This window comes from Lutra lutra, chromosome 4, assembly GCF_902655055.1.
Source record: "Lutra lutra chromosome 4, mLutLut1.2, whole genome shotgun sequence".
Classification (NCBI taxonomy): Eukaryota; Metazoa; Chordata; class Mammalia; order Carnivora; family Mustelidae; genus Lutra; species Lutra lutra.
In genome coordinates this window covers 42,898,256-43,042,434 of record NC_062281.1, presented here as the reverse complement: position 1 = coordinate 43,042,434, position 144,179 = coordinate 42,898,256, and the positions used below count along the sequence as shown (strand labels likewise).

Genomic DNA, 144,179 nt, shown 5'->3' with positions numbered 1-144,179 from the left:
TCTGTCAGATAAATAAATAAAATCTTAAAAAAAAAAAAGAAAAGAAAGCAAACTACGATTCTGTCATAAGCTGGGCTTGTGTCTGCAAAAATCTAGGCCGGTGATTTTCAAAATGTGGCTCCGCCCAGCAGCATCAGCCTCACCTGGGAACTTATTAGAAATGCAGACTCAAAGGTCCCACTCCAGACCTACTTACTGAATCAGACCCTCTGGTTGGGGCCCAGCGGTCTGGGTTTTCACTCTCCCATGATTCTGATGCTGTTAAAGTCAGGGAAGTGCCCGTCTGCAAAAGGAGAGTGGAAAGGGTCAGAGAAAGTAGCCAATACCTGAATCCTGAGGGGGGAGTCCCTTAGTTTCCTCTAAAGTGCAAACCCAATCTCAGATTTCATCACCTTCTTGCTGGCAGCAAAGGAGAGAAGAGCCGCCACATCCCTAGAGGAGATGAGGAAAGAGAGATTGCCAGGCTCCCTCCTGAGCCAGCCAAGACCTCAAGGCTCTCCCCACTGAGAAGGGAGGATGAGCCCGTCTGCCCTGAATCTGTTTATTGCTTAGCAACACGTAGAAGAGAAAGCCACTAACTCCTAGCACCCTTGTCCCTGGTGAGTGGCGAACACAACCCAGTCACTCAGTGTCTTAGGATCTGAACAACCAGAGGATCGAGTCCCAGGGAGCAAGGGAGGTAGGGAGGGAATGCGAAGGCTTCCCCTGTGGGGAAAGAACAGAGCAAACTCGTGTCTTCCAACTCAAGAAACTAGAGCAATGCTGGTTTCTCTCCCCCCACCCCCCACTGTGTGAAATAAAGTCCCGTTGTTGGTGGTGGTGGTGGTGTTTTTTTAGTTAGAAATCTGCCCCTCAGGTGCAGCCATGATGATTAGCTAAAGGCCTTTTTTTTTTAAAGATTTTATTTGGGGCACCTGGGTGGCTCAGTGGGTTAAAGCCTCTGCCTTCCGCTCAGGTCATGATCCCAGGGTCCTGGGATGGAGCCCCACATCGGGAATCTCTGCTCAGCGGGGAGCCTGCCCCCCCACCCCGCCCCCATCTGCCTCTCTGCCTACTTGTGATCTCTGTCTGTCAAATAAATAAATTTTTAAAAAAAAATTTTTTTTAAGATTTTATTTATTTATCTGACAGAGAGACACAGTGAGAGAGGAAACACAAGCAGGGGGAGTGGGAGAGGGAGCAGCAAGCTTCCAGAAGAGCAGGGAGCCTGGTGCTGGGTTCCATCCTAGGACCCTGGGATCATGGCCTGAGTCAAAGGCCTAGGCGTAAGGACTGAGCCCCACCAGGCGCCCCAGGTACAGGCCTCTTAGAAAGACTAAGCTCCTGGGTAAGAACTCTTTCTCCTTTGGTAACAGTCCTCTGGGACACATGAACATAAGCTCCACTGGCCACATTAGGTGTCCCCTTGTAACACTGCCCAAAATCAGGGTGCCAGACGGGGTTCTGAGCTCCTTCCTGGGTGACACGGATTATTACAGTCCCATGGGACCAGGAACACAAGCTCCCCCTGGCCTACCGAGCCAGGTGATCAGGACGCATCCGCTAGACAGCTGTGGCTGCAAAAACCTGGGCACCAGCTGAGCATAATGAACACGGAGTTTACTGAAACGCTCCAGCTGGAGCATGAAGGGGAGCACGCCAAGATGGCGCCCACCAGCCTCTGGTCAGTGCTTGTCCCTGAGGTGTGTGTGTGGCGTAGTGCTTGCCCCTCAGCCACCCACGCTTTAATATAAGTGGGAGCGTCTCCTCGAGGACATCGAAGTCTGGGGTCCCTCGGCTGCCTGGAGCTGGGTCCTGCTCCAGCGAGTCCAAGCGCGAGCCCCTTGAGAGCCCTTTCTCTCAGGGCGTGCGGTGGGGTTGGGGATGCGAGCCTCCGCTGGTTTGCAGGGTTGGATGTTTTGGGGGCTTGTCTTTCAAGTGCGCGTCTGACCCTCGGTTGCTTTTATTTTTGGTAGGGTGAACTAAAGTATCCAAAAGTGTGTGTGTGTGTGGGGGGGGTGATTATGATGTGTGCTGGGAATTATTAAGCAATAGATGTAAAAATTTTCCCATATCAAAAGTTTGGGCATATTTCCAAGAGCAGAACTTTCCATAGCAAAACATCATCTGTTTTCAAACGACGCTAGAGGTCAGAGGAAATCAGTGTGAAAGATAGTTCAGAGGCACCAACAAGGAACCTGAACTGATGCCACAGGTCAAGGCCAGCCCCGCTCTCAGGCTTTCACCACGCAGTGCGGCCCAAGCCGATGTTAATAAAAGCCGCTGGTAAGGGCGCTGGATTAGGTTCTCCGTTTTACTTTCTGTTAGAGTATAAAGCTAGAACTCTCCTTTGCCCCGCCCTCTTTTTTCACACATGAGTAGTATTCAAAGTTTGGGATATTTCGTACTGAATAGTTGAGACCTCAAGTCTCTGGGCCCTGGATTTCAGCAGTGAAAAATATTTTAAGCACATGAAGAGGAAAGTCATAAACGTCATATAAGAAAGTTTATGATTTTTATTATTGTCTTTTTTTTTTTTTTTTTTTTTTTTTTTTTGCAAAATTATGCCTTTTAAAATTCAGTTGGCTTTTGTCACAGGCCGTGTGCGGGGTGGGGGAGGGGGTCATCGGTTTCCATAGCACTGTCAGCCAGAGAGCTGCGGGGTAATTATTTCTCCTGTTCTGTCACAGGAAGTGCTCATTCCAACACGACATCCTCTCGAACTCCGCAGCAGCCTAAGTGTTTCAAAATAGCCACATTTTGAGGGACCTTTATCTAAATCTGTTCTCTTCTGAATGATGCCCTGTCTTCCTGCCCCATTTTACCTCTGCTCTTTCGTGACGATTCTGCGAAGGAGGCTGAGACACTGAGGCTGTGCGGGGGAGGGGGAGCGGGGCGGGGAGGTGAATCAATGTCCCTATTCTGGTTTTGAAAATGATTCAAAAGCATCAAACCCCAAACCAGTCTCCATGGAAGTGAGAGCCATCCTTTCCCCAGGGACTAAGCAGCAGTCAGAATCCCCCAGCCAGGGTCACACAAGGAAACAAGGGGAGACTGAGTCTGAGGGGGCTCATCCATTCTGGGGGGAGGGTGTAGCCTGACCAGGGTGGGACATGCTCTGAATTTCCTTCTTCTGGATTTGTTCGGAGTTCTCTAGGTATCCCGGTAGAGGGCATCCTCTGTACTCCTATCCTGGGCTCAGGTGAGGGTCGCCGGCTGTGACTCCCATTGAAGGGACCTGAGAAGTCACCAAGTCCAGACTTAACATTTCACAGATGGAGAGCAAGCCCAGAGAGGAGGTGAACCTGCTGAGTGTGGATTCAGCTCACTGTTGGCTCAGAAGGAACTTGCGTTTCAGAGGTCTGCCCCGCTGCTTCCTCCCCCTGAAGGCTTCTAGAAGACGACCCATGTCATCCCAAACTGTTTGCCTCTGAAAAATGAAAAGTTGCCCCTCCTGAGGCACGTGATCAGAGACGACAAAAATCCCAAGCTCTTGCTCAGTGGTCAGATGGGAAGCCACAACTTTTTCCTGAATTTCTCTCAGTGAGGCTAAGAATCCCCAAAAGGCCAGAGGATGTTTTGGAGTAATTTTAAATCGTTTCCAGGAAAAAGGAATGACCTTCTAAGCGACAGAGTAGGAATTCAAAGTCCTGGTGATGGAGCCCCCACTTTCTCTTCTAGTTTCTGCAGACAACGAGGTCAGGCAGGCCCTATTCCTAAGCAGCTAAGAGTCTTGGGGAGCCTGGATGGCTCAGTAGGTTAAGTGTCTGCCTTTGGTTCAGATCATGATCCCAGGGTCCTGGGATCGAGCCCCACATCATTGGGATCGAGTCCCACATTGTGATTGGGCTCCCGGCTCAGCAGGGAGTCTGCTGCTCCTCCTCCCTCTCATCCTCCCCCTGCTCATGCTGTTTCTCTCTCAAATAAATAAATAAAATCATAGAAAAAAAAACAGCTGAGTCTAGTGTGGGGGTGCAAAAAAGGAGACCAGTGACTCTCTGCACAGGAGAGCATGCGCAGCACTTGGGGGCCCCTAGCTGGAGAGGCACCTTTCTCCTTCCCCAAGGGTATCAGGTGCTCCGGATTCAGGCAAGACCTTCCAGGGGGCTTGTGTGCACTGGAGAGGCAGGAATGAGGGAGAGCGATTCAGGCCAGTAAAGAGATGCAACCAGTTGGGATTCAGGACAACTTCCAGGGTCATCACAAACTGGAAAAAGAGTAATAAACATAGTCTCGGATTGACCCAGATAGGAACTTACTCCTAGCTTCTGATCCATGATGTGCTGTCTACAAATTTCTCTCGCAGGTGAGCAGTTGACAAAAGGCTAGAGGAACTCACTGCAGACTTTACTACAAAAGGCTAGAGGAACTTACTGCAGACTTTACTACAGCTTCTGCAAACTGGTGTTTTGATTTCAGAGATGGGATTAGTGGTGGGGATGGTGACATGTTTCACATAGCTTTACACATAGGGAAGAACTTACCATGTAATAATCATTGAATGGACAAGTCACTTTTCTGGAACTTTTTTTTTTCCTTGCTAAAATGTCATTTGGGAAGTTTTGTTGTTTTTGCAAAAAAAAACTAAAGAAAAAAAGATAATATAAAAAGTAAAAATGACCTATAATCCCAATACCCAGATATACCTATTGTTAACTCGTGGTGTTTTGTAATTGAGGTCATACATTTGACTTCTGCTTTATTTATGTAGCAACATGCTATAAGAGTTTTCAAGGTAATTGCAAATGCATCATAAGAATAATTTTAATGTCTGAATAATATCTTACAACCTACACAGCATTCCTTTGCTGCTGTACTTGTGGTTCTTTCTAAAATTTTGCTATTATAAATATCATTGGCATAAGATACTGAGGATGAAGTTTCAAGATATGGGCAACTTTCAAACAGGGCAAAATGCTATTAATAGTTGAATCCAGGCAGACAGACTATGGGAGTTCATTGTACTTTCAACTTTTCTGTGTTTGAAATTTTTCATAATAAAATATTGTAAACAATAGTGCAGTGGTGAACACTTTTGTATATGATTTTTTTTGTTCATGTCTCTGATCTAATCCTTTGATTTTTGTGTTTCTGATGATTTTTTAAAATAGAGCCATTGGGTCAAAGATCATGAATATCTTTAAAGACCCACCATACATTCTCAAACTAACCGCCCTCTTGGAAGGTTGCACCAACAACGTGTGAAACTCATCTCACTCCATCCATGCCATCCTCGAATTATATGAGTTCTTATTAATATCTGCTATTTTCATAGAAAAACAGTTTATCACTGGATGTCTTTGGTTGCTAATAAGTTGGAATGCTTTTCCTTATTTTCATTAGTTTTTTGTATTTTGTGACTTACAGCCTTGACCCCTTTTTCCATTGAAAGCTCAGTGTTGACTCATGTCCTTGAATGAATATTTTAAATTTAAATGTTTATTTTTTCTGGGTAATATATGACCATGATTTGATATTTAAGACTTAATTGTAATATGAACTCGTAGTTCCTGCCCTTCCCATCCTCATCAACAGAGAATGCATCTTTAAGAGGTTTCTTTAAAACTGGTTAATGGGCATTAAGGAGGGCACGTGATGTGATGAGCACTGGGTATTATATGCAATTGATGAATCATTGAACACTACTTCTGAAACTAATGATGTACTGTATGTTGGCTAATTGAATTTAAACTTAAAGCTTTTTGGGGAAAAAATCATTTCTCCCAGTTTTCTCTAAGTAACATGCTTTATTTCTGCCTTTTTCAAATTCTTAAAGCTATAATTTACACACAATAAAATGCACACATTTTAAGTGTACTGTTAAGTTTTAACTGTTCAATGAGGCTTTTTTAATGGAATAAAAAAGCATAACAAAATTCACCTTTTTAGCCATTTTAAAGTACAGTTCAGTGGTGTTAACTGTGTTTACATTGCTGTGCAACATCTCTAGAACTTTTTCATCTTGCAAAATTAAAACTCTATACCCATTGAACAACTCTTCATCTCTCTCTCTCCCCCACCTGGCCCTGGCAACCACAATTCTACTTCTGTTTCTATGACTTTTTTTTAAATTTCTTTTCAGTGTTTCAGAATTCATTGTTTATGCACCACACCCAGCGCTCTATGCAATACGTGCCCTCCATAATACCCACCACCAGGATCACCCAACCTCCTACCCCTCTCCCCTCCAAAACCCTCAGATTATTTCTTAGAGTCCACAGTCTCTCATGGTTCATCTCCTCCTCCAATTTTCCCCAACTCCCTTTTCCTCTCCATCTCCCCTTGTCCTCCATGTTATTCCTTATGCTCCACAAATAAGTGAAACCATACAAATAATTGACTCTCTCTGCTTGACTTATTTCACTCAGCATAATCTCTTCCAGTCCTGTCCATGTTGATACAAAAGTTGGGTATTCATCCTTTCTGATGGAGGCATAATACTCCGTAGTCAGTATGGACCACATCTTCCTTATCCATTCGTCCGTTGAAGGTCATATTGGTTCTTTCCACAGTTTGGCAACTGTGGCCATTGCTGCTATGAACACTGGGGTACAGATGGCCCTTCTTTTCACTACATCTGTATCTTTGTGGTAAATACCCAGTAGTACAATTTCAGGGTCATAGAGTAGCTCTATTTTTAATTTCTTAAGGAATCTCCACACTGTTTTCCAAAGTGGCTACACCAGCTTGCATTCCCGCCAACAGCGTAAGAGGGTTCCCCTTTCTCCACATCCTCTCCAACACACGTTGTTTACTGTCTTGCTAATTTTGGCCATTCTAACTGGTGTAAGGTGGTATCTCAATGTGGTTTTGATTTGAATCTCCCTGATGGCTAGTGATGATGAACATTTTTTTGTGTGTCTGTTAGCCATTTGTATGTCTTCATTGGAGAAGTGTCTGTTCATGTTTTCTGCCCATTTTTTGACATGATTATCTATTTGTGTGTGTTGAGTTTGAGGAGCTCTGTATAGATCTTGGATATCAGCCCTTGTCTGTACTGTCATTTGCGAATATCTCCTCCCATTCCATGGGTTGCCTCTTTGTTTTGTTGACCGTTTCCTTAGCTGTGCTGAAGCTTTTGGTCTTGATGAAGTCCCAAAAGTTCATTTTTGCTTTTGTTTCCTTTGCCTTTGGAGACATATCTTGAAAGAAGTTGCTGTGGCCGATGTTGAGGAGGTTACTGCCTATGTTTTCCTCTAGGATTCTTGTTTCTATGACTTTGACTAGATATCTCATATAAGTAGAATCATACAGTATTTGTCTTTTTGTAACTGGTTTCTTTCACTTAGCATAACATCCTCCAGGCTCATCTGTGTTGATGCGAATGGTAGAATTTCCTTCCCTTTTTTAAGGCTACGTAATATTCCAATGTATGTATGTACCACATTTCCTTTATCCCTTCGTTGATGGGTAGATACTTCGTTTATTTCCATGTCTTCGCTATTATGAATAATGCTGCAATGAACATGGGTATGCAAATATCTTTTTGAGATCCTGCTTTCATTTCTTTTGAATGTATACCCAGAAGTGAAATTGCTGGGTCATATGTTAATTCAATTTTTAATTTTTTGAGGAATGTTTACAATGTCTAAGTAATATACTTTTACAAATATTTATTTTTTTCCTTCCAATTTTATAGACATTATCTACTGACTTTATACTCTGGAAAATAAACTTTATTATACTTCTCTCCTATCTCAGTTTCCCCTTACTACTGTCTTCCAAGTATATTTATAGCTTAAGTTTTTGTTATTACTTTCTGTTTATACTTTCATGAATATGCAAACATTGTTTATTTAATTTGCTTTCTTATAGAACTTCTTGTTTTTCCTGGAGCTGATGATTGTGCTATTTTTTAGTCCCTTGGGTTTTTTTTTTTTTTTAATTTATAACCAGATTCAGTTACAGAGCTGTAAAATTCCCCCTCAATATGGTCAAGCACATCTTGACCTATTAATTATACCTTTCTTTTAGAGATGACGCTGTTATTTTTCTCCATCTCTTCTGGTTTCTTTCTGGGCAGAGCTATTGTCCTGAAACTAACTTCCACCATCATGCTGATTTTTCTCTTCATCTCTTTCCTGTGTTGGAGAAAAGCCTGGAGCTTATGACTTAGCTCTCCTCAAGTCTCATGATCCTTGGCTTCCTATTTATATTTAAGATTGTTAAGTTGAATGTTTACAAAAGGATTGACAGTGAAAAGACCAATCATGTATCATTTCCCAGGCACTATGGAGCCTGGGGGGCTTGAAAGGGAAATGAGACTCCAAAGGAAATAAATACAAACACACAATGATAAATCTAGAACTGCTGATGTGACTACAGTATATATACAAGGGTGAGTAGTGGCATAAAGGAAGGAGTAATGAGCTGCTCTCAGGTAGCTTTCCCTTCTAAAATATGCTAAAAATGATAACAATAGTGGCAGAGACAATATCTAACATGTGGTAAATGCCTACTCTGTGCAAGTACTATTAAATATCTATTTAAGAACAAAACTTCCTTTGGTTTTACAGTGATGATTTTTTCTGAATTTTCTGAGTAGAATTTTGTTACCTTGTGAAGAATGAGTTGTATATCCGTAATTTCTGAGGAATCAGCACAGGTTGACAAGTGGTATTTTGAATGTCTGTTTCTCCTTCAATCTGTATTCATCTTTTAAAATGAAACAAAGTTACAGCTTTATTAAAAGAAGTGCTCTCGGGGTGCCTGGGTGGTATAGTTGTTGGGTATCTGACTGTTGATTTTGGTTCAGGTTATGATCTCTGGGTGGTGAGATCGAGCCCCATGTCAGGTGCCATACTGGGTGTGGAGCCTGCTTGGGATTCTCTCTCTCCCTCTCCCCGCCCCCCAACCCATGTGATCTCTCTCTCTCTCTCTCAAAAAAAAAAAAAGTGCCTTTGTGTAGGGTAATATGGATATCATTTGTGTAGGAAGGGATGTATGATACATGTTTTTGCATAAATTCCATGTTTGTCAAAAACTTTTCTAGAAGGACAGTAGAACAACCCCCAGGAGGGATGGGATATGTGTGTGTATGTAAGTTGGAGGAGAGTTTTTGTGTTTTTTTTTTTTTTGGTGGGGAAAAATATTCTTTTTTTTTTTCTTTTTCTTTTTTATAAACATATATGTTTATCCCCAGGGGTACAGGTCTGTGAATTGCCAGGTTTACACACTTCACAGCACTCACCTTAGCACATACCCTCCCCAGTGTCCATAACCCCACCCCCCTCCCAACACCCCTCCCCCCAGTAACCCTCAGTTTGTTTTGTGAGATTACAAGTCACTTATGGTTTGTCTCCCTCCCAATCCCATCTTGTTTCATTTATTCTTCTCCTACCCCCTTAACCCCCCATGTTGTATCTCCACTTCCTCGTATTAGGGAGATCATATGATAGTTGTCTTTCTGGAGGAGAGTTTTTTAATAATTTTTCTGGGAATCTGATCAGTGTGAACTTTTAAGCCACATTCATTTATATTGCTCTTGTAATCAAAAACTAATTATAAAATAATCACCTCATGTAAACATATAATCATAACATGATAATAGAAGAATGATTATAGTGGAAAACCCTCCAGTAACGTAATTCTCCTCAGTGCTGTTTTCAGGACCAAAGGGCTCAGGCCATCCATCAAGAGTGTGACAGAATGCTGCCTGGTCAGGGAGGGGGGTGAGAGAAAACATGACGAGACACCATGAAGGCAGAATTTTGGAGTGTCTCCACATATTGATCTGCCTGTCAGCTCTCAGCCCCTCACTGACTACAGCCCATAGGTGGAAGCATGTCTATGGGTTAGAGCTTGAATTTGTCCAATTCCATCTTGTGGTCACCTCTCTCTCTCCCTTTCCTCTGGAGCAGTGCTCACAATCTGGACTCAAGTCAGAACTAGTTCACTTGAGCGTTGGGGCTGGAAATGGGGTCAGGGATTGAAGAAAAAAAAATCATAGACTGACCCGGCCAGAATGAACCAATCTGACAGCAAAACCAGTTGCTCAAAGCAGGAAGTCAGGAGCAGGATAAGTCAAGGTCTTGGCTATATCTGTGAATGCAGAAACCCAAGCAAGCATCGACACCAAGGAGAAGCATCAACAGGAACACCTCAGAGGGTGTTACACACTTCAGCATCCCTACGACTCTATGACACTGATACCACTCTAACCCCATTTTATAGATGCAAGCTCACAGAGATGCAGTGCTTTGCCCGTGTCATATAGCTGGTAGGTGTTTGAGGTAGTTAAACCCTAGTAGTTCAGCTCTGGAGACAGGAACTATACTAATGATAGGGATAAGACACTACATTACCTACTTACTTATCACCAGTAGACATGCAATCACAAACTGTGGTTTGAAGAGAAGAAAGCAACCTGAAACTAAAATACTTGATCTACACTTCAGAGTTAGGTAAGGCTTTCCTGGTGAAGAAAACTGGAACTGAGATCTAAATATTGAGTTACTTAGATAAAAAGCTGGAGGCTAAGGAACCAGCAGAAGAGAGTTCCAGATAATGAGAATAGTGTGTACAAAGGTCCTGTGGCAAAAGAGAGAAAACCAAGTTGGAGAGGTACCAACATAGCAAGTGCTGACTGGTCTTGGGGACAGCATGAGGCAGAGACAGAACGTCAAGAGGTTTGTGGAGATTGATCAAAACCTGGTAATTGCCTTCACACCTAGGATTTGGGGTAGGGAAGTGCTCTGGCATGAAGAAGCCAGACTTTTTGTGGGAATTTACTGTGGTCATGTGTATCAGCGTCAGGTACTATGTTTGCCCATGCACTGATATATGCTAGTTTTGTTTTTCCTCTCCCAGGCCCCCATTCTTCCCTTCTGTTACACTCCTGTCTCTGTGGCTTAGACAGAAGTGTGCAATAATGCCCAGCATGCACAAAGACCTAGTTTTTAAAGAGACCTCCTCCCCCCTCCCCCAACCCCCACACGGCAGCCCAGTAGAGAATGACTCACCATAATGGAGAGGCAGACAGCTGAAGTACATTTGATGAAGACCAATAGCACATTGCATTGCAGAGTCTGTTGGCTTTTCCTACCCTGAGCTTTCAAAAGCAATTCGAATAAGAGATGAACCAGGTGCCAGGTCCATTGATCTGTGTCTGTGGAGTTGGGGTGGATGTCGGCTGTGTCCCCATTTGGCACTTCCCCTCTAGATTGTGCCAGGAAGGTGTTAGAGAATTCCTACCCGGTAGGTGATGGAAAACTAGCTGTCTGGCTTGCACTCCCTTTGTTTATCTGGGTCTGTGCACAGTGGCGTGACCTCTGTCCACTAGACACTTGCCATGCTCAGATTGTTTGACTTTGGCATTTTCTCTTGTTTTTCATTTTCATGAGTAAAAGAAGATTATTCACTTAATAGTCAGAGGGCAGTTGGTTATTCAAGAACATCCTGTAAGCATTACCGGGATCAGTCCTTGACCCTGAGGAAGAAAGGGAACAGATATTCCTCAGAATGGTGGAGATCCGGCTTAGGGACTGCAGTGAAAAGAAGGTTGTCAATAGCGGTTTTGGAGGATCCATCCAAAACTCCCTGGAAACTGGACTGGCTTGGCAGAGCTCGGGGTTGTCAACAGCAGAGCTGTTTCTTTGCCTGTTTAGAATCCTAAACACTGAAAAATACATGAGAGCAATACCTACTAATCACCTAACATGAGCCCAGCCCTGTTTGGGGTCCTGGGATCCCAGAAGGAGGGGCTCCCCAAGGAGTGGGGACAGACGTCGGCAGTCAGTGACCTCAGGGGTGCCTTCAAAGACTCTAATGGAGGATTGCACAAAACATGCTAAGAGCAGAGCAAAAGCCAGCTACTTTTGCCTGGAAAGGCCAAAGACAGCTTCAGAAGGTGGCTATCTGGTCCTTATATCCCTCTCCTGGAGGGCCTTGTGTAAGTCCCCCACTTCGTAGAGAGTTTGTTTACAACACTTTATGATTTTAGGGTTCCCTTCTCTCCTTCGATAGCTGTCATTCCTGCTACATGTCCGAAGGCAGAGATCTTGCTCTAAACCAAGAATCAGCAAACTCTTGCTAGCGGGCCAAATGTGGCCCACTACTTGTTTTTGTAGATAAAGTTTTATTGAAACATAGCCATGTGCTTTTTTTTTTTTTTGGTATTGTCTATGGCTGTTCTCATGCTGCAAAGGTGGAGTTGAGTAGTTGTGAGAGACCTGATGGTCCACAAAGCCTAAAATGTTTACTTTGTGACTCTTTTCAGAAAAAGTTTGCTGAACCCTGATCTCAATCACTACGCTAAACAACCTACCTTCCAATTAAATCAAAGTCTCCCAGAGGGCATAGGCTGCCTTGTTCATCCCTGCCAACCCCTCAGCCTCCAATGTGGGAGATTCCATTATTGATGGTTACACTTCAGTGGGCCTTAAAATGCTTGCTCAATTAAATGGATTTAATCTGTATTTAAGCAATGCTCAACCTTCTTCCACAAATGTAAAACTTTAGGCCAGAATCCTAGTTGCTGCAACCTTCATTAGGTGAGACAAATCCTGGAGGTCAAGACAGATGGCTCTAATAGCATAACAAGGACAGCCCTAAATTAAAGTGCATGCTACATCTACAGCAAGCTCTTTGTAAGATGTGTTATTCTGTGAGCAGCTTTGCAATAAGTAGCCTGGTGGGGGGAAAAAAAGGGCAATATATCTTTCAGCATTTTAGAAACTGGAAAGTACACATAAGCAAAACCTCAAGGAGATAAGAATAAATAAAACCTATACTCAGCCTCTGGCATCTTGCAGGCAGCCCAGGAAAAAGAGAAGAAGTGAGGGTTCCCTTCGGCAGTGGGGAGGGATGTGGATAGTGGGGACCTGGAAAGGGTTGTCCATGTTGGGTCAGGGCGGGGGTGGGGTGGTGCCTCTGAACCAGGTGAGACCACACACCGCAACCCTACTGAGTGTTTCCTGTGGGGCTTGCTCAGTTTGGGGTCATCGGGGCAGGTGGTGTGGGACAAAGAACATCAAATGGGTAGGAGAGGTCTGGGGTCAAGTCCCAGCTATTTTATCCCCTGGTCACTTCCTGAGTGCGAACCTGACACTAAGAAGATAAGTCATGAATGTGTATTGGGTATAGTGAGAGGAGCAGAGTCCTGGGTCAAGGCAGTCCTGCATTTAAATCCCCACCCTGTCTCCACTGCCAGTGCCCTAGACAAGGGACTTATATATTAAGTTAAAAACTCTTTGGAGGCAAGGATGACCTGTCATTCATCCTTGTATTCCCAGCATGTAGGAAACAATAGGTGCTCAGCACTGAATGAATGAATCACTTTAAACCTCAGAGCTACTGTAGACATTCAATAAGAGAGAGAATGTCAAGCCTAAACCTTTATTTATTTTTTAAAATATTTTATTTATTTATTTGACACACAGGAGAGGTGGCAAGGGAGGGAGCACAAGCAGGGGGAGTGGGAGAGCAAGAGGGAGAAGCCGGCTTCCTGCTGAGCAGGAAGCATGATGTGGGGCTCCATCCCAGGACACTGGGATCATGACCTGAGCTGAAGGTAGACATTTATGACTGAGTCACCCAGGTGCCCCAAGCCTAAACCTTTAGTAAGCACTGGATAGGGAGTACCAAGATGGCAGTGGGAATGATGACAATGATGTGAATCAGTTTTTTTCATGCCTTGATTTCCTCGACCATAAAATGGAATAATAATCATTGACAGGATACATGTTTATAAAGAATTAAGGATGGAATGAATGCAAAAGCAGTTTCTTCCTCTCATAGAAGTTTTTGCCTCTTTTAGCTACATGACAATCACCTGTTTCCAATTGCTTTCTCAGCACATAACTGGAAAATAGTAGGTGCTTAATAAGTGTACGCTAGGTTCATAGCTTTTGCAATAGAGAGTAACATGATCAAGAAAAGTGACACTATAAAGACATAACTTTCAATATTCATTGTAGTGAACATTCCAGTAATGCTGTAAAGAATCTTTATAAACAGAAAGCAAGTGGCTTACAAATTACATATTTTATGCCAATGCATACATTTACTAATATTCTCCTGTACTTGCCAGTATCTGGGGGTTTTCCCATTTACAGAGTCAGCATTTTAGATCAGTGTGCCTTCCAGATATTGGTTCATATTTTTCCTGAAGTTGAAAATAATATTTGGTTTTTGTCTGGGATTCTTCCATCTTTGATATCATTTGAATTATTTCAACTTTGTCGCTAGCATTTCCAAATTTGGTTAACCTCAGAAATTATGCACTCGTCTTCCAGATCATAAGTAAAGGTGGTTCTTTCACAGGAACCCAGTAAGCACCTCCAGGCAATTAAGACATTACTGCCCATCACCTTCTCCCCTCCAACTAGTCATCAGGTCCCAAAACATTTTTAGCTGAACCAATTTTATGAGCAAACATTCCAAGAATCGGCAAGAAAAAAAATACAGCTAACTTAACAGCATTTGTAAATTTTGCTAAAAAAAAAACGAAGCAGGTAAGGTCCTCCCACCGATCTTAAAAGCGGACATTTAAGGGAATAAGACTGTTACCAGCCCTGTAGAAAATGACAGGCATGCTCAGGCATGGATAAGCTCAAGGTCAAGGAGACCAAGACAGAGCTTCCTGCCCCATTGTCGGTAGATCAATTGATTGATTGGTAGATGGCGATCAGTCGGACCAGACCAAAGTTCTGAATCTCTTTTTTTCCTAGGTGATGTAAAACAGCGTGCAATTCCAGTTGCATTCTCTGCAGTCCCATTCTTTCCCCTACTCCTGAAAGCCCTTCCAAATGCAAGTGTGTTGGAATAGTCATTCTACTGGGAGAATCTGAAGAGCACTCTAATTTATAAGTTAGCTATTGGCATATCCCAGTAACAAGTTGATGGTAATTAATTACTTATCATCCATCCTGCACTCGACTGCAAACCCACCAATGTGTCATAATTCCTTAAGAATCTTCAAGAAATGTTGAGATAATTGAATAGAATCAATAGGTACCTGGACTGTTCAAGCTGCTGCCAGTCTGTTTCACCTGGAGAGTGGATATTCATTTCCTCTAGGGAACTTGTGTGTCTGTTTTAACCCAGAGTGTAGGTTAAATTAATGGTTTTAAAAATCCATTTGCCTTGTGTTTTGTTATACAGCCCAACTACACGAGTGGACTTGGTTGCCTACTTTTATTTGGGGTTCTTAGGATCATCACACAAGATATTATAACAAGTGGAATGGAGTCATGAACTTAACCTACTCTATTAACTTGAGTTTGCACCAAAAAAAAAAAAAATCTTTCAATTGTGTCAGTTAGCTTTTGTTGTGTAACAGACGACCCCCAAAATCTAGTAGATTCTAAGAACAAATATTTATTATTTCTCAAATATTTATTACTGGTCTAGTGGTTCTTATCCTGGCTGGCTCCATTGGAGTGAGATGGTCTAAGATAGCTTGCCTCATGTCTGGGATCTCAGCTGGGAAGGCAAGGGTTGTGGGACAGCATGGGGTCTGTCAGAAAGAAACAAAGCCAGACATGGTTAAAAGCAGTGAAATAGATTTTATTCAATGTTTTATTCAATACCTACTGCAGTAAGGAAAAGAGCAGAGGTTTCAGTTTTGGTTTGTACAGGAGTGACTGGGCATATAAATGGGAAAATGAGGGAGTCAGGAGTGGGAGGAAGCAGGGGCTAACGCAGAGCCAGGAAGGTGGAAAATTACCAAAGTAGGTAGGAAGGTAGTCCATGTAAATGTGGTTATGGCAGGAGTCTGCTAACTGGGCTTAGAGAAGTTAGCCTCCTACCCTCCCACAGACTGGGAGATAGAGGTCCTCTCCTTCCTGATGATTTCATTTTAAAGGAATGACTTTCAGGTCCTTGAGAAAGATACTCTAGAGTTGATGAAATGTTTGTACATCAGAAAGGGAGGTGGGAGGATTCACAGTCATCAGCTTTTTTAAAAAAATATTTTTATTAACATATAATGTATTATTTGCCTCAGGGGTACAGGTCTGTGAATCATGAGGCTTACACATTTCACAGCACTCACAATAAGTGCTCTGAGAAAGGGAAGTCAGGGATCTATCTTCAGGTGTTGGCTGGGGCCAAGGGTCCGGTCTTTTGGCAGCCTTAAGTTTTCCAGACAGGAATTCAAGAGGAACAGGGTTGGGGGGGGTAGCTGCTAGAAGCCATGCTAGTGTTTGGTCAAAGTCACGTGGCACAGGGGATTGGACTGAGTTAGTTGTGCAGGGAGTTTTTCCAGTTCTTGGGTCTCTCTGCAGCTAGCCTCCTCCTCCAGTAGCCCCCTCTGGCTTGCTCACCTGGTGTCCCGAGGTCCCTGGGGGAAGCGAAGCCAACCCCAGGGCTCAAGCACATTTTAAGCTTCTGCTTGCTTCATGTCTGCCAATGTCAATTGGCCAAAGAAAGACAGATGGACCAAGTCCAGGACTCAAGGGGTGGAGAAATCGGTTCCTTCTCTAGACAGGAGGAGAAGCCAAGTCACAAAGGTAGAGGGGCATCCATACAGTGTGTGTGTGGAGGAGGGGGGTCCTTGCAGCCAGCTTTGCAAACCATCTACCAAAGATTTTAGTCTATCACCAGCCTGGTTTTCCTCCAAGTTCATATGCTTTAAGCAGGAGGCATAAAAAATTTAATCATAAGGCTATCTCACCTTAATGCTTAGGGCATTCTGGTCATTTAAATAGTCCATTTGGGTTGATCGAATCTCCCAGGAATCATAATGCTCATAGACAGCCTTACTCTTCCTAATTCTAAGACGGTATCTGAGGGCAGGGATGTGGCAGAGAAGAGGCACAGTATAGCTGCTGGGGTTGGCCTGTTTGGGTCTTGAGTTGGGTGCCTCAGTGTGGCTGGAGCAAGGGGGAGGGTCTAATTACCCACTGTGCTCTTGGCTCTCACAACAGAAGCCTGCGGCTGGAGAACCTACGTGGTCACAACAGAGCCTCTCACAGCTTGCTGGGATCCAATCACACGTGCCTGCCAGATCAGTCCCCCTCATCTCTTACATCGTTGAAGATCTCACTGAGGTCTGGCTGAGACCCCACCCGTGAGAACCTTCCTGGACAGCTGCTCAAGGAAGTGATTCTGGATAGTATTCTTGGAAGAGCTATCTTGACCCTTCTGCAGGACCAGGCTCTCATTCACTTCTGGGTCCCATCCATGCCAGAGCAGAACCACAGAATGTGATCGGTGCCTCCAGGTCGATGTGGCCACTCCTCAGACTCTTCAGGGCAGGCCCCTGTGGATGGGCTTTTCCCAGAATCCCTTAAAAGCAACTATTCCCTGACTGAGGCGCTTTGCTCTTTTTTTTTTTTTTTTTTTTTTTTTTAAGATTTCATTTACTTGACAGACAGAGATCACAAGCAGGCAGAGAGGCAGACAGAGAGAGAGGGGGAGGCAGGCTCCCCGCAGAGCACAGAGCCCGACGTGGGGCTCGATCCCAGGACACCGGGACCATGACCTGAGCCGAAGGCAGAGGCTTTAACCCACCGAGCCACCCAGGTGCCCCTGCTCTTTTTATCTTACACCCTAGGCTGGAGTTCAGCAAGGGGCAATCAAGGACACACATTTCTCTCATTTTCCATCTTCTTCCTATAATCTCTGGGCCTGGAAATAGGCAAGGCTTCTCCATATCATATCCCCCTTGCTCTGTGTTCTGTCAAAGTCTTGGATGGTAGGCTGGGCAGTTCCCTCTACTACTCTGCAGACAGGTATATCTGCTAAGGGCTTTTTATGTGCTAAAAGAAGAGACAAATTCCCAGATATGGAAAATGATTTTTCAAGATAGTAGTATGGGTTGTAAGACTGCTGTTTCATTGTATAATTATACTTTGCATGGTGGAAGCAGACTGTGATCTTCCTGCTGGTTTAATTTCCACCACCCTGTCTCCTGGGAGATAGATGGGGGACTGGAGGAGAGCTTCCATAAACCAGGTCTGGCATCATCTGCATCAACTACGGACTTGTAAAAATGCGAATTTTCAGGTGCCTCCCCAGACCTATGGAATTAGAATCTTTGGGGGTAGGGCCCAGGAATCTATCCTAACACTGCTAGGAAATTTTCATGCCCACTAAAGTTTGAGAAGCACTGGGCTAATGTATAGGGCTTGTACTATATTCAGAAATGCAAATGAACTAGAGCGTATCAGAGAAAGACAATTATATGATCTCTCTGATATAAGGAATTTGAAAGGTTGGGCACGGGGTAGGGAAGGAAAAAATGAAACAAGATGGGATTGGGAGGGAGAAAAACTGTAATCTCATAAAACAGACTGAGGGTTGCTGATGGGTGGGGGGGGTAGGGAGAGGGTGGTTGGGTTATGGACATTGGGGACGGTATGTGATATATGAGTGCTGTGAAATGTGTAAGCCTGATGATTCACAGATCTCTACTGCTGGGGCAAATAATACATTATATGTTAATAAAAATAATTTTTAAAAATGCAAACAAGAAAAATGCATTAATCATGCAAATTAGGAGAGGTTGGCAACTCTTGTCACTGCAGGACACCACTGCTCACCATTATTCCACAACTGCAGGCCTGTCGTTCCATTCAAATGGAAGGAACATCCCAATGGAAAGCCAGGTCCTCAGAACCCCGGGCCCTCCTGTTGTCACTCAGCACATGTCCTGGGCAAGTTGCATAACTTTTCCAAATCCTGTTTCTACACTTAGAAAACCAGCATTTGGGGAACGTCATCTCCAAATTTCCTTCCAGCCTCTCACCCCATGATTCTGATCACTCATTATAGTCTGACTAAATAGTGCCAACAGCTCTTCAAATGTGACTGTTCCTTTTTAGTGCTGATTACAAAAACATAAGGCTAAAGTTGTTGATTGGCTTCCATTCTGGTTGGTACCTCTTGACAATACAGGAGAGCCCTAGAGGTTGGCATCAATTGGCTGTAGAACAATTTGCCAGAGGGCTGAACCTGACCAAGGGCTATAACACTCAGAGGTCAAGTCCAACCACCTTTTCAACATTTTCAATCCAGTGTGATACAAATGAAAAGGAAAAAAAAAAAAAAAGCTTTATTCTGTATCTATCTGCTTCCCTTTATTGTTCTTTCATGATTGGCATTTGGGAAATAGCTGTTTTGAATTAAGTGATCAACCTATATGCCAGTAAAGGCTGCTCATCTCTGCTCCCGAACTCAGAAGTCCTTTTTGAGATGGGAGATTATCCTGGATGATCCGTGTGGGCCCAGTGGAATCACAGAGTTCTTCTAAGTGAAAGGGGGAGGCAGGAGAATCAGAGGAGATGGGAGGGTGAAAGCAGACTCAGAACAACACAGGGCCAGGAGGAGGAAAGCGAGAAGACTCTGGAAGCCACAGGCAGCAAAGAAATAGTCTCCTCTCGACTCTCCAGAAAAACATCTTGATTTTAAGACTTCTGGTTTTCAGAACTATGAGATCATACATTTGGGTTGTTTGAAGACACTAAGTTTAGGGTAATAATAGGAAACAAATATAATTGCTTCAACTCAGTCTTTGTTGAGGGCTGACTATGCCCCCAGTGTCTCTGTGCTCACTTTACAGGCATTATTCCTTGGTCCTTAACAAGATGTCACAGCTGTCCCAAGTCAACAGCTAATCGTGCCGTCTGACCCAGAATCGGAACACAAAACCGTTTACATCATTATCTGTCGGCGAAAATAAGTGTTTTTTGATGAGGGTGGCAATCTTATTTTTTTTATTACTTTAAAGATAGTTTTGTGAATAACTAAAAGTGACACCATCATCACATCTGCCCTAGCACACAGAAAACAGAACACTTCTTAGACATTCAACGTCCTCCACCCGCAGTAATCAGAGCACAAAATGGAATGTAAATTTGTCGAGGAAGGGCCACTTCTCTCTGGCTGACATAATTAAGTGGATAATTTCCTTATTATCAGTGGAACTGGGGATTGGTTCATTCTCATTGAAATTATAGATGGAGACCCATTTCAATTTGGCGCTTTAAAGAGTCTCGTGCTCTTCTCAGAAAATTCTGGATCATTTGCGATGAGGCTCACTACAGTGCTGCTTGTTAGTGACCGTCCATTCAAGAAATGTACCACTTCATGATAATTGATTCCACATGGCAAATGCAATAAACAAAGGGTCTTTCTCTCCTTTCTGTGTAGTGGTCTCTCTCAGGATAAAAGCTGATATAAGAAAAGGAGGTGAGAATAATCCAGTGGATTTCAGTCATTAGAAGGAAGATTATGCTCCCATGATTATTCATTTGCCCTCCTACCCTTCTACTTCTGTCCTACAGAATCCCATGTGGAATAAGCACAAGTGTTGCAGGTTGTCAGGCCTTACCCAGTGCTTCCGGAGCACGTGTGCAGGAAAGCCCCAGGCCTGGAGGCCCTGCTGTCCCAAACCTGGGTGGCGCTTTTAAGCTTTGAGCCTGCACAGCAACCTGGATCCTGGTAGGTCTTTAAAAGGGGGTCCAGCCCCGCAGAAGTTAATTCTGCATCCAGATGCTGGCGTTCCATTTGGGACGACTGGAGACCAGCAGAGAGTCGGATGTCTAGCAGATATGGCTGGGAGGTGAAGGACTCTACCTAAGGAACTGGGAGTTGCAGGCCAAAGTGGCCAGGTCAAAAAAAGTGGCGATGACAAACAGGCCCAAATATGACACAATGGAAACACAGGAGAGAGTCCAGGGCAGTTGCTGAAATATCACTCAGAGGAAATTTTAGAGTGCAGAGCAAAAGCTAAGAGAAGCCAGGATGGAAGTTCGACATGTAGAGAGAGGCTGAGAGCCATCAGCCGGAGGGAGACTCAGGCCAGAAATAACCCGCTAGTTCCTGATGATGGGCAGTGTGCTCGAGGGGAGAGTGTCAGGGCAAGCTCGTCGTAAGAGCACGTCTGGTTCCTCACTTGGCCTCTGTCTCTGAATTGGTCCATCGGTTTTGTCCCCAACAGTCAGCTCCATCCCCACTGCCGAGTCATCTCGTTCACCACAAGAAGGCTAAAGACAAGGGAGGCAAAGTTCTCAAGTGGATCCGAAGGGGAGGTTCCCACGTCGGATGAGGGCTGTTGCGCACCGGCCAGCGCCAGGCGGAGGTACCAACATGAGAACGGTCTTTGGGGGTCAAGAGGATAGCAGAGACCTCTAGGGAAGCTGTACCTCTGTTGTTTGAGAGGCACTCTCCAGAAAGGGGGTGCAGGGGTTCACAGCACACACTAGGAAGGCCGGGGAAAGAGCTCCCAAGGTCCATCTCCTGCATTGCAGCATAGTGGGGTACTGGGTTAAAGCTGACTTGTCACAGGGGTGTGACCTTGGGAGGCCTCCTGCATCTCCTTAATGGGAAGATGATTGTTCCTGTGCCAAAAGCTCTAGCAAACACCCTTTCCTGTTTTCTCTCCCAACCCCCTCAACAGCCTAAGAATATTGTGGCAAGCAAGGGAACAGGACCTTACACACTGTGTAACAGAACGAGAAAGGAAACCAAGGAAGGCATCACCTCTCAATAGTACTGTCAGGAAGTCTCCTTACAAATGACAACAAATGGGGACACCTGGTGGCTCAGTTGGTTAAGCCGCTGCCTTCGGCTCAGGTCATGATCCCAGCGTCCTGGGATCGAGTCCCACATCGGGCTCCTTGCTCAGCAGGAGCCTGCTTCTCCATCTGCCTCTGCCTGCCACTCTGTCTGCCTATGCTCACTCTGACAAATAAATAAATAAAATCTTTAAAAAAAATGACAACAAATGATTTCAGTGATAAGATAAAGTCTTTTCCAGAGGAGAGCCCTCTGAAGATCAGCGGATATAAGTGCGTCTCCACTCAGGTACGCCTCCCTTCCACATCCAGTGATGTCACACACAGAGGATGGAACAGTAAACAAGGCTGGAGTGTCCCTGTCAGGACCAGTCAGGCCTGCAGAGAGCAAAGCACACTGCTCTGTCTGCAGGAAAACCTACATCAAATCTTATCAGTTGTTTTGTTTAGCTTTTCAGTGACATTTAGGATCGATACACAGAACCTCAGAGCTCCCAGCCAATTAAGTTCATGCAGTAAGAAGAAGGGCATTGGTCTCAGAGGACAAAGTAATCAAACCAATTCTTTCATATTCTATTAGGAAGACTACCATTAATTTTTATTTTATTTTCTTAGTTTTTTCAACCAAGTGTTCAAATGCCTGTTTTGGTATGAAGTTATCAGAACATATGGCACCTACCACATTCACCCTGTTTTACTTAACCAGGAAGTAGCTGCCCCCACAAGTGGAGTACTATGCTATTACATAACTATGAGATCTAGTGCTGTATTGGCAGACATAGGAAAACACTTAGTTGAATATTATTAAATGCAAAAAAGCAAATCACAAAATAGTTTGCATTGTATGAGCTTTTTGTCGGAAAAGACAAAAATATTTAGAAGATTATGAACTAGTCTCTTAATTAGGTGGGTAGGACTGCTTTTCGTGTTTTCTTCCTTTTACATGTTGACTTCTAATTTTTATAAAATGCCTCCATATCCTTTTGTAAAGTTAATAAAAATAATCATTTTTTTTAAAGATTTTATTTTTTATTTATTTGACAGAGAGAGATCACAAGTAGACGGAGAGGCAGGCAGAGAGAGAGAGAGAGAGGGAAGCAGGCACCCTGCTGAGCAGAGAGCCTGATGCGGGCCTCGATCCCAGGACCCTGAGATCATGACCTGAGCCGAAGGCAGCGGCTTAACCCACTGAGCCACCCAGGCACCCAAAAATAATCATTTTTTAAATAGCCATAGCATCAGGGAAAGGGCCACTGTTACAGAATTTTCCAGAGTCGTAGTCCAACATTACTTCACAGACCAAGTTTCAACTATTAGTGGGCACTTAGAAAAAAATTACTTCTAGAATAGCAGGAATACTTCTTGTAATAAGCCAGAAGCTCAAGGATCCCTGAGAAACATGTGAGAGAGAGCACATGTTTTGAAAATCAGACAGGAAGCATGCACTCTCAGAAATGTCAACAAGTTGGCACAGGGGAATACCTGGAATCCATCAGCCTTGACTGTTTCCTGTCACTCTCTGGAGCCAACAGTGACTGGATTCCCAGGATGTGCCCTCAGAGAGTGGCTTCATTTTTGGTCTGTTCCTGATTCACTGTGGAAGTTCACTCGCATTGTTTTATGAGCCTTTTACAAGACCAGGACCCAGAAGTGGAGACCCAAGTGGTACAGAAGGGGTGGGGCTGGCCGCAAATGGCCCAAGATGGACTGAGCATCTTGTGGTACTGTCAGGCCCTAGACTAGGCTCCTCTTCTGTACATTAATGGGTTTCATCCCTTTGTGATCCATGTGGAGTCAACTGGCTTTTGCTTCCCCATTCTATACTCAACCCTAGAAATGGAATTTTTTTAATTAATTATTTTTATTGACATATAATGTATTATTTGCCCTAAGGGCACAGTTCTGTGAATTATCAGGCTTATACACTTCACAGCACTCACCATATCACATATCACCATATCACCCTCCCCAATGTCCATAACCCAACCATCTTCTCCACACTCCCTCTCACCCCAGCAACCCTCAGTTTGTTTTGTAAGATTAAGAGTCTCTTATGGTTTGTCTTCCTCCTGATCCATTCTTGTTTCATTTTTTCCTTCTCTACCCTCCAAGCCCCCCAACTCTGCCTCTCAATTTCTTCATAGCAGGGAGATCATATGATAATTGTCTTTTTCTCATTGACTTATTTCGCTCAGCTTAATACCCTCTAGTTCCATCCATGTTGTTGCAAATGGCATGATTTCATTTCCTTTGATGGCTGCATAGTATTCCATTGTGTTTATTTACCACTTCTTTATCCATTCATCTGTTGATGGACATCTAGGTTCATTCCATAGTTTGGTTATTGTGGAATTTGCTGCTATGAATATTTGGATCCCTACATTTGTATCGTTAGGGTAAATACCCAGTAGTGCGATTGCTGGGTCATAGGGTAGCTCTATATTCAACTTTTTGAGGAATCTCCATGCTGTTTTCCAGACAGCAAGTTGCACCAGCTTGCATTCCCACCAACAGTGTAGGAGGGTTCCCCTTTCTCCGCATCCTCGCCAACATCTATCATTTCCTGACTTGTTAGTTTTAGCCATTCTCACTGCTGTGAGGTGGTATCTCACTGTGGTTTTTGATTTGTTATTCCCTGATGCTGAGTGATATTGAGCACTTTTCATGTGTCTGTTGGCCATCTGGATGTCTTCTTTGCAGAAATGTCTGTTCATGTCTTCTGCCCATTTCTTGATTGGATTATTTGTTCTTTGGTTGTTGAGTTTGTTAAGTTCTTTATAGATTTGGGATACTAACCCTTTATCTGATATGTCATTTGTGAATATCTTCTCCCATTCTGTCAGTTGTCTCTTGATTTCTGACTGTTTCCTTTGCTGTGCAAAAGCTTTGATCTTGATGAAATCCCAATAGTTCATTTTTGCCCTTGCTTCCCTTGCCTTTGGTGATGTTTCTAGGAAGAAGTTGCTGCAGCTGAGATCGAAGAATTGCTGCCTGTATTCTCCTCAAGAATTTTGATGGATTCCTGTCTCACGTGAGGTCTTCATCCATTTTGAGTCTATTTTTGTGTGTGGTGTAAGGAAATAGTCCAGTTTCATTCTTCTGCATGTGGCTGTCCAATTTTCCCAACACCATTTGTTGAAGAGACTGTCTTTTTTTCCATTGGACATTCTTTCCTGCTTTGTCGAAGTTTAGTTGACCATAGAGTTGAGGGTCTATTTCTGGGCTCTCTATTCTGTTCCATTGACTATGTGTCTGTTTTTGTGCCAGTACCATACTGTCTTGATGATGACAGCTTTATATAGAGCTTGAAGTCTGGATTGTGATGCCACCAACTTTGGTTTTCTTTTTCAACATTCCTCTGGCTACTTAGGGTCTTTTCTGGTTCCATATAGTTTCAGGATTATTGTTCCATTTCTTTGAAAAAAATGGATGGTATTTTGATAGGGATTGCATTAAATGTGTAGATCGCTTTAGATGGCATAGACATTTTCACAATATTTGTTCTTCCAATCCATGAGCATGGAATGTTTTTCCATTTCTTTTGTCTTCCTCAGTTTCTTTCATGAGTATTTTATAGTTTTCTGAGTACAGATTCTTTGCCTCTTTGGTTAGCTTTATTCCTAGGTATCTTATGGTTTTGGGTGCAGTTGTAAATGGGATAAACTCTTTAATTTCTCATTCTTCTGTCTTGCTGTTGGTGTATAGAAATGCAACTGATTTCTGTGCATTGATTTTTATATCCTGACACTTTACTGAATTCCTATATGAGTTCTAACAGTTTCGGAGTGGAGTCTTTGGGTTTTCCACATAGAGTATCATATCATCTGCAAAGAGTGATAGTTTGACTTCTTCTTTGCTGATTTGGATGCCTTTTATTTCTTTTTGTTGTCTGATTGCCAAGGCTAGGACTTTCTAGAGTACTGTGTTTGAATAGCAGTGGTGATGGTGGACATCCCTGCCATGTTCCTGACCTTAGGGGAAAAGGTCTCAGTTTTTCCCCATTGAGAATGATATTCGCTGTGGGTTTTTCATTGATGTCTTCAATGATATTGAGGTATGTATCCTCTATGCCTACACTGTGAAGAGTTTTGATCAAGAAAGGATGTTGTGGGGGGTGGGAGGTTGGGGGCACCAGGTGGTGGGTATTGTAGAGGGCACGGATTGCATGGAGCACTGGGTGTGGTGCAAAAATAATGAATACTGTTATGCTGAAAAAAAAAATTAAAAAAAAAAAAAGAAAAAGAAAGGATGTTGTACTTTGTCAAATGCTTTTCAGCATCTATTAGAGTATCATATGATTCTTGTCCTTTCTTTTATTAATGTATTGTATCACATTGATTGATTTGTAGATGTTGAACCAACCTTGCAGCCCTGGAATAAATCCCACTTGGTCATGGTGAATAATCCTTTTAATGTACTGTTGGATCCTATTGGCTAGTATTTTGGTGAGAATTTTCGCATCAAGGATATTGGTCTGTAATTCTCCTTTTTGGTGGGGTCTTTGTCTGGTTTTGGGATCAAGGTCATGTTGGCCTCATAAAATGAGTTTGGAAATTTTCCTTCCATTTCTATCTTTTGGAACAGTTTCAGGAGAATAGGTATTAATTCTTCTTTAAATGTTGGTAGAATTCCCCTGGGAAGACGTCTGGCCCTGGGCTCTGTTCATTGGGAGATTTTTTTTAAGATTTTATTTATTTATTTGACAGACAAAGATCACAGGTAGGCAGAGAGGCAGGCAGAGAGAGGAGGAAGCAGGTTACCCATGGAGCAGAGAGCCCAATGCAGGGCTCGATCCCAGGATCCTGGGATCATGACCTGAGCTGAAGGCAGAGGCTTTAACCCACAGAGCCACCCAGGTGCCACCTTGTTGGAGATTTTGATGACTGCTTTAATCTTCTTACTGGTTATGAGTCTGTTCAGGTTTTCTATGTCTTCTTGTTCAGTTTTGGTAGGTTATACGTCTCTAGGAATGCATCCATTTCTTCCAGATTGTCAAATTTGCTGGCATATAGTTGCTCATAATATGTTCTTATAATTGTTTGTTTTTCTTTGGTGTTGGTTGTGTTCTCTCCTCTTTCATTCATGATTTTATTAATTTGTGTCCTTTCTCTTTTCTTTTTCATAAATCTAGCCAGGGTTTATCAATCGTATTAATTCTTTAAAGAACCAGCTTCTGGTTCGTTGATTTGTTCTATTGTTCTTTGGTTTCTATTTCATCGATTTCTGCTCTGATCTTTATGATTTCTCTTCTCCTATTGGGTTTAGGTTTTCTTTGCTGTTCTTTCTCCAGCTCCTTTAGGTGTAGGATTAGGTTTTGTACTTGAGACTTTCTTGTTTCTTGAGAAAGACTTGTATTGCTATATACTTTCCTCTCAGGACCACCATTGCTGTGCCCCACAGATTTTGAATAGTTGTGTTTTCATTTTCATTTGCTTCCATGCATTTTTTCAATTCTTCTTTAATTTCCTGGTTGACCCATTCATTCTTTAGTAGGATGGTCTTTAGCCTCCATGGATTTGAGTTCTTTCTAGCTTTCCTTTTGTGATTGAATTCTAGCTTCAGAGCATTGTGGTCTGAAAATATGCAGGGAATGATCCCAATCTTTTGGTACTGGTTGAGACCTGATTTGTGACCCAGGATGTGGTCTATTCTGGAGAATGTTCCATGTGCACTAGAGAAGAATGTGTATTCTGTTGCTTTGGGATCGAATGTTCTGAATATATCTGTGATGTTCATCTGGTCCATCTGGTTCATCTGGTTCAACATCTACAAACCTTTATTTCCTTGTTGATCTTTTGCTTGGATGATCTGTCCATTTCAGTGAGGGGGATGTTAAAGTTCCCTACTATTATTGTATTATTGTTGATGTGTTTCTTTGATTTTTGTTATTAATTGGTTTATATAATTGGCTGCTCCCATGTTAGGGGCATAGATATTCACAATTGTTAGAACTCCTTGTTGGACAGACCCTTTGAGTATGGTATATTGTCCTTCTTCATCTTTTATTATATATACTTAAAATCTATTTATCTGATATAAGGATTGCCACCCCAGCTTTCTTTTGATGTCCATTAGCATGGTAAATTGTTTTCCACCTTGTCACTTTAAATCTGGAGGTTGTCTTTGGGTCTAAAATGAGTTTCCTTGTAGACGGCATATCAATGTGTCTTGTTTTTTAATCCATTCTGATACACTGTGTCTTTTGATTGGGGCATTTAGCCCATTTACATTCAGAGTAACTCTTGAAAGATAGGAATTCAGTGCCATTGTATTGCCTGTAAGGTGACTGTTACTTTATATTGTCTCTGGTCCTTTCTGGTCTGCTACTTTTAGGGTCCCTCTTTGCTTAGAGCATCCCTTTCAATATTTCCTGTAGGGCTGGTTTGGTGTTTGCAAATTCGTTTAATTTTTGTTTGTCCTGGAAGCTTTTTATCTCTCCTTCTATTTTCAATAATAGCCTAGCTGGATATAATATTCTTGGCAGCATATTTTTCTCCTTTAGTGCTCTGAATATATCATGCCAGTTCTTTCTGGCCTGCCAGGTCTCTATGGATAAGCCTGCTGCTAATCTAATATTTCTACCATTGTATGTTACAGACTTCTTGTCCCGAGCTGCTTTCAGGGTTTTCTCTTTGTCACTAAGACTTGTAAGTTTTGCTATTAAATGACGGGGTGTGGACCTATTTTTATTGATTTTGAGGGTGGTTCTCTGTGTCTCCTGGATTTTGATGCTTGTTCCCTTTGCCATATTAGGGAAATTCTCTACTATAATGCACTCCAATATACCTTCTGCCCCTCTCTCTCTTTCTTCTTCTTCTAGAATCCCAATTATTCTAATATTGTTTTGTCTTATGGTATCATTTATCTCTCCAATTCTCCCTTTGTGGTCCAGTTATTGTTTGTCTCTCTTTTGCTCAGTTTCTTTATTCTCTGTCTTTTGGTCTTCTATATAACTAATTCTCTCTCCTGCCTCATTTATCCTACCAGTAAGAGTCTCCATTTTTTATTGCACCTCATTAATAGTCTTTTTAAATTTCAACTTGGTTAGATTTTAGTTCTTTTATTTCTCCAGAAAGGGATTTCATTTCTCCAGAAAGGGATTCCCTAACATCTTCCATGCCTTTTTTGAGCCCAGCTAGCACCTTGAGAATCATCGTTCTGAACTCTAGTTCTGACATATTACCAATGTCTGTATTAATTAGGTCCCTAGCCATCAGTACGGCCTCTTGTTCTTTTTTTTGTGGCAAGTTTTTCCGTCTTGTCATTTTATCCAGAGATGAATATATGAATGAGAGAATAAAATATTAAAAGGATGGCAAAGTCCCCAGAAAAATGTACACTAACCAAATCAGAAGAGACCCAAAACTGGGGGAGCAGAAGGGGGGAAAATTTTTTTAAAAATTTAAAAATTTAATTTTTTTTTTTAATTTTAAAAATTAAAAAAATTATATATATATAATTATATATAATTTAAATATATATTAGACTGGTAAATAGCAAAGAGCCACCCACTTGATTTGGGGTGTATTCTGGTCTTTCAGAAGAAACTACCTTTCAAATTTTTAAAGAAAGAAAAACATATATATATACAAAAATAAGGGTAAACATGATGAAGGGATGGAATATGACTCTAAAGATGAAAATTTAAAAATGATTCTAAAAAAGGAATTAAAAAGATAAGTTGGTTGGAAAAAAGAAAAAGAGAAAAAAAGAGAATCCAGTCATCAGACTGGAGACTAGAACAAAGCCATGTGCTAGCTTTAGGGTATAATTTGATCTATTAGAAGAAACTGTATCCCAAAATGTAAAGGAAAAAAAAAACTATATGTATGCAAAAAATAAGGTTAGATACAATGAAGGGATAAAAATATGACTATAACAATGAAAATTTCAAAAGTTTTTTTAAAAAGGTAGTTTAAGATAAAATAGAAAACATTAAAAGAGGAAAGAAAGGAAGTTTAAAAATAGAATAAGAAAAAAATAAAATGAAAAATTTAACTTTGCAAGAAAAATGGGGAAAATGCCATGAATTTTATGCGTTGCTTTCCCCTAGCTCTGGAGTTCCACAGTTCTCATTGATTAGTGAACTTGGTCTTCACCAGATGTTCTTGCTGATCTTCTGGGAGAGGGGTCTGTTGCAGTGATTCTCAAATGTCTTTGCCCAAGGCAGAATTGCACTGCGCTTGCCAGGGGCCAGGCAAAGTAATCTGCTCACTTTTGCTCTCAGGAGCTTTTGTTCCCTGAACGCTTTCCATATAGCTTTGGAGGATGGGAATGAAAATGGCCACCTCCCAATCTCTGGCTCATGGGAGCTGAGAGCTCAGGGCCCCACTCCTCAGTGCAGCCTCAGAGAAAAGCAGTCACTCCCTCCTGTCTCTCTAGTCTCCGGGTGCACTCAGAGTTCACCTGGCCTGTGACCATGTGTTTCTAACTCTGGGGCATAGCCCGTTTGGAGTCTCCAAACCCAGCAGATTCTTGCTGCATGCTCCCGTGCTGCTTCTCCCAGAAGAGGAAGGAGGGGGTCTCTCTGGATCTGCCACTTGTGTGACCCCTTCTCATAGAGCAGAGGTCTGGCTGTTCTATTCTATGGATCCTGGTTTAAGGTAACCCCAAGCTGAGAGTGCACTCCTCGGCTCCGTCTCTGCCACTGGCTTCTCTGCTCCAATACCTGGGAGCTCTGCCACACTCAGACACCACCTGGTCTTTCTGTGACCCTGCAGGTCCTGAGACACACTGTCCCTGCAAGGGCTCCATACCCTGCTTAGCCTCTGGAGTGATGTACCTCAGTGGAGCAGACTTCTAAAGTTCTGATTTTGTGCTCCAGAGCTCCAGCACTTGTTGGGAGTTGGCCCCGCCCCCCGCAGTCTATCTTCCCATTGCTTCAGATTCACTTCTCTGCACGTCCTGCCTTCCAGAAAGTGGTCAATTTTCTGTTCCTAGAATTGCTGCTCTTCTTCTCTTCTATCTCCTGTTGAGTTTGTAGGTGTTTGGAATGATTTGATAACTATTTAGCTGAACTCCTGGGACCTAATGCTGTTTCAGTCTGCTACTCCTCTGCCATCTTGCTTCCTCTAGAAATGGAATTTTAAGATTGTAATGCATTTTTTAAAATTCCTTGTGAACTACTGAATGGCCAATCCTAGAAACATCTCAGAGATGGTATAAGTAGCTGCCTTACAGGAATGTTGGGAATATTAACTATTTAAAATAAAGCAAGTAGCATAGTGCCTAACATATAAGTGATATTATCATGAATGATAAGTGCAGCTGCTGTTAAATGTTATCTTAAAAGACAACTTAGTGTTACAAACTTTATATAACACCTCATGAGGTCATCAGTCTCAGTTCTCAAGCATTCAGAGAACTGCAAAATGGGATGGAAAACAGGAAGCTTTTATATAGGATAAAGAATAAAGAACAAGAGGAGAAGAAGAGAAAATGAAGGGAAAAGGAACTAAGGATATAGCCTCTTCACATGGCCTTCTTATAGACCTACCCATCATTGGCTTTAGGGCCCATCTTAAATTGGTATGACCGCACCTTAACTAATTATATCTTCAAAGACCCTATTTCCAAATAAAGTCATGTTCTAAGGTTCCAGGTGGACATGAACTTTGAGGGGAAACTATTCAACCCAAGATACCATCCCACAAAGACTCTCTGTGGAAACAAACTTTCAGATATAATGGCTTGACTTTCTAGTTTCACTAAATGGATCCTCTAAATAGTTGGGCATGCTGTAATTCCTCTGTAATTTCATTGGGGGTGAAGTCAGAAGGAGAGTCTTTGGGAATTCTCCTGGATAGAGTCATGCTGGTGGCTTCAAGGGACTTGGTGTCAGGAACCCTAGGGTGAATTTCTGTAGCTGCTTGCCTGACACTGGGTGAGTCAGGTTATCCCTCAGGTTTTCCATTTCCTCCTTAGGAAATTGCTGGCAGGGAATGTTCTGCTTAAAGCAGGACCCTCCTGCACTGTTGGTGGGCATGGGGGCTGTTGCAGCCACTCTGGAAAAGAGTCTGGTGGTTCCTCCAAAAGCTAAAAACTGAACAACCCTAGGATCCAGCAATAGCCTCCTAGATATTTACCCAAAGGACACAGAAATGCAGATTCAATGGGGTACAAGCACCATGATGTTTATAGCAGCATTATCAACCATAGCGAAACTATGGAGGGAGTCCTAATATCCACTCACTGATGAATGGAGAAAGAAGGTCTGGGATGGAGATTTCATGTATGTGTGTGTGTGTGTGTGTGTGTGTGTGTGTGTGTGTGTGTGTGTAATTTGCTCTCCTATTCTGTAAATGGGGTATATATATATTATATATATATGGAATAGGACCCATATTCAAAAGACTCTGCAAGGATGTGGATGGATCTAGAGTGGATTTAGCTAAGCAAAATCAGTAAGAAAAGACCAATAGACTATGACTTGACTCCTGTGGAATTTCAGAAAGAAAACAGATGAACATAGTGAGGGGAGAAAGATAGGCCAATGAGGAAACAGACTCAAACTTAGAGCACAAATCCAGGGTTGCTGGAGGGCAGATGTGTGGGGGGAAGGGTTAAATGGGTGATGGCTATAACGGAGGGCACTTGTGGTGAGCTCTGGCTGTTCTACGCAGGTGAGGAATCACAAAATCCTACCCCTGAAGTAAAGGAATTAATACTGCATGGAAATGAATTGGAATTGAAGTCAGTAAAGTAAAGAAGACCATGTTCTACTCCATGAAGAGTGAGGTGAAAATAGAATGATTTTTGCTCTCCTATTCTGTAGATGGTAGTTTTCAAACACATTGTGGCAGATATGCTAGTTTCTTACTGCATAAGGAGTCCTCAGGAAGCTGCAGTGAAAGATTTAGAACTCGGAGCATGTTCATGTTCCGTTGACATGTTACGTAGAGTTTGCTGAGCTAGAAAGGTAAGTGGAGAGAAATAGGACAGAAGGGGAAACTAGGTGTTAACCATTTAGGAAATAGCCTTCTCCCTTTCTCATGAAAGACTTGGGCCGATGTAATTTTGGAAGAAGTGGGGGGAACAGGGGCAGACAGGGGAGTTCCAGGACTGCCTGGAGCTGACAGGAGTCCCGCAGGAGAGCTGAAATAGGGGCATGGCAGGCAAGATCTGGTGGCAATGAGATGGGCTCCCTGGGAGGCTGAGTTGAGGGTAGGGGCCCAACAGCGCATCAGGCTCCGGGTTTGTATCCGGGGGTGAAGCAGAAACAGGTGCTGGCCTCAGGGGGACATGCAGGATTCTCCAGCTCCTAGGGTTCTGTGCAGCTCCATATGGCACGGGTTCCTCCTGGGTGGCTGGCGGCATCCTGGTGTGTGGCTCAGGGTTCCCCAATTTGGAGGGCCTGGGGGTCAGGCCTTTGGGAACAGAGCCTGGAAGCCCAACCTAGGGTTCGGTTTAGGGCCTAGGGGCATGCCGGGCCCCACCTGCCAGATCTCTGGCAGGCTCTCCAAGGGGCTGAATAGGGGGTGGCCTTGGCCTCGCAGGTGCATGCCTCTTAGAGGGCTTTCTCGCAGGGTTCGGGCACGAACACTCGGGACCCTGGCCAGGCCCAGGCGACGCCCGGCTGGCCCGTGCCACCAGTAGCAATTTCGCCCCCAGGGGTTTTCCAGCCAATTTGCCCAAATCTATATTGATTTGGGCATAAAGGTCTTGAGAATTGGCTGGCGTTGGGCGCGATTAGGGCTGCTCTGGCACCCTCAGTCTAGAGCGCATTCTCGCTAGGTGCATGTCGGGGCCATTCAGGAACACGGGCTGGGGTCCTGCGGCTCCTGCAAGGGACCCGTACAGAGCAGCTTTCCAGGGGCAGAGATGAGGGAGGACCACCTGGCTGAGGCTTAGCCTCGTGTTTGCAGCCCAGTGGGGCACCAAAGGTGGGGGTGGCCTCAAGGCGGGCATGCAATCTTCTCCCGCTCCCAGTTTTTGCGCAGTTCTGAAAGGCACAGTGGCAGGCAGAGTCCTAGGGTGTGGCTCAGAGGTCCCCATTCTGGAGGGCTTGGGAGTCAGGTCTTTGGGGACGGAAGCCTGAAAGCCCAACCTAGGGTTAGGATTAGGGCCTAGGACCCGATCTTCCGGTGCTGAGACGGGATCTCCAGGTCGGCTGAGTCCAGGTTGGTGGTCAGGAAGCGCGTCAGGCTGTGAGTTTGTGGCCAGGGGCTGCTGTGGAAGGTGCGGTTGGTGTCAGGGATGCATGCGGGTTTCTCCCGTTCTGAGGGTTCTGTGCAGCTCTGAAAGGCACGGTTTCCTCCTGGGTGGCACGCGGAGTCCTGGAGTGTAGCTCAGAGGTCCCCAATCTGGATGGACATTACCAGTGCAGCTTTAGACCTATGGAGGGGTTGTGAGCTGCATTAGTTTTGGAAGGCCTGGTAGTGCCGGTTCACGCCACTGGAGGGAGCCGTGAGCTGTGGTGCCAAGTCCCTGGAAGGCATGGTAATGCTGCTTGCCACCACTGGAGGCAGTGGCGAGCTGCAGTGGGGAAATACGCCGGCCGAGGAGTCAGTGCAGCCTGTTGGTTCTGAGGGCAGTGGTGGGGTGCTGGGTGAGAGACCCTGAAAGGTGAGGCATTGCAGCATGTTTTTACAGGAGGGAGTGGTGAGCTGTATAATCTCTGTTTCTCCATGCTCAAGAGTGGTGGTAACAACCCCTGGAGCCAGGCCCCCACTCAGCCTTGGGCCCCGTTTCCCCAGCTTTGCTGGTAATGTGCTGTCAGGATGGTTCAGGAGGGTCCTCCCAGTGGTGTCTGGAGCTGGTGGTGGTGGTGGTAATCCAAACCAGACGGTGCATTTGGAACCGGGCAGTTGAGTGTTTGTTCGGAAGAGTATTTTTGCTTCTCCAAAAAGGACAAGGGCATTGGTCGGCTTTAGAAGAAGTTAATTACCACTTGAGAAACAAGCATATGTCTCTCATCCCAGGAATTGGAGCAGGTGTGCAGGCTTTAGGTGGGAGGTACCTGCTTGTCCCCACCTGACAAACCTTCTTCACTCTGGCTCCACGAGACCTGAAGTTTGGAAAACAGGATCTGAGTCAGTCATGTAGCTTGTCCCAGGACATCAGCGTTCAGAGAAAACAGCAGACCCATTGGGCGCAATGTCACATCCATGCCAGGATGGGAGGTAAAATTTCTCTTTCACCCCAAACCTCCTGGGCTATTATATTGTCTCCAGCAGAGCCACAAAGTCAAATTGAAGAAGCTGTCATCAATCTGGAGTGGGTGCCAGAGTTCCTGAGTTTACCTGAAGGGAGCTGATGGCAGGGGATCTCATTTTCTTGTTTATTTCTGGCTTACAAAGCTATTTGGAACATCTCTTTCCTAGGCAATCCCTTGGATTGGAAAGGGAAGATGAGATTGATTTGGGGTGTGTGTGTGTTTAAGATTTTATTTATTTATTTGACAGAGATCACAAGTAGGCAGAGAGGCAGGCAGAGAGAGAGGAAGGGAAGGAAGCAGGCTCCCCACTGAGCAGAGAGCCCGATGTGGGGCTCAATCCCAGGACCTTGGGATCATGACCTGAGCCAAAGGCAGAGGCTTTAACCCACTGAGTCACCCAGACGTCCTTCGGTGTGTGTTTTGAACCTAGAATGTGTTCCTTCATCTAACGTGTTTATTCCACTGGGTCTATGCTGTGGTGGAATGGCCAGTATCTAGAGTTAGGTAGCTGTTTGTGGTCAGATAGAGACTTGGATGATGTCTTGTCCTTTGTCAAAGGTGATGTATCCTAATGGATTCATCTTTTCATCCAAAGAATTCCAATGAGGGCAGAGGGAAAATTCACAAGGATTCCAAGGAGCCTTGGACGATTGAAAAGGGAAGCTTAACTTCCTAGTTTCACTCAGTGGACATCTAGATAGTTGGACATGCTGTACTTTCTCCGCAATTTCATGGGTGGTGAAGTCAGAAGGAGAGTCTTTGGGAATTCCCCTGGGTAGAGACATTCTAGTGGCTTCAAGGGGCTTGGTGTCAGGAACCCTGGGGTGAATTTCTGTGGCTGCTTGCTTGACACTGGGTGAGTCAGGTTATCCCACAGGTTTTCCATTTCCTCCTTAGGAAATTGCTGGCAGGGAATGTTCTGCTTAAAGCAGGACCCTCCTGCACTGTCAGTGGGCATGGGGGGGCTGTTGCAGCCACTCTGGAAAAGAGTCTGGTGGTTCCTCCAAAAGCTAAAAACTGAACAACCCTAGGATCCAGCAATTGCCCTCCTAGGTATTTCCCCAAAGGGCACAAAAATGCACATTCAGTGGGGTACAGGCACTGTGATATTTACAGCTACTTTATCAACCATAGCAAAACTATGGAGGGAGTCCCAATGTCCATTCACTAATGAGTGATTATATATATATATATATATTATATATATATATGTATATATATATATATTTTTTTTCCTCCCACATCTTCTGAATGGAATAGGAACCAGCTTCAAAAAGAATGAAATCTTACCATCTGCAAGGATGTGGATGGATCTAGAGTAGATTTAGCTAAGTAAAAGCAGTAAGAAAAGACCGATAGCCTATGACTTGACTCCTATGGAATCTCAGAAAGAAAACAGATGAACATAGTGAGGGAAGAAAGATAGGCCAATGAGGAAACAGACTCAAACTTAGAGCACAAATCAAAGGTTGCTAGAGGGCAGGGGTGTGGGGGGAGGTGTTAAATGGGTGATGGCTATTAGGGAGGGCACCTGTTGTGATGAGCTCTGGCTGTTCTATGCAGGTAAGGAATCACGAAATCCTACGGCTGAAGTAAAGGAATTAACACTGCATGGAAAAGAACTGGAATTGAAGCCAATGAAGAAAATAAGACCACGTTCTACTTCATGAAGAGTGAGGTAAAACTGGAGTGATTTTCACTTTCCTGTTCTGTAGATGATCATTTTCAAACACGCTGTGGTAGGATACATGAGTTTCTGGTTGCATAAGGAGTCCTCAGAAAGCTGCCATGAAAGATTCAGATCTCAGAGCATGTCCATTTTCCATTGATATGTTACTTCCAGTTTGCCCAGGCACAAAGGTAAGTGGAGAGCAATATGGCAGAAGAAGAAAGAGGTGTTAAGCGTTCAGGAGGTAGCCTTCTCCCTTTCTCATGAAAGCCCTGGGCCAGTGTCAATTTAGAAGAAGGAGGGGGGATCCCAGAGCTTTGCAGCAGACAGGGGAGTTCCATGGCTGCCTAGAGCTAATAGAGGTCCCTGAATAGAGCTGAGCTAGGGGCGTGGCAGGCCCCGAACTGCTGGTGCTGAGGTGGGTTGCCAGAGGGGCTGAGATGAGGACGGGGTGGGGGGGTGCAGATCAGGGGCACATCAGGCTCCAGGTTTGTAGCTGGGGGAGCTACAGAATGTGAGGGTCCTCAGGGGGGCATGCAGGTTTCTCCAGCTCTGAGGGTTCTGCACAGCTCCAAGTGGACTGGTTTTATGCTGGGTGGCAGGCAGACTCCTATGGTGTGGCTCCAGGGTTCCCAATCTAGAGGGCTTGGGGGACAGGCCCATGGGGAAGGAAGCCTGAAAACGCAACTTAGGGTTAGGGTTATGGTCTAGGGGGATGGCAGGCCTGATCTGCCAGCGCTGAGGCGGGCTCCCCTCGGGGTTGAGTTGAGGGAATGCATCTGGTGGTGCAGCAGAATTGGGATTTGTGGCCAGGGGGGGCCACTGATGGTGGGGGTGGCTTTGGGGGGCATGCAGGTTTCTCCCTCTCTGAGGGATCTGCAGAGTTCCAAACAACACTGTTTCCTTCTACGTAGTGGTCAGATTCCTGGGGTGTCACTCAGGGGTCCTTAATATGAGGAGTTTGGGGGCCAGAGGATGGCCCCCTTCTTAGGATGGAAGCCTGAAAACAGAAACTAGAGTTAGGGTTAGGGCCTAGGGACATGGCAGGCTGGATCTGCTGGTACTGAGGCAGGCTCCCTGGTGGGCTGACTTGAGGGTGGGCATCAGGCGGCCAGTCAGACTCTGAGTTTGTGTCCGGGGGGGCTGCAGAAGCTGGGGGTGGCCTCAGGGTGGCATGCAGGTGTCTCCTCTCAGAGGGTTCTGCACAGCTCCAAATGGCATGGTTTCCTCCCATGTGGCGGCGCAGTCCTGGGGTGTTACTGAGGCGTCCTTAATCTGTGGGGCTTAGGGACCAGGCCTTTTGGGATGGGAGCCTGAAAACCCAAATTAAGGTTAGGGCCTAGGGGCATGGCAGATCCGTTCTGGCGGTGCTGAGGCAGGCTCCATGGTGGACTGAGTTGAGGGTGGACATCAGGTGGCACGACAAACTCCTGGTTTGTGTCCAGGGGTTCCACAGAAGCTGGGGGTGCCTCAGACGACACGCAGGTTTCTCCCGCTCTGAGGGTTCTGCCCAACTCCAAATGGCACCATTTCACTCTGGGCAGCGGGTGGAGTCCCGGGGTGAGTCTTAGGGGTCCCCACTCTAGCAGGCTTGGGGGACAGTCCTCTGGGAACAGAAGCCTGTACACCCCTCTAGGGTTAGGGCCTAGTGGCATGGTAGACACGATCTGCTGGCGCTGAGGTGGGCTCCCCTTGGGGCTGAGTCAAGGACGAGGGTCAGGAAGTGCGTCATTCTCTGAGTTTGTGGCCAGAAGACCACCAAATGTGGGGGTGGCCTCAGGGAGGCAAGCGGGTTTCTCCCGGTCTGAGAGTTCTGCGCAGCTCCAAAGGGCACGGTATCCCTGGAGGTGGCAGGCAGACTCCTGGGGTATGGCTCTGGGATCCCCAGTCTTGTGGGCGGGGACAGAAGCCTGAAAACCCAACCTAGGGTTAGAGCTAGGGCCTAGGGGCATAGGAGGCCTGATCCAGCAGTGGCAAGGTGGGCACCCCAGGGTGTGAGTCAAGCACCTGGCTCAGAGAGGGCTTTCTCACAGGGTTCGGGCGCAACTACTCAGGACCGGGCAATGCCTAGGCGGTGGCTCTGTGGGCCCTCGCCACCAGAAGTGAGGTCGCCGGGGGTTTTCCAGCCAATTCACATGAGCTTTCTGCCCAAATTGATATCCATTTAGGCAGAAAGCTTGTAAGAATTGGCGGCATTGGGTGACGATTCAGGCCACACGGGCATCCACAGTCTAGAGCACTTTTTCGCTAGGTGCTGTCTCGGACATCCAGGAACAGACGGCAGGCCAAGGAGGCTCCCCGAAGGGCCCAGCGCATGGGAGCTTTCCAGTGGCAGAGTTGAGGGAGGAGGTCCAGATGAGCGTAACCCTCTGTGTTCGAGGCCGGTGGGGTGGCATGCAGTTTTCTCCCCCTCTGAGGGTTCTGTGCAGCTCCAAACAGCCCAGGTTCTTCCTGGGTGGCGGGTGGTGTCCTGGGGTGTGGTTCAAGGTTCCCCAGTCTGGAGGGCCCGGGGGCCAGTCCTCTGGGGACAGAAGCCTTGGAAGCCCAACCTAGGTTTCAGTTTAGGGCCTAGGGGCATTGTAGGCCTGATCTGCCAGTGCTGAGGTAATCTCCCCAGGGGCCTTTAAGAGGGCAAATTTGACCAGCATTCTGAGGCAATTCACATATAATCGTACATGGAAAATGCCTTCTGGTGAGATTATTTCTCTACATGTCACAGAAATTAAAGGTAAAGCTTCTGTGCTTTTAAAGTGAACAGAGATCTCTTTCCAACTGGGCCAGCTGAGCTTAAGAAATATAAACTCTATTATAGCTGCACTTATAGTTAGTCAAACTAGTTTCTGCTTAGTCAAGAAATAGTTCCGTTTTCAGATCGTGGGAGAGAAAGGATTATCTTGGGAGAGATTTTCATTCAACATACTTACTCATTATGGAAATACAAATTGAAACTCTAGTGAGATACCACTGTACACCAAACAGAATGGCTAAAACCAAAAAGAATGACAGCACCAAGTGCTGACAAGGATGTACAGCAACTAGAACTCTCAGTTGTTACTAGGGGAACTGTGTAATGTTACACCCTTAATAATGGGCAGTTATTAGGGAAAACTGCTTAGCAATGTATACTAAGTTAAACATATGCTTACCCTATGTCCCTGCATGTCTATTCTAGGCATATACTTCTGAGGAATGAATGTGTACATCACTAAAGGATTTCTCCAAGATTTTTTGTAGCAGCTTTATTTATTGTATCTAAAACTAGAAATGACTCCAAACTTTATTGACAGGAGAATGGTATACAAACTGCGATTTATTAGTGAATGGAATATTACATACTAGTAGGGAAAAAGGCTAAAGATATAGGAGAGTATGAATGAACCTCAAAAACACTTATAGGGACACCTGGGTGCCTAAGTGGGTTAAGCCTCTGCCTTCGGCTCAGGTCATGATCTCAGTGTCCTGGGATCAAGCCCTGCATCAGGCTCTCTGCTCAGAAGGGAGTCTGCTTCCCCCTCTCTCTGCCTGCCTTTCTGCCTACTTGTGATCTCTCTCTCTCTGTCAAATAAATAAATAAAATCTTAAAAAAAAAACACATTGAGTAAAAAAGAAAAAAGTCAGACATAAGAGAGTATGCATACTATATGTTTCCATCTATATGAAGTTCAAGAACAGGCAAAATTAATCCATAGTGAAATAAAATGGAAATATTGACTGGGAAGGGACAAAAAAGAACTTCCTGGAGTTGTGGATATGGTCTATATCTTAACCTGGTAGTAGATACATGGGTGTAGATGCACATAGAAATTTCCATCAACCTATGTACTTAAGACTTGTGTATGTTTGTATAAGTAAGTAATACCTCAAAAAAATAATAATAGTGAAGGATATGGTTCCTTGCCCTCTTGGAGCTTCATGATGGGCAGGAGAGTTGAACGCTAACAAACTAAAGACCCAAACACATCATTAAAATTATTATAAATGCTATGTTGAAAAAGACAGTGTACTTTGAGAAAGAGTAAGAGAATACAATTTGGATTGGGCAATTATTTTCCAAATAACTCCATATTCCACTATTTCTGCCTCATATCTCTCTTGTGATCTCAGACAGTGACCGGTTTTTGGAGGCCTACGAAGTGGTGGTTGAAATCCAACTGACCCTAGACTGTTCATTGGACCCCAGAAACCCTGGATCCAAATTCATGATCATTTCCAACAGTGAGCCAGTATCTCTTTCCCAAAAGTTTAAGAAACTTGCAAATAAGAATCTTATACCAGTTGCCATGGGCACATCTCCTTTCCCTGAGCCAAGGTGAGATAAGAAGGAAGGGTCACTTGACTAAGGGCTACTATGTAGACCTTCGGAGAGAACTGGATGAAGTGATGTACATTATTCTCTTATTAAACATGCTCATCGATACTCAAAAAAGTATTAATTTTCACTGAGTACGGAGCAATCTCTGAAGACATAACCACTTACAAGAGTGTTTATAGTGGAGGGGATGAAGTGGTCACTGATTTACCTAATAGGAAGTTATTGACTATTAATTACATTAAATGCTTAAAGAAATGAAAAGCATTACAGAATTGACATAAAAAAAAAAAAAAAAAAAAAACCCTCCTTGGGATTCCTTGGTGGCTCAGTTGGTTAAGCGTCTGCCTCAGGCTCAGATCATGATCCCAGGGTTCTGGATTGAGTCCTACATCAGGCTTCTTGGTCAGTGGGAAGCCTGCTTCTCCTTCTGCCTTCTGGTCCCCCTGCTTGGGCTCTCTCTTTCTCTGACAAATAAATAAACTCTTAAAAACTAATTTAAAATTTTAAAAAATTTAAGAAATACCTCCTAAGGACACCTGGCTGGCTCAGTGGGTTGAGCCTCTGACTTTTTATTTCAGCTCAGGTCATGATCTTGGGGTCATGAGATCAGCCCATGTTCGGCTCCCACTCAGCAGAATGTCTACTTCTCTCCCTTTCTCTCTCCCTCTGCCCCTCCCTGTGTTTGCTCTCTCTCTCTCTCTCAAATAAATAAATATATCTTTAAAAAAGTACCTCCTCATAAAAGGTATATGAAAAAAGAAACTAAAAGGCTAAAACTTGAGAGGGTCATATCCTTCTAAAGGGTTTGGTTAAGAGAAAAGGAAACTTAAAATATCAGATAAAAAGTCCCAGCAGATGGGTGGTTTGGAAAATCTTGTAGGAAGGACAGATGAAGTCTGTCTAAAAAAAGGACCAAATCCAAAAATGCTAGTCTGATTACTAATGTCTGGGGTGGAAGCAGTACTGAACCTCAATTAGAGGTCTATTATTGGCTAATTTAGCATCTCATAATCTCAGCTGTTCTAAGGTGCTCTTGGATTTGGTGAGCAAATCCTGTGAATTAATCAATTCAATATAATGTATCTTCAGTGCTTGCTTTAGAAATGGGTGGTGTCTTGTTTCAATTTTGTGGACTCACTGTAATTTTGTGGAATTTCTGAGAATATTGAAAAGATTGGATAACTGGAATGCATGTACAAATGTACATATATGCCTAATTATATTTATTGAGTTAAAAATGTTACTTAGCTACATCTAAATGAACACCCCAAGGGGAAGCTAATGAGCCTGTCATAAGGACTTTTGGGACCAAGAAGGATGCATTCTGGGTGCTGCCATGCCACTAAGTACCCCCTATAGGTGTGAGGCTTGTTCTTAAGCATGTTGTTAGGTAAGCAAGAGGATTCTTGTCTCTACAACCATTACTCCCAGCTAGTGATATACAAGGTCAGAACACAATGAGGATGTGTGTCACCATAGTGATCAACTACAAAGGCCACAGAGACCTGCCCACAAGGGAACCCCTGGAAGCAACATATCCCACCGGAATTTCTGTAGGTTCGTTGGTAGGTTTTGTTCCATTTGAGAAGGAAGCAACAGATTTCTGAATACCTCCTCTCTGTCACCTGATACTTCTGCACTCACTAGAATACCATCTATGTAATTAGAATGAAATGTCCAATCAATAAGGTTGGTTACACCTACGTTTTTTTCTATTTATTGCCTGTACAATTACTATTTTGTTGTCTTGGGAATCGATAAATATGGCAGAACTAAACAACTGCACAACGGACATCTTCTTTCAGATTTCCCCTGATCTCACCGGCTCTCACATCTTGAGAGTGTACTTTCATTTTTTAAAAAGATTTTATTTGAGAGAGATAGCAAATACAAGCAGGGGGAGCAGAAGAGGGACAGGGAGAAGCAGACTCCCCACTGAGCAGGAAGCCTGACACAGGGCTCGGTCCCAGGACCCTGAGATCATGACCCAAGCAAAAGGAAGACACTTAACCAACTGAGCCAGGCACCCCGAGTGTACTTTCATTTTAATAAACTTCTCTGCTTGTACTGTTGATCCACGGTGTCTGGTCTGTCCTCCAATTCTCTCTTGTAACCAGACCAGGAGCCTCCAGACACATCACTGGGATGGGCTGGTGGAGGTCTCAGGGCCAAGGTTTTCCCTGGTTCACTTGGTGACAACATGACTCTGTATAATTGAGGCTGTTCAAGAAAGATTTCCTTAAGATGAATTTTGAGCTGTGTCTTGAAGGAAGGGTGGAGAGAATAGTTGGTAAAGAGAAAGCAAAGACAGATGGAGAGAATAGGATGAGAAGACGAGACCAGAGAGAAGAGTAAAGGAATCTACTGTGGGGGAATAAGAGGCCCCTCATTAAGGAGGTCTTATGAGATGCTGTTTTCCATTACTCCCGACTGGGAAACATGAGGAACGTGTCTTAAGAGCAGGCATTTGAGCCAGACGGCCTTCTAAAAAATAACCCATTCTATGCTTTGGAATGTTCTAAAGTGGAAGCCCATACCCAAGAATGGATTATGAAAAACAGTATTTTGCTATTTTTAGAAGCAACCGCCCTCTTTCTCTGAGTAATAAGTCTAATGATCAGACTTATGACTCAAGAACTATAGGCAAATGAAAACTATATCAGATTAATATTTTCAAAATACTGTTCCTGTTGCATTCGCAGTTCTGCCCAGGATAACTTCACCAAAAAGGATTTTGTGAATCATGAGCACACGGTTTCATTTGCTGGTTTTAGAAAAGAAAGAGGAGTGAGGGCCTCGGGGGTGGTGATGAAAGCAGAGGGCTTGCCAGCTGTTGGGTCAAGCTCTTGCAGCTACAGAATGACTTCTGAGGGCTGCTGCCAGGCCCTCTGCTCCCCAAACACAGCGAACACAGCAAGAGGCCCTCCAGGGCTGCTTCAAGGACACTTGTGCCCAAGTAAGGTCCTGAGGAGATTTTGGGATGGTTATGATGCAGGGTTTTTGTCCCCTCTGTTGAAGTCCTGTCTCCCAGTGCTGCTTGATACCAGAAATTGCCACCTTTTTGCAATGTCCTAGGATCACACATCTGGATCTTGAACCAGCTAGATCCAGAATAAAGAAAGTTTGATGGGAGAAGGAAAAAAAAAGAGCAGTAACGCTAATGGGTATCATTAATTTAGCGCTCACTACCTGTGCTGTTGTGATACAATAAGAAATATGTATTTGTTTTTTTTGTTTTTTTGTTTTTTTATGTATTTGGTTTTTGTTCCTTTTCTGACAAAGAGCTGCTAAAAACCCTTGTAATTTCCTAAGTGATAAGTGCTATAAAGGCTAGAGGGGAATCTTTTGTTATGCATAACAAACCCCTTTCAACCACACTTGAGTTTATGTTAATGAAGTGATTTTTAGAAAGCCCAAGAAGATGGGGGGTGCTGGTTGCCGTGGAAACCAACCTTGTGATTAGAGGGTTGGAACTTTGAGCCCTACCCAACCCCCACCTCCCAGAAGGGGAGAGGAGCTGGAGCTTGAGTTTAATCACCAATGGCCAATGATTTCATCAATCATGCCTATGCAATGAAGCCTCTGTTCAAATCCCTAAAGTACAGGGTTCAGAGAGCTTCCAGCTTGCTGAACATGGAGGTGCTGGGACAATGGTGAGCCCTGAAAGGGCGTGGAAGCTCCACACTCCTTCCCTCATACATTATCCTCTGCCTCCCTTCCATCTGGCTGTTTCTGGATTATATCCTTGTATAATAAACCAATAATCTAATAAGTAAACTGTTTTTCTGAGTTCAATGAGCCACTCGGGCAAACTATCAAACCTGAGAAGGCCAGCATGAGACCCTCAGATTTATAGTCCAGAGGTACTGATAACCTGCACTGCTGATTGGCATTCAAAGTGGGGGTTGGGGACAGTCTTGTGGAACTGAGCCCTTGACCTGTGATATCTGACACTGTCTTCAGGTAAATAGGGCCAATAGATTGGAATGGAGTTAAATTTGTAGGACACCCAGTTGGTGTCCTCTAAGAATTAGAGAACAAAAGGATTCAGTGAGTAGTGAATAAAGCAAACAGGTGTTTTCCTTTTCATTTCCATATTTCTTTAAACCTTCACAAACCCCGATGGGCTGATGGAATCCTGGCAGAGGAAACTCTTGGTTGACACTCAGCAACCATTTTTCCCTTTCTTTTATCAGTGTCATAGTTATATTTTTCCCAAGAGCAGCCTCAGGAAAACCAAATGCATTCCTGCTCCAATGAGGGGTTTGATTTGTCGCAGAGTAAAGAGTAAACCCATCCCCTTCTGGGAGGTTGGTTCAGGAGTGTCTGGAGAAGTCACTTGAAGGCAGCAGGCTTGAACAAAGGAAACCTGAGAAAGGTAAAAGGGCCCACAGTGACCCCAGGCCCCTGGCTGAAGACAGACCCAGCAGGCGACACACCTCAAAATAGCCATTAGCCCTAACTGAACAATGGGTCACTTACAACCAGGCACAGTTAACAAAAAGGGGAAAATTCCACAGGTCCCCATACCCACTCACTTTCTTCCTTTAAAAACATCCCCTCCACTGGCCTCATGGCAGACAGCTTCTCCTCTGTTGTCCTGCCTACTGCTCCCTTGTGAGTGGTTCTGTAAACTTCTAGCTCCTTTTTTTGGCCTCCTGTGACCTTTCACCACCCGTGCCACTGGATTCCCCACATTTGGGGGACACCATCCAATCAGAGACCACTCATCTAGAAAGTGAGTTGAGAGGAGAATGCTCCTGGGAAACTTCTTAGAATGGTTTCCTTCATCTTTGATGCTTAGATCAGCTGCCACCATACAGCTAACAGGTTGGGCAAAACTGACATGGGGATGACAGAGCTGGGAGAAGTAAAAACCAACTTCACTGAAAGTACAATTGAATTGCGGAATCAAAAAGCCCCATAAACTGAATTCTTCTGGATATCCTGTTATGTAACATTATCAATGGCCTTACTGTTTAAGCCAGTATGAATTGGATTGTTTTGCTACTTGTGGTCAGAGGGTCCTAACTGATACACTGCTCTATTTTCCCACTTGGAAATCTTGACTCAGAGAGCTACGTAACTCAATCAAGAACTGGAGAGCAGACTTCAAGATGTCTTTCTGACTCTAATAGCAAGCTCTAATCTGCTGACTAACCTAAGAATGGACCATTCATGGCTGTGGAGGAGAGGCACAAGAACAATGAGCTAGATTTGTTGGGGATGGTGCTGCAACAGCAGAAGGGAGCAAATATGATTCTTCTTCCCATGTTCCTCACCACACAGAGGTAGGGCTCTGAGGCAGAGCCTCCTAATCAGCCAGAACAGCATAATACACTAGCTTAAAAACAACATTATCTCTCTCTCCCTCTCTCTCTCACACACACAAATAGCATTATCACAGTGTTTTTCTATGTACAAGGTGCTTTTCTGATACACAAGTTTAGCTGATCTCATTCTTTTAAGGATCCTGTTGAGGCATGTATCCCACTTTAAAGATGAGAGAACCGAGGCTCTGAAGTTACAGGATTTGCCCAAAGTCTCTCACCTACAGGATTGAGTAGCAGCTTAATACAAAGTCTGATTCTAAATCCATGCTCTTCCCATGTCACTGTGTTTGTCAATATGACTCTTGTTCTTACAGATGACATGCTTGAAACCATGTACTTTAAAAAAAATTCTTGGTGACACCTTGGGGAATAGTGGCTGCATGGTTCATGTAAGGACAGAGTGAGAGGGAGGTCTGCGCACCCACCCTTCAAGAGTTCCTAAGCACACTTTAGCCCTGGAGCCAGGAATCTTTATTGTCTAGAAAGAAGCCCTTTAATGAAGGTTGGGAAACCTCAAGCAATGAGCCTTTTAGCCAAACCTCCTGCAGGATTAGAATTCTGCAGTGCATGTATCTTTAATTGAAAAGCTCTTTGGAGGCACCTGGGTGGCTCAGTCCATTGAGCGTCTGACTCTTGATCTCACTTCAGGTCTTGATCTCAGGATCGTGAGTTCAAGCCCCACATTGGGCTCCATGCTGCATGTGGAGCCTACTTGAACAAAAAAAAAACAAAACAACAACAACAAAAAAAACACCAAAGCTCTTTGCTCTCCACTAGTACCCTTAGGCCATGGAAGAAGACATTCCTAGTAATCACCTCTCTGGGTAACTGGCAAAGGAGCCATGCTGGAGGAAACCTGTGTCATAAACCAGTGAAGAAATTTAAGCTGTTGGTATCCTAATATTGCTGGTTGAAGGTTCTCATTGGTTGTTTATGAAGATGATCATAAATTGGGTTTCCTCAAGAAACCCACCCACCCAGAACTACCCTGTTGTCTTCACTAGCAGCTATGCACATTGGGAGATTCTGTGTAGAGACACTCCCTGACATTGCCCCGGGATGGCACTAACTCCATGACTTGCCTATATGGCAAGGGTAGCAAGGGCAGATTTCATGGAAATCTTGTTTGTGAACCATCAACTAGTCATCCATATTATGCCAGCACTTGGTAGAATCAGGGTTGCCAAAGACCTGGTCATCAATGAGCTTCTAGTCTAGTAGAGACAGGTTATCGCAGACAGTTCTGGTTGAAATCCAATATTCGCTTTTCCCTTCTTCTAGAGAGATTGAATTTTTAAGTTGGTACAAGCTAAACACTATTTCTCAGCCTCCCCTGAAGCTAAAGATGGTCTCGAAACAAAGTTCTGGCCAATGGGATATAAGAAATGATCTGTGCAACTTCCCTGTTGTGCCTTTAAAAAGAAGCGATGTCCTTACCCTTTCCCCTTCTCTTCCCTCCCATTGCTTAGAATGCAGACATGATGGCAGGAGTGTGTGTGTGTGTGTGTGTGTGTGTGTGTGTGTGTGTGTGTGTGTGTGTGGTGGGGGGGGGGGGTGCATCTAGAACCACGAAGTGAAGCCACATATTAAGGATGGCAGAGCAGGGGCACCTGGCTAACTCAGTTGGTGGAGCTGGACTCTGGATCTCAGGGTTGTGGGTTCAGGCCCCGAATTGGGTATAGAGATCACTTAAAAATGAAATCTTTGGGGAAAAAATAAAAGTATGGCAGAGCAGCAACATAGGAGGAGCTAAGGCCCTGATGATGCAGCAGCCATTCTAGCCCTGGACCATCTCCCTGAACTTTTTACTCATAAGAGAATCAACTTTTCATTTAAATCACTGTTACTTAGGTCTCTTTGTTGAAGAGGCCAACTTTATATCCCAATGAATAGAGTTATGAACACAAATACCTGTAAGCCAATGTCTAATAACTCAGTAGCCCCATCCATGCAATGATAGGACCTCAACAAGATGTTCTCCACTTATGCCAGCACTCAGAAGATGCTTCAAAAGTGACCTACAACCTGTTTGTGGATATGCACACTTGCTCTGTTCTTCCCTTTCTGCTCCCTGTTATCAACACTGCCTTCAGGGTGGCAAGCCTTGCCACAGTCACAGCCCATCACAAGAAGGCCACCACCTAGGCCAAGAGTAGTATCTCATCCACTTCCAAACCCTTCAGGCTTCTGGGTGAAGAGAGATACAGAAGTTCTTTGCAAAGACCAGAAAGGACTCTTTCACAATTCTGGCCACTCTGCATCAGCTGGGGCATCTGGGCAGCTGTACCTAGAACCCTTCCAGACACTCACATTAGCTTTGGATTCTCCATCTTCACCATGGAGTACCCTCAGTCCAAAGGGCAAACCCTAGAAGAACAGATACCACATTATCCCTTCCAAACTCCTCCTCCTCTTCTCCCTGCCCCCACCAAGGCTTTTCCTCTTCCATTGCTCACCAACCAAAAGTTCACAACCATATGAATAAAGGCAACTAGACCCCAAGATGCATTGAGGCTGTGTGTAGGGGAAATACTGACAATAGGCAACTGAAGTTAAACCATATATCAAAGGTGTGTGTGTGTGTGTGTGTGTGTAGGTTGGAGATTTTGTATCAGCAGGAGCAACCATGGAAGAAACAGTATCTTCAGATCCAAGCAGATTATAAAGACTTAAGAGAGATTTCTAATTTTCCATCCCCTTTAAATTCTTAACAGGTAGACAGATAACAGAACCAATAGTAAGTTGATGGATAAACCAAAGAGTCTGTTTTTCCTTAATCCAGTTGTTTTGGTTCATTTGTCAAGAGTTCATAAAACAAAAGTGCTTAGAGGGACCATAAAATGTCGATGAATAAAGTGAAAAGCTGGGATACATATGTCCCACCCAAGGGGACTGTGGATGCTCAGATCCCACTAACTGTTACCATGTGGGAATGGGACCCAGACCAGGTTAAATCAGACTTGCCAAAGAAAATGACCAAGACATCCTAGTTATTTATGTGAAATATCCCAATTTAAAAAAAAAGGTTTTTTAAAAATACTCCAATTTTTAAATGCTGATCCTTAACTCAAATCTTTTTAAATCACTAAGTGAGCCAAATTAAATTCATCTTTGGGCTGCATTCAGCTTGCATTCTGAATTTTGAGACCATGTTTATATCTGTACTTAATGTTTTCTAAATACTTGGCTTGAGCGAGGCACTGTATTTGCTCCAGGATGTATGTGTATATATGTGTGTGGCGAGAGGCATAAAAATAAGGTCACTCTTAGGGAATTTATAATCTATAAGAACAGATATGAAGATGTGACACAGACACATGAAATTGTGGGGAGAAAGAAGTCCCATCTTATTTGGGGAAATCAGAGATAGCTGCCTGGAAGAAGCACTACTTCCAGGAAGGAAAGCCAGAAGAAGAAGAAATTCGGGAAGAGTGAGGTGGGTCAACAATACCAAATGCTACCCAGAGATTAAGGAGGACAAAATCAGGGAAATGTGTTGACTTTGATGATCAGGAGGCCATAGGTCAGCAAGGACTAGGTATTTTTAGAGGGTAATAGGACTGAGGTGGTGAAACTATAAGTGATAACATTTGGTGGAGAGACTTGACCACCACAGGAAGGAAAGAGGAAGAGAGTTCAGGGCCTAACAAGACTAAAAGAGACAGGGAGTCAATGATATTGTGGGAGGGGGACATAGGAGAGGGAGAATGGGTGATGGTGATACAGAAAACCAAGAGTAGACTCAAGACGGAAGAAGGAGAGGATGGAACCAAGGGTCTGGGTAGGGAGTTAACCTTGGTCAGAGAAGGAAAGCCTCTGTGAAAAGAAAGAATCATTGCTCTGAGGACATCACAAATCACAAGACAGTGCCCAAAGGTCCCATTTCTGAAAAACATCAGAACAGAAATCCATGTTGAAGAGTTATAAAGAAGAAAAGGGGGGGAAAGACCCTTAAAATTATTTCCATGGAAGTTCAATTAAAGGATAAAGCTTTTTGGTTGCAGGAAACATCTCTGAGAAAATAGGAACCAGTAACAAGTTTTAAACTTGTTGGAAGCAACACGAGTAAAGATGCGAAAAATTCAGTTTGGCTGCAGATGAAATCAAGAGCAGGGTTAACATTAAGTATATCTTGGGGAATGGAAAAAATGTTCCAAGAGTCCATATTAATAGAGTGGGGTTATCTGGGAGGCAGAAAACCAAAGACTCTCCAGTTATGAGACAGAAAAACAAAAAGATTAGACCACTGTAGATTAATTTTAGAAGTGGGGAAGTCTGTTGCACAGTCATCCCCTTCACATTCTCTGAGACCTTTCCAGCCATTGTGAGAACTCGGCGTCCGTTCCTCTCCCGAGCTTGCCTTTAGCTGTCCCTCCGCACTGGCTCTGTGCCTGACTCACATTGGCTGCTTCTCCTCAACCACTTCCTGGAAAACCCATAACTGCCCCCTTTGGCATGACACTATCCCACTGACTTGGTTGCAATAGAAAGAATCAATGCTCTCATTTGTGCTACTTTCCTCACTCATGACCTCCAACAGATTTCTGTAATTATTTCTAAGGTGTTAACATGGGTAGAAGCTTACCCAGAAATAACACCTAGCATGTGTTAGGGCACACACCTACTACGTGCCCAGCAGGATATCACCTACACTCATTATGGCCTTCAGTCCTGACAGTAACCCTCTGTTCAGTCTCTGCCCCTTACCCACTGTGTGGCCAAAGGAAAGGTTCTTACCCCTTCAATTTCTTTCTCATGAAATGAAATAATAATAATAAAGTCTATGCCAATGAGTTGTGAAGATTAAATGAGTTTAAATATTTATTGTGCTTAAAATAATGTTTGGTATGCAGGGCGCCTGGGTGGTGAAGTTGGTTGAGCGTTTGACTCCTGGTTTCGGCTAAGGCTGTGATCTCAGGGTCGTGGGATCGAATCCTGCATTGGGCTCTGCACTGAGCATGAAGTCTGCTGAAGTTTCTCTCTCCCTCCCCCTTTGCTCCTCCCCCTTCTCGCTCTTTCTCTTCCTCTCTCTCTAAAATGGAGAGATAAATCTTTTTTTAAAAAAATAGTGTTTGGTCTGCAGTAAACTCTCAACAGATGTTCATTACTATTGTTTTTAAGGAGGGGCCATTATTGCCTTTATTTTACTTGCGAGGAAACTGAGACAGAGCTTGTTTAACTTATTTCCCCAATGTCCACAGAGCCACCTGGTAAGAGGTGGAGCTGAATGATGCCAGAGTCCTTCTTTTTATACAAGAAACCAGTTAGAATAGTGAGCTAACAGAGCACCATGCTTGAAGAAGGAAAGCTAAGTTGGCCAGTCATTAAGAGTGAGTGTCTTCTGTGTCCATCCTTAAGTCCATAGGGCCACCACTCTTTGCTGTTACTTGAGACACTGGCTGGAAAGTCATCTTCAGCAATGACATAGTGGTATTTCTTGAGATAAATGAAAGCAACCCATGTCCATTAATGCATACTCCTAACATAGTAAATGATTGCAGGAATGTTCTTAGAAACACATGGCTACTGGTGGGCTTCAGGTCCACACTGGCTGTCGACCAGAAACGTCAGGTTTTCCTGTCATGTGACACTCCCTTCCAGGGCAGCTCACAACGCAGCTTCCTCCAGAACAAGCAAAGGAGAGAAAGAAAGTGAGTGGATGGACTGAGAGCCGCCAAATTTCTTTTACCCAATATCAGAAGTAATATCCATCCTTTCTGCCAGATTCGATCGTCTAGGATTGGGTCACTAACTCCAGTCCACACTCATAGTCAAGAGGACACACAAGCATGTGAATGCCAAGAGGTACAGGCAATTTCAGAGACTGCCTATGAATGAGTCTCAGATGCAAGCTGTAACTCTTAACCATCCAGGTTCCCCTTTGTTTTTTTAACACCCTTGACACTTACTGGTCTGGTTTCCAAAGCACCTGATTACATTTGACCTTGTCCAGGCTCACTCCTTCTTAAAATTTTCTTCTCTAATTTTTGTCAACACCTCAGTCTGCAGGGTTTTGTCTTACCTTTATTTGGCTGCTGTTTTTATTTTCTTTCCCAGCTCTGTGTTACTCTACCAAACTTCAAGTTTTCAGCTATTCTCTTCATCAGATGTCATTTACCCAAGGATGGAAGCATCACTGAAATGACCATTTCCTGAGCATCTACCATGTATGAGAGGTCCTGACATTAACCACTCTAACTGCCAGAATCATTTACAGATGAAACTCCTTTGAATCAGTGGCCTAGGCCTTCTGGATTCACATTATTGGCTCTGAGGACAAATCTACCGGAGATTTCTTTTGACTCCACTTCTGTATTAAATCTGAAATCACCTGTATAAGCAGGTGGGGTAAAAACAGGCCATTCCACTTCATTGTTTTCCATCTTGCTTTTGGAACATAAGATGTACTTGAAAGAATCGGTAATGTTTGTCCTGAATTTGCTCATCTGAAAATGATTTCAGTCGAGTAATTTAATGATTGGAACATTTCAGAGCTTTTTCCAGGGCACCAAAACTCTTAACATGGTTTATGAATTCTGCAGCACTCTCTGGCTGACTTTTCCCAGCTGCCTCTCCATAACACCACAGATCTGGCCTCATGAAGGGGTCTTCATACCCTTTATTTTCTTAAAATGTTTTCCATTTGATCTTAGGATCAGGTCCTGATCATGGTAAAATAACAGAGACAGAAAAGACCCTAGATGGGTAAAAATTACAGTAAACATTTGCTTAGTCATCATTGGATGGAAGAGTCCTGAAGCCCAGGGTCTGGGAATGTCCAAAACACCTTCAGAAGACCTGACAGGATTCTGTTGAGCAAGATGATTAAAGGAGAAGAAGCCACAGGAACAAAGGCTATAGTGGATATTACCACGACTTTCCACTGGCTCCTTAGGGATGAAGAAATAATAGTCATTTGTGAATAACGCATGAATCTGAAGAAGACAATTCTTAGATAAATTCAGAGCATCTGAATTCTGGGAGTCCATATCATATCAGCTCCCAAGAAGACTCTTCCAATAAGGCTCTCACTGACAGATCAGCTTCATCGGGCACAATGAGAGTTAATGCTCTCTCACCCTCTACAAATGCTTCCTTTCTTCCTGTTCTCTCCCTCATTCTGAGCATTTGCCATGCTTCTTTCATATTCTAGACAGGATTTTATTCAAAAAGCTATGAGCATTACTAACGTGAAGCTGTTTTGAAGAGCTGGACATATGTCAAGAAGAAAACTATTCAGGGCAGGGTCACAGAAAATACATACCCAAATGATTTCATTCCTAGCTCCATCACATGGTGTTGTCCTTGGCTGAAAAGTGGCGATTAATATTCCCTTGAAATTCTGAAATAGCTAAAGCTTCTTAAAGGGTTGAGGTTGGTGGCAAAGAGTTTTGCTTAGATTTTTAAATTGTTCCATTTTGGCAGAAAGTTATTTTTAGCTCATTCTTTTGTATTCTTGTTCAGTAATGTCTAATCTTGAGCAAGGAGAGGTTCCTCAAATTAAGTCACAGATCAGTTAAGGCTAAAATGAGAATTCTAGTCTTTAATAGTCTAGTCTCTAATAGTCTTTGACAAGGGGGACATGGATTTTGGTTTATATGGTTAACAGGCAACAACCTTGGGCTTAGGTGAATTGAGGCAACTTGCTCTGCTAAAAAGAACAGAGAACCAAACTTTCAGAAGGTCTTGGAACTCTACAGTTTAATTCAACATTTACCAAGAACTTGTTTGCTTGAAGATTCTTTGCTGTCAGTAGAATCACAATAGTAATAAGACTGTGGTCTCTTGTCCTAAAGGATCTGAGAGTGTGTGCTGTGTCGAGTGGGGGAGGAAAACACATGAATAAATCATAAAAACAAGACTTGATACTCTATAGAGAGACATCCTTCTAGACAAGTAAGATAAATACATGTCTGCTGAACATGAGGCAGGACATGTATAAAATGGTAACAAGTCATGTTTTAAATTATACTTTGTTTTTATTTTTCCCTTTATTTTCACATGTAATATAATCTTATTCCCACCTTCTTTTTTCTATTCTTCCTTCTAACATCTATTAATTCTATCTATACATTCTTTTTTAAAGGTGTTTATTTTAATTCCATTTAATTAACATACAGTGTAATATTAGTTTCAGGTGTACAATGCAGTGATTCAACACTTTCATACATCACCCAGTGCCCATCACAAGAGCCCTCCTTAGTCCCCATCACCATCACCCATTTCTCCACCTACCTCCACTCTGAGAACCATCAGCGTGTTCTCTATAGATAAGAATCTGTTTCTTGGTTTCCCTTTCTCTTTTTTCCCCTTTGCTCATTTGTTTCTTAAATTCCACAGATAAGTGAAATCATATGGCATTTATCTTTCTGTAACTGACTTATTTTGCTTAGCATAATATTCTCTAGCTCCATCCACATCATTGCAAACAGCAAGATTTCATTCTTTTTTATTGCTGAATAATATTCCTTTGTGTTTATATATACACCACATTTTCTTTATCCATGCATCAGCTGATAGACACTGGGGCTGTTTCCATAATTTGCCTATTATTGATAATGCTGCTATAAACATCAGGGTACATGTATCCCTTTGAATTAGTATTTTTGTATTCTTCAGATAAATGTTGGTAGTGCAATTGCTGGGTCATAGGGTAGCTCTGTTTTTAACCTTTGAAACTATTCTCCAGAGTGGCTGTATCAGTTTGCATTCCCACCAACAGTGCAAGAGGGTTCCTTCCTCTCTATAGTCTCACTAACACATGTGGTTTCCTCTGTTGTTGATTTTAGCCATTCTGACAGGTGTAGGGTGATATCTCATTGTAGTTTTGATTTGCATTTCCCTGATGATGCATGGTTGAGCATCTTTTCATGTGTCTGTTGGCCATCTGGATGTCTTCTTTGGAAAAATGTCTGTTCATGCCTTCTGCCCATTTTTATTTGGATTATTTGTTTTTTGGGGGGTGTTGAGTTTTATCAGTTCTTTATATATTTTGGAACTAATCCTTTATCAGGTAGTCATTTGCAAATACCTTCTTCCATTCTGTAGTTGCCTTTTAGTTTTGTTGATTGTTCCCTTCACTGTGCAGAAGCTTTTTATTCTGATGTAGTCCCAACAGTTCATTTTTGCTTTGCTTCCCTTGCCTCAGGACACATATCTAGAAAGAGGTTACTACAGCAGATGTCTCAGAGGTTACTGCATTTGCTCTCCTCTAGGATTTTTATGGTTTCAGCTCTCACATTTAAGTTGTTAATCCATAAAGACCTAAAATACCTTCAAAGTGTATGGTATAGAAATCAATGAAATTCAAAGTTCTGCAAGTACATAATTCAGTGAGGGAATCAAATTATGTGCTCTATTATATCTCTGTGTGGGGAAAAAAAAACCAGGAATAGTTGACTGAAGACACTATAATTGGTGAGATCTACCCCTACTTCTAAAATCCTCAAAGGAATTCTAAAATATGGGCATTGAGGTCCTTTCTGGACACTGGGAATCATTAGATCATAATGCCCAGTAAAAATGAGGACAACAACCATGATGTTCCCCCCAAAACATCCCCATTCCTAGGCTGAGAAGCCATATGAAAGTTCAGTCCCAGTATTGTGTTCAGTCTCCCAAGGGGTTCCACAAAACACACCAGGGACAGAAGTCTGGACAACCGGCCATGAGGACCTTAGCCCATGTTCCAACAAGTAGAAGGAGAGCCAGGGTATAAGGAAAGCTAGGACGATTCCAGATACTAAAAATGAAGGTGCTTCAAACCCGCAGAGAAGAGAAAACTATTTTTTGTCCTGCCACAGACTGGATTTTGTCCCCTGACTAGTTTTTCCTCCATGACCATCCCCGTCTCTGAATTCTGCCCATCCTGATCAATGCGCATATCAATCTCTCCATTCTTTGAGCAGCTGAGCAGCTAACTCTCTTCTGTGTCCTAGGCATAGACCTTGGTTCTGCAACCAGGTACTAAGCTAAGCCATTCATGCATTCAAAAATGGAGCATCTATTACAGACCAGGCATTGTGCTCAGTGCTGGGACACAGCAGTGAACAAGGTCTCTGCCCCTAAAGAAGCAGTCTAATAAAGGACACAATTATTACACCATGAAGAGCGCTAAGAAGGAAATTAACAGGTGTTATGATAGAAAGTAATGGGCAGGACATCTCAGAGGAGGCAACCTTTACACTGAGACCCAAAGCAAGAGCAAAGGCCAGCCACACAAAATGGGTAGAAGTGGGAGAACATCCCAGGCAGAGGCACATGTAAAGGAACTGAAGTAGAAGGAGTGTGACCTCCTCAAGGAAGTGCAGATGGTCAGTGTGACTAAAGCATGGTGAGCAAGAGGGAGGAAGCAGGAGATGAAGCTGGAGGCTTGGTGGGGGGGCAGACCCAGCCGGCCTATAAATGGACCCGACCTTATACTTCATTCCTTCAACAGTGGGTGTTCAGTCCAGGGTTTCCTTCAGTGATCCCCTTAACTCTAAGCACGGACGTTTGCTTAGGGTGAACTTTCAGCAAATACCCAACAGTTGAACTGTGAGTACAGGTAAGTGCTAGCGTGTTCTCCAGGAACATTTAAGTTCTATTCTTGTAGCAAATTTCAATTATACAATACAGAATTATCAAACTAATTTGCTTCTCAGGTGTTCCAGCAGTGTGGTGCAAGTCTGGAGGTTCTTATCCCGGCTCGTTATCCACAAGCTGTGCACTGTGGGGTAAATCCGCTCACCTCCTGAGCCTCGGATCCCCTTCCTGTAAGAAGGGCCTAATAAGGGTACTTTCTCCTAGAGCTTCTGTGAGGATTAAGTAGTACAATGCATGAAAAGCCCTTTGTACAGAGCCTGGCACATGATGAGCCCTTAATAAATGATTAGCTCTTGTTATTTTATTATTAGCCTTAGTGTTATCAACCATGGTCTTTCAAATACACCACATTTCCCAATTCCATCCTTCCCTTTTCTATTTGGAGAAATCCTGGGCCCCAGTTGGGTGCCGTGGCCCCAGGATGGCTTCTCAGACACCTTGAGTGGAAGCAATGACTCACTCCACTCTCTGCAGGGATGTGTATGCTCCGTGTTGGGGACACTCAATGCTTACCATGGTATATGGCAGTCGTCTGTCTCCCCTGCGGGCTGTGAGGTCCTTGAGAATGGAGGCAGTGCCTTTGTGTAATAACTGTCAATTCAAGGTTCACCTTTTCTCACATTTTAATGTCTCTGAACATGGGGATGCATCTTAATGGACAGGGCTCTTTTCTTTCTTAGCACATAAAATAACGGTGTGTCTTACAATAAATGGCACCTCACGTTAGATAAATATGCTAGCTGCAGGCTTTAGAGAAAGACTGCTGGGGTCTCATACTTGGTATGTGACCTTGTATGAATTACAGAACCTTTTGATCCATACAGTAGAATAACAACTGTATCTCCCTCATCCAGGAGTTGGAAGGATTCGATGACTTAATACATTGTAAGGTGTTTAGAATTGTGCCTGGCACATTTTAGTGTTTTTGTTGTAGAATCATTAGCTATGGTCACTTGTGTTCCTCACTGGCCAGATAGGGGCTCCATAAAGATGGGATGAATAAGTAAAAGGGCAAGCTAACCTCGACAGCCATGGGAGCACAGACTCAGCTCTGCACCCCAACTGGCTGCCTCTGCCCCCACATTTGGGATCACACCCCCAGTCAGTGACCTAGACAACAGCGGCTCTGATGCTGGGTGGTTCCGATCCAAAAGGGCTCCGACAGACAGTCTTTTCTTCGGGGCTCGACACCTGCCCCCACCCCACCCCCCGAATCTCAGAGCCTCACTGTGCAGGGGTCTGACATCCTTTGTATCCGTCTTTCTTCTTTCCTTCTCTTCTTCAACAGCTATCAAACGTCTGTTCTGCTCTGGGGCTCCCCTGCCTTCTCTTCTTATCCCTCACAGGCCTGTCCTCCCACCAGTCTCTTCCTTGTCTAACTCCATCTTGGCCTCTGCTTCGCGGAGGGTCTCTGGGAGAGCACACTCGTGCCTCCCTGGACCCAAGCGACACTTGTGCCTTTCCTGCCTAGACAAGCCTGGTTTGGGCCACCAGAGGACAAGAAGCTGAGCTGAGAGGATGTGGAATAGCCCAGGGAGAATGCCAGACCACTGGAAGGTTTATCTCCATGCCATTCTGCACAGGCTAGGCCAGGATTTTAGCGAGCATCTACAACGCCACGTTTGCTTCCTGAGGAAAATCCCTTCCCCCCATGGAGGCCCCAGGAAGGCTGTCCAACATCACCCTGTGAAAGGCAAAACTAAGTAGGAAACCTTGGCCACAGCCTCTGTCCTCCTGCCCTGCTGTGGACCTGGAAACCTCGAGAATAATCCCCTGCTTCTTCTTGTCCTCCACCAACCAGGCCATGCCTCCTTTGGGCTGTGTCTGAGCAGAGCCTCCAGAAATTCTGTCATGGGGATCTTTTCTTGGCCAGGAGCCCAAGAGGGCCAGTTTTATATTCTGTTACCAAGAATAGATTCTGTTTCCTCCCTCTCCTGTGCTTAATTCAAGAGTAACTAAAAATGCTAGGTAAACACACACGCTATTTTTATCTGCAGCTCACTGTGAGTACACCCTCCTCCACTTCCAAATGTAGCTTTTCAAATCCTGGACTAACACATCAGACCTTTGTTGTGATGGAAACACTGAAAATGCTTTCTCTGCATCAGATGAACACTTGCTTCTTTGGCCTTTCCCTTCTTTGTTTGTCCTTATCTCACTGCCCACTCGGCTGCCTCTCTCAGGATGAGGACCACAGGAAAAAAGGAGGTTTGTTTTCCATCCAAAGAAACCAATGACTGTTTGTCGACAGATAATGCACCAGGCCTCAAGGATGGCTTCTGCCTACACAGGTGACTTACTAGGCCTGGACTAGAAGTATCTACCATCTTGTGAGGCCTCCGTGCCTGAAGAACCTGGATGGCTTACAAACAACTAACACATAGCAGGTGCTCAGGAAATCATTCTGAAATGTCAAATGGAGCCTGTACCCTACGAGTATGTAAAAATGGAAAACTGGTAAAGTGGAAAATAATTGTTTGTTTTATTTTTAAAAAGTCCTTTGTTATTTACGTGGTTGATAGTATTTCTTTACATAGCCAATGCTCCAAGCAGAGACAAGAGAGGGTCACTTTAGGCAGACATGCCTTTTTAGAGTAATACTTGAGAGATTAATCTATGGTGAAAAGTGAGGCATTGGAGCTCCCTGCCCAGTTCTGGCCTATGGACTGGGCTGCTCTCTTACAGCTGAATCTGCTTCTCTCTTCTCAGCTTCTTTGTTGGGTTCTCAGACTCCCATGTGATGGCAGAGTCACCTGTGTCTGGCCCCTCCAGGCTGCTCTTAGTTGAAGGGTCTCTGTGGGCCAGGGAATGGCTCTCCTGCCAGTGCCAATGCCCCTAACCATTCCCTGATCTCTGGGTCAGGGTCCGTGTTTGCACCTGGGAATGGGTCTCTGCAGGGCTGGTTAGGATTAAAGGTGCTCAGAAAGTTGGAAGGACTGGGGAGCCAAGGTTCTGAAGAAGAACACTGATTCAGACCCTAAAAATGACCACATTCCTCACCACCCCGGTACTGACTATGCCCTCTAGGGACTGTCTGGAATAAGTGTTCTCCGCTGGGGTCACACATTAAGATTTGCTCAGAGAGAGTGTTTTTAAATACTTAAGTTATAGCCCTCTGCCCAGAGATCCTAGTTAATTTGGGGATGGGGCCCCAGAATGAGTATTGTTTTATTGAAATTCAGTTAATCAACATATACTATATTAGTAGTTTCAGAGGTAGTTCAGTGATTGATCAGTCGCATATAACACCCAGTGCTCATTACATCATGTGCCCTCCTTAATGCCTATCACCCAGTTACCCCCCCCCACATACCTCCCCTCCAGCAATCTGTTTGTGTCCTATAGTTAAGGGTCTCTTACATTTGTGTCCCTCTCTGATTTCATCTTATTTTATTTTTCCCTCCTTTCCCCTATGATCCTCTGTTTTGTTTCTCAAATTCCACATATCCATGAGATCACATGAAGATTGTCTTTCTCTGACTGTTATCTAACTTAGCATAATACCCTCTAGTTCCATCCACATCATTGCAAATGGCAATATTTCATTTTTGATGACTGTGTAATATCCCATCGTGTGTGTGTGTGTGTGTGTGTGTGTGTGTATCACACCTTCTTTATCCATTCATCTGTCAATGGACATCTGGGCTCTTTGCATAGTTTGGTGATTGTGGACATTGCTGCTATAAACATTGGGGTGCAGGTACCTCTTCAACTCTCTATGTATCCTTTGGATGAACACCTAGTAGTGCAACTGTTGGATCATAGGTTAGTTCTATCTTCAACTTTTTGAGGAACCTCCATCCTGTTTTCCAGAGCGGATACACCAGCTTGCATTCCCAAGTGAAGGAGGTGTTCCCCTTTCTCCACATCCTCACCAACATCTGTCATTTCCTGACTTGTTAATTTTAACCACAGAATGAGTATTTTTGAAAAACTGCCCCAGGTGATTTTAATATGCATCCACTGAGAAGCCCTGTAGTAGACAGTTGGTCATCCAACAGCTGACCACACTTCTTGGGACTCAGCCAGAAAGAGACAGGCTTTTGTGAGGAGAAATTTAGGAAGCAGTGCCAGTGCATGTGGTATTTAGGGAACAAACAGATCCACTGTATGGATATCTATGTAATATATACATGTAAAATGTATATTTAAGTGTATACAATGTGTGTGACACATATGGATATAGGCAAAATAAAAAATAACATTAATCTTGAGATAGTCTCCTCCTGAGATAACTCTGAGATTTGAATTCTATTTTCTTTATTTTTCCCCCCTGTTACTATTTTAAAACATTGACATCATGCACAAACATAGTAGGATTCCATTTATATAAGGTCCCTAAAATAATCAAATTCAGAGACCAAAGTTAGAATAGTGGTTACCAGAGGCTCAGGGGAGGAAGGGAGTAGGGAGTTATTGTTTCAAGGGTAGAGTTTCATTTGGGAACATGGAAATGTTCTGGAGATGGACGTTGGTGATGGTTGCACAACCATGTGGATTCACCTAATGCAAATGAACTGTACACTTAAAAATAGTTCAAATGATTTTTAAGAAGCTGAATTGTAAGATACTTTATCTTTTCAGATTACTTTTAATGTTCCAAGTTTAACAAGCTCCCATGATGCATATAGCATTGCACAGAATCCTGGGAGTGAATCTGTTCCTTCTTGCATTACACACATCAAAGGTCATCTCAGCTTCCTGCCTGTGGGTCGTTTAGACCCTGCAGAAATACCTAGAGATCTCCACTCTTAATTTACTGCTCCCCAGAAACCTCTCATACATTCCACAGAGCTGCTCATAAAAGCTGCCGCCTATTCCTCCCCGCTTCACCACTGAGATTCTTAGTCTCACAGCTATTTCTTAACCATGCAGAAATCCTCAGGGGATTTTTAATTCACAGACCAGCCAGCTCTGAGGACCTTTGCATGGAGCATCAGGGTTTGTATGTAGGCGGAAGAAGGGTGGAGAAGTGGGAGTTTAAGGTGTCTTTGAGGATGTGGTAAGTGAACACAAAGAATGAATTTGTTCTGGTTTTGTTAAGTGGGTGACACTTAAGTGACAATAGTATAAGTGGTCAAGATGAACCAACTATTTCACTCATGTGTTCTTCAGAAAACTATGGAGGAGGCACTATGGGCCAAGACTTGCCACAGTGGCATTGAAAGAATTCTGAGAGGTCCCAGACTAGTTGCAGAGGTCAAATGGACTCTAATTGTAGAACATGAGAAGCACTATATCCAAGGTTCAAATACCATTCTTTTTGTTACAAGGGCCAGCAATCCATTGAGTTTTAAGTAAAAAAGGAATGTACTGGCTCACAAGATAGAAAACTCCAGGATAAGTTTGCCTTCAAACACATCTGGATTTTGGTACTCAACATCTTTTGAATTTTCTCCTCTTAGCTGTTGACCCTCTGTGGTCCTCATTCAAGGGCAGGCTCACCTTTTGTGGTGATCAGAATGCTCTAAGTTTGCTTCCTACTAGTTTAGCAAATTCCACTTAAAGAGAGCTATTTTTAAGAGTTTCAACTAGAATTCTAGAAGTTTTAGTGAGATAAAATGCCATCTCTAATGCTGGAAGAATAAGGAAACGGGAGTTGGCTCTACCCAGACGATACAGGTAGGTGAGGGGTGGAGGAAATGTTTCCCAGTAGAAATAGAACTACTTGAACCAGAGGAGAAAATGGATCCTGCCCAAACAGGGTTGTTGTATTATTGAAATAATTGTATTCAGTTGTATTACTGAAATAATGTTACTGAAATTTTCTCCCCACAGCATGGAAGTTTGGATGAGGTAATGGCCTGGTGTCCAGCAGGAAATCAGAGAAGGTTTCCCAAAGGGACCAGTATTTAATCTGGTCTTTAAGACCTTAAGAATGGGTAAGATCTGGTTGTGGAAGAGAAAGAATGTTGAGAGAAAGGGCCCATCCCAGGGAAAAAAAATAGTAAGAAAAATATGAATACTAATCAATGATTTTAGATGAGAAGGTTCTGTGTGATCAGCCCATTATTAGGTGGTACAAGCTGGACTAGAGAGAACAAAACTGAATTGAGACAGGATAGACCCCTGAACCTACCCCAGCAGACTTGCCTTGTGACTACTTTGGTCTTTCAATAATGATAATAGGATTTCTTAAAAATAAGCAGGGCAAGCAATGATATATTTTTATGTGCCGTAAATGTCACATCATAGCCACTCTTTGTCAAAAACACACAAGTAGGGACGCCAGAGTGGCTGAGTCCGTTGGGTGTCCAACTCTTGGTTTCAGCTCAGGTCATGATCTCAGGGTCCCAAAATTGAGTCCCATGTCAGGTTCCATGCTCAGCAGGAAGTCTACTTGGGATTCTCTCTCTCTCTCTTCCCCTCCCCTGGCCCCTCCCCTGCTTGCCCATGTATTCTCTTTCTCTCTCTCAAACAAATAAATCTTGGGGCACCTGAGTGGCTCAGTCAGTTGGGTATCTGCCTTTGACTCAGGTCATGATCTTGGGGTCCTGAGATCAAGCCCCACATCAGGCTCCCTGCTCAGCAGGGAGTCTGCTTCTCCCTCTCCTTTTGCTCCTCCCTCCACTTGTGTTCTCTCTCTCTCTCTTTCTCAAATAAATAAATAAAATCTTTTTTTAAAAATAAAATTTTTAAAAAGAAAACCACACAAGCAAAATACCAATAAAAGTTACTAAGAGAGACTGTTCTTTGGGTTGGGGTATAATTTGTGAAGTAAATTTTGCTTTCGGTGCTCTTGGATTTTTGTTTTATTTGTCTTTTAATGTACAGTGTGACAATGGAGAACCTTACCCATTATGAGACTTTCAATGAGCCTCATGTGAAAAAATAGGTAAAAGAGTCTGAAGCACAAGATATTACACAAGAAAGCAATACTGTGATCTTAAGAGTTTGGATATTTTCTTTTGTTTTACTTTCCTGCCTATAAAAATATAATAGAAATCCACAAAAAGGATTTTTTTATGAAAAATAGAACCTATGGCCTGCTTCAGCTGCCATTATAAGAGCACCTTTTCAGATATAGGTTCTTTTTCAGAAAATTCTTGAAAATTCTGAATGGTTTTGTAATGTTGAATGTTTTCAAGGATCAAAGCATGAGCCAGACAATGGTTCCAGACCTAAATATCCTTCCAAATGCCTAAGGTTCTCTTATTCAACCTGAATGGTCCTGAAAGCAGTGAATTTTTATTTTATTGTAGATGCCTCTTTACAGACCAGCTCTATATGGGAGGCGATTCTGATCAAGATTAAGTAACCATTGTTATTAACCAGATCCTCCCTCAACAAATGCAAAGAAGCAGGAAAGCAGAGCCAAAGAGCCCAAGAAACAAAACCACAGTCAACATTTATTCTTGATTTTTGTCACTACTTCTTCTGTTAAATATACAGCAACCAATCTTTATTAACATACACATAAGGAAAACATGTGCAGAATATAAGCATGGTAGGTAATAAGTAAATCTGGTCAGGGGTTGGTTTCTGCACCAAAATTTGTGAAAGTGGGCCTGTGTGGCCTATGGTAGGTTTTTGCCATTTCCAAGTGGGAGAACCTCAAATGAAGAGTGATACAAGCCACAGTGAGCTAAAGAAGGCTAATAACACAAAGAGTTTCTATTCACATCAAAGGACAAGGTTCCCATTTTATTTTTTTCCTACAACTTCACTTTGTTCTTTTCTCCAACAAATGTTTTAAAATTAGTGCAATACCAAGAGACATGAGGAAGGAGACACAGGACGAAATTAGGAAAGTATAAATGGAATCCAGGAAGTTCTGTGGTGGATGACTGATAAATCTTGATAAGGAGAAAATGAACAGAATATTTCATCAGTCCATCTCCCCCTAAAGGGAAAAAACACATACATTTTTTTGTTTTGGATAAATAGCTAAAGCTTTTGCAGAGGGGAAAGTGTCATGGGAAAATGGGAAATGTCTCTAATGTCTATAGCACACAGAATATCAAAGAGTAATAAAATATTAAAGAGCAAGAGGATATATCTGTAAAAAATTGTAATGCATATGTTGCATAAAAAAAGTAAAATTACAGGATTAAATGGTTATGTTACTGAAATAGCACTCAATATATAAACTCAGGCATTCCTTTTCAAATTCAGTTTCTCAGAGGTTGGGCTTCAGATGCCTGAGCACTTTCGACATTATCTTTGCCTCCATTCTTCTTTATTCGGATAAACACAACTGCTAAAATTATACCTAAAAGAGAAAACATAGGGTCAAAGAGATGGAATCTTAAAATGTCCTATCACATTCATTTATAAAGTAGTACTCTTGTAGGAAAAAATGACTCATATGACTTCATTTCTTTTTGTGGTTCAACAAAGTTTTGTCGTCCTGGTGAAAAAGGCATTCTAGGCATTGGCTTTCTTAGATTCATAAGTTTATCATTTGTCTTATTGTAAGTAAGTATGTATCAACTCCCAAATCATATCTAAGCTGTTGGCTCTTACTGGGTCTTTACCAAGGAATATAGGACCTAATGCATACTGAAGACAAAGTGTGTAAGCACCTGATAGAGTTCCTGACCTTTTGACATATTCAATAAAGTCTATTCCAGTCCTTCCTTTTCTCTAGAGGAAAGAGTCCATCAAAACAACCAGAAAGCTGTTCTCTGACCTATTCGCCTACCTAAAGCTTAGGTGTGTCCACACCAGATACCACGTTATCTTTGGGGCCTTCCTCATGGCTCCAGTTCTAGTAGACTCCCTAACCTTTCTGGTTTTTCTTATCTCTGAACTCCTACAAAATTACGTTGTGCATTTTAGCACTAACTCTGTATTATAAACCAGAGTTTATGGAACCAATATGGAAAAAAACTGGTTTTTTCAACAGAAAATATGGAAAGGGAGATGTTTTATGGAACCAATATGGAAACCAATATGGAAAAGGGGAGTTGTTTTAAGGAAATTAACCTGGCAGTAAATTTACAGGAGGGATCATGGCAGAAGAGACTGGATGCTCAGAGACTAATGAAGAATCTTGCACTGAGGGGTGCCTGGGTGGCTCAGTCAGTTAACCATCTGTCTTTGGCTGAGGTCATGACCTCCAAGTCTTGGGATCAAGCCCCATGTTGTGCTTCCCACCCAGCAAGGAGTCTACTTCTGCCCCTCTCCCCATTTGTGCTCTTCTTCTGTCTCTCTCTCTCAAATGAATAAATAAAATCTTTTTAAAAAAAATTTTTTTTAAAGAATCTTCCACTTATCCCAACCCTATTTGGAAAAAGTAAGGTATGAAACTGTAAGATCCTATTACTTCTATTTTTAGATATCCCCAGACTCATTCAATTTTTAATGTGTGGCAAAATTATGGGATTAAACTGTCATGGGAGAAAATTATTTGGTGCATAAACTCAAAAATCCTTTTAAGATGGGAGGGTAGACAGAGGAAGAAAAGGCACAGAAGCCAGAAGGGAGCTTGGTAAATGAGTCGTAACTCAAAAGTCCAGCTCAATTAGTATGAAAGGTGTATACCAGCCTGTGATCAGGAAGGAAAGATGATCCCTGTGCACACGTGAGGATAGGTTGTGGCTATGTCACATCGCTCTTTCCCTGTCACAATAATGAGGAATTTGGATGGAATGGTATAAGGAAATGAGATCTCCTTTAGACCGGTGAATTGGAGTCCAATGTGACAGATTGGGTCATGGCTGAAAAGACCAGATGCCAGGGAAAAAAACGAAGAATTCTTAGAAGAATCCCAGCCCTCCTTTTAAAAGAGAAAGGATGTGAACTGGTATAAACCCCTTCAGTCAAGTGGATCCAACATGATGAAGGATCTATCCCTAATATTTAACTTACGGTGAGGACAACAGCTGAAAGAGGACAATTACCACAGTAAGCCCTGAACTCCTCACAAAAAAAGAAGATGGCTAGAAATGGGGAATCTGATGCCCAGTCTGGCGAGGGGGCCAAGACAGAGTAAGGCCTGTGATAAACTAGAATTGTTCTGGAGTAATAAAGAATCAGAGTCTACAGTCATGAAAATATGCAAAGGGAAATTCTGTAACATTTCAGGTATGTGAGCATCTCCATTGGAAGGCTGATTCCACCTAGTCCAACAATGGCAGACTAGACTGCGAGTTCTGTGAATGTAGGATCTGGTATGTCTTGCCCATCACTGTATCCCCCATATTGAGCATAGGGCCTGGCACATATCAGGGGCACCGATACTGCATTTCTTTCTCCTTTATCACAAAACCTTGGTAACTAGACCCAAAATATAACAATTTATGCTTTAAAGCCTCTTGTGTTATATCTCCCAAAGTAACCAACAAGTCAGTGATAAGTGTTGTACAAAGGCAGCAGCTCTCAACTGGGAAAGTCTGATAGTTTGCTAGTGATCTCTATTCCTGGCTTTGCACAGATTGTCACTGAGCAGCCACCAGACAGGCCCTGAAGTAAGGGTTTCAAAGGCCCAGAGCATGAATCCTTGAATCTGAGAAATTACACTCACCAATAACCAAAAATGTAGTCAGGAGTATACCAACTGCCATGCCCACAGTGGGCATCCCAGAGTGGTGACCTGCTGGCAGGAAACAGCTTCCATCCACACACTTGCAGAAAGTAACTGAAAAGCAGAATAGTATTCGGTGAAACACATTTTCAAGTAAACAGTTACAGAATTCCTTATCAAAGACAAGAATTCTCTCAATTCTTGGGAAAGTACCTACCTGGTAAAGATACTACTCTTTCCAAGGGTGGCCGACCACCATCCTTGATGTGAATTGGGACGTTGTAAACTCTCTCCTCAAAGTTTGTATGCTTGGTGGAAAGTTTGGCATGTGTACCTGTCAGAATAGGGGAAAAAAATGAATGACATGAAAACACAACCTTGGAACCATCTATTAACAGGAATAAAGCTCATCTTTGCATACATAGTAAGGTTGACCAGGAAATGATTCGATATAAGTTTGAGTTAAACTACCCAAAGAATGACCACTCTATGTGTACCTTCCCTAATGTCAAAAAGGATGCCAAAGCATCCTGTGATCTGATCATGATTTCTCTATAGAATGAATACTACTGAATATAGCTGGTTATCATTATTCCATATAGTGATGTTTTGTAAACTTAAACTGAGTTAAACACTGAATTAGAGAAAAAAAATTTGAAGAAATAATTGCTAATTGTTTTTCCAAATTTGATGAAAACTCTAAATTCTCAGATCGAAGAAGATTAGTAAATCCCAGGAAAAAGAAAAACAAACAAAACTACACTAAAGCACATAATAATCAAATTGCTTAAAACTAGTGGAAAAGAAAATCTTAAAAGGAAAAAAAGATACAATACATTTAAGGGGAAAAGAAGAACAATGCAATCCAAAACACAGTAGAAAAAATATCTTTAAAGTATGAGAGACAAAAGTTCAAATAAATTTAAAAGTGTTTCAGTCAAATGTTCTCGGGTCACTATGAAATTAAGTTAGAAATCAATAATCAGAAAGATGTGGGAAATCCCCATATATTTGGAAACTGTATAATATGCTTCCTTTTTTTTCTTTTTTGTAAGATTTTATTTGTTTATTTGACAGAGATCACAAGTAGGCAGAGAGGCAGACAGAACGAGAGGAGGAAGCAGGCTCCCTGCTGAGCAGAGAGCCCCATGTGGGGCTCAATCCCAGGATCCTGGGATCATGACCTGAGCCAAAGGCAGAGGCTTTAACCCACTGAGCCACCCAGGAGCCCCTATAATACACTTCTAAATGACCCAGGGGTCACAGAAAAAATATAAAGGGAAGATAGAATTTTGAACTGAAAGAAAATGAAAACACAATACATCAAACCTTGTGGAACACAGCTAACGTGACACTAAGAGATAAATTTATTACACCAAATCTCCATGTTAACAAAGCAAAAATTTCCAAATTAATTGCCATAGCTTCCACTTAATAAAAATGGAACAAGAACAACAAATCAAATACAAAATAAGAAGAATGAAGGACATAATAAAGAGCTGAGCACTGAAATACAAAACAAAAAATAGAGGAAAATATATGAAATCAAAAGCTTGTTCTTTGTGAATATCAATAAAACTAATAACCTCTAGCCAGATTGATCTGGGAAAAAGACAATTTTTCAATATCAGAATGATGTGATGATATCACTACATATTCTGTAGATACTAAAAGAATAATAATATGGCAAATAACTGTGCCAATAAATTAGTCAAATCAAATGAAATAGGCAAATAATTTAAAAGATAAAAACTAACAAGTTCAACCAACAAGAGATCTATAACTTAAATAGCTCTGTATTTATTAAAGAAATTGAATTTTTAATTAAAACTTCCTAAAAAGATGGCTCTAGGTCCAGATGCAGTTACAGGTAATTTTTTACTGAACCGTAAGAGAGAAATAAAAAACAATTTTATACAAATTCTTTCAGATAATTAAAGAAGTAGAATACTTCCTAAGTCATTCTATGAGGGCAGCATTACTCTGATACCAAGACCATACGAAGACATTACAAGGAAAGAAAAATATAGACCAATATTCCTCAAGAATACAGATAGAGAAATCCTTAAAATTTTAGCAAATCATATCTAACAATATATAAAAATGCTAATATTTCACCACCAACTAAGCATTATACCAGGAAGGGATTGGTTTAAGAACCAAAAGTGCATTGATATAATTCACCAATCAAAAGACCCCCCCAAATATCAACCACATAATCATTTCAATCGATGCAGAAGAGGTATGTGAAAATTTTAGCATCCATTCCCAGTTTAAAAAAGAAAAAGAAAACCTTCTCTGCAAGTTAGCAATAGAAGATAAATTCTTCAATCTAATAAAGGGCATGAACAAAAAAGCTACAGTAAACATCATTCTAAATGGTCAAAGACTGAATGCTTTCTTCCCATATCAGGTACAAGCCAGGTTATTTCTACTTTCACTACTTTCATTCAACAATCTGCTGATAGTTTTAGCCAGTAGTAAAACAAGGTAAAGAAATAAAATGTATCCAGTTTGGAAAGGAAATTAAAATGTTACTATTCACAGACTACAGGATTGCCCACCTAGAAAATCTACAGAGTCCTAAAAAAAGGGAGAGAGAGCACTACAAAGGGAGGTCATCAGTGTCATAGAATATAAGATCAATACACAAAAATCATCAATTATATTCCCATATCTTAGAATTGCTTAAAAATTAAAATCTTAGATACCATTTAGGATAGCATCAAAAATATGAGATGCTTAGCAGAAATCATGCAAGAACTATACACTGAAAATTAAAATACTTTGCTCAGAGAAATTAAGACCTAAATAAATGGAGTTATAGATATCATGTTCATGGGTTAGAAGATTCAGGTTTGTTAAGATGCCAATTCTCCCCCAAATTTAGCTACAGATTCACATGATCCCAAGTCACAATCTCCATAAGCTTTTTTGGTAGAAATTGATAAGATAGATTCTAAAATTTATATGGAATGCAAAAGACCTAGAATAGACGAAAAAAATATTGAAAAAGAACACAGTGGGAAAAAATTACACTACCTGATTTCAAGTTTTATTCTAGTATAACAGTTATCAAAACAGTGTAGTATTAGTATAAAGATAGGCAAAGAGATCAGTGAAACAGGATAGTCCAGAAATGGATCCATATATGTGCGGTCATTTGATCTTTGACAAAGCTACCAAGACAATTCAATGTGAAAAGGATATTTTCAATAAATAGTGTCAGAACAATTAAATAGTCCTATTAAGTACAATGAAAGTTGACCTTAACTGTATACCCCATACAAGAATTAACTTGAGTGATGCCTGGCTGGCTCAGCAGTTAAACATCTGAGTCTTGATTTCAGCTCAGATCATGATCTCAGGGTCCTGAGATCCAGCCCCATGGTGGGCTCTAAGCTCAGTGGGGAGTCTGCTTGAGATTCTCTCTTTCTCTCTCCCTCTGTGTCCCCTCACCCCTAACTCTATTTTTTAAAAATTAACTTGAAATGAACCATGGGCCTAAATGTAAAAGCTGACATTGTAAAACCTTTAGAGGAAAAAATTAGAAAATTTTAGTAACCTTGGGTTAGGCAAAAATTTCTTAAATATTACACCAAAAAAGTCACAAATTACATAAAATTTAAAAATAAAAAACTCAGACACCATAAAAATTTTTAAATTTGTTCTTCAAAAGACATTCTTACAAAATGAAAACGCAAGCCATATCCTGTAAGGAAGTATCTGTTAACATATTATTGGACAAAGAATTTGTACCTCGACTATAGAAAGAATGCTTGGAGTCAACAATGGAAACTGAGCAGCCAAATTTTTCAAATGGGAACAAAATTTGACCAGACACTTCACCAGGGAGAATACATGGATGGCAAATAAGCCCATGGAAAGATGCTCCACACCGTTAGTCTTTAGGGAAACATAAATGAAAACCATAAGAAATGCTACTGCACTCCCACTAGAATGCCTAAAATAAAAAAGACTACACATCTCAAGTGTTGGGGAGAACGTTGAGCAACTAGACTTCTCATGCACCCATGGGAATGGAGAATGTTACAAACTAGAAAACAATTTGCCATTTTCTTAAAAATTTAACCAAGCAGCTACCATATGGCCCAACCATTCCACTGCTAGGGATTCAACCAAGAAAAATGAAAGGGTATGCTCTTACAATATTCTTGTTCACAAATGCTTATAGCAGCTTTACTTGATGCTGGGTGAAAATAGCCAGACAAATAAAGAGTACATACTGTATTGCAGTATGTAAATAAAATTCTTGAAAATGCAAACTAGGGGCGCCTGGGTGGCTCAGTGGGTTAGGCCGCTGCCTTCGGCTCAGGTCATGATCCCAGGGTCCTGGGATCGAGTCCCGCATCGGGCTCACTGCTCAGCGGGGAGCCTGCTTCCCTTCCTCTCTCTCTGCCTGCCTCTCTGCCTACTTGTGATCTCTCTCTGTCAAATAAATGGATAAAATCTTTAAAAAAAAAAAAAAGAAAGAAAATGCAAACTAATCTAATAGTGACAGATAGTAGATTAGTGGTTACCTGGGGATGGGGGATGGAGGATGGGCAGGGTGGGGTAGAAAATGGGATTTACAACTGGAGCATGAAAAGTCTTGGAGGGCGGTGAAAGTGCTCTTATCCTTATTGTGCTGATGGCTTCAATGATAGCAACATTTATCAATTTTTATAAAATTGTATGCTGTCAATATGGGCTGTTTATTGATGACAATTATATTTCAATGAAGCTGTTTTCCCAGCTGCCATTGGAAATTTTGCAAATGCTTTTCAAATGATCCAATCATCCAATTGTCCAACGTACACTATGGGGGATAGGGTGTGCTAATCTTTCTCCCTCCAAAGCCCAGGGTTTTCTTCCCTCTGATGAGCTCTTCCCTACAAATTTTCAGAGCATGAACTTCCTGCCTGTAGCCTGGGAGAAAGCTCTGTGTTGAGTGGCTGCAAGCACACCAAGGCAAAGAAAAACTAATTTTAATCATAGATCAGTGTTTTGTTCATTGTACTTTTGACAACTCACCATTGATTTTGGAAACTACCCAGTTGTTTCGTAAAAATTCACTGTCAAGGGAAAATGTAAACTGTGGACCCAGAAATGACTGCTGGTCATCATCGGTGGCCTCGAAAATGACACTTCCGATTGTTTGGAGGGGATGGCACAGAAACAAGCCTGCGTTGTCCTTGGCTAGCCGAGGGGGGTTGTCATTCACATCGGAGAGGGTCAGGTGGAAACTGGCTATGGAGCTCAGGTAGGATCCACCTAAGGAAGTGAGAGATTGAAACATGGTATCAGGTCTCTCATTTTCCTCTTAAGGGGAAAAAAATACTTCCTTTTCTTAAAAACATACACACACAGTTCAAACAGTTGGGTTTACTGAGGTAGTAGAAAGATAACAAGCTTTCAGAATCAGACCTGGTTTCATTTCCTGCTTTAAAAGTCTCAATGATAAGAATAATACTTATGGGTTAATATTTTTTTTTTATTTAAATTCAAGTTAGTTAACAGATAGTGTAATATTGGTTTCAGGAGTAGAATTTAGTGATATATCAGTTACATATAACACCCAGTGCTCATCCCAGCGAGTGCCCTCTTTACTGCCCAACACCCATTTAGCCCATCCGACCCCCACCTTCCCTCCAACAACCCTGTTTGTTTCCTATAGTTAAGAGCGTCTTATGGTTTGCCTCCCTCTCTGTTTTAAACTTACTTTGTTTTTCCTTCCCTTCCCCTATTTCATCTGTTTTGTTTCTTAAATTCTACATATGAGGAAAATCATGACATATGTCTTTGACTAACTTATTTTGCTTAGCGTAATACCCTCTAGTTCCAACCATGTTGTTACAAATGGCAAGATTTCATTCTTTTTGATGGCTGCGTGATATTCCATCGTATATATATACCACATCTTCTTTATCCATTCATCTGTTGATGGACATCTGGACTCTTTCCATAATTTCACTATTGTTGACAATGCTGCTATAAGCATTAGGGAGCATGTGTCCCTTTGAATCAGCATTTCTATATCTTTTGGATAAATACTTAGTAGTGTAATTACTGGGTCTATTTTTAACTTTTTGAGGAACCTCCATATTGTTTTCCAGAGTGGCTGTACCAGTTTGCATTCTCATCAACAGTACAAAAAGTTTCCCCTTTCCCAGCATCTTCACCAATACCTGTTCTTTTCTGAGTTGTTCATCTTAGCCATTCTGACAGGTGTGAAGTGATATCTCATTGTAGTTTTGATTTGTATTTTCCTGATGATGAGTGATATTGAATGTCTTTTCATGTGTCTGTTAGTCATTTGTGTGTCTTCTTTTGGAGAATGTCTATTCATGTCTTCTGCCCATTTCTTAACTGGATTATTTATTTTTGGGGTGCATGTGTCCCTTAGAATCAGCACTTGTGAATCCTTTGGTTGAATACCTAGTAGTGCAATTGTAATTGATTTTGATGAGTTTGTTACAGATTTTGGATACTAGCCCTTTATCCAATATGTCATTTGCAAGTACCTTCACCCATTCTATAGGTTGCCTTTTAGTTTTGTTGATGTTTCCTTCACTGTGCAGAAGCTTTTTATCTTGATGAAGTCCTGATAATTCATTTTTGCTTTTCTTTCCCTTGTCTCCAGAGATGTGTCTAGTAAGAAGTTGCTTCAGTGAAAGTCAAAGAGGTTGTTGCCTATGTTCCCCTTTAGGATTTTGATGGTTTCCTGTCTCACATTTAAATCTTTCATCCATCTTGAATTTATCTTTCTGTATGGTGTAAGAAAGTGGTCCAGCTTCATTTTTCTGCATATGGCTGTCCAGTTTTCCCAGGACCATTTCTTTAAAAGACTGTCTTCTTTCCATTGGATATTCTTTCCTGTTTTGTCATGATTAGTTGATAATAGAGTTGAGGGTCCATTTCTGGGTTCTCTATTCTGTTCCATTGATCTATGTGTCTGTTTTTGTGCCAGTACCATACTGTCTTGATGACTAGAGTTTTGTAATAGAGCTTGAAATACAGAATCACAATGCCTCCAGTTTTGTTCTTTTTCAGGATTGCTCTGGCTATTTGGGGTCTTTTGTGGTTCCATACAAATTTTAAGATTGTTTGTTCTAGCTCTGTGAAAAAATACTAGTGGTATTTTGATCAGGATTGCATTGAATGTATAGCTTGCTTTGGGTATACATTACTTCAAAACAACTCCAATGTGCATTTACTGAAGACAAGACTAAGGTTCAAAGAAGTTGTGTGACTTGCCCGAGATCACACAGCAGTAGAGAGGTCTCCACCCCAGGAAGTATGACTCTAGAGCCCACAATTTCTACTCAACACTGATCTAGGCATGTTTGTTAAGTTTTCTACACATCATTTTTTCAGCTATATAATATGTGACTTTGTTAGGACCCCACATGTACTGTTTGTTGAAAATAGTGAAGGGCTGCACAAATGTTATTTACTATGATATAGCGGTGAAAGATTAAAACTTTGTAGCCTTAATAGCTGGTAGCTGTGTGATCGTGAGCAAGTTACTGAACTTCTCAGTGCCTTGATTTCCTCATCCATAAAATATGGTCAAGAATAGCACCTACCCGTAGTGTTGTATGAGGATTAAGCTATTACACTAAGTGCTTAAAACCAGGGCTGCCAGTGCAGTGTAAACACAGACTCTTCTCACTCTCCCTGACATCAGTCACAGAGACCAGTTCCACAGTTTCTGACCCCATCTTGCTTTAATTCCAATGAACCTCATCCTCTTGCTTTGCTTTTCAACTGTCTTCCCTAGCCCTGACCACACTTAACGAAAGGAGGAAAAGCCACTGTGCTCTTGAAGTCTGTTCATCTATCAGCATCATTTCAGAGCCAACAAAGGGAAACAGGGCTTTGGATCCTGGTTTTGATTCATGGAACTCCTAAAATGTGAGCGGTCTCTAGGACACATCCAAAGTGAAGTGTTGATCCCCAGTATGTTGTAGTGGAATGCGTGGCATAAAGGCTCAGCCAGAAACTTCCTACTGATTAATCGGGAGCTTTTAAATCAAGAGTTCAATGTATACAATGTGATAGGGGAATGTGCTTTTCTGGAAACAAGCAAGGGAGAGAGCAAGTCCCCCACCCGCCTCACCAAGGCGTGTCTGCTTGCACATAACTGTTCCAAATTTGGCACAGACTTCAGCATTTCTACCCTCATTGGCTTAACTTGACTGTGGCACTTTTGTTTTTCTTAATCCTTTCACAGGCAGGACCATTTTTATGATTCCCATCCACTGGAATGTTCCCCATTTCACCCCCCAATCCTGAGCCTCACATTTGGAAGTTTATTTTTTTGGTCTAAAACTGTATTTATTTAGTCCTAATTTGCTCCATTCTCATTTTTTGGTAAACCCGGCAAATATATTTGCTATTTAATTAGAGGCTTCAACCAGCATAAAATCAACAGAATTTCTATGCTTAGTTGGAAAATTCCATTTAAGTGCAAAGAACCCTTATGTTTTAATCACCAGCCTTATCACTGGGAGGCATACTATTCCTATGGGTGTATGTTTATTTTAATTTTTCAAGTTCCCTGAAATGCCATATTCAAAGTCAAGGGGGAATATATATCACCACAACTGGATTAAATGGGATGCAAAGATTATACAGGATGATCAAACATCCTTGGCTTGTCTATGGAATAATCTTTCCTTTCAAAAGCTCACCCAATTTCAGCAAAACAGAGATACCCAGGGCTACCCAAGCCTAGTGAATCAGACTCTCCAGAGATGATCTCCTCGTATCTGATTGAACAAGCTCCCAAGTGATTCCAGCACATACGGAAGTTGAGAACATGGCATAAAACATTTCTGTTTCAAAACGGGTCAGACCCAAGCCCCTGCAATTTAAGGCTGAAGGAGCAAGTCATGGTCTAGGTCAGCAGGGCAGTGCCCTGCTCTCAGGGAAAACCCACAACCACTTTGGAGGAAGGGGAGGTAGTTCAGCAGGGGTGCAGGAACCTTCCCTGAAGCTGTAGCCCCCACAGGAAACAACAGTGAGCAGCAACACCCCTGCCACCTAGCCAGCCTGCAGGTGCGCCTCTGCCAGAGAGGTGCCAATGGATCCCACCTTGCACCAAACCAGGAAGGTCTGAGCACTTCCCTCCACTTTGGTACTTTTATCATCCTTCCATTGGAAGATATTCTGAAAATTGGACCCAGTAGAGTTTCCCACCCATCTCACCTTCCCTCCCATGTCTGTCGATGTAGCCCCTCATCATTTGTTACTTTTTTTCCTCACCTATTTCGGTAGCCACCACGTGCACCACATACATACTCTCAGCTTCCCGGTCCAGCGGAGCCCTAGTGGAGATCTGGCCAGTGACGGGGTCAATTTTAAGCCAGCCTCTCCTGTCGTCTCTCAGGGAATAACTTCATAAGGTGAAAAGAGTGAAAGAAAACCCACATTACTCTGTGTGAAGATGTGAAGCTAGTTTAAGATCATTACGCTGTTTTGTCAGCCTTATCCCTTGCATATCACTTAGAGAATATTTAAGGGTTATTTTATATGATTAATTCTTTCCTGGCATAAGGTCCCTCTTCAAAAGGAGGATTAGCGTATCCTTACAGAGTCCTAATTTTATTTGTTTTATCAAAAAGATATAGTCACAAACTCCAGAGGAAAAGAGTTAAACTTTTCTGGAAATCAAAGGATTCCAATTAAAACAACCTGGAAGCATCTTTTAAAACTGATTAGCCAACCACTCCCTCTAAGAAAACTCGAACCCCCAGGGGTGGAGATATTAGGTAAATGGGTGGGTACTCAGAGGCTGCTGGTGGCCCACTGAATTGCTCATTCTACAAACATCTATTGAGTGCTTCGCAAACATCAGGCATTAGAACAAGAGGGGAGGGGCACCTGGGTGGCTCAGTGGGTTAAACCTCTGCCTTCAGCTTGGTCATGATCTCAGGATCCTGGAATCGAACCCCACATCAGGCTCTCTGCTCAGCGGGAAGCCTGCTTCCCCCTCTGCCTCTCTGCCTACTTGTGATTTCTCTGTCAAATAAATAAATAAAATCTTTAAAAAAAAAAAAAGAAGAAGAAGAACAAGAGTGGAGATTACCAGAAAAAGAGTGGGGTGGGGGTGCTCTTAAGCCAGTGGAGGAGACAGACACAGAAATAGAGAGTGCCAGTAAAATGTGGCAAACACAATGAGAAGGGCCCTGAGGTCTCCCAGAGAACTCTTTCTGAAACAGAAGATGTTAACTAAGGCAAGAAAACAGATGCTTCAAGCAAGAGCAATTGTGTGAACTAGGGCGGAGAGGCCAAGGACTAGCCTGGTGGTGTGGGGCAGCCAGGCATTCCAGCTGTGTTGGGATAAAAATGGGAAGCAGTGGATGACAAAAGATGAAGCCAGGGAGGTGGAAGGAGCCAGATCATGGGAAGCTATGGGCAGTGATAGAATGCTGTTAAGCAGGAAGGTGATTTAGTCATATTTGTGTTTTCAGTGGAACTCATTGGCAGGTGTGTGAGAGATAGATCTGAAATAAGCCTAGAACCACCAGAAAATCAATCAGGGCAGCCTTTTGGGAAGCAAAACAATATAGCCATAAGGCTGTCTATGTCTTCAGACCACAGAATACCATTTCTGGAAACTGTCCCCCAATAAAAACCAATTTAACTGAAGTTAGAAAAGAACATCATTCATACATAGGTTCAAAATATTTTATATAATAAAAAAAATACTGGAAACAACCTATATGTCCAGAAGTAAGAGAATGATTAAAAAGTCAGTATGTGTTCATTCATCAGATTAATTTTTTAATATTAGTATGCTCTGTACTATTGGGCTATGTGTACGGGTGATGAAGAAGAAATCCTACATATCTGGGATTTCTCTCTGGAGGGTTTTCAGAGGAGTCCTGTGATCTGATCTACTATTTTAAAGCACCACTGGGTGCTGATGGATTATGAGTTTGCATAGCCAAGAGAAAAAGAATGAACTCGGGCCAAAAACTTGGGAGTCAGCCTTAATTCTCAACTGACTTATTACTAGAATCAGAATTATTGATCCATCATTCCTCATTCTTGAAACACTCTTCTCATTTGTCTTCTTACAGGACACTCTCCTTCTGTGTCTTCTTCCTTATCTTCCTGATTTGAATCTAATAGTATTTACGGTATATATTTTCCTCGATCCAAGAACTTTTCTTAAATGATTTTGTTGTCCCCACTCATTAACTCAAACTTTTATTCACTTGTCTTTGGCTAGTGATTGTTATAGCATTCTCATGAAGAAGGCAGAAGCGTTTATTAAAAAATAAATGGTTGTAAATTATAAACATTTTGTGCCCCATCATACTTTGTGACTCTGATGTATACAGTAGTATCTACACTAAACCACACAGCGTAGCCCCTACTGTTCTTTCTCTATTACCTTTGTCTTTATGGGACATAGAGAGTGAAACAGGTGGGAAATTTACTCTTGGACGGACAAAGAAAAAGGTCTTAGAGGTGATTCCAAGTACCTAAATGACAGCTCACCAGGCGGCAATACTTCCCTCAAATGTTTGAGAAATTTAAGGAATTGTCATTCATAAGCACATTCAATGGTTTAAGCTGAAGTATTTGTTATGCCACAGACAGTAGTGCTAAGGTGGTAAAACAGAAGCAGAAGATCCAGGCTCCAACCCTATCTAGGTGCTTATTAACTATATAATATTAAAGAGGTTATAGATATTGATTCAGATATGGGCAAATTATCATTGTACATGTTTAAGACAAATCCATGTAGGTCCTATTGCACTGGAAAAAGATGATTGAGAATTGCTAAGATGGAAATATTTGCGCATTTTGTTCAAACACCTCAGCCTGAGCACTAGCCTCTCCAGAGATGGGCTCTGGAATGAGTCTTGTCACCCCAGACCTGTTGTCTGGAGAACCACGTAACATAGACAGTCTATATCCAGAAGATTCCTTTAGCCCTATCAGGTGGGCAAGTCTGTCCAGTTGGGCTTTTGCTTCATTCTCCCTGTCTAGAAAGAACTTCAGTCCACCTTAGGGGTTGGGTTGCAACTCTCCCCCACACCCTGGTCCCCATGGCTGGTACAGAGCCTGGCTTTGGGTAGCCCAGTCTTTGGACCCATCTCCTGAACTCAGCTCTCAGCTGGGATTTGTGGTGAGTGGGCTAGGATGGAAGCTAACATGCTTCCCATTTGCCTGAGCTTGATTTCTCACTGATGCCCCCTGGGTACTGACGACTGTTGGAACCAAGGTCAAGTTCACCACATGCCCTGGGATACAGCTTCGGATCACTGCTTTCTCAGGGGAGAACCCTGGAGTCAGACCAGCTTCTCTATCCCTCCCAGCCCTGCTCCTCCCCACTGGCCATAGTCCCAGCACAGCTAGTCCTGTCCAGCATTGCTCTCCTCTACCTTATATCCAGATTTTCCGGATCCCTGGCAGTCACATTGCCCACTTTAGTGCCTACAGCCACATCTTCACTGACTTTTGCTTGGTATATGCGCTGGGAAAATACGGGTGCTTCATTCACATCTGTCACAATAAGCTTGAACGTGGCAGAGGAGCTGGTGTTGTAATTTACACCATACACCAGAGGCTCAGGATTTTCTGCTTGAAACACAATATCATGAATGGCTGCAGTTTCAAAATCAAGAGGCTGTATAGGGAGGAGAAAAAAAGAGGAAAAATTAATTTGGGGGATGATTAGCACCCTTAAAAGATTCATTCCCAATAGTCCTTTAAAAGCTTCCTAACGGGGCACCTGAGTCAGTTAAGCGTCCAGCTATTGCTTTCAGCTCAGGTCATGATCCCAGGGTTGTGAGACTGAGTCCCACATTGAGCGTGGGGCCTGCTTAAGATTCTCTCTCTCCCTCTCATTCTGCCCTCCTATTCCCTCTTTATAAAAAAATAAATAAATAAATGCTTTTTTTTTTTTTTTTAATAGCACAGCAGTTCTCAGTTTGGTGTCAGCGAAAACCTACTTCTCAAAATGATAACAGAGCCATAGTATTGGAACTGCAGGACTTATCAGAGACTTTAAAATGCTATATGCATTATGACTCTCCTAGCAGAGGAAATCAATGCAGCATCCCTTAAATTTACATAATCCTAGGATACTTCATTTATTCAGCAGAAACTTAGTAATTCTCTCAAGAAAATTCTCAGAAGATGACTGGGGAAAGGCTTATATAGAGACATCCACAATGTATAGAGAATGATTTCCAAGGGACCTCAGGATCCAAACCCCAAAATAAAGAACTTATCTGCCTAAAGGGTAGGAGAGGTTAGCAGAGAAATTGAAAGATAGAGGATCTGCTCTTGTGACAGACCATTCTGGACAGAGCCAGGAATCAAGAATCAAGACACCAAGTGAGTGTACTCTGAAGAAGAATTTGATAGGGCTACCCAAGACAGAAGGAGTGGCTTCAAAAAACAGTAAATTCCCAACTCTGGTAGCTTCCAAGAACAGGCTTAAACAACATGTGACAGGCTAGCATAGAAAGAACTTCTGTAGCATTTCAGCAACTGGTTTTATGTGACTTTTAAGTTCTCTCTCAAGACATTGAGTCCATGATTCTATGAGGGGGAAAAAATCCTAGTCCAAAGGCCTGATGAAGAAGAATAGCCCCTAAAGTTGGGCCTCTCATCTGGGATTAAAAGTCTGCTGGGAATCTTCAAAGCCCTAGAAACCAAAATCTAAATATTTATATTAGGTGCACATGTGAGTTTTTTCCTAAGGAGAGGATATAGTCACTGTCTCAATGGCACCCAGGACCTCAAAAACAAAGAAACCAAAGTGAAACCCAAAAAGTACATTATGGATTATGGGAACTACACAATTTGATTCACTCTCCCAGGCCTGTAAGACCCAGGACCTCTTGGTGAGCTGTCAGTCTTTTAACTTTAATTTATATCAGTTTCTCATTCATTGAATGGAAATGGTAATATCCACTCATGAAGAGAAAAACTCACAGAGAGTTTGACACCTGATTGCATTAGCTTGGCCTGCCCTTCCCTAACATCTGAAGCTCTCCCCCTCAGGCAGGAGTTGGCTCAATGCAGTCCTTTCTACATCTGATCCCCACCTCCTACCCAAATGGACAAGCTCTACATCCTCTGTAATCTTTAATTGCTTGGTTTTCTATTTTAGATCCTTACTGAGCACAAGTTCTCTGAGACGAGGAATTATGTTACACTCATCTTTGCTTCTCCTCTCTTTCTTGGCACACAGTAAACATTGTGTATTAGTCAAGAGATAGATCAGAAGAACTCAGTCTTCTTGGGCCCTTAAGGGCTCCAGTGGAAAAGACATTCTGGAGAAAATTCCTATTCTCCAAAAAACCCCTCTCCTCCATGCTCACACAAACACACACAACATCATAAACCAATATCTAGTTCAATAGAAAGTACAATAGAAAAGTCAATCATATGGAAGAGAAAGAATTATGTATGAAGACTCAAGGCCATTTGAGATAGAAAATAAGAAGCAACTGACAGGATAAAATATTAAGGATATAAAATTTTCTAAACCAGATGAGATGTAAAAAAGAGGTTGCTCCCAGAAATAAGCACCCACTGTCTGCAGGCCATGGTTCCATGAGGTTCTTAGGATCACCACCAACTGGTCTCATAGATCTCCCTACTCTTCACTCAGGGGATGAAGGCAGGGGTACCAAACCAAGAAAGCCTGGTATTTGGAACAGAAAGGAGCAGCCCCTGGAGGAAGCCTGTGTTGTGGGCAAAGGATGCCCTCTCTGCTCCTTGCTGGTCCAGCCAAGCCCAGGCTCAGGCAGACAGCTCCACTCTCTGTGTGCTCAGGCAGAGGATATGCATCCCATCCTCACACCAAACAGATCCTCAGTAGCATCCCCAGCTTTCCCATCCCATCACTGCGGCCCCCAGAAGTGGGGGGTAAAGAAACGAGACACTGTCTGCAAAGAGGAAGAAACCTGTGTCATCAGGGACAGAGAACAATATATGTATTTTCTATTATTTCACATGCCAACGTGATGCTGAGGATGAAACAAGTTTTGGAAATGCTGTCCTCCTCAGTATTTACTGCCACCCAGTGCTCTGGCCGCTAGAACATGTTGGTCTTGGGGCCAAACGGGTATCAGGGGCAGGAAGTCTATGCCTTTGAGTCCTGCTTGGCTTATCAATAATTCCCTTGGGGTCCCCTTCTTGAAATTTAGCTTTAATTTCTTTAAATGAAAATGTCACTTCTCTATCATGGCTGGTCTTTTTGAATTCTCAGACCCTGACCTATTTTTAACTAGCTTAAGAGTCATTTGGAAAAGTAATGCATACCCTTTTTTCTCATCACTGATCATTGGTGACAATGTTATATATCCCCGGTCCCTACTTCTCTCCCTCTGAACTTCTATCTCTGCCTCCAGGTTGACTCTAAATCACTGAGTCTGACCTTTCAATCAGTTGTGTGAAAAAGAATTATTGCCCATGGACGTTTTTCAGCATGTTTTTGATGAATATGTCTCATCAGATGGGACCCACAACCATCCCAGGAGGCCATGATAAGTCTCTTGACTTGGCTTTGCAGGCAAATCCCTGTGTTATGAACAATACACAGAGTTTGACAAGGCTTTTCCTTGATTAAGTTCTGCTGATGATCATTTCTTAATTCAGCATCTTTCATTTCTGATTTTTTTTCCCTAGAAGATCAATGGCTCAGTGTTTTTCCTGGTGTAAAAGTTAGGCACCGTGATCAATGGCAGGCTGCTCCTTTCTCATTTGTTCTTCCATTCAGTACGTGGAAGAACACTGACACCCCCTCCTAACTGGTCTCCCTGTCGGTGGTAGGGACACTTACATGGCTGCTCCCAGACTTACTTTCCTAAAATGCAAATATGACCTTGCCAGTCTTGTGCCCCATGCCTTTCTCTGCTTCTCAAGGATTGAAGTTCTAGCTCCTTAGCATGGCAGCAGCCATGTAAGGGTCAGACTCAGTGATTTAGAGTGAAATAATAGAAAATACATATATTGTTCTCTGTCCCTGGTTCCTGACACTGAGCTCCTAAATCCCTTAGAATTTCCAGGGTGGGAGGAGAACCTTTTGTTCTAATGAAACCATTCTTGATGGGCTCCTGGGTTACTTCAGGCTGGAGGCTGCTCCCCAGAAAGACCAAACACTTCCGGCCCCCACCCCCACCTCCCAGGAAGGGGAGAGAAAGCTAGAGATTGAGTTAATGATCAACCCTGTCAATATGATGAAGCCTCCATAAAAATCTCACAAGTTCAGAGAGCTTCCAGGTTGGTGAACATAGCCCATGTTGTGTGAGAATAGGGCACCATAACTCAAGAGTAGGCAGAAGCTCCTGCCCGGAGGACACTTCCAGACCTTGCCCTACAGATCTTTTTTTTTTTTTTTTAATTTTTTATTTCTTTTCAGCGTAACAGTATTCATTGTTTTTGCACCACATCCAGTGCTCCATGCAATTTGTGCCCTATCCAATACCCACCACCTGGTTCCCCTAACCTCCCACCCCCACCCTACAGATCTTTTAATCTAGCTGTCCCCCTATGTCCTTTATCATATCCACAATACAATAAACTGATCAATGTCCATGTTTCTCTGAGTTCTGTGAGCTGCTTCAGCAAGTGGTGGGACCCAAGGAGGGAGTCATAGAGCCGACTTATAGCCTGTGGCTCCAAAGTATAGGGGACAACCTGAGATTTGCAATTGGCTTCTAAAGAAAAGGCAGTATCGTGGGACTGAGCCTTCAACCTGAGGAGTCTGCCTTGTCTCCAGGTGGGTAATGCAAGAATAGAGTTAAATCACAGGACTCCAGGCTGGTGTCAAAGAACTGCTTGGTGTGGAAAGCACACACATGTAGTGTCAGAAGTGAGGTGTGGTGGCTGTAGGAGAGTAAAGGAGAAAAACAGGAGGGCTTCTCCTCTTTGCTGAGCACATATTAAAATGACTGATGAGCAGGCCCTCCCCTAAAGAGGCTGAGTCAGCAGTCCCTGGTCCACACCCTTGGACCCTTGGGTTGGGCAGGTTTGGCCCCCTCAGCAAGAGGGGAGAGCACATCTGCCCACAGACAGAAACCTGGCTTCCACCCTAGCTTGAATTAATCAGAATTGAAATAGTGCTGGACATTTATTGAGTTTACTGTTTTCTGGGTGTTGTGCTAAGAGCTGTATATGTATTTTCACATTTAATCCACCAACATCCTTATAAAGATGGTGCTACCATTGGGGCACCTGGGTTGCTCAGTGGGTTAAAGCCTCTGCCTTTGGCTTGGGTCATGATCCCGGGGTCCTGGGATGGAGCCTGCTTTGGGCTCTCTGCTCAGCAGGGAGTCTGCTTCCCCCTCTCTCTCTGCCTGCCTTTCTGCCTACTTGTGATCTCTGTCAAATAAATAAATAAAATCTTTAAAATAAAAAAAAAAAGAAAAAAGATGGTGCAACCATTTTACCTATTTTTACAGATGGGAGAACTGAGGTTTTGAGAGAAGACCGCATATGATCAAGGTCACAGGGCTAGTAGGTGGCAACAACAAGCCTTAACAGAAATCATTTTCCTAGAAGAGTCAGGGGCCTGGGGTCAAGTTCCCAGCTCTGCCATGGCTGGGGGACCTGAACCTCATCCATACAGTGGAGCTTAATTCTGCCTTGGCTGGAGTCAGGGTGGGACACTAAGGAGAAGGTCTGCAGACATGCTCCATAAAGTGGAGCTGACTATGGTTGGGCAATATGGCTTCCTTGGAAAATTTTACCTGCAATTAGCACATTTGTAATTCAGAGGAACAGTTGCTGATAGAAAGGTGACTAAGAAACTTAATTTCTGGATATGACACCAAAGGCACAGGCTGTAAAAGGAAAAGTACACCAGTGGCACTACGTCAAACTGAAAAGCTTCTGCAGAGCAAGGGAAATCAGCAGCAGCATGAAAAGGCAACCTGCAGAATGGGAGGAATTATTTTACAGACCACATATCTGATGAGAGGTGATATGCATCATATAAGAAGAAACTCCTGCAATTCACTGGCATAAAAAAAAATAATAACCTGATTTTTGCCTAGAAATAACTAGGCAAAGGACTTCAATAGACATTTCTCCAAAGAAGACATACAACTAGCCAACAGGCATATTAAAAGATGCTCAACATCATGACTCATCAAGAAAATGCAAATCAAAACCATACCTACTAGGAGGGCCATTATCAAATTTAAGAAAAGAAACAAGTGCTGACAAAGATGTGGAGAAATTGGAACCCTCCTGCATCATTGGCAGGAATGTAAAGTGGTGCAACTGCCGTGGAAAACAACCTGGGAGTTCCTCAAAAACTGAAAACTAGAACAACTATATCCTCCCATAATCCACTCCTGGATATTTACCCCAAAGAACTGAAAACAGAATATGTGCACTCCCATGATCATGCAGCATTATTCCCAATAGCCAAGAGGTGGACATGACCAAAAGGTCAACTAACAAATGAATGGGTAAGGAGATGTGGTATATACACAGAGTAGAAAATTTTACAGCCTTTTTTAAAAGAGAAGAAAATCCTGCCATATGCTATAGCACAGAAGAAACTTGAGGACATCAAGCTAAGTGAAATAAGCCAGTCACAGAAGGGCAAATGAGATTTGATTTCACTTCTTTGAGCTACCTGGAAGAGTCCAGCTTACAAGGAATAAAAAGTAGAAAGGTGATCGATCACCAGGAGCTGGAGGGTAGGACAGGGGGAGCTGCCGTTCAAGGAACATGGAGTTTCATTCATGCAAGTAGAAAGAGCTCCAGAGATGTTCTACAACAGTGTGTTTAAAGGGAAGGTACGTCATTTGCGACGACGTGGATGGAACTAGAGGGTATCATGCTTAGCAAAATAAGTCAATCGGAGAAAGACAACTATCATATGATCTCCCTGATATGAGGGAGAGGAGATGCAATATGGGGGGTTAAGGGGGTAGGAGAAGAATAAATGTAACAAGATGGGATTGGGAGGGAGACAAACCATAAGTGACTCTTAATCTCACAAAACAAACTGAGGGTTGATGGGGGGAGGGGGATTGGGAGAGGGGGGGTGGGGTTATGGATATTGGGGAGGGTATGTGCTATGGTGAGTGCTGTGAAGTGTGTAAACCTGGCGATTCGCAGACCTGTACCCCTTGGGATTAAAAATATATGTTTATAAAAAATAAAATAAAAAAAATAAAAATAAAAAAAATAAAGGGAAGGTACGCAATAAAAGGTAAGAGGATAGATTTTGTGTTATGTGGTGTTTTTAAACTAGTTTTACACATTAAAAAATCATTAACACAATGGTTCAAAGCAATGGTGGTCCCCTAGCAGCCAAATGGATAGGGGATTCGAAGCTAAGTCATACACAGTAACCATATTATAGAGTCTAACTTATTGAAAAACACTACAAAGAGTATAAACACATGCATCTGTCATAGTGAATACAGACATCCTAAGGGTAGGTGGTTAACCAGGGGGTATCCTAATCAAGAATCCACACCTTAGGTCCAGTTGCTGCTTCGTGTTGAAGAGATCCTAATCAGTGATGCACACTCCAGAGGCAGCCACTGCAGGCCTTGAGCTACAACTGGCTCAAGCAGCACTGTAAGGTTTGTTCATGGGCAGAGTGATCTTACAAAGAGAGGACATGGTGATATTGGTGCTACCCAAGACATGGGTTTGGTTTAAAATATACTATAATCTCTCAGTCATCACCTGAACAAGAGTGTGAGCATCTGGCTAGTCCAGCCGTCTGTACCCTTCAGAGTTCTAGAATTTCAGTTCTGTTTTGTCTCTGTCTGGGATTCCTTTTCTTTGGATAATCAGACAAACCCTTTCACTAGAATACTGTTATCACAGTGCTGGAAGGACAAAGAGCTAGGACTTTACAGGCCTAAAGCACAAGTTCAATAACTGTTTTTGTGCCTGTCTATTAATAACTGTGTATAGGATAGAATTCAATTATTTATTCAGCCAACAAATATTTATCAAACTACTATATGCCCAGCAGCATTCCAGATACTAGGACTACAACCACAAAACAATAAGGATGTGACAAGGATTTTGGTCAGAGGCCTGCTCAGTTGTAACATGCCTCTTCATATCAAGGTTTTGTGGAAGGCAACTCACAACTCGCACCCACCACTAATCATTTGGGGTCACCAACATCTGGGTAAAGGTGCCCATTAGCCACAAGTGGTCAAATTAACTTAAGCTGGCTCACAACAAGACACCACAAGAAAATGTTGACATATGGGAATCTTTCATACTGAGATGGGCAGGTCTCTATCTTCTCTTAGCTGACTAGAGAGCTCTGGTCCAGGGAGAAACTGGGAGCTGTCTGCCCCTCCTTCTGGGAAAGGATCCAGCATGATGCCTGGACCACCCACTGCCAACTCTGAAAACTGCCCTTTCCTTTATCTGATCCTTCTGCAATTCTTCTCCACGTAGACAGCCGTGAACAGGGTAGGGGGAGTCATCCCTGGTCCTTTTCCAAATGTCAGACTGACACAGGATGCTAATAGTTTCAGTCGGTCCTCACACAGACCTCACCACTGCAGCCCTTTGTTGGAAGTGAAGTCTATGGTAATAATAGGATCAGAACCCAACACTCTGCCCCTGCAGTTGCTTTGGCACTAACACTTTTCTCCCCGTGTTTCTATCCATCTTCTGTGAAATTATTCTACTTTGTCTTCCTCTTCAGATTTCCTTTATTTTAAATTAAATTTATTAGTTTTCCTTGATTCTGAACCAAAACTTTCCTCCTGAGCCTTTTTTGCAGCCTCTAGCACACTGCCCTATAAACCTTCAACACCCAACCATGCCTACAGATCCACTATTGCTATAACTCTGACCCCTTATAGTTCTGAATATATCAGATGACATTGAGTAATGCTTCCTGTTGAGTGATCTGGTAAACCATTTACATGTTCTAAAGCATAGATGAGGCAGCCTTTGGGGAAAAAGGTCAATATTTAGAGGTATATGGTGGGGAGTGGGAGTAGACTGAGGGAGGGCTAGAAAGATCCAGCACAAAGAAGCAGGTACTATAGTAATCAAGACTTTGGCTCTAGACTTCCTAGTCCTTACAGAAGGTAAGATAACGTGAGAGCCAGTGAGCTTAGCAATATCCTAAAAGATGAAAGTACAGGGCTGGCAGGAAGAACAGGATGAAAGGATAAGTCTATTAGACCTTGAAAGGAGATCTACTGATTTCCAGTCATTATTAAAGGCACATTAGAACAGAGGGTCTACAGCCTTAAGGGCTCATAGGGCTCATCCAGTTTAATACCCCCACATTAGTAAAAGGAGAGGTAAAACCCTCAACAAAACCTCCCCACTCCCAGAATTTAACAAATAAAAGTATAGAACACCTAGTTAAATTTGAGCTTTAGGTAAACAACAAAGAATTTTTTTAAATTGTCTATCCTATATTTTATCTATTTTATATGGCAACCCTACCTCTCTCCACAAAGGTTATTTGTTCAGTTAGCAACAGACCCAGAACTAGAATTTTGGCCTTCTGTCTTTCAGGAGGACAAGAATGAATGTGTTTGCTAGGAGTCCCTCACCACACCTGAGAGGTTAAGGCTAATCCACTACCCCTGCTTATTTTATTGATCCTTGCACCGTCATAAGAAACTTGATTTATAAAAAAGAAGAAAATCCATTAAAGGGGCTCTTTACCTTTTTAATTATGACATATCCAGCATTGGTTTGGGGATCTGTGTCAACCCCCAGTCGTCCATCACTGTCTCCCTGTGTAATACGGTATAGGATTTTAGAACTCCCAGTGAATGGCTCATCAGCATCTGTGGCCTGGATGGTCAAGATGGTGGACCCAACAGCTGTGTCTTCAGCAAGGGTTAAGATTCCATACTAGGAAAAAAATAAGGGAAGGAAATGAGAATGTCCATTGTCATCAAACGTAATTGCCAAGGGGTAAATCTGTCTCTTTGGATTCACAATGAACACAAATCATAGTTTGCATTAACACTTACCAAGCATGTTTTCTTACCAATAAATATGTGGCCATTGATTTTTGACATCAGTCATCCTCATAGACTGATATCAATTGCACCAAGAAACATGTCTCAGGGAGCTATTGGTAGGATTTTAATACAGATCCCCCTTCTCATATCCAATATATTTATTAACTACAATTATTATACTAGTGATGATATAAATCAATAGCTACTATGTACTGAGTACCTAAATTGCAGCAGACACTTCACATATATATTCTTTTAGTTAATCTGTAACCCATCAAGGAAGAGAGGTTAAGAGCCTGAACTTTGGAATCAAACAGCCTGGGGATGAACCCTTGGCTTGCCACTTAGTAGCCGGGTGACCTGAAGTAAGTCACCTTGTTTCCTCAAGTCTCAGTTTCATCATCTGTCAGTGGAAATAATAGCAATACAACCAACATCCTGTTTGCTGTGGTGATTGAGAGAGATAAAGCATGTAAACCCCCTGAATGCCTGGCACATGATAAGGACTCAGGAAAGATAAGCAACAAAGCACCCTATCAAGTCATCTCCATTTGGCAGGAAAGCAAAGGATTAGAGAAGTAAACCCCAGCCAGGAGCTCGAAACTAGTGAGTCTGAGAATTGGAACTCAGGTCCATGCTGGTCCAACTCCAAAGCCTGTGTTCTTGCTCGTTGGCCCACACCAACCCCCACCACTGCACTGAAAATCCCCCAGATTATCTCTGTCGGCATAATGATCTTAAAGATGCTACCAGGCAGAGCCCAGAGGGAGGCCTGGAGCAGTGACAGATGCCTACCTGTTCTCTCTAAGGCCCAATTTGCTTTCCAGCTCCCAAAGCAGAATATTCTTATCCTCAGTGTAAAACCACTATCTTGATGGAATGCGAGAAAACCACAAGCCAAGGAAGGGTTCATGGAGACTGAGAAGGAATGGGCTCTTTATCTCATGCCTGAGGGGCCCCAGAGCTTGCAACCCCTTACGTTCAGTCACACCTCTTGCTGCCCAAACCCTCTCATAAATCAATTCCCTTTCTTTGTCACAGCTTTGTCCCTATTTTGATTTATAATCATCATCTCAAGGCTCTGGGCTGTCCCTTAAATGACTTCAAACATGACATAACAATCTAGCCAAATGGGTTTCTCTCTGCTCCAGAAGAAATAGAGATCTTCCTTTTAAAGAGAAGCTTTGGTAAAACCACCCCAAGTTTTAAGCCCACACCAAAATAAGTGAATGTTTTTCTTGATGTTCTCTCAACTGATCTTTTTTCTTCTGCTCTTTCCGCCCAATTTTCCTAATTCTTGCAAATGTCTTAAGCACATTCTTCTTTGGCTTAACCAAGAGGTCAGTTTTTCCTCTCTCTTTCTTTTACCCAGTTATTACAAAAAGAGTTTAAATCACCAGTATTCCAAATATTAAGTTTTTGACTGAAAATGCTTGTTTGAGACCTAGTGGTAATCCATTCACTGTCACGTATTATATAAGGACAAAATGCAGTAGCCATTCAATTCCTTTAAATCTGACAAAGATGGCCATTGCAGCTTTTAAGCAAGCCCTCGGAAGAAATGAGCCATTGGTAGAAGTTTATAAGCAGATGTTCCCAGATACTCTAACAGTGAATTCTGTTGTTCCCTGAAGATTTCCACTGAAGATGGTGTCTGGGTTTGTCACCAGTGTACTGACTGAAGCTACCTTTAAAGTCTGGAATTTTTCCTAACTACTCACTGTGACTTTATCCCAGAAGTCAGGGTCAAGTAATATGAACAAAGAAAAAACAACAGATGAAAACTACTTACATCTGATTTTTCGAAGATGGGGATCTGGTCATTGATATCAATAACATGGATCTGCACATCACAGAGGGTTTTGAAATCTGAAAATCAAAATCATATCACAAAAAAATTCATCAAAGATCATGTGTTAAAACGATAAATCTGTAAGAAATACATTGGCAAGGGAAGTGACAGTCACAGCCACAATTCTGCCATGGACATGCAGTGTTTGTGGGGGACAGGATTCTCTGCTCCCCACCAGCTCCCCACAAGCAGGTCAGCAAAAGGAGGCTGGAAAAGCTCTAATAGAAGCTTCCCTGGGCATCCGCCCCTTCCCAGGTAAGGCTTGTTCCTCATCAAGACTGGTTAGGTTTTTTTGTTTGTTTTTTGTTTTTTGCTTTTGTTTTTCCCATGAAGCAACCTCTCTTTTCTAACTAGTGAAACTTATATAAGCTTCAAAACCTAATGCAAAACTGCCTTTCCAGAAGCCTTCCCTGAGTCTCCCAGCCAGCTGTCTTTCCTTCTCTGAACACTTCCAGCCCTTACCATGCTGCATCTCCTCTGTCCTCTACACTGGGAAAGTCGGGTGCCTGTTCCTCCAAATTCTTCCAAATACAGTTAGCCCCCTTCAAGAGGCCTGGCTACTCAGATGGTGGGAGGCAAGAGAGGGTCAGAAGGAGCTCATAGAAAATGACACAGGTTTTGAGGGGTGAGTTTGACAATTCAAAGATCTAGTCTGAGACAGCAGGTTCAAGCTAGGTCCAAGATGAGCATAGAATACAGGTGGAGATGGGGTGCCCAGGGAAATGCCCAGAATGAGAAACAACATGACAGGTTCTTTGTTGGGGTCACTGTGGCTCTAAGCCATGATATACTGTGTTGTATAATAGCTAAGACTCAGGGCTCAGGAGTCCCACTGTTGAATTCTGACTCTGCCACTTATCAGATATCTGAAAGCTTATCAGATTGTGTGTCATTTGAGTTCTCTGTGCCTTAGTTAGTCTTTCTATAAAATGTAGATAACAACAGAACTGGGGTTCTTGTTATAATACAAATTGTCAGCACTCTCTGTGTACCAGGCACTGTATTAAGTGCTTTACCAGCATTACTCATTGCATTGTCATACGAGTTTCATGACTTAGGCACTATGATCATCCTCATTTCGTTCATGAATGAAGACACACAGCATAAAGAAGTTAGGTAACCTGACCGAGGTCACACAACTAACTAGTGGTCAAGCCAGAATTCAAATCCACCTGCTCCCTTTGCCCTCTCTGTCCACTCTCCACCCTTCCACCCCACTCCGTGTCCCTGGAGGCTGACCCAAGTAACTGCATCTGGACATCCTGGCTGCGGCCAATGGCAGCCCTGACCAGGAGATGGGGGGAGGGGCAGGAAGAGAGAGGTCAGGGGTAGTTTCCCGCAGCAGCCGCTTCTGCAGGCAAAAGTAGAGGGCATGTTCCTTTGGGGAATGCTCCTTTGATTGCCCCTTCACACCTCAGTGGAGGGAGGCTGTCCTTTGCACTTCACACCTCTATTTGGTTTCCCTTAACCCTGCCCACAACCTTTACAAATCCCTTCTTTAAACTCTTCTTGGTTATTCCTTTCGACAAACTGCTTCCTGCTGGGATCTTGACAGATGCACTCAGGCAGTCTAACTCCAGAAATGGTGTCCAATGCACCAGACAGGAGGCCAGGCTTGTGATCTAATTGAATTATAATAATGGATGCTGATTAAAGCAAGGATCAGTCCTCAGAACAAGAATGACTAACAAGGGTCAGGGTGGGATTGGGGGTTGGGGGAGGTTTCCAGGACCTGAACTCACTGGCTCCTTGCTCTGCACAAAACTCACTTGGGGAGGGATGCCTGGGTAGCTCAGTCGGTTGAGTGGCTGCCTTCAGCTTGGCTCATGATCCCAGAGTCTTGGGATCAAGTCCCACATTGGGCTCCTTGCTCCGCGGGGAGCCTGCTTCTCCTTCTGCATCTGCCTGCCACTCTGCCTACCTGTGCTCTCTGTCTCTCTGACAAATAAATAAATAAAATCTTGAAAAACAAAAACAAACCAAAAAAACTCACTTGGGGAAAAACAAAACAAAAAAAAACTCACTTGGGTAAGTCATGTGGCCTCCTGGGTAGCAAGCCCTCCCTGATTTTATGTAAAACTGTATTAGTTAAGCCCAGTCTCTAGGCTATAGTAGTGCACAACTGAATGTTGAATTCCTTCTGCACACATATATATTTATGTATAAATCTATTTGCTCCCTATTTTCTATAGATATACTCACAAACATAGACAATTTGTAATCTGATTTCCACCTTATGCTCTTAGATCCTCACCTTACTTCATGTCTCCATGCATTTGCAGATAGAATTTCTTCTCCTCCATAAGCCCTGCACTATTTTGTAACACATCATATTCATCCCCCAAAACTCAGTTCAATGACAACTCTTCCAGAAAGCCTGACCTGCTCTCTCCCTCCACTGAGTTCCTCATTTCCTTGTACATGTTTCTTGTAATTTATTTATTCACATGTCCATCTCCTTTTTACAATGAATGCTCCTTGAGGAAAAACCCTGGGTCTTATTCACCTGTGTGTCTTCAATAGCTTGAATGGTGTCTCATGCAAGGTAAGTGCTCAGTAACTGTTTGCTGAAAGAATGGTTGGCTAATGGGGAGCCTGGGTGGCTCAGTGGGTTAAAGCCTCTGCTTTCAGCTCAGGTCATGATCCCGGGGTCCTGGGATCAAGCCCCACATTGGGCTCTCTGCTCCGCGAGGAGCCTGCTTCCTTCTCTCTCTCTGCCTACTGTGATCTCTGTCAAATAAATAAATAAAATCTCTTAAAAAAAAAAAAAAAAAGAATGGTTGGCTAATGGTGTGAAATTTTCATTCATCATAAGAGGGGATGACTTATACTCACTTCTGTTGTACCTCTTAACAAAATTCTAGGTATATTGGGCCCTCACTATTTGCCAAATTACTAACTTCCAAAGTCCGTACTGGGAGCCTGTTAAAACCCAGTTCTCTTCAGTATGTCGACATCTGTGCAAAGGGGGAAATGGGAGGAGTGGTGTGAAATGATGCTCTTTTCTTCTTCATACCTGTATAATCTGTGACTCCTAGCACAACAATTACTGAACTATTTGGTCATCTAAGATTGGGTGCTTGTTAACTCAAAGAAAGATTCTTAACCTAGGAGTGTGTGTTTCCCTAAAATCAATCTGGCTCTGAATACATGTGTTTTTGCATGTCTGTGCACAACTGTCCTAAAATGTGTGCATTCGTTAGAGAATGCACAGTGTTCATCAGATCTTCAAAGGATCTTGTGACCCAACAAAGATTAAGAAACACTTGCTTTGAAATTGTATAGAAGTCATGGCCAGCTGAGAGCTGATAGAAGACAGAACTTCCCCAAAGATGCATTTCTCCTCCACTTTCAAATAATAGGGTCCTTAGAGTCCAAAAGGGAGAATTGGAAAACACAATTAATATTCTATTTCATGATCACGCAGCCATGAGAATGGGCCTTGCCAACCCCCAACAACAGGGATCTTAATTGACAATGCCCCCCTCCCCCGCACCCCGTACTGTTCTCTGAAATCCAGCAGCATGTTTGCAAGGAGGCCTTCTTCCCATGGCTTGCCCCCAGCCAGTGTCTGGCAAGGCAGGCAGGCCAAGACAGGCATGTTCTAGGAGATCAGAGATTCCTTTGATGGACAACTTTGGACTTCCCAGTGACCTTGGCCAATTTTTTTTATATTTAACTCTTAGTGGTCTGTTGTTCTCCCACCAGCCTTCCTTCACTGAGGGTTAGGTTTGTACCATGGTCTGATGGTTCCCCCAGCCCTCTCTGGACACCCCCCCCCCATTTTTTTCTCATGGTTCTTTCCCCTAATAAAATCCTTATACATTTAATCCCCTCTTGGCATCTGCTTCTCAGAGGACTGGAACCAACACAATAATGTTGCCTGAGCTATAAGTCTGGCCTCTACTATGTTGGACCAAGTGCCTCTGTGCTCCATGTGTGTCTTACAAAGGAAGCAAGAGCTCTCAGATGGCATCCTGTAATACAGCCCAGCACCAGGGCAGCCTAACAAAGCACAACTAGAAGGACAACAAGGATCTCCACTTTTGACAGCAAATGTGACACTAACCTTTGTCAGCCACTTCTACTGTCAGGTTGTACTGTGGAGTGTCTTGCTTCTTCAAGGACTGCGCAGCTAACTGGAACACTCCTGAGTAGGTTTGGACCAGGAAGAGTCCTTCCTTGGGAAATTTGGGGATTTGATCCACGATTCTGTATCCTAAAATACTATTGACAGTGTTTTTTTCATCCTCGTCATGGGCAATAAAAGTCCCAATATTGCTCCCTGTGGAGAAAGAATAGAAGGAATCCATCCATTACAGATTCTATGTAATCCACTGTATTCAAAAGGGTTTCACTGGATAAGAATGTCCCTAGAAAGTGCTGTGAATCACTCAAGTTCTTACATTTTTTTGGTTCTTCTCTTTCCATGATGTAGTGTGTTGAGCAGTATATTATTAGTCTGATAGGACCAGCATAACAAAGTACCATAGATTGGGTAGATTTCACAACATAAATATATTTTCTCACAGTTTTTGAAGGCTAAAGGTCTAAGATCAAGAGGTTGGCTTGTAGATGACTGTCTCCCTGTGTCTTCACGTGGTCATTCCTCTATATGTGTCCAGTCCAGATTTTCTCTTCTTAGAAGGACACTAGTCATATTGGATTAAAACCTTCACTAATGACAGTATTTTAAATTACCACCTCTTTAAAGACCCTAACTCTCAATAATAGTCCCCCTTTGAGATACTGAGGGTGAGGATTTCACCATATGCATTTTAGGGAGGGACACAATTCAGCCCATAACAAATAGCATCCTACAAAAATTTATGTACATCTGGAACCTCAAATGTGGCCTTATTTGGAAATAAAGTCTCTACAGATGTAATTCATTAAGGATCTTGAGATGAAAGCATCCTGGATTTAGGGTAGGCCTAAATCTAGAGAGTGATGTTCTTATTAGAAGAAGAGATGACACAAGACACACATAGAGGAAGTGGCCACATGAAGGAAGATGCAGAATCCAGAGTTATGCCATAAGCAGCCGGGGAATGCCAGGAGCCACCAGGATCTGGAAGAGGCTGGGAAGAATTCTCTACTAGCTGGCATCTTGATTTTAGACTTCCAGCCTCCAGAACTGTGAGAGAATACATTTCTGTTGTTTGAAGCCAAGTTTGTGGTGATTTGTTAAGCCATCCTTGGACACTGACAGACAAGACAATTGGTGTTAGATGAGGAAAAGCCAACTGTGGCTTGCTTCTAAGCAGCTGTATGCAACAACTGCAGGGACTGACCCTACCCCAAAGATGACAGAGGGCAAAGAACAAGCATACATCCCCCGCCTGCTGTGGTCTATGGCCCTATGTGTTTTATCCCTGTGAGTGTTTTGGTCCAGGGAATTCCAGAAGGCAGAGGCTATGACTCACGGCTCCCTCCAGTCCTGGGTGAGTTGTAATAGGTTCTGGATCATCTTGCTCTGTGAAATGAAAATTGTGGTTTTCCAACAGGCAGCAAGAATCCCATCGTGGGGCTAAAACGTGAATATATCCCAGTTGTGGATTTAGGTTTCATCCATTCCCCAATTTGCATTCACTACCTTACATGGAAATTTGGTGGCATTGTCTTTTGATTTTTTCCTCTCTCTTTTTTTTTTTTTTTTTTTGAGGGTGGAGGTAAGGAAGCGCCTGTGTTATGTCTGTAATGGAGCTGCAGCCATGTAGACGTGTCCCGTGGGCTGGGGAGGGAACATAATGGTCAACAGGGCACAGGTGAATATTTATCTAACAGAGTAGCAGCTGCTCTTCCATTCCATTCCATTCCAACCACATCACCTTTGTGGCATGCACCTGCCCTTAAGTGTCTGGGTTGGGATCAAAGAGTATCTTACTAAATTCTGTGATCCTTTGGAGTTGGAGCAGCCCTGCTTGGGACCTTTCCTCTCAGCAAGTGAGTGTGACACACACAGGACACCATTCTTCTCTCACCCCACAGGAAAATTTCCATTGTCAGAGGCACATGTGGACTGTTGACATCAGTGACCAGGGAAAATCCAGGGGAGGCTGCCTCCCATGGGAGCAGAGAACTTTTTTGGATGGGCCAGAAGTAAAAGGAGGGCCAGGTCTCTGAGGGACAAAGGCTGGGAATGAGTGGAAACCCAAACTGACTCAGAGGTATTTACAGCATCCCTTGGGGCACTCAGAAATACTTTCAGGAGGTGGGGTTTTTAATGAGAAGCTAAATTCTGTATGAACACATAGGATTTGGTAACAAGTGGGATTTCAGAATTAATATCGGCACTGCTAAAACGGGAACACGAGTCCCACAGGTTCTGGCTAATAAAAGACACCAAAGAGGAGAATATCAACACACTAGGGAATAACTTAGTATTTTATTGAGCTAGACGGTAAGCCCCCAAAGGACAGGGACGTGGTTTTGTACTTCTTTTAGGCTAAATATAAAGAATAGATTCAATCTCTGTTGATTTATGAGAATTCCTGGTCCATTAAGTCTACAATTCGACACTTTTGTCACAAAATAAATTGTCACCTTTAGAGAGGCGAATAGCTCTCTGGGACCCTAAACAATTTATTCTACCACAGTGACTTCCTCACCAGTCTCAGAAAACTAGTACTATCCTCTTCCCAAAGGTAGGCAGCTTCTAAAATGGTTCCCAGTGATCCCCCACAAATTGATTCCTTGGTGTAACCCTCTCTGTCTGAGTGAGGGCTGGGCTTAGTGACTCACTTCTAATCAATGGAATATGGTGAAAGTGATGGATGCCTCTTCAGAGATTAGGTTATAAAAATATTGCCTTTTACCTTGCTCACCATTTTTCAAGATCTCTCTGACAGCCCCTTACTCCCACCAAGCTCTCCCTCTGAATCAAAGGTATGCAACTGAGCTGCCCTCTGATTCCTGACTCCCAGATGCCGTGATATAATAAATGTTTGTTTGAAGCTACAACGTTTGGGGGCTCTGTGCTATGCGACAATAGATAACGAATATACCAAATGTTAGGCCCTATACACAGAGACTTGAGGGATCATCTGGAAAGTTCTTCAATTCTGCCTTCATTCAGCATCATAGACCAGAAATTTCGGAGGTTTTCAAAAAGGGTGATGCCACAAGTATTTCTTGGCTATTGTCACTCACTCCATTGTTACACAACATCACTGTTAGAAGATTCTTCCTTGTAATTAACTAAAATCCTTCAAGCTGTCATGTAACCTTTCCTGCTGCTGTGAGCATTAGAATAAATGAAAAAGACAGGCCCTAAGCAGAACACATTGACAACAGGTCACCTCTATAGGACTCCTGACAGCAAGAAAGCAAAACAAAATAAAACATGCACATTGAGCAAACAAGCCACAGGAACAGGTGCAGTCAGAACAGCACCCACTGTGTCAAAAATGTGTAGTAAGAAGAGTAGAATGATCAAAAGAAAATAATGAGAATGTCCACAAGGCATGGGAGGAAGGATCTACTCAGAAGGACAGCAGAGCCCTAGGAGTGGCTCTCATAGTAGCTACCATACGACACCCAACAAAGCAGGTCAAAAAGACTTGCAAGGACAAAAAGAGGTAGGACTCGAACTTCGCCAACTAGCTTCCTGAGCTATTATTTGATTCCTAGAGAGGAAGATCAAGGGTCAAAAGTCAACTTGCATTTTTGGTGCTTACTTACTGCAGGGTATCTGACATTGGATATAAATATTTACCTGAATTATTTAGCAAATTTGATGAGATTTTATCTGTTCCTGAGATTGTTAGAAGGTAAATAAGAGTCTACGGGGAAACGTTGCAAGTGAGATAATCTTATATATGTATACAAGATACTGGCATAAGTGGTTATGGTGCCAGTGGTAGTGGTAAGGGTGTAGAAGTAATAGTAGTAGTAGTAGTACTAGTAACAATAATAGTAGTGGGAGTAATGATGGGCACAGTGGTGGTAGTAGTTTCAAAAGCTCCAATTTAAGAACACTTCCCAGATATATTTTTTAGCCGAAATACTGTACCTGTGTGATTCCAAGAGTGCATTCAAATCTTTCTGCTGTGCCAGACATGCACAGATGATCCCCGATCACACTTACCTCCCTATCTTTTACCTGGTAGAGACAAGAAGGGGATTAAAGAGGTAACATATAGAGGACAGTCCATATGCTTTGTCCATGGCTTTGAGCAGCAGCCATTTCTTACCTATATTTTCATTCTCCTGGACCTCAAATACAGTCACTGCAGATGGACATGTAGGTGGGTTATCATTAATGTCCTTAACTTTCACACGAATTTCCAGCGGTACTGAAAGCCATTTTCCACCCTCATCCGTTGCTGTAGCATAAAAAACATACTACAACAGGAAGATCAATGTTAAGATAGGACTCTTCCATCATCCTCGTTAAAAGGCAGAGAAAACAGTTATTTAATCTACCCCTTTATTTTCAATTTACTTCGAACTGGGAAACAAGATAAAATGGGTCAGGTCTGCGGGGTGCTCTCTTATCTTTGAAAGCAATCATGTGCTGGGGTTCAGAACACAGTTTGGGGTTTTTGTTGTCGTTTTTAAGTAAAATCAATTCTGCCCTGAGCTGTCCATGGGCACAGAAGTCTTGCCTTTGTTGGCCGTGAAACTCTTCCCAGATTTACTCACCGAATCCTTTTCTTCTCGGTCCAAGGGCTGAGTCACATAAATACCTCCTTCCTGGTCAATTGAAAATGGCAATTTTGGCCCCTTCTCCTTGTCAACTAGGGAGTATCGCGCACCTGGCTCATTCCACTGCACCTATAAGGCCCACAGTGAGTGGTCAGGAGAGACATATCAGGACCAAGAGAACTGGAAAGGAAGAAACACTTCTCTGGTTCTCAATTTGAAATTTCCAAAAATCTTGTTTGTATGTCTATGGTTTTCTATAACTACTTCATATTCAACTAAAATAAGCCTCTTCTTCTTCTTTTACCAAGTTATAGTGCTCAAAAAAATCATACAGGAGTATTTTTCTTCTCTAAAGAAATTCTTTGTGAACCCTCTAATGGGGCTGTGGGTTGTTCTTTTGGAAGTCTGACTGTGGAGCCTTCCTATCCATGAAACATCCATTTAAGAAATAAAATGTAGTTTGCAGCGCTACTATCTGAGAACAAAGCCGAGATGCATGACAAGCTCCTGAAACTCCCCAGTGAGGATGATCAGAACAACAGGAGACACTCTAACCTTGTCTCCATGCCATGATTTAAGCAAGACAAATCGTACCTAAGGAAAGTGCATCCCTCCCCTGAATATTTAGTCTTAAAGACTTCAGAGATAAGAATAATTGCCAACCCCTAGTGTTGTTTGTAAACAACTTGGCAAAAAATAAGTAAACTCAATAGTAAGATCAGTCCACTTGCTAGAGACAGAAGCCCAGCCTCTCTGATACTCTAATACTAATAATAACACCTACTGGGGGTTTGCCACAAGCCAGATAGAATTCTAAACACCTTTAAGTATTAATCTCATTAAATCCTCAAAGAGCCCGGTGAGGTAGAGTGATGGAGACTGTTGTTATTTATACCCATTTTATGAATGAGGAACCTAGGCCACAAATTTTAAGTGACTTGCCCAAGCACTACAACTATCTGAATGAACTATTCTCTTAGACCAGCTCAGGAAGGGCATCGAGGAGCCACCCTGGTCCCTTGTTAGTTATTTAAGCACCACCTTCTGTCCAAGCCAAAGACTATGTTCTTGCTTCTAAGGGAGTTCCCCTGTATCTTAAAAATTCAGTCTGACTTCTTTTATCTTGAGCTGTCCCCCTCCATTCTTCTTCTTGGGATTTAAGACACCCAAAGCACTTTCCCCCAGGCCTAAGTATCAAGTGTAGCACCTTAGTATTTCTCTACTTCAAGAGCCTTGAGAGCAAATAAGTATGTTTTTTCTTTCTAGCATTTATTAGTCCTTCTGGAAATAACCTAAATAATAAATAAGACTTTAGTAAAGACTTAAGTCTGAAATTCTCATGGCTGTGAGTCCTGACACATTTTCTTAACTGATAAAGCAGAATACATCTTGCTTTCATTTCCGCCCCCCCCCCCCCGACCCATGCCCTTAAAGTGAAGTTGATTAATTCAACATTTCAACAATTAAAAATCCTTTTAAGATAGACAATAGGTATGATGGGATGGGCCATTCCAGTGCCCCCTTAACAACAACACCCATTCAGAAAAACGTTAGGGGAACTACAAACTGAGACTCATAACATTGATACATTTTATCTGCTTTCACAGATATTACCTCTGAGTTAATCTCCACAACAACCAGAAAGGTGCTGTTATCCCTATTTTATTGATGATAAGTTGGGTCTCAGAAGAGTTAAATAGCTTATTTATGATCAATCATTAAAATAATGGAGCAGGCACATGGTTTTGGTCATCTGCTTCTAAATCAGTGCTCTTTCACTAACCCACAGCTTTCATGTCAAGGAGCTTCCTGATCTTCCAGAAGAGATAAGATCTGAGTGAAGCCAAGAATGGATTTCCAGGATCGAAGGTAGGAGGGGACCCATGGTAAGAGCTCCCACCATGGGGGTGGGAAGAGGGAGACATGTGAATGAAAAGGAGGGACACATAAGACGTGGAGTTGTGGGAGGATGGTACCAAGGGTACAGGTTGCCTACTTGACTATTGCTCTTAGCCAGTCATATGTCTGTCCCTCAGTCTATGATCGGATGTGTCTACTAGATAAAGTTTTCTCACAAGAATAAGAAACAACCTTTCAAAAATATTTACAAATTCCTATTCAAATCATATATATGTACATATATACATATATGTACAATATATGTACATATATGTACAATATGTATACATATGTACATACATTGTACACCATATACAACCCACCCCAGTGCAGCCATATCCTATACTACTGACTATACTATATTACTGACAGTAAACAAATATTAGTGGTATTTACTTGGAAGGGGAAGGGGAGTGAAGTTCTCTTTTAAAGTTTGTGCACATGGCCACGTGCGCACGCACGCGTGCATGTGTGTGTGTGTGTGTGTGTGTGTATGTACCTGAACCCAGGCTGGTAAAGACCAGAGTTTACCCATGATAATAAACTAATAAACTCCAGAGTCTTGGGGCCAGAGACTTTGTCTACTTAGTTTGTTTTATAATTATGCTATGTAAATGTACCAAATAAATATATCACTGAAGACCATGAGAGTGGACCTTCACAAAGTAAGGCCATTTATCTAGTGACCTCAAAGCACTCTTTGGGCACTACCTGAGTGATTTTGATGGGGTGAGGATCAGTTGAGTTTTCTACAATCTCCACAGGTTCTGGTGCTTTCCAAATATTCTCCTTCACTATTATATCCACGGATGTACTGTCACTGAAAGAATTCTCATTCTGACCTCCCATGTCCTTCACTGAGACCACCAAACTGTAGGAAGGATTCTTCAATGGATCCAATTCCCGGGATCCTATGGGAAGTAGGAAAGAAGAAAAAAGGAAACATCTCCAAAGGTAACACAGATCTAGGTTCCTTTTTCTGACTCAGACAGTCCCATGAGGGCGTCACTCGACTTACCGTCTACAGTAAGTGAAATTCCCCCCGTTTTGTTGTTGATCTGAAAGTACATGATATTGTTGAGCATGGGAAGCTGGATGACAATTTCATAAAGAAGCTGACCATTGGGAGTGGCTGGATCATCAAGGTCTGTAGCATTGACATACATGAAGGGTTTTCCTGTTTAACAAAATATCCCCAGAGGGGGGAAAAGATGTTAATTGAAATCCAGACCAAACCACAGACACGTTTATCTTCTAAGAGGCAGAGATGGGATGGGGGACTTTATACTAGTGGGGAGATAAATCTTTATTCTACTTCCTTCCACTAAGATGGGGTTTCTCGAAGTATGGTCCAGGGACTTGTAGGCGTCTTTGAGATTATTTTTAGGTTTGATGGGGTCAAAATTCAAGCATGTGTAAAAGATCCACTGCAGCACAATATAATTCAATGAATTTTAACATAAAGGAGTTATCCAAAAAAGGCATTGATATAGTTTCAGATTTCACATTGTCACCAGCTTTTAAGAACCCACCACTTCTTAAGTTCTGGTATAGTATCAAAGAATATCCACAGTTATCTAAAAATGCTATTACAATATTCCTCCCTTTTCCAACTGCATATCTATGTGAGGCCGGTTTTGCCTCATATGCTTCAACCCAAACAGCAATATGGCAACAGAATGGATGAAAAAAAAGATACAAGAATCCAATTGTTCTTAGTTAATTACTCTAGTCATTAAAGAGATGTACAAAGATTAAAACAAAGCCATTCTTAATCATTCCTTTTGTCTTTGAAAATACTTATTTTTCACTAAAATGTGTTTATTATTACTTACACAAATTAAATTTTTTTAATTCTAATGAGGTAAATATTGATAGATATAATCAGTGATGTGCTAGAGTCAGCTCATGACAGTCAAAGGCTGAATTTCCAGAAATTTTTGTGAGCCAATTATTAACGCCATTGGTAGATTAAATAAGCCATGGTGGCAATATTTATACCACAGAAATTGGACAATCCTACAGATCAGGGCTTTTCTCCTCAGAGAGACAGCTATTAAACATTTACCAGCATATCACTGGATAGAACCCATATATTTTTTTAAAGTTCTTTGGAGTTATTAATAACTTTTAAAAGAACACAGGAGCCCTGAGACCAAAAGGTTTGGGAACCACTGATCTAGAAGAGCCTATTAGTAAAGAGAGAAAGGGTAAGACTTGAAAGATTCTTATTTAGCAGAATTCATAAGTGAGTCTTTGGTTGTAAGCTCAGGAACAGAGATGCTCTGCATAATAAAGTAGAAGGAATTTTCTTCCTGAGTTACTGAAAGTGGGCATTGAAGAGAGAGAGAGAGAAGATTAAGTAACATAGAAGGAAATTTGACAGTGAGTAGGTAGAAATGGCCAAGAGCATTTCTGAGAACTCCACAGTCTGATATTCACATTTATTTTCTTCATATTCATATTATAACATAATGCTCCTTCATCTCCCCAAATCTTCAATAGAGTCACACACCTATGGTTTTTATGGAAATGAAGGGTAGAAGCAAAGTGAAGGGATGAGCTGTATGTAGGAGTTGTAAGTAAGAGAAGAAAAGGAACTGGGAGCCCAAAGTGACCAGGAGCATGAAGATTTCTGAGAGAATTTTGGAGAGTGAGCTCACCTTTCCAGAGTATTCTTGAGTGTCCTAGAGCTCTAAGGTGTTCTAAAGCTCATTCTAGAATCATAGTTCTCAGCTGGGGTGATTTTTTCCCCCCGGGTAACATTTGGCAATGTCTGAAGGCATTTTTGTTGTTGCATCTGGTGAGTAGATGTCAGGGAAGTTGTTAAACATCCTACAATGCACAGAACAGCCCCTGACAAAAAGAGACTTACTGGTCCCAAGATGTCAATAGGGCCAAAGCTGAGAGACCATGTCTTAGAGCAATGAAGATAATAACTCCTAGGGGACTGCTGTGAAATTTAAGTATGACAGGAAGTGCTAAATGAGTGATGCTGCAGCTTTTAGCCATACATATCTGCTCTTCTGCCTGAAATCCTTCCACCTTTCCATACATAGCTCCAGACTCCTGTCTTTTACCTGGACGAGAATTCTGTCTGACTAAGCCTTCATACTTTTGCTGGAGAAACATGGGTCGATTGTCATTGATGTCCTTCACTTCTATGGTGATGGGAACTGGGCCCTCCACTGTAGCTCCTTGAGCATCCAGGGTTGAGACCTGGTGTAGAAAGGAAAAGAAAACCACCTATATAAGTCTGAACTTCCTATCACAAACCAAAAAGCCAGTTGAAGGAAATTAAAGCCAGAGATCCAATAACCTGGTGACTGTAGGGGAGAAAGATATCCATAAAAGCCCCATATTGGGAGTTACTAAAACAGTTAAACTCTGCTAATCATGGCTGTGTTTTTCCAGCTGTATGGTATGCTAGACACTGGACATGCTTCTTTTCTAAATAGTGAAATAAGAACATTTTGACTATGGAAGGCTATGGAAGTGCCATGTCCATTTTAGTGGTCAACCTGCAAAGCCAATAGAAGTTACCAGATGGAAAGTTTTGTTTGCTCCTTTTTTTCTACGATTAGCTCCCTACCATTCCTGTGTATTCAGATGCCTACCATGAAAAACTAAGGGGGACAAAAAGGGAGAAGTTCTCTTTAGTTAGAGTCTCTGAACATTGGATATTTCTGCTTCTTGTAAGACCCCCAGGACCTCCATCCCCATACTGATGCTGCTTTCTCTGTGGGTCTAAAGCCCACACAATAGCCACAGGGAGATACCACTGACATATCAGAGAAGTGTTGGCTTGGTTTGATCCAAGTGCTTGATCATGGCCATACTTGAACAAGCAATGCCATCTGAGGGCTTTGGCAATTCAAATTGGGTTACTCTGATTAAAAAGCTTGAAGAAGAGGGTATCTTTGCCATACCCAAAGGGTATCTCTTAATCATTGGTAAAAAATGGACAAATGAGATTTGCAATGCATGCCATTAATGTCAAGAGAGATGGATTCTATGAAAGATTCTCAAGGATTCTATGAAAGAGATGAAGGTGCTAGTGATACTTCCAGGACAATGCTAAAGGGTGCCCAGAGAGGTTGGAGTTAGGTTCCTTGGTCTGTTCTCAATTCACCTGGAGTCTGTGGACAGCTCTTGTTTCTCTATCCAAGGCTTTGTTATGATACAGAAGTCCATCTGATTGTATCTGAAATATGCCATCTGTCTCTCCAGTTAGTTTGAAATTCACAGCAGGAGATTTGGCCTTAAACTGGGAAAAAGCAAAAATCAGATTAGGTTATAAGGAAAAACAATGTTGTAGAATTTGTAGAATGTCACAAATTTCAGGTAATGTTTTCATTTGTATAATCACTAAGTAGGATCTGAGCTTTTAAAGTGATACATTCCAGGGGTGCCTGGGTGGCTTAGTCATTTACACATCTCCTTCTGCTCAGGTCATGCTCTTGAGCTGGGATCGAGCCCCACATTGGGCACCCTGCTCAGGTATTTAACCTCTAAAATACATTTCCCTCAAGAAACAATGTATGGTATAATTTAATTCATTAACGAAAGCCAATTGCTGCTTTAAGTTGTAGCTGGAGTTAGATGAGATTTTTCTGAGAATATCTGAGAGGTTTAACATTGCTGGTTTCTAAGAAACATGAAAAGAAATAACCTTATTGTTGGGATAAAAAATGTCATCTGAGGGGCGCCTGGGTGGCTCAGTGGGTTTTAAACCTCTGCCTTCGGCTCAGGTTACGATCTCAGGGTCCTGTGATGGAGCCCCGCATTGGGCTCTCTGCTCAGCAGGGAGCCTGCTTCCTCCTCTCTCTCTGCCTGCCTCTCTGCCTACTTGTGATCTCTGTCTGTCAAATAAATAAATAAAAATCTTTAAAAAATAAAAATTAAAAAAATGTCATCTGATACTTCTAAATATTTTGACAAAGATTAAAACATTTTAATATTAAGGAAAACAATTTAAAAGTGTCTTTAACTTGATAAAATTCTATATGACAATCTCTTAGTTACTTTTTCAGAAGGGAGAAAAATGTCAATAATTACTCATGGAATAATAATATGGTGCTTTTAAGACCACAAGAATAAAACATTCACACAAAATAGAGCAGACATAAAAGTTAGTTCAACCTCATTAATAATTTTAATACATTTTTATAATTGTTATTAATAAATAAAAATCAATAACAACCAATGTTGTAAAAGATATAAAGAACATATTATTAAAGGAAATGTAAATTAACACAAAGTTCCCTTTGGGAATCACTTGAGGTATAGAATGTAACCTTTGATAGCAAACATCACTAAGCAGAATTTATCCTAAAGAAATATTTTTTCAAACTGTAAACTACATGCTTGTAGTATAAGTAGCCTTATTTATAATACTGGAAAGTTGAAAACTCCTGAATGATCAAAAACTAAAGGTGAAAAAATTATTCCAGCACATAAAGTTGATAGAACATTAATCATTAAAATGTTTATTCTATAAATTATGAAGCAGCATAAGAAAAAATGATATTATGGAAAGTAACAAAAGGAGACTGTAAGAATAAATCTAAACTATGATTGTAATAGTAACAAAAGCATTCATGTCAGTGGGTAAGATATGGTTAGATGGTTATATGGGTAAGATAATAGTTAATGTGTTAAGTGGGTAGAACTGGGTGAATACTTTTTTTGTGTTTGCTTGTTGATATTATATTGTTTATATAATAAATAAAAGTGTTACTATTTTGTGTTTTAAGGATATCATGGGAAAGATGGAATGAGGATCTGAAAAAAAAAACTTTTCCAGGGGCGCCTGGGTGGCTGAGTGTGTTAAGCCTCTGCCTTCGGCTCAGGTCATGATCCCAGGGTCCTGGGATCGAGCCCCACATTGGGCTCTCTGCTCAGCAGGGAGCCTACTTCCTCCTCTCTCTCTCTGCCTGCCTCTCTATCTTCTTGTGATCTCTGTCTGTCAAATAAAAAAAATTAAAAATAAATTAAAAAATAAATCCTTTACGGGCACCTGGGTGGCTCAGTGGGTTAAAGTCTCTGCCTTCAGCTCAGGTCATGATCTCAGGGTCCTGGGATCAAGACCCGCAGTGGGCTCTCTGCTTCCCTCTCTCTCTCTCTCTCTACCTGCTTCTCTGCCTGCTTGTGATCTCTGTCAAATAAATAAATAAAATCTTTTTTAAAATTTTAAAAAATAAAGATAAAAAAATAAAATAAAAAAACTTTTCCTCCATAAAAGCAATGAGAAACTGAAAAATAAATTGTAAATAAATATCAACATTTTCAGAACCTTGGAAATTAACCAAATGCTTGCAAGACTTAAGGAGTATTTATTTAAGAAAATTACGATCAGTAAGAACCAAACATTATGATTACTTTGACTTGCCCTAATTCCATTGTCCTTTCTCAAGATATGCAGTAGCCTTGAAATCCAACAGCTTCACAGCCATAGTACTATGAAGGGGGCAGAAAGGGTTTGGAATTTCCCCAAATCCCCATCCCCAGACAACTGTTATTATCAGACCTCCAGAGTTCCCTGGAAACACCTACTCAAAGGTCTTGTCTTTATCTGACCTCATAGTTCACTCAAGACAAACAGTTTTTCTCTTGGGAAATTTGTCAGAAATAATCATCAGCAATTGTTTAAAATTGCAGTTGCCTGAGGCAGTGATAACAGTTGACACAAACAAGAAGCTGACCAAAATACTTAAAGAGTTCATCTGGGATGTAAGATAACCCTAGGGGGCATTGAAAATCTCCAATATAGGGGTGCCTGAGTAGCTTAGTTGGTTAAGCATCCAACTCAGCTCAGGTCATGATCTCAGTGTCCTGAGATTAGACCCCACATTAGGCTCTGAACTCAGAGAAGAGTCTACTTGAATCTCCCTCTCCCTCTGCCTATCCCTCTGCTTACATTCTCTCTCTACATATATATAAAACAAATAAAACTTTAACAATAATTAAAAATGAGGAAAAAAACCAAGATCAAAATAAGTGAAATTGGGAATGTAAAAGGGGACATCACGGCCAACCTTATGGAGCTAAAAAGGATTAATGAGAATATAAGTAATTATTTCCCCACAAATGAGACAACCTCAGTGAAATGGATGAATTCTTAGGCAGGCAGAAACTATCAAAACTGACTAAAAAATAAATAGGAAATCCGAATAAAACTGTAACAAGAGATTGAATTAGTAATCAAAAAAACTTTACACAAAGGAAAGCCCAGTACCAGTTGGCTTTACTGGCAAATTCTACTTAACACATAAAGAAAAATTAATACCAAATCTTCACAAATGTTACCAAAAAGTAAAGGATATGTCCCAATTCACTCTAGGAGGACAGTATAATCCTGATATGCAAATCAGGAGACAACCCAATAAAACTGCAGGCCAATATTTCTTATGAATATAAATGCAAAAATCTTCAACTAGCAAACTGAATCTAGCCACATATAAAAACAATTATATAGCATTACTAAGCACATGAGAAGATACTCAACATCATCAGTCATTAGGGAAATGCAAACCCAAACCACAAAGACAAAAATAATACTATTTTGCCCCCACGAGGATAGCTAATTTAAAAACACAGATAAAGGGGCACCTGGGTGGCTCAGTGGGTTATAGCTTCTGCCTTCGGCTCAGGTCATGATCCCAGGGTCCTGGGATCGAGCCCCACATCGGGCTCTCTGCTGGGCGGGGAGCCTGCTTCCCCATCCCCTCTGCCTGCCTTTCCATCTACTTGCGATCTCTATCAAATAAATAAAATCTTAGGAAAAAAACACAGATAAAAACAAGCATTGGCAAGGATGTAGAGAAATTGGAACTTATAAACAATGCTGGCAAGAATGTAAAATAGTTCAGTTGCTTTGAAGAACAGTTTCACGGTTCTTCAAAAAGTTAAACATTGAGTTAACTGTGATCCAGCAATTCCACTCCTAGGTATATATCCAAGAGAGTTGAAAACATGTCTTCACAAAAAGTTGCACATGATTGTCCATAATAGCATTATTCAGAATAGCCAGAAATGTCCATCAATTGATAAATGGCTATTCGAAATGTGGTATATTTCCATACAATGGAATATTATTCAGCTACAAAAAAGGAATGAAGTATTAATACCTGCTATGATATGGATGAACTTTGAAAACATGCTAAGGAAAAGAAACCATACACAAAACACCACATGTATGTTTCTATTTACATTAAATGTCCAGATAAGCTAATCTACTGAAAGTAGATTTGTGTTTGCCAGGGGCAAGGAAGAGAGGAAAATGGGGACTGTTACTCTGAGGCTGATGAAAATGTTCTAGAACCAGATAGTGTTAATGGTTGCACATCTTTGTGATATATTAAAAATCAATGATTTGTGCATTTGAAAAGGTAAACGTTATGATGTATAAGCTAAATCTCATTAGAAAGAGGAAAAAAATGACCTAGCTCAGATTTGTATTATGCTATCTTATGATCTGGAAACCCCAAGAATACTGAGCTGGAGTTAGTTGTAAATCCTCAATGAAGGAAGTCTGTGGCTGTTTAGTTCCTTTGTTTTGTTTTTTAAGATCTCTTACTAACCAAAGGACCAGTCCACAGGGCAATGAGCTGGCTTTGTGTCTCCCAAACTCCAGGCAAGAATACTGGTGCAAAATGAGGGGATCTGTACAACTGCCCCCACCGCTGTAAAGAGGAGTTCAAAACACATCTTACCATGGCTGGGTTTGCTGCATCCTCTCCACATACAAAGATGGACAGGGCATGGTGTGTTCTAACCTCAGCTCTGCTGTTAACTTATTTAAGCCTCAGTTTCCCTATTTTTAAAACAAACAGTTGGTACCAAAAGTCTCCTAGGTCTTTTCTAACGCAGAGATTCTGAGATCTTCGGAAGGAAATCCCCTTCATCTCCTACTCCTCTACTCCAACACACTCACCCATAAATAAGAAACATTCAGCCATGGTAACTGGGCTATCATTTCTGGCCAAAAAGAGATAGGCTTTGTAAGGTGGCTAATGGAAAAAGAACCAAAAAAGAAGAAAAGCAGCCCAAGGGATGGGATCCTCAGAGACTGAAATCATGCTATCCAGCCAGTTACTAGGTCTGTGAGGTTTGCGACTGGGGCATTGTGGTCCGGATTCCGTTCCCTAGAATGTGGACCTGTGCTCACAGAAAGCCTACTCGATACTCCCCATCCTCGGTACGTGCTTTTCCCTCTGGCAGCACAGAGCAGGTGTCCATGCAGTGCCTCTGTTAAGCTCCTCTTCTCTCCCTTCCTCACCAAGTGAATTCCTCTCAGACTCCAGAGCTCTCAAAGCATTGGCTATTCCCTCAGTGCATGACTTCCCTGAGTGGAGAGGTCAAGGCCTCCGTAATACACTACAGGGCTAGATGGACAGAAGCACATGTGCACCACTCCAGCTCATACTCTGGGGCCCCCGGCACCAACCTGGTAACAAATGAAAGAAGGGAATGAGGCAGGCTTCAGTCTCTCCTCTGTACACAGAACTGCCCAACAAGACAAACGCTTGGCCATTAACTGAAGGCATCCCCCTTAAGAGGTAGTCCAGCAACCCTCTATTGCTCCCACAGTACCTGGGGTGGAGGTCATGGGCACACCCCCAAAGGCTCATCAAACCATCCTCAACCATTCCAAGTCCAAGTGGACTTCCCAGCAAACTTCTGGTAAATTCAGGAGTATGTTTTTCTCCCTCCCCATTATATTTCCAGGATTTTTTCAGTGTCCTTGAAAGCTGGGGTCTCTTACTCCCATCTACAGGCCACCCCTCAATCTGATGCTTTTCTCAGTTTTCTAACTACAGGAGATAACCACCTCCCAGCATGGTCAACCCATAGGCAGGGGCCCGGGGATGGGTTCAGAGGAGAGAGTAAGGAAAAGCTCACCATTCCAGGGCTACTCCAAAGAACCTGCTTCTTCTAGTGCTTTAAGCAGCATCCTCATTGGACAGATAGTCAGATGGCCATTCCACTCCCACCCTAGGGGAGAGGCAGAACCTAGAGGCACCAAGCTCCCCACCCCAGGGATAGGAGCACTCCCCCCAGACACAACTGAAGAAGTCTGAATGAGAATGTCATGCACAACCTCTCACAAGACCGAGGCCACCCATCTCTCTGTTTAACTGAGCTTCTGAAATCATTCTTTATAATGAGATCTGCCATGCCTCTATTTTATTTCCTGCTATACAGTAGATTAAGGAGTAAGTCCACTGTGAGAGCCTGTAAAATCAAGATAACAGTGATCAAGAGGAGCCATTACCTGGAATATGACTTGACTCGCTTCTTGGCCTTCAAAAATAGAGAAGGTCATGGGTTCCAGGGGTCCACTAAACTTCCTCTGTTGGCTATATCCAGTTGTCTGTTAAAAAAAGGAAAGACAAAGAGAAAATTGGCATACCCATCCTTATGAATAGACACATGCCTCTTGCTTCCAGGACTGATACAGGAAACACACGATTCTTTTTTTTTTTTTAAAGATTTTATTTATTTATTTGACAGACAGAGAGCACAAGTAGGCAGAGAGAGAGGAGGAAGCAGGCTCCCTGCTGAGCAGAGAGCCCGATGCGGGGCTCGATCCCAGGACCCTGGGATCATGACCTGAGCCAAAGGCAGAGGCTTTAACCCACTGAGCCACCCAGGCATCCCGAAATACACGATTCTAACCTAGCTCAAAACAATGCAAAATATAGTCAAAACAGGTAGAAAGAGATTTGGGATATTACTGAGCTTCTACTATGTCAAGATGGCTTGCCATGAGCCTTGTGCTGTTTTTCTCATTCGACCATTCCAGCAATCACCCTGTGGGGAGAATATTAATGCTCCCATGTTACAAGTGAGGCTCATGGAAGTGAAGCTACTTGCCCAAAATAAATTCTGTAAGTGGCTGATGGGGCACACACACACACAGGGATCTGATGGAAAAGAAGTTTCTATCTTCCCACAATGCTACTCTGCCTTCTACATACCCAACGGCTTTATATCAGCTCCTTCAATCCCCTCTCCTCTACTCCTGTTAGTTTATAAGAACATTTCTGGCCAGATTGCCAGTTCACAGTCACTTCAAGAACAACTGAATTTATAAGGGAGAGAAATATGTAGATGTGTTGAGCCCAGTGCTTACTCAGCACACTGTTACATGGTAGATTTTAATCAAATCTAAATCTGAATTTGAACTGTGACTTCAAGAAACACAGTTTTAACATTTGATTAGCAATTTATACTCATATAGGAAGGGAAAAAAAAAAAGAGAGAACAAAACGTTTACTTCAAGCAGTAGCCCTACGATGTTTCTAAAGCCCAAAGCCCCTGAACTTGACAGGCAAGCAGACTCTGCAGACCCCCAAATCCAGGCTGGAGTAGCAGTACGTGCTGGCTGGGACAGGGAGACGAGAAATTGGTATGTGCTATGCTCAGTCCTAAGCAGTTAATCCTGACAACAGCCTGGGGACACATTCTTACTGTTAGCTCTGTTTTACAGGTGATGAGACTAAGATGCTACGAGGTGAAGCAATTTGCCCAGGTAGGGACGGGAAGCAGGATTCGAACCTATGGCTCTGCTATGGGTGCTCTCAGCCACCATGCCCCACTACCCACCAGAGAGAGCAAAAAATGGCCAGGACAACCTGGCAGGAATACAGGGGCATCACCTCCCACCGTTCCCAGCCCAGGAGGATGGGGAACTTACCACAGCAGCTTCTGCCACCCTCCATCTCCCACCACAACTGTTGCTCTACAGTGAAGCTGAACATGACAGGCAGCACACAGGGGGCTCAGCCAACCATCGACCCACCCACAGAGAACACCCTCTAGAATGAGGGACTCGGCACCCATACCTGATGCTTGTTTCCCCTCCCTTGAAAAGCCAAGAGGTCTCTTTTCCAGACTCCCCTGCAGCTATCAGGGCAGCCAAGTGACCCAGTTTTGGTTCATGAAACAAAAGGTGACAGCTGCTGTGGGGCGGGGGGTGGGGAGGGTTGGTCAAGCTTTTATTTTCCCAATGAAGAAGGACAGATGTAGCTGAATTTGCCACCCCCTTCCCTGTTGCTCCTGCTCAGACAACAGACCTCATGTCTATGGCTGTGGTGGTCATCATGAAACCATGAGGGGACAAACCAGCTCAAATAGTGGGGGAGCAAAGAGAAAGAACCTCAAGTCCCTGGTAATATCACAGAAATGCAAAACCCACCTTGGGCTGCCCACTTGAGGCTTCTTGTTATCTGAGGAAAATGAACTCTCCTTACTAGAGCTGCTCCAAAGTTGAACTTCCTGTTGCCTATACCAAAAGCATTCCTAACTAACAAAATAATTTTATAGACTTCTAGCTCATAACTCCTTTTAAGGACTGTCGTGCTCTGGAGTCTCTTTCTTCCCTGTACTTCTTTTCCACATCTTCTTTGGAGGGCGGGACACAAGAGCTGGGTACAGATGTCCAGGCACTGCCACGGTTGGTACAAGACAAGGATGGCCCTTCCTGTGAGGCCACTAGTTAACAGCAAACTGCCTTCGTCAGCTTTCAGCTCACGTCAGCAAAGGCCAGTCATTCAGCAATTCACACCAGTCAGCGATGGCATCCGGACAAAACCCGCATTAGTCAGTCTCTCTCAGTGGCAAGGTTCAAAGTTGAGTTCTCATAACAGGGCAGCAAATCTCCCTTCTTGTCATTAACATGGCTATCTGAGCTATAAAGATTTCAAAATGTGCCTGCGTGTCATGAGTCATCAAGTCATACTGCCAGAACTGGGAAGGACGGTGTGGGGGGAACTTGTGAAAAAAAAAAAGAGGGTCCATGCAGGAGTTGGAGGAATAATGCCCACCATCTTGCACAAAGAGATAAAAGGAAGGCAAGGGAATGGAACTGACACTTCTTAATGTTTCCTGTGCAACAGCTATGTGGCTAGACACCTCCCCACCCCTGCCACACACACACATATCATTTCTTCTGATTCCGAGTATCTCCAGAGAAGTCCCACAGCAGAGACAGATAATGTGGGATGAAACCAGCCCTGCTGAACTACCAAGCCCCAACTCTGAGCCACACTGTTACCCTTCCTTCCTGGCCAGCAAAGGACACACCCGGCTGCCAGATCTGCCTGCCTGGTAGCCGTCCTTATCACACTCCAGCAAGACTTCTCTGTAGAGATTGGAAAGTATTTATGCCAAACTCTTCTTCCTTCTAGAAAAAGTATAGTCCCAGGCAAAACTCTAAAGTAGGTGGCTTCTCCTGGATTTCTCTGCCTCCCTATTCAGCACCCTTTCCCAAACCAGGATCACTCACTCGCTTTCTCTTTAGCACCCTTGCAATATATTCGTGCAGTGTTTCTCACCCCTGTGGAAACTAGTGCTCAGAAAAGAAGAGCCACTGGGAGTATGGGATAAAAGACTGGCAATCATTTTACATCGCTATCTCTGCTGAATAAAGCCTTATGCTGAAGGAAAGCCCCAACTAGACTTCCAGTCTTCATATGAGAGGTCTTGGAAGCAGGGGTGAATGGAGGCGGGAGAGAGAAGTGACTCCATCCTAATGCCCCTATGATCCCACCCCACAGCTAGCAACCCCCCTTCCCCACCACCAGACACATCTGTGCACTTGGCTAGGTCCCGGGCAAGGCTCTTGCTGCCAGCGGGGCTTTGGACACTATTTCTTTCTCTAGGTAGAAGTCCCACTGTGTTGAGATTAGAGAGAAGGAAAAATTACATCCCATCTTTTATCGGGGGGGGGGGGGGACCGCATGTCCCATTCTCAGACAAGATAAGCCCACTAATATCAAATTATTTTGACAGAATCTTCTCTTAGATCTCATTGTTTCCTAATATAAGTCCATAATTATGTATTGAATTTCTACCCTACCCCTGGCATGGTGCTATGTAATGAGGCTACAAAACATGACTAAAAGATAGTCCTCCTCGTGGAAGTCAAAGTCCATATGAGTGTGGACACTGACTATTTAAAATGCTGCAGTACGGGGCGCCTGGGTGACTCAGTCAGTTAAGTGTCTGACTTTTGATCTCCGCTCAGATCTTGATTTCAAAGTCATGAGTTCAAGTCCCCATTGGGCTCCATGCTGGCGGTGAAGCCTACTTTTAAAAAAAAGTAAAGGTAAAATGCTATAGTAATAATAGTAACAGCCAATAATAATAATAATAATAGTCAATATTTTTCCAGTGCTTAGACTGTGCCTGCCACTGATCCAAGGGCTTTATAAATGCATTGTCTCATTTAATTGCCACAACAACAAATAAGGCAAGTACTCTTATTAGATTCATTTCACAGGGCAGAAAACTGAGGTTCAGAGCTTAAGTAACTCACCCAAGCTCCTATCACTAGGAAGTGGCAGTGCCAGTTTTGTACCCAGGACTGACTTCACTACTACGCTGTGATAATACAGATAGGAAAGGACATTTGAGGGATGAGAAGGGAGAGAAGTCAAGAGGGGATGTTTGACCTAGTCCTTATACAGTCCTAGTGACAAGCTTTGAGCCCCAAAGTGCAGAGGTACTTTGTTCATAAAATGTGAACTGGAGCTCCCTGCCCCACCCCCAGGAGGAAGGCTCTGCTAGGTTTACGAGTTTGGCTCTATTTCATTCTATAAATATTCTAAATAGTGAGGGCTCTAGAGAGCTCTCAGGAACTCAGAATTCAATGTTATTTTGGGGTCCCAGAAGAAAGGAGCCAAGATTTGAGGTGTGAGGATCTAGTAACTTCCTTCTAAGAGAACCAAACCCTTCCCCATAAGCTTCCTTCATAACACAATGGATTGTTGGGCAAGTATATGATCTTTGTGAGCCTCATGAATAAAACAAAGTTGGCACCCCACTATCTACCCAAGATTGGGGGCTGGGTCTCTCCAGGTTCGATCCAGCTCCAACCTGTAGAAGCCTGTCATTGAGAGGGTTGGCTCCACAAACGGCTAAAGACAACTCTGACCAGAAAACTCCAAACCATATATGGGAAGAAAAGCACAGAGCAGAACAGGGTTGAAAATAGAGAAAATGCTTTTCTTAATATTTCAGTGGTACTTTTTCATGGTCAAAGTAAAAAAAAAAAAAAAAAAAAAGCCAAGATTAAGGGAAATAAACTAATATACACATACAGACATAGACTATATATACAAATACACTTATACAAATACTAATTCATGCCTCAGTATACTTTTCTTTCTAGTTCTTTCAGCTATACATGAAGGTCTAATTATGATTTAGATTTGTTTTAAACCTGGCCCATTAAGTGGTACTGGCTTTTAAGAGCTGAGAAAAAGTACCTTCCTGGTTGAAGGATAGACATATGGCTTGTAGCCATTTCACTGTAAATACCACATTAGGACAAACTACGGGTCCTTTGTATACAATTTAATTTTGACAGACTTTTTTTAAGTCATAATAATTACGGTTTCCCTGATATGAGGTAGAAAACATCAGAAAATATTCTAGTAACTAAATAAAGAACATCTTCTTACCAAATAAAGCATAAGGAGACACAAGCAATTCAGTTGGGCTTGCATCATTGTAGTTTTCTGTACTGAAACTCCTGTGAATAAACCAGAGAATAAAAGCAATTAGTTACCAGTCTATTAAAATCACATCTTTCCAGCCAGAAAGGATCACTGGACAATATCCAGTTATAAGACAGCTTCTTCTCTTTGGGGAATAACCCAGTCTTCCAGAAGCTTCATGATACCTCATGCACAGGAACCCACAAGTCAACATCTCAAAGGAAGCTCATGGTAATTCCATTTCTTTTTTTTTTTTTAAGATTTTATTTATTTGACAGAGAGAGAGAAATCACAAGTAGGCAGAGAGGCAGGCAGAGAGAGAGGGGGGAGGAAGCAGGCTCCCTGCAAAGCAGAGAGCTCGACTTGGGGCTCGATCCCAGGACCCTGGGATCATGACCTGAGCCGAAGGCAGAGGCTTTAACCCACTGAGCCACCCAGGCACCCCGGTAATTCCATTTCTTTAACTGCTTCACTTTATTATAATCTTCTCCATTTACAGGTCTTAAATGATAGAAAAGAAGTATAGTCTTTACTTTTATTATACACATGAGAAAGATATGTTTTGGCAAATACCAGCATAACTAGATACTAACATTTTAGTGTTTCTGATGCAAAGCTGCAAATACATGAGATTCCTCATGCAGAAAGAACCCAAGAATGTTCAGAGTCCTTCATTCAAAGACCTCATCAGCCAGACTTTGGTCTTCTAAACATTGTTGTTAACTAGGCAATACTCCTAAGGAAAATGTGTACTTCTTATTACTCCAAAAGCAACTAAATAAGAATCCAAACTCTGTCCTTATTCTCTTCTGCTCAGTATTATTTTTTTCTTTCTGGAGTTTTCACATTTTTTAGAAATTATAACTTTCACCCTGAGATACATCATGACTGACTGATTTTAAGCTCTGATATAAATTTTCCACACGGCCTATAAAGCAAGGTTGTTGCCTGTCATAATACTGGACTGCCAAAACAATACCAAAAATCGACAAAATGAGAAATGCACTCATTTCACTAAAATTCCAATCACTTCATTATCTCTAGGGATTAAGGACCATCCTGTTTCATTTTTTTCTTTCTTTCTTTTTTTTTACATTTTTCTACATTGAATTTTTTTAATATGTTATGTTAGTCACCATACAATACATCATTAGCTTTTGATGTAGTGTTCCAAGATTCATTATTTGTGTATAACACCCAGTACTCCATGCAAAATGTGCCCTCCTTTAACTTACTGATATAATCAGCATGAAAAAGTGGTAAATGGTTACTGAAATTCAAACCACTCTAAAAATGTAGTCCTTGAAATTTTTTAATTCTTTACATTTGGATAGCTTATATTTGAACTTGAAAAAGTTCATCCCGTTTTAGCTGCACAAATGCCACAAATGCCCTGGAGATAAAGATAAAAATAAGCATTTATTAAATATCAGCTATGAGGTAGATACGGGGAGGGGCCTTTACAAAGAGTATATGTTCAGTGGATTCTGAGTCAGAAAGCCTGGACCAGAAACCCAGCTCTGCCTTTTACTACCTGTGCTGTCGTGGTTATGCCACTTAATTTCCTCGTGCCTCAGTTTCCTCAAACAGAAAATACATACCAATTGCTCAATAATAAACATGTAAGTTTCTCACAGAAACAATGAGTTAGGAAATGTTATATTTATTTTATATAGAAGGACATGAAGGTTCAAAGTTAAGTGATTCGCGTAGTACATGAGTAGGAAGAAACGTTGCCCTGCTTCCAGCCAGACCTGTCAGATCCCAAAGACCCAAACCTCTTTGAACTCTTTCTATGTTACTGTACATAGTGTGGGAGCTGCAAAGATATGGACGTAGGCACAGAGAAACAGATATGCAAAATAAATATATTGTTTCTACATGCTAAGTCCATGAAGCAACCTTTCCCAAGGTTCTCTAACTATTTTAAGGAAGAGCTAGGGTTAAAACCCTTAAGGACAGTCAGATTCATAAATTCTGTGAATGTTTAGAAATTAGCTTTTGCAACAGAATTAATTTGGTCGTTGTGTTCAAACATCATTTTAGAATTGGCTCATTATTTTAAACACAAACAAGATACTTTTCTACTGCTTTCGACTGCTGATGTGGTATGGAGACACATGGAAATAAATAACAATGCCAGGCTCTAGCATACTGCAATATGAAATATGTAAATGAAGAAATTATTCACTCTAATTTGTTTTTGTTTTGTTTTGACCTTGCAAAATGCACGTGATTAGCTTCTAAGAGAAGCAGGAATAGAGACACTAATGGCACATTTGGGGCTCATTCTTCTCAAACTCCTCGGCATTCAAGAGATTTCAAATACTGGTCCCCAACTTACTCTTCCAGCCTTCTCTCCCACTCCCTCCCCGAGCTCAGTAATGCAGTCTACCTAGATGGACTCTGCACCCTGAGCCTTCCTGCCTCCCTGCTTTGACACTTGCTGTCCACCCCACCCAGCACAGGGCCAGCTGAAAGAGATGCCCTGTCAATATTTGCATCAGGAAGTTGGACTGAGCTTGTCCCTCCTCACTTCTATGCATACTACTTGTCATACCTTACCTCCTAGGTCCAACTTGTTCGTTGATTTTAAAAGCATTGAATTATTATAAAAAGCTTCTCTGTGTTAAGCTGTGGGATAACCAAATAAGGGGTACAGAGTCTGCTTTCAAGGAGTTAGAAACCAAATCCTACTTCCTTCATGAAATCTTTCCTGATTTCCAGCCACAAGTGTCTTCCTCTCAAGCCCCTCGTACCAGCATTTTTTAAAAACATTTATTTATGTATCTGGGTTATCACCTGTGCTAGAAAGCAAAATCCTTCAAGGCAGAGGTCTTATTTTAAAAAGTTTTTTGAGGGGCGCCTGGGTGGCTCAGTGGGTTAAGCCGCTGCCTTCGGCTCAGGTCATGATCTCAGGGTCTTGGGATCGAGCCCCGCGTCGGGCTCTCTGCTCGAAGCAGGGAGTCTGCTTCCTCCTCTCTCTCTGCCTGCCTCTCTGCCTGCTTGTGATCTCTCTCTGTCAAATAAATAAATAAAATCTTTAAAAAAAAAAAAAAAGTTTTTTGAACCTCTCACAGCTTGTCATGCGATGCCTTGCGTATATTAAGCCCTCAACAGATGTTTGTTAAACTCTAAAACATTTTAATTATCTAACAGTGATAGCCTATAAATTTACCCAGTCTTTAAGAGCTTCCAGAATAAACATAAAATGTTCAAGGAATCTAATTTGAGATTTAAAGATTTGTTTTGATGCAAAGTCACAGATTTTTATTGTCGATGAAAAGGGTCACCTTTCTTTTAAATACGCTAACAGATTTCTGCGCAGTAAATAGGTTAAGAACTGGTTGATACATATCATCTCTCCTGGAACTGATTTTTCAGTGCTTTTAATCTCCCAAAGACATATATACTGAACGATAGAAAAACACATACAAATAAAATAAATGCCTTATTTTAGTCAGATGCTCAGGCCACCATCTGGGATGTTTTAAGGAATCAGAAAAGTGAACATAGCAATGCACTTCTCCTTTATTTGGTCATTTACAGTTAGTCTCATCCCTCACAGAGAGGTTTCCAGGGGGAAATGGTGGTGATTGCTTTTTCCACCTCCATTCCTAGGTTTCCTTGATTCATGTGCAGACCATTCTACAGTGCGGTACCACTGTTGAGAGCATGGACCCTGGAGTTCGACCAGCCGGCTCCCTCATGGACTTGTGTCTACTCTTCCTTAAGCAGGGATGATCAGGGTGCCTCCCTGTGAGATTTATGGGGTTCAACGAGTTCCTGTTTTGAACAGCATTTGTTAAATAAAAATTCATTCTGCCACCCCCGTGTGCTTTGCCAGAACTTTGAACATTGTCCTACGGAATGTCTCCTCCACAGTCCCCGGTTGTCGGTGGCCCTGACAATGAGACGACCCAAGAAGCAGCCTTCACGGCAATGTCCTCACGGCCCAGTGAAGCAGTGAGGCAAAGCCTTTATCTCCAGGCATATGGGCAAACCATGCTAATGCAGGGATTATGCCTGAAGGGAATTTTAGCCTCTTAAACAGGCCTTGCCTCTATTTCCTCTTTGCATGGACATCATTCCACTAATGGGTGTCACATCCTGGATCATACTATTGCTGGAGGGAAAGCACAGCTTATAACTGAAACCGCCTAAAACCACCAAGCCACACGCACTTGGTAGATTTCCTCAACACTACTTGGAAAAGGACTGGAGCATGTTTCCAGATAATTCAGTGATGTTTTATCTGAACTCCCTGAAATGGTTGATACTACCACCTGCTAGGAATTTGTGCTGTTGTTGGGGTTTCCCTCAGGCACAAGGACTGAATTCAGACAGTTTCTATGGCAGCTATCTGAGAGGCCAAGCACATTCTCAGCAACACAGGTCAAAGGTTTTTTGAGGGGTGGGGAAGGAATTTTGAAAAGCCACCACCATTTGATTTTAACCGTGGACCACTGACAAACACACAGTCAGAGCTGCTGGCCTTGTTGCTTCGGACTCATGCCCTGATTCACCACAGCCCACAAAACACACATCTCCCGCACCCTGCATCTGGGTCCAGCCTGAACAACAGCGCAGAAGCAGATAACACTTACTGAAAACGACTTGTCTGGCACCTGCTGCGACTTCTCTCTGTGTTACCTTACTGATTTCTCATGGGAACCCTATGAACCAGGGACTATGGAAACATCTGCCTCTTAGCAAAAATCAAAAGGTGAGGATCAAAGAAGTTGAGAAATTTGCCTTAGATCACACTGCCTGGCTAGTTTTACACCTGTGCTCTTATTCATAAAAATAACAAGACATTTGGTATCACTTTATCCATTACACACCTTCCAAAAATTCAAAAAATTTCCCTTTTTTCTTTCTTTGTTTTCCTTTTTTTTTTTTTTTTTGAAGGAGAGAGAGAGTGAGTAGAGGAGGAGCAGAGGGAGAGAATCTCAAGCAGACTCCACACTCAGCGTGGAGCCCAACACAGGCTCAGTTTCACAACTCTGGGATCATGACCTGAGCAGAAATCAAGAGCCAAGTATTTCAACAACTGAGCCACCCAGGAAACCCATTTTTTTTTTTTTTTTAAGATTTGATTGACTGATTTGAAAGAGAGAAAGAGAGCATGAACAGTGGGGCAGAGGGAGAGAGACAAGCTGACTCCCCACTGAGGAGGAGAAATTTGGACACAGAGAGACCGGGAGGGAAGACGATGTAGACCCATGGGGGACGACGGCCATCTACAAGCAGAATGGAGGGGCCGCAAACAGACCCTCGTAACCCCCAGAAGGAACCAACCCTGCTGACACCTTGACTTTGGCTGTCTAGCCTCCAGAACTGTGAAACAACATATTCCTTTTGTTCAAGCCACCCCCATCTGTGGTACTTTCTTACGCCAGCCCTAGCGAACTCTTACCCCAAGGAAGTCTGGTTTTGAGTGAGAAAGGCACCACCCTTGCAAGATAGAGGTGGCCAGAGACAGGCCTGTGTTCAGTTATCACACATGCAGTGCCCATGGCATCTCAGGGGTCCCCTCAAGGCTTGATTAATTCTCCTGCTGGGTTCCAATTCCTCCAAGAGGCATTTTTAGACACTCTTGTCATTTCCCCATTTATCTGAGTAAGGACATGGAATTCCTACATCCCAGGTCTCTAAACCTTCAATAACTCAACACATAAGCATCGATTTTTTTCTCCCCATTGCAAAAGCTCAATGATAGGCAAACCTTAAAAAGACTTAGTCATCTCTCATCCTTTAAAAAAAAAAATAGAAGGCATTAAGGTCTTTGAATTCAAGTAATTTACCCTGCTCAAAGGTTGAACTATGCATTTCCAAAGAACAAAGAAGGTGCAGGAGGACAGGACTAGAAAATTTTTCAAATATCATAGGTGATGTGGGCAGGAGAGGATGTGACTAGAATTCATAATACCACCAGGACCAAACAGCACTACATACCCTGTGCACCCTTTATTGTACCTCTGCACTGTATATTGCTAACATCAGCATAAATTATAAAGCAAGGCCAGATAGGAATAAAGATCAGATTAAAAAGCCTGCTCACACCGTTGTTCATCAAGTAATGTTCAAATCAATCATGCCCATCTTTTGGGTCTCACTTGCAAATCTCTGGCACCAATTTATCTTTTACAGTTTAGAAAAATCACAGGAAGATCTGACCGATTTGCACTCTTGACAAATTAGAGACCCAATTAAAGTGGCCATTAATAAGCTAGAAATAAACAGGCAGGCATAAAAGCAAGGCTGCTGTCTTGCATTTCAGACTGATTTTGGAGGAAGAAGGCAAGCAGGGAAGGGGGTCCCCCACCCCAACACACAAATGTAAGTCTCTCACTAAGCTTTTGTAATACAGATGTGCCAATTTTTTGGTATATGCAAATCTGGATTTACACACATACAAAACTGAGGGTGATTATTTGTTGTATCGATAGGTTCATGGTCAGATGAACAAGATACATGCATGCCCCCCCACCAACAGGACTTATAAAGTTTTAAATCTATATGATCAATTTAAATACAAATTACTACCATAATTATTCTTATTAAAGAAAAAAGGAGATCTAAGGAATATTTTGAGACCTGTGTTCAAGCTTATCCCTGGCTAGCTTTCATTCCACCCAACACTCCCTGGAAGTGAGTGAGGGAAGGGGAAGCTCCCCTCATAGCCACCCAGAGTGCCCAACCCTGAACAAAATGATAGTTGGGGGAGGTCAAAGGAAAGGAGGTGCCCTCAGGGGAATAGGTAGCTATCTAGCAGTGGTGCTTCCCTGACATCTCAAGCAGCCTGGCAGCAAGGATGTCAGTGCTGAATTCCCTCTGGTGTCCAGGTTTACACCTCAGAAACCCCAGGAGGAAGCGAGGGAGGAATTTGCTTTCCTCCACATGTCAGAACATCATAAGGGCCTTCCCTGGTCTAAAGAGGAAGATGGGAATTACTATTTCTCATAAAAGATGGCTTAATTATTTTTGACAAAGGGTTTCCTCATGTATTATACAATAGTTATTTTGACTTATAAAGCATACAGATCAGCATTTTTTCAAGATAATAAAATCACACATTCTGTCCTTAGAAAATCAGTATGAGGTAAATCTGAATTAGATTTCATCCCATCAGGTTTAGATACAGAGATTAAAAACAAAAAACAAAACAAAACAAAATCCCCAGACACTTGCTATAATACTAGCTCATTTATAAAGTAGCCCAGAGACAAGGATTCTCCTGACAAAAATGTGCAGTCGTGAGGTGTGACAGGTTCAGTTTCCAATCCCTGTAGTTAGATCATAACTGACTACTGGGATGGGCAAGAGAATCAAAGAAATATAAATTTAATCCTATCTCCATAAAGAACACCATGCCCCTATGATACCTCACTCATGAGTTAGTTTTGTATAGTTGAAAAAAAATTTTTTTAATTAGCTAGTATTTTATAAGCATGTACCAAGTTAAGCACCTTGGACAAGTTATTTCATTTAAATAGCACAACAGTCTTGTAAGGTAGGTACTGTTGTCATCCTACAGAAAGGAAACTGAGCTCAGAGACTTTGAGGACAGGGTGTCAATCTGACTGCAGAAACCAAGCACAGAACCCTCCCTCTGAGGAAGAGGTGCTCATCCTTAGTTTAAACATTCTTGAAGGGCACAAAATCTACCATTTTGACTGCTCTTTGTCTTTTGCAAGAACTCATGTCTTAATGTTTGAAGATAATTAAAGTGTGGTAAGAAGTTATTGATTCAGACTATCATGGATGAGAGGATTCACAGTATGTGAGTCTTCCAGAATCTTTTAAGAGAAATTGAGTTTTCTTTGTGCCACATACACAATAACCAGATAGAGCTTGGGCTGTTATATATGCTTAAGTGAAAAATCAACTTCTTAGTACTTCAACCTTAAGTATATATGTTTTTATTACATTTATATTTAGTGTACCTCCATAAACATTTCTGTTTGTTCTCACAAGTAACAAATAGGTAGATAGATATTCCTGTAACAAACTGAGGTACTTTTCTCTTGTTGAATCAATGAGTAGACCACAGAATGAGCCCCAGTCTAAGTTTGAGATAAGGGATTTCTGAATGAATGCCAACAATTAAATCTATATATGCCTATCCATGTAAACTAAGACCCATAAAAGCACCTGTATATAGGCCTTTGGAGAAAGGGACATGATGATTCATGCTCAGCTTTCCATCTCAGAGTCATCTCTCTTAACATGGAAGAAAAGTGGGGGTACATTCTCTCTTCCAGAAAATTCTTTTGACAACAGATTAGGAAGTTTAGTTTCTGCCAGCGTATATTTTGCTTTTTATAAAAGAGAGGAAAAAGGGGTGCCCAGGTGGCTCAGTCAGTTGAGCGTCCTACTCTTGATTTCAGCTCAGATCATGATCTCATGGTCCTGGAGTTTGTTGAGCTCCTCATTTTGCAGGAAGTCTGCTTGAGGATTCCCATCTTCTCCCTCTGCCCCAACTCCCATTCACAAGCGCTCTCTCTCTGTCTTTCTAAAGTAAATGAAAAATATCTTAAAAAAAAAAAAAAGAGGAAGAAGGGAGGAGGCACAGGAAATGCAACCTTCATCTTGAACAGCAATGACTTTTCCCAGGAGTCATCTAGGTAAGTTTCAAAGGACACCACACCCACACCTCACCAGAGGACTTATCCAGTTGACCCTTATACAACTCAAGGGTTAGGGGCACTAAACCCCTGTGCACTCAAAAGTCTGCATACACTTCTGACTCTCCAAAACCTTAACATCTAATAGTCTACGATTGACAGGAAGCCTTACTGATAACATAACCAGTCAAATTAACACATATTTTCTATGTTATATGTATTATATATTGTATTCTTACAACAATGTAAGCTGGAGGAAATAAAATCTCCGTCTCCTCACGACTCTGAGATCATGACCTGAGCTAAAATCAAGAGTCTGATGCTTAGTCAACTGAGCCACCCAGGCACCCCTAACACTTGAACTTTCTAAAGGTGAGGGGAGCTAACATTCATTGAACATCTACCCCATGCAAGCAATATACTGAACTTTTTACAAGCATATTTAATTTATTCTCTCATACTTGGTTAGGCAAGTATCTCCATTTCATAGATGAGAAAATTAAGGACCAGGGAGCTTAAGCAATCTGCTCAGTGCCCACTGGCCAGTAAATGATGAAACTGGCCTAACCCATCTGCCCAACCCTGAAGACTCATAAACTCTACACCCTGCAGTCTGCAATAAACCCTCACTCAGCAAAAGATACTTCACTTCCTGGTGAGAGCTGAATAATGTCCATTTTCCTTGTCACCTAAATGTGTTTTCTTTTTCTTTTAAACTATTTTTCACTTGCCATCTAAGTTTTTAAAGAAAATTAAATCAAGAAAATTTCAGAGAATGCATCATCCTTCCAATCTAGGTTGGTTGGAACCAATCTAGGTTCCAATCCAGCTGAGGAACCCCCCACCCCATGGCAGAGGGCATCTGTCTCCAAAAGGTCACCCATAATAAAGAAAACAACCAAGACGGAGGCAGAAGCTGGAGCTTTGAAGACACAATGAGCTGTACACAACTTGACATCTCAAAATGATCACTTGTCAGTGGATGGAACATCCACCAAAAGCTGACCAACACACACAGCAAGTTTTGCTCTCCCAAGTAGGAAGGCAGGTCTTTCTCTCTGGTTTCAGTTCTTACATCCAGTACTTTAAAGAAAGGGTTTCTCTTCTCCTATGCATTTCCCCTCCCCCACTGGGTCCCAGACAATCGCATTCTCTGAGAAGTAGATAGAATGCTCATTTGTTGAATACCACATCTGAGAGATGACAGTTTGTAGGAATGAGATTCCAGCTCTGATTTCTAGAATCCAGAGCCCCAGGGCATCTTAGCACTAGGCACTTCTAGATTTTAATAGCAAGGAATGGATATAACACTCATTTCAACATCCCCAAATTCCATCTTTCCTTTAATCCCACTGTCAACCTTGATCCAAAGAAGCCACTTCATTAAATAAATTTATAAATTGGGGAGACTAGTGAAAAGAAACCGAAAAAGAAACTGTGCTCCATAGGTAAAACTTGTCACACCAAGAATAAACTATCCTTCCCTTCGCAGCCACATAGCACCCTTCAAGGAAATAAATTTATCCAGCAACTTCTTAAGTACTCTGCCTTCACCATCTATTTTGTCATTCACTTCTTCAAGTACCTTAACAACATAGTTAAGACATGCCAACACTTACCTTTCTGTAAGTAAATAACAAAATGGTTTTAAAAGTTATTTTCTTCCATTCAGCTGATGAGACTCTTGCTGGGGCTTGAGAATCTCCCCGGGAGAACACTCCCTGTGCACTGCTGTTGGCCCAGCCTCTCCCCTCACCTTCTGTCAAACATTAACCATCAACTGGCTTTATTGATTCTCAGGAGCCATCAGATGTCATAAAAGTTATCATTATATTCACTACAGAAAAGAAGTGGGTTTGTACCAAAAGAAGCCCTCCCACACCCAATACATCTCCAAGCAGGTGTCTGAATTTTTGAATGCAGAGAAATAAATTAGAGACAAAAAGAAATTTAAGTGGAGAAACTTTCTATGGATCCAACTGCCCCTAGAGTTTGTGCTCCATGACATCAAGACAGCTTGCCATATTTTATAGACCTGACATTTAGCATAGTGTCTGCCTAGAAGACACAATTAACAAATATTTGTAAATTCCATCTCAAACACAGAGTGCAAGGCGTTACTTCTGAGCAATGAAGCAGTTCACTGATAACCAGCCCAGAGAGACAAAAGAAATAACTCAGAAGGTGTAGCCAAAGATGTAATCTGGCAGTGCCTGCTTCTGAAATTCAAGGGTCCTCTTCAAAGTCTGCGTGAAATGACCAGTAGTCGTCTCCCCTGCTGCCAAACACAAACAAGTCCTTCACAATTCTCTTCACAATTCTGAGAAGAGATTTGCCTATAAAGCAAGTTACTTCTTCCACTCAAAATGAGGTTTGCAATTAAACAATAAAAGCCAATAGCCCCAGATTTCTTAAGTCAAGTTGTCCTTTAGACTGACTTCTGATTTCCATCGTTCAGTCACTCTGGAAATTCACATTGGAGAATCAATGTCACTTTTGTGTCAAATGTGTCACACTTGATCCTGATTCTGTTGACTTTCTGATACTCATTTCTGGGCTTCTCCTGAGCTGTGTTGTGCTTTCCATTTGTGTCTAGGTGTGCATAACGCAGGGAAAGAGCAAGAGCACAACCCACTGTCTAGATGGACTTGCTTCTCCAATCTCTTAAGAAGCCCGGATGGCTCTAAGCCTCATCTATCTTGAGAACTTCGAAAGGGAAACCATCTCGTCATATGCCAATGGTTTAGCGTACTCAGTGGATCACAGGTCTAGGAAAAATCCTTCTCCTTTGTCTCACAGCCAACATAACTGTATAAGGAAATGAGATCCACTGAAGCAAGGCAATTCGCAAATTCACATCTCAGCCCACCCGTTAGTTAAATAAAATGACCTTGTTCTGTAAAATCAAGTATCTTCCCTTGTATGTTTCACTTCATGAAATCAATGACAAGACTCTCACCAGCACTGCTCTAAAAGGAGTTTGCTTCTTTAGAAACTTTTAAATAATGTATGTAAAAAAGAACTTTTAAATCTATAATGTGGTTTCTAAAGATTCTATTTGTTTACTTGAGAGAGAGAAAGAGAGAGCAGGGGTGGGGGAGGCAGGGGGGAGAAGCAGGGAGCACAATGGCGGAGGGGAGGCGGGGGCTTGATCCCAGGAGGCTGGGATCATGACCTGAGTCAAAGGCAGATGCTTAACCAATTAAACCACTCAGTGCCTCGTTATAAAGTGTCTTTTAAAAGTATATATATGTATCACTTTTAGTCATCCTTTCTCAGCAATAATAATACAACTATGTTCATGGCATATTGGCTTATCAGGTTTTTTTTTTAATTATATTATGTTAGTCACCATACCCTACTTCATTAGTTCCCGATGTAGTGCTCCATGATTCATAGTTAGCACACAACACCCAGTGCTCCATGAAACCCATCACCGGGCTAACCAGTCCCCCCACCGCCTCCTTTCTGAAACCCTCAGTTTGTTTCCCGGAGTCCATAGTCTCTCATGGTTCATCTCTTTTTCCTCTGACTTCCCCACCTTCTTCATTTCTGCTAATATCCTCCGTGCTATTCCTTATGTTCCACATATAAGTGAAACCGTATGATAATTTACTTTCTTTGCTTGACTTATTTCACTCAGCATAATCCCCTCCAGTTCTATCCATGTCGATGCAAATGATGTGTATTCGTTCTTTCTGATGGCTGAGTAATAGGTTTATCAGTTTAAAAATATGCTTTCTCAATCTTTACATGTTCACAAAGTAGATTCCATCTTATAGAGAGAAAACGAAAATTTTACCTTTTGCCAAAGTCACACAGCCTGTGATTACAGAATTAGGACTCCAGTCCTGGTCTGTCTGATTCAAAGTCCAACATACCCACCACAACTATAGAATCCACCCAATTATTGTCCTTCTAGTTCTGTGTGAGTAATAAGAAAATCCATGGGGTAGGGGGGCGCGTGGGTGGCTCAGGTCAGGATCCCAGGGTCCTATCAGGTTTCCTGCTCAGCGGAAACCTGCTTCCCCCCTCCCTCTCCCCCTGCTTGTGTTCCCTCTCTCCCTGTGTCTCTGTCAAATAAATAAATAAAATTTTAAAAAAAGAAAAGAAAAGAAAATCTATAGGAAGAAAGGTCCCTATATAACATCTTTCCTGATAGAAGATAGCCAAGATCCTAAATTGAGCTTCTCTGTACATTTTATGCTACTTCCAGCCTCTAGCTTCCAAGTCAAAGAAGCAGGTTGGTAGATCTCTAAAAGGCCAAAACCACCCATTAGAAAAATCAACAGGTTGGGCGCCTGGGTGGCTCAGTGGGTTAAAGCCTCTGCCTTCTGCTCAGGTCATGATCTCAGAGTCCTGGGATTGAGCCCCACATCGGGCTCTCTGCTCCGCAGGGAGCCTGCTTCCCCCTCTCTCTCTGCCTGCCTCTCTGCCTACTTGTAATCTCTGTCTGTCAAATAAATAAATAAAATCTTAAAAAAAAAAAAAGAAAGAAAAATCAACAGGTGATCACATATCTAAATTATAAAGGCTTTTCCTCTGCTCTCCAGGATAAAGGGTTAGCATGGTTCTGAGAGCTGTGTGTTTCACCATTATGAATTATACATATTTATAATTTATAAAATTGTCTGGATCTTATCATTTCATATGTTCTGCCTTGTGTTTCAGGATGAACACCACTGCATTTTAGGAATTCATTTTCATGCAAAAATGAAACATTGTTAGTTCAATAGCTTAACACAGACTCAGGAATAATGGGAATAAAGAAAATTTAATTGGCAAATTACTGATTCCCTTTATCAAAGCAAAGGAGATATAAATGATTTATATGAAAGAAACAAATGAAGAGTTGAAAAGATCTGGGCAGATGCTTCTAACTGATTCATGGTGTTTAAAACATTTTACCACTTTTGTCTAACGTTTTAACTGTTCCTGCAACATTAGCCCTAGAAAATGTATCAGTAATGTTGTAATTTATTGACAATGTGAGTTAGCAGGGAATAAAGCTAAGATTGTATCCCAGATAAAAACTCCAGGAAAACTTGGAATTATTCTTAAAATTCTAAGTATGTTACATTTCTAATATTTTTACTCTTGACACCTCAAAGTAAATGAGATCTATGAATGTTAAGTTTCTCCATATTTCATGCACTTGCATTTTAACATCTATTTTGTGTGTTACATAGCCTGTATTTGGGACCATTTTTTAATGAGTTTATCAACACACAGGCCTCACAAACAGAAGTGTACTAGAATATTTTCAGTTACTTATTTAATATCTGTCTTGCTCTTGGTAACTCAATAATGGCACAAACTTTGTCTTCCATGGGCACTCAGTAAACACTTTTTAGAATCAAACTCATTTCAGTTGCTTAATTCAATAATTCCAAAGAGTCAGGATTACATGCAGGCTCACAGGGACCCAAACAAGTAAAGGATTTCACACCCCCTCAAACCAATATTTTACATCCTTTGTTTCAGATTTATTTAGTAAAACGAGGTGAAATTAATTTTCTGCTAGTGAATGTTTTAGGCAGAGAAGCAAGATTTTCCCTGGTTACTTTCACTGGCCAGGACAGTGTCCATTTTCTGATAAACTCAAGCAACACAGGTTTGCTTCACATGGCTCGGATACTTGTGTCTAGGTTTGCTTGAGTCTGGGTTTTTGTGTTGTTACTGCTGTTTACAGTGGCAGCAGAGGGGGGCAATTTTCCAAAGCAGAACACTTTCAGGAACTATTAAATGATTTACGATTCAGCTCAAATACATCACTAATTCCAAGAAACATTAGACCATACATCATGCTGTTGCAAAACTTCGTTGACAGTCACCTGTGCTCCTCCTAAAAATATTGAAAAAAGCCAGTTTGAGGCTAATAGAGGTTGGGGTATTTCCCCTCACTACTTGGACAAACATGGACCCAGTTTATAGTTGTTTCTTCTAAGAATACTCTAACTCCATCTGTAGCTGGTTGCTCCCAGCAACAGCCCAACAAGGCGATGTCCTTAATCAGGCTCTAGTTACCGTGTCAGGAAATGGCTGACTAATCCTATGAGTGGAGTGGCTAGTAAACATCCCCATCATCAGCCATACAGTGGACAAAGGTCTTTAGAGCTTTCTAAACCTGGAGAGTTTGTTAAAACTGGGCCTTACACCATGAAATCCTAGTTCACTAAGTCTGGGAGGCATCCCAGGAGTGGACATTTTTAAAGCACTCTGGAATTCTGATGCAAGTGATCACATGGCCCCTTGTGTGAGAAACACATGCTTAGGGATCCTGTGCTTTATTTGTCCATAGGTAGCAAAGCCCATACTTGAGATCAATTTTCCCCCACGATTTAGGATCCATTTCTGCAAGTTCTGTCTCAGACAGTGATGCAGTTGGTTTGATATCATACCTACAGATTGGATCCAGAAGATCCAAATATGCACATCTTCCCTCAGACACTTTTTCTGGATCTATGGAACTTTGTATTAGACCTCAGATTTTCTTGAAATTCCAAGAAATTACAATAACCTTGTTGGTTTCCTGAGACCTATCTCTATGTGCCTTATCAGATTTCACCAATGTGAACCTTTGCTCACAGCTGGTTCACCTTCAGACCATAGCATCTGGCTTCTGCCTCTTCTATCCCATTGAATCTGCACTCGCCATTCTCTGTTGGTGGGTCACTCATTAGACACCAGAATGTTGGGACTGCCTCTGAAAATTTCGTCCTTAGGAAGTATTTCCTAGAGAGGGAAAATAGTCTTTTTGACAGTAATGAAACAACTGACACCCACACACAAAAAAGTGAAGTTGCACCCCTCCTTCACACAAGTCAGAAAGACTAACTCAAAATGGATCAAAGCACTAAGAGCTAAAGCTATAGAAGTCTTAGAAGGAAACAGTGGTAAATCTGCATGACCTTGGGTTTGTCAGTGGGTGGTTTCTTAGATATGACGTCAAACACACAAATAACAATAGAAAAAAAACATATTGAATGTATTGAAAATTAAGAATTTTTCCTTCAAAGGACAGTATTAGGGAAATGAAAAGAACTCACAGAATGGGAGAAAATAGAGCAACTCTTTTATTTAAGAAGGGAATTGAATCTAGAACATGATAAAAAAAAAGCTTACAATAAAAACCCAATCAAATTGGACAAAGGATTTGAACAAACATTTTTTAAGAAGGTATACAAATAGCCAACATGCACATGAACTGAGGCTCAACATGATTATTAATCAGCAAAATGGAAATTAAAACCACAGTAAGCTACTACTTCACACCCGTTAGGGTAACCATAATAACAAAGGCAGATGACAACAAGTATTGGAAAGGAAATAGAGAAGTCCGAGTCCTCATACACTTCTGGAGGGAATGTAAAATGATACAGCAACTTTGGGAAACAAGGATGAATATTTCCTCAAAAACTTGAACATAGAGGGGGTGCATGGGTGGCTCAGTGGGTTAAAGCTCCTGCCTTTGGCTCAGGTCATGATCTCAGGGTCCTGGGATCGAGCCCCGTGTCGGGCTCTCTGCTCGGCAGGGAGCCTGCTTCCCCCCCCCGCCCCCGTCTCTGCCTGCCTCTCTGCCTACTTGTGATCTCTCTCTCTATGTCAAATAAATAAATAAAATCTTAAAAAAAAAAAAACTTGAATAGAGTTACAATACAACCCAGCGACTTCACTCCTAGGTATCTATCCAAGAGACATGAAAATGTATGTCCACATAAAATCTGGTACATGAATGTTCATAGCAGCATTTTTCATAATAGTCAAAAGTAAAAACAACCCAGGTGTCCATCAACTGATGACTGGTTTGATAAAAGTGGTTCACCCAGACAACAGACAACCCAGAGTATTATTCATACACAAAAAAGAATGAAGTAGTGATATGGTTTACAACATGGAGCAACACTGAAAACATTATGCTGGGTAAAAGAAGCCAAACCTATGAGGCCAAACACCATATGAATCTATTCATATGAAATGTCCGGAATAGGCAAATTCATAGAGGTAGAAAGTACATTAATGGTTGCCTGGGGCCAGGGGGTGGGATAGGAGGTTGGAGGGTTATAACTAAAGGATCTGGGGTTTCTTTAATTGGGGATAAAAATGTCCTAAAATTCTTTGCAATGATGGCTTCACAACTCTCTGAATATACTAAAAACTACCTAATTCAATACGTTAAAGGATGAATTTTATGACATATGAACTTTATCTCAATAAATATGTTACCAAAAAAAGGAAGTACTCCCTGCAATCAATCCCACCCTAATAGGAATATTCAAGACACAGGCTAAACATTTTCTGTCACCTCAATCCAGTCCCTTCAAAACAGATCATTTGTTCTATTATCACAGATACACTGGAATTTTTTAAATTATTTTATTTTCATTTAAGTATATCTGTCTTACTTATTATTTTATCTCCCCTTTTATCTCCCCCCACAGGGCACTTGGTTCCATCTCTTAAGGGTTTCAGCTCAGCCAGTTCAACACTAGAAACACCTCTGACCTCACCACTGTCTTTCTACTAAACCTAGTAACTCGAGAGACGAAGAGGAGAAAATTCTCCTCTCTTTGGTCTTCTGGCTCAGGATAACATTAAGCCTAGTCTCACTAACAACTCAGAATGGCTGGAAAAAAACCCTATTATCCTAAGACTGGAATTTCCCAGTTGCTGTATGATAAAATACAGGAACCAAAATCTCACCTCTGTGATCCACTGAATGGCCCTGTGGAAACTGGGCACATAGAAGCACCCCACGGTGCAGAGGAGAGGGTGGAGGGAAAGTGATAAGGGCGGAATCTGCTGGAGAGTCCTTGGCCTCATCAGCAAGTGCTCAGGGCGCCAGGTCACCCTTGTAGCAAAGCATGGAGGAGACCCAGAAGAGCATCTTAAATGGCTGGAGCCCGCTTCCCCAGCGGCCCCGGTTGAAATCTGAATGGCCTGACCAGGTGGCCGCTCCAGATGGGCTTTTTACTCCTGAATCTTCCCGGGGCTGCTGCCTCAGCATGAGAAACAGAGGGAATTGCCTGGAACTAGAACTATAGCCAAGCAGGTTTACGAGACAGAGGTAGCTGTACCTGCCCTAAGTCTCCACTTTATACAAAAGAAAATCAGAAACATGGAAGAACACAAGGCTTGACAAAAAGTCTGCCAAAACCCACCGTTCGTTTTTAATCTTGGAAAGAGTTATCTGAATACAAATAATAAATTTTAGGGCACCTGAGTGCCTCAGTCGGTTAAGTGTCCGACTCTTGATTTCAACTCAGGTCATGATCTCAGGGTCCTGGGATGAAAGCCCGTGGCAGGCTCTGAGCTCAGCAGGAGAGTCTGCTTGTCCCCCTTCCTCTGCCCCTCCCCCATTCTCTTTCTCTCTCTCTCTCCTCTCTCTCAAATAAATAAATAGTTATAAAAAGAAAAAATAAATAATGTTTTAGCTCAGGAGTTCTCACACCTGACTGCAGAGAATCGCAGGCATCCTGATGGGTGGGTCTCGGGCGAAAGCTGCCAGCAATCATCCTGAAAGTCGTCCTTGGTGCCAGGGCCCTGCTGAGTGGAGCCCCACGGGTCTCACGTCCGCATGCCAGGCCCTTTTCTAACTTCTCCCCCTCTTTATTAGCTCACTTAATCTTCACAACAACCCTGAGATGGCTATTATTATTACTGTGCAAATAAAAAAAAATTGAGGAACAAAGAAGGTAAAAATAGACTCTCCACGGTTTAAATCCAGGTAAGAATAGAAGAAGAAAATCAAGCGATTAACAGCTACCCTCAGCTAACGGCTCCTGCCTGCAGACAGCGTCTCTGCCGGGCTCTACTCACCCACAAGGTACGGCACTCAGACAGGTTCAAGTTCACCAAGCAGCCAGATCAGCCCACAGATCCACAGCCGAAATAGCAGCCCTTGCTCCCCAATACAGCTCCCATTAGCTGTCCATCCCACGCCCCCTTTCCTGAGAATTACATCACCAGGAATCCTGTCCCCACTGAGCAACCTGCCCAGGGCACGTTCCCATTAAGAGTAACACTGACCACTTTGTCTCACAGAGCATTTTCCACCCCAATCTTCTCCCCACTGATGGCTTCAGGGTTCCTCCTGACCCCCCTTGTCGTGGAACACTACCATCACCTGGCTGGCTCGGATTCAGTCCCATTCGGTCTCTGTCTTTCAACTGCTCTGGAGGAAGGTCCCCCTCTCCCAGAACTAATCAGGAAGTGGTTAGCTTTACTCTATCTAGCTCAGCTCAGACAAACCAAGCCTAGTGACCAATACTGCTCAGAGTTATACATAATGCCAGGCCCCCCTTGCTCCCAGCAACAACTGAATCACCTCTGATTTGGTGGCTTTCTAAAAGCTACCCTCCCTTTAGTGACTGAATATTCTCTCCATTATTAGACTATCGTGTGGCTCCCAATACAGCCATGATGACTTGTGGACCTTCGTTCTGGAATTTAACATGAGTCTACAGGGACCTTGGGCTATGAAAATTAATTTTCTTCTCTCTTTGGAATACAAAGCTTTTTGGTCCTTTTCTTTTTTTGGTCATGAAGCAAAGAAATGTGGAGAGAATTGCCGGGGAACTCATCCTGGGGTCACGGTGCCAGTGGCACATTTCCCAAACCTGACACAGGCAGTAAGAACTTATTTCTCCCCATCTTTCTCCAACTCCATGATAAATTAGTGTGCTGTTCTTTAAGGCAGAGTTTTCAAGACGACAACTTCAGAAACTGGCAAGTTGGGATCTGAATCCAGTTCAAATGCTACTCTTTGACTTCTATATGCATCACCAGCATGAATTTGGAAATCTTAGACTAGACCCTTGATACCACAACCCCCAACTCTGTGCTCATCGCTTCAGTGGCCTAGTCAAGGGGGTGAAACACTAAGGTGCATTAGAGGTCTTTGTAGAGAGCTCCGAACTCTGTCTAAAAATGGTACCACGATATTTAAGTGTATGTTGAAGGTGGAAAGAGAAGATTCCCAACATTTTCCACTAGTGACTTTTCTTTTTTTGTTTGTTTGTTTAAAGAAGGGATTTTTTTTAAGATTTTATTTATTTATTCGACAGAGACATAGCGAGAAAGAGAACAGAAGCAGCGGGAGTGGGTGAGGGAGAAGCAGGCTTCCCACAGAGCAGGGAGCCTGATGCAGGGCTCGATCCCAGGACCCTGAGATCATGACCTGAGCCCAAGGCAGCGACTTAACGACTGAGCCACCCAGGCGCCCCCATTAGTGACTTTTCTAAGGAGGTTTTCAACTCTACTCCACCTGCCTTAAGCATCTGCTCCTGCCTACCACACTCAGACCAGAAACCAAGAACAATTAGCCTCATCTGTCACAAACCTAAGTAACTAGGAGGCTAGCCACCCTATTTTGTGGTATCAGAGACTGCTAGACAACTAAAATTAAAATCTGGTGTCTTTACCACACCAAAAAAAATACAAAGGAAGTCACAGAAAGTTAAGCTCAAATCTTCGTGTAAGGACTATTTTAAAAGCTAATCTACTTTAAAAATAGCTAAAATACAACAAACATTGGTGAGAAAGCTTGAGATTAATCATGAGACATCAGAGTAGACCCAATTTGGACGTAGCATTTCTCACCAAATGATTTCTGGAAGTATGGCGGGAACTTGGTTTCTATCGGTAGCTGACTGGATAGTTGCCCTGTTCTACAGCCCTGCAGCAACAGCTTCATCTTTTGTGGAGCCTACAATTCTCCCCTTGAGGAACTTGGCACAATTTTCAAATGTCACCCATCTGATTCGTCCACAAGTTATTTTACCATCTGTTCATCTACTGAATTTAAACATGTTCATCTACTGGACTTTAGGATGAGTCCCGATTCTTGTTTCACTATTTACTCTGAGAAATAAGCAGCTATTTTGATTATCTCTGTTTAGAGAATTATCTATTCTGTGCCAGGCATCGGACAAAGTGCTTGGCTTATGTAATCTCTAACGTGCACAAGTCTGAAAAGTAGATCACAGTCTCCAAGCCCCATTTACAACTGAGGAAATGGAAACTCAGAGGAGTCAAATATCTTGCTCCAGGACACATAGCTGCTAGATGACCCAGTTACCATTTGAACTCGGATGTGGTAACTCGAGATCTTTGCCACTGTGGACACTGCTCCTGATTTACAGGGACATCCTAGTTACAGCTTCTACTCTGGACACCATACCACTTCCTTTCTCTTATCATTTGGCCTTGCAGTGACTCCTCTGCCACTAACAGGAAGAGGCCTTAGTATACACCCAGCTCTATTTTCTAATAATCTAAAGAGCAGCTCCGGGGAATTTATGCCAAAACTAGAACTGTTCTTTTGGCAAACTCTCTGATATTTAAGTAGGCAATGTTAAACCAGTCCTATTTATTCCTATGCTCCTATATTCTGTCCAGGACATATTTATATAAATTCATGCAGAGTACTCTGTCCAAATTCAGAGCTCTCCATTTCAGAAGCCTCCTGGCCTCACTAAGATCCTCCTGAGGTAGTAACCACTGGTAGTCACTTCCTTTAGCATTTTCCAAACTTAAGTCATGTCTGCTGTGCCGGGCAGGGAAGAACGCTAGCATCACAGGGAAACGTTTCTCTTATAGACATCTTTTAATAAATAAATGAAGTGAGTGATAGAATTCAGATCTTACCATTTTGCCAACCCTACTGGAATAGTACAGGCAAATCACAAAGAGATAAACTGGTCACCATATGCCTCCTGGTAGAAGTACGCAATACTGTCTAAGGAGGATTCATGTTGGAAAAAAAAAAAATGTACCTGAATCAGACCAAACCTCCCACTTTAGAGTGTAGACCCAACAATGTAAGAGCTCTTGACATTGATTGCATAGAAGATGCAGTAACATTCTCTATGAAGACAACTTTTACAACCACCATTGACAAAAGCAAAAGATACAGCATTAAAATGTAATTTAATATAGGCTTTTCTGCAGGGGTTTAAACTAATGAAATCCCACCTAGTGATTAATTTGACTCACAGAAGATTGCAGAAGGCCCATAGGAGTATCTGTAGACTATAGTCAGATATCAAAGGCTTCATCCTGGCCATTGTGTGTGACTCAAATTTTCTCACTTTAACATTTTGTAATAGAACATTTCAAACAAAGACAGTAATGGAGAGAAGAATTTCATGAACCCCATGGACCATCACCTGGCTTCAGCAAAGATCAGCTCATGTCCAATCTTGTTTCTTCTCTGCCTCCCTTGAACCACGTGATCCTTCACCCCAGAGCATCCAAAACAGCTTCTTAGAAAAAAGAAAATGGTGAGCTTGTCTGGAGACAGCCCTCTGGTCAACTCTGCTGAAGGTAGAAAGGTCCTCCCTTACCTAGAATACAGGCCAGGCTTGTCAGCTCGTAAAATCCTGTCAGCTTTGCCCTCTGCCTGACTACTGGTGTTTGAAGTATAGAAGCTCCTTTGCTTACAGACCAGTTGGATTCTTGGAGCCTTTTTCCACCTCTATTTGTGCTCAACACCATACAAATTACTTTTAACATCTCTAGTTTGTGGTAGACAATATTGAGGAACTTTCGTATCTTAACTGCAGACACTGGTGAGTTTGGCTTTTAACCACAGAAGTTTGTGAGTTCTACCTCTGAACCACAGAATTTTCTGAGTGGAAAAGACTGTATTAACCGCTCAGAATAACCATCTTCCAGGTCCAAATCAAATAGCTGAGTCTTTGCCTGGTGGCTGCTACCCATTTCTTGATCAAAAACCTGCATGAATATGGCAAAGATCCATTCCTCATACCACACACCAAAATACATTTCAAATAGATCAGAACTTTCTTTCAAAAAAATTTTAAGGACTATACAAGTATTAGAAAGTGAATTCCTCTACGACCAGGAAATGGAAAAACTTCCCTAACTCAAAACAAGAAACACAAATGGAAACATTGAAAAACTTAATATTAATTTATTTAAAAATTTTTCATGGACATGAACACCTAGAGAAAATTAAAAAGAAATGATGAATTAGGGGAAAAAACATATGCAACGATAATGGAGAGAGGGTTGATATATTTAATGTATAGGACCTGCTAAAAATAGAAACAAAAAGGACCCCCAAAAAGTGGATGAATGGGCAAGCAATATGAACAACAGTTCATAATAAAAGGAATGCAAATGACCCTAAGACATATGAAGAAAAAAACACTGTACCTCATTAAAAATGAGAAAATTGTAAATTAAAAACTATTTCTTATCTGATTAACAAATACCCAAATACAAGCCTTATTGGAGAAGCTATGGGGAAACGTTACTCTCACACATTGCTAGTGGGAATGTGAAACGATACAACCCCATGGATGGGAATTTGGCATTGTTAGCAAAATTATACTTACCCTTTGTCTTAGAAATCTCACTTGTAGGAATTATCCCATCAAGACACTGAAAAAATTTTCCAAAGATAGATATACAAGGTTATTCATTGCAGCTCTAGTTATTACTAAAAACTGAAAGCAACCAAAATGTCCACCAATAAGGTTGTGATACATCCATTCAATGAATGGACAGTTACAGTTGTTAAAAGGAACGGGGATGATTTCTATGGAAACCATATGGAGCAAGCTCTAGGATATAGTAAGTGAAAGAAGCAACATTTTTTTTTTAAAGATTTTATTTATTTGTCAGAGAGAGAGAGAGAGCGAGCACAGGCAGACAGAGTGGCAGGCAGAGGCAGAGGGAGAAGCAGGCTCCCCACAGAACAAGGAGCCCGACGTGGGACTCGATCCCAGGACGCTGGGATCATGACCTGAGCCGAAGGCAGCTGCTTAACCAACTGAGCCACCCAGGCGTCCCAAGAAGCAACATTTTTAAAAAGTGTATATAGTATGCTACTATTCATCTACTGTCTAAGAAGATACAGATATATATATATCTGTGTGTAAAACTATGTACATATATAAAAACATACATGTGGGCACTTGCTTATACAGATCTTCCTTGCTTTATGATGTGGTTATGTCCTGATAAACCCAACATAAATTGAAAATTTTGTAAGTGGAAAATATATTTAATACATGTAACCCACTGAACTTCATAGCTTAGCCCACCCAACCTTAAACACACTCAGAACACTGACATTAGCCTACAGTCAGGCAAAAATCATCTCACACAGAAGCTATTTTATAAAAGGCAGCCTTCAGAATGGGAGAAGATATTTGCAAATAACATATTTGATAAAGGGTTAATATCCAAAATCTATAAAGAACCAATCAAGCTCAACACCCAAAAAACAAATAATCCAGTTAAGAAATGGGCAGAAGACACGAATAGACATTTTTCCAAAGAAGACATCCAGATGGTCAACAGTCAAGTGAAAAGATGCCCAACATCATTCATCGTCAGGGAAATATGAATCAAAACTACAATGAGATGCCACCTCACACCAGTCAGAATGGCTAAAATTAACATCACGGGAAACAACAGGTGTTGGCAAGGATGTGGAGAAAGGGGAACCCTCTTAACACTGTTGGCAGGAATGCAAACTGGGGCAGCCACTCTGGAAAACAGTATGGAGGTTCCTCAAAAAGCTAAAAATAGAACTACCCGCTGACCCAGTAATTGCACTACTAGGTATTTACCCAAAGAATACAAAAATACCGATTCAAAGGGATACATGTACTCCAATGTTTATAGCAGCATTATCAACAATAGCCAAACTATGGAAAGAGCTCAAATGTCCATTGACTGTGAATGGATAAAGAAGTTGTGGTATACAGGGGTGCCTGGATGGTCCAGTCGGTTCAGTGTCTGACTCTTGATTTCCACTTGGGTGATGATCTTAGGGTCCTGGGATTGAGCCCAGCATCGTGCTCCCTGATCAGCAGGGATTGTGCTTGAAGATTTCTTTCCTTCTCCCTGTGCCCCTCTCCCAGCTCATGTTCTCACTCTCTCACTCTCTGAAGTAAATAAATATAATCTTAAAAAAAAAAAAAAAAAGAGGTTGTGGCATACATATACAATGGAATATTACTTTGCCATAAAACAAAATGAAATCTTGCCATTTCCAACAACATGGATGGAGCTAAAGTGTATTATGCTACATGAAATAAGTCAATGAGAGTAAGACAAATACCATATGATTTTACTCATGTGTGGTATTTAAGAAACAAAATGAACAAACATGATGGGGGGAAGAGAGAGAGGCAAACCATAAAACAGACTCTTCATTACAGAGAACAAACTAATGGTTGCTGGAGGGGAGGTAGGCAGAGAATGGGCTAACTGGGTGATGGGTATTAAGGAGAGCACCCATGATGAGCACTGGGTGTTGTGTGTCACTGATGAATCACTAAATCCTACACCTGAAACTAGTAGTACTGTATATGTTAGCTAACTGGAATTTATATAAAAACTTGAAACAAAAAAAAAAAAAATGAAGAAAATTTAAAAGTCAACTGAACATCTGAAATGTCACCACCCAGAGAAGACCAGGAACATTTTGCTGACCTTCCTGGTTCTTTAATTTTACAAATTAAAATTACAAATTTACAAAAATGCTGTTCTGTAATCTGTTTTCATTCACTAATATGTTGTGAACCTCCTTTCCATGTCAATAAATATCACTCATAAAGTTTTAAAAAAAGGGGCACCTGGGTGGCTCAGTGGGTTGGGGCCTCTGCCTTCGGCTTGTGTCGTGGTCCTGGGATTGAGCCCCACATCGGGCTCTCTGCTCAGCAGGGAGCCTGCTTCCTCCTCTCTCTCTCTGCCTGCCTCTCTGCGTACCTGTGATCTCTGTCTGTCAAATAAATAAATAAAATCTTTATTTAAAAAGTTTTAAAAAACTATTTTATAATCAAGTGTTAATATCTCATGTAATTTATTGACTGTTGTAGTGAAAATGAAAAACAGAAGGGCTGAATGATTACAAAATGATTGTGAGTACATTGGTTGTTTACCAATGTACATTGGTTGTTTACCCCCATGATTTCCTGGATGACTAGGAGCTGTGACATCCCCTGCTCAGCATCATGAGAGGATCAAATTGCATATCAGGAAAAAAATCCAAATTCAAAACTTGAAGTACCATGTCTACCGATGTGTATCACTTTTGCAGCATCGTAAAGTTGAAAAATCATTAAGTTGAACCAGCATAAGTCTGGAACCATCTGTACTTTAGAAAATAGAAGAATAAACCACACTTGTTTAATGGTTACCATGGCATGGGGGTACACCTGGCTGGCTCAGTCAGAAGAGCACGGGACTCTTGATCTCAGGGTCATGAGTTTGAGTCCTACATGGGGTGTAGAGATTACTTATAAAAATGTTTTTAAAAACTTACAAAAATAGTTACCATCAGGGAAGAAAGGGATCAAAGTGCAGAGGACAAGAATTAGAGCTAGAAACTCTCTCGGTGTGACTCAGTGTATAGATTTGACCTCAGAACCACATCAATTCTTTACACAGTTAAAAAATAATCTTAAATCAAATGAAAAGAAAACAATTCCTAAAATTTGAAAGCAAATGAAACAAATGAACTTCACTTTTGTATTGAGCTGACAACATAAACACTGAAAGGAATTAATCCAAGTAATTTTAAAACACTAATTTGACTATGTATCCCTAGTGGGATAGATCTTAAGGACAAAAATAACTTTAAGAATCTTAAACGTTTCAGACATCATACTGTTAGTAATGATATTATTATTGTTATTCTGAAACATAGTAAAGCAAAAAGTAATTATGTTAATATTGTTTGGAACCAGAATTTTAGGCAGAAGAGAGAAAATATGCAAATACAAAATCAAAGAAGCTAAATAAAAAACCATGCTCACTAAATCCAAATTCAAAATATTAGCTGGAACTCATGATGTATTTTACACTAAATATTTTTTATCATTCTGTCCACTGAAACAGCCTGGAACAATGACAAACTTGTAAGCAACGGCCAGCCCTACAACCAGTTTGTGATCTTTAAATATCATTTTTCACAAAAGGAATTAAGCCTCCTTGGAGAAATCGCTGATTCTAGGTTTGCAGCAAGAAATCTACAAAATGTGCCTAGAACATTTGTCATAGAAGACAGCAAGGAAGTTATCAAAAACTACTGTGGTTGTATCAAAGATTCAGGAGCCAACAGCAAAAGGCTCTCACAAGCAAAAGATGGAAAATTTTGAGAACCAGTCAGAGTAATGACCGCAATATGAATCACACGAAATATGTAAGATCCATGAGATCACAACAAAAATGTATTCATCACTTTCAGAAGATGTAAAGAACCAATGTATTATCCTGAAAACATGTCAATACAGGGCAAGAATCAAGGATTTAACCTGCCCTTCCTACACAACTGAGTCTCAGGGTAACCAAATATTTTTCAAGGAAAAGCTTCTCTTTAGAGAAGTCTTCTGAGCTAATAAATGAAGAAATATTATCATTTTGCAACCCCTACTGAAATACTGGATCTCCACCTGATGAAGACCTAGAAAGACAGACAGCTGGTCTCTATGTGCCTTCTGAGAGAAGTTCTACGATACCACCTATGAAGACTTCTCAAGGAAAATGTGTACATGCCTCAGATCAGATCTCCAATTCTAGAATGTAAGTCTAACAACTGGTTTGTGGGAAATGCTGGTCAGAGAACAAGTTATGGATGAAATGACATCTCAGGTTGCAAAATACGAAATGTGAGAGTCTATCGGACAAATGACTCTTATTCTTCTGTGTCTAAATTGAACAGGGGAAGGGGA

General features: G+C 42.1%; 1 protein-coding gene across 2 annotated transcripts; it reads right to left on the bottom strand.

Annotated features, from left to right (window-relative positions):
* Nucleotides 1-63,817: 63,817 nt before the first annotated feature.
* On the bottom strand, nt 63,818-135,520 carry CDH17 (cadherin 17). 2 transcript variants are annotated; one of them, XM_047727724.1, is made up of 18 exons: nt 135,496-135,520; nt 116,801-116,871; nt 111,607-111,705; nt 105,463-105,597; nt 104,411-104,549; nt 102,349-102,507; nt 102,042-102,241; nt 99,429-99,560; nt 98,978-99,128; nt 94,852-95,067; nt 90,723-90,799; nt 88,626-88,817; nt 79,367-79,611; nt 76,233-76,363; nt 71,997-72,236; nt 67,180-67,296; nt 66,963-67,076; nt 63,818-64,706 (listed from the first exon to the last, which is right to left on the bottom strand). In XM_047727724.1, the coding sequence occupies exons 2-18, from the start codon at nt 116,846-116,848 to the stop codon at nt 64,606-64,608; spliced, it is 2,496 nt and encodes an 831-aa protein (XP_047583680.1). In that variant the 5' UTR covers nt 116,849-116,871; nt 135,496-135,520; the 3' UTR covers nt 63,818-64,605. The 2 variants fall into 2 exon arrangements, with proteins under 2 accessions (XP_047583680.1, XP_047583679.1); XM_047727723.1 differs by lacking the exon at nt 135,496-135,520 and adding an exon at nt 127,086-127,203.
* Between the last annotated feature and the right edge of the window lie 8,659 nt (nt 135,521-144,179).

Bases quoted from the DNA above. Each gene is read 5' to 3' on its own strand.
- CDH17 (XM_047727724.1), bottom strand. From the start codon at position 116,848: ATGATGCAAGCCCAACTGAATTGCTTGTGTCTCCTTATGCTTTATTTG. The intron at 105,598-111,606 runs GTAATGGCTCCT...GCTTTTTCCCAG, and splicing joins CGAGTCAAGTCATATTCCAG to TTTAAGGCCAAATCTCCTGC. The intron at 102,508-104,410 runs GTAAAAGACAGG...TTTGTTAAACAG, and splicing joins CAGACAGAATTCTCGTCCAG to GAAAACCCTTCATGTATGTC.